A 122,422-nucleotide genomic window follows, 5' to 3' on the forward strand; every position below is an offset into this window, starting at 1 on the left:
TCGCAAACTGCACCAGGGTTTCGGAAGGAGGTAGACTCCACTGTGGGAGCAGGGTCGGGGCAGAACAGTGCTGGAGTCGTGTCTACTCATGTTGCATGGGATCAATTCCAATCTGTTACCTCCGAGGAAGTGGACAGGCTGCTTGGACAAGTGAAACCAACCACCTGTCTCCTTGATCCTTGTCCATCCTGGCTCAAGAAAGCGAGACAGGAAGGGCTGGGCGATGGGCTCTGCGGGGTGGTGAATGCTTCTCTCTGTGAGGTAGCCTTCCCAGACCCACTGAAAGAGGCGGTCATTAAACGGCTTATTTAAAAAAAACATCTCTGGACCCAGCCAATATGGCCAACTATAACCCAGTCTCAAATGTTCCATTCTTGGGCAAGGTGATTGAGTGAGTGTTTGCTGAACAACTCCAGGGACGCATGGAGGATGCAGACCATTTGGATCCCTTCCAATCGGGATTCAGGCCTTATCATGGGACTGAAACTGCCTTGGTCGCACTGGTTGATGATCTCTGGCAAGATAGGGACAAAGGTGAAAGCTGCTTCCTAGTTTTGCTGGATCTCTCAGCGGCCTTTGATACCATTGACCGTAACATCCTTCTGGACTGTCTAGAGGAGCCAGGAGCTGGGGGCACTGTTATACAGTGGTTGCGCTCCTTTCCTCTGGGCTGTGTCTAGAAAGTGGTGTTGGGGGGTAAGTGCTCAGACCCCTGGGCTCTCACTTGTGGGGTGCCTCAGGGTTCAGTCCTCTCCCCCATGCTTTTTAACATCTACATGAAGCCGCTGGGAGAGATCATCCAGTGGTTTAGGCTGCGTGTTCATCAATATGCGGATGATACCCAGCTCTACCTCTCTTCAAATCAGAACCAGTGAAGGCGGTGAAGGTCCTGTGTGAGTGTCTGGAGGTGGTTAGAGGATGGATGGTGGCTAACAGATTGAGGGTGAATCCTGACAAGGCAGAAGTATTGATGTGAAGGACTCCCTGGTCCTGAATGGGGCAACTGTGCCCCTGAAGGAGCAGGTGTGCAGCCTGTGAGTCATTTTGGACTCACAGCTGTCCATGGAGGCGCAGGTTAATTCTGTCCAGGGCAGCTGTTTATCAGCTCTATATGGTACGCAGGCTGAGACCCTACCTGCCCGCAGACTGTCTCGTCAGAGTGGTGCATGCTCTAGTTATCTCCTGCTTGGACTACTGTAATGCGTTCTACGTGGGCTACCTTTGAAGGTGACTCAGAAACTACAATTAATCCAGAATACGGCAGCTAGACTGGTGACTGGGAGCGGCCACCGAGATCATATAACATCCGTCTTGAAAGACCTACACTGGCTCCCAGTACGTTTCCAAGCACAATTCAAAGTGTTGGTGCTGACCATTAAGCCCTAAATGGCCTCGGTCCTGTATACCTGAAGGAGCTTCTCCACCCCCATCGCTCAGCCCAGACACTGAGGTCCAGTGCCGAAGGCTTTCTGGTGGTTCCCTCACTGTGAGAAGTGAAGTCACAGGGAACCAGGCAGAGGGCCTTCTCGGTGGTGGTGCCTGCCCTGTGCAACACCCTCCCATCAGGCGTCAAGAAAATAAACAACTATCATACTTTTAGAAGATATCTGAAGGCAGCCCTGTTTAGGGAAGTTTTTAATGTTTAATTATGAAGTTGTATTATGTTTTTAATATTGGAGGCCACCCAGAGTGGCTGGGGAAACCAGCCAGGTGGGCAGGGTACAAATAAATCATCATCATCATAATCTAACTTGAAATATATCTGAAATACAGTTTTTGTCATGTTCTGATCTGAGACTGGGATCCCACAGAAAAAGAGGCATGTCTGGTCAAAGGTTGCTGGATTGGCGGGAGCACTAAGGGATATGGCCCAAGGGACTCAGTTATCCAGCCCACGGTGACCCCCGCTGCCCGCTGACGCCGCCCACTTTTACCAATGCGGCACGGCTGCCCACTTCCAGGTCGGTGGAGCACCGAAAATAGCTTGTGCGCATGCGTCATTTCCGGCGCACTTCCGGGTCTGAGGAGGCCTGTGGTCATGCGCACAAGCTATTTCTGGTGCTCCACCAACCTGGAAGTGCGCCGGAAATAGTGTGCGATCAGTGCTGGAGGAACTGGCCCAAGGACTGGTAAGTTTGCTGACCCCTGCCTTAGTTGTATCAGGCTAGTGAAAAAACACTACACCCTTGTGCAAATTAATTGAAACAAAGCATGTTTTCTATGCCATATTGATTAGTCTGTCAAGCACCCACAAAAGAAGATGTTTTGGGGTGCTTCAGTTATTATGGTGTCAGAAGCCTGCAGTCAATAGAAGGAATGATTCACTCACCACAATAATCTTAGGTTCTACGAAAGAGAGTTATTCCAGAGCTGGAAAACAAGTATCCTGACGGTACTGGGATATTGCAGCAGGACCTAGCCCCCTGTCACACATTGAAAGCAGTGAAGAAATTCATGACGCAAATACAGTGGTACCTTGGGTTACAGACGCTTCAGGTTGCAGACGCTTCAGGTTACAGACTCCGCTAACCCAGAAATAGTATCTCGGGTTAAGAACTTCAGGATGAGAACAGAAATCGTGCGGCAGCAGGAGGCCCCATTAGCTCAAGTGGTGCTTCAGGTTAAGAACAGTTTCAGGTTAAGAATGGACCTCCGGAACGAATTAAGTTCTTAACCCAAGGTACCACTGTACAGGTACTTGATTGGCCAGGGAATTCCCCAGACGTAAATCCCATTGAGAATTTGTGGGCTATATGCAAAATTTGCCTCCGTGCTGCAGACTGTACAACTATGGAGAAGCTCATTCAGGCAGTGATTCAAGTGTGGTACAGGGATCCGGAAATCAACAGTGACTGTTCGAAACTAGTAGAATCCATGCCAAACCGTGTTCAAATGCTGCTTTAAAATAGCGGAGGTGATATCCATTACTAACGTACATATATGTGAGTTTTGAACATGCATATGTGAGTTTTGTACAATAAACTACTGAACAAAATTCATTGTTTGTTTCAATTAATTTGCCACAAGGGTGTATTTGCCATGTTGCCATGTTGGGGTTTAATGACAGATTTATCTGCACTGGAATAGAAACAGTTTAAAAACAGTCTTGATATCAAAGTATCATAGGATTTGCAAATAATTTCAAAGTGCAACAAGGATGCAGTAACCCCCTGAAATTGCTCATACCAAGAACAAACTTAGTTGGTCTCCAGGGTGCTACTGGAAGGATTTTTTGATTTTTTGATTTTATACTTTGTTTTGACTATGGCAGACCAACACGGCTACCTACCTGTAACTGGAACCCCTGAAACTTAATAGGGCTGCCTTGATTTTAGGCAAACTTTCTCTCTTCATAAACAGAGAAATCTCAAACAAGGTTTGTAACAGTTACTTTTTAGTGAATTTTTGGTGCAAATGTAAATACAGAGCCAAGCAAAATGCAAAAAGTATAAATAGAAAGAAGTTCAAAATCAATAAGATACAGGATAATGAGACCTCATAAAGTGAGAATCCCAAATCTTGACATTCAATAGGAACATAGTCCAGGGCAACTTTCCTGAGTCAGATCCTGAGTCTTGTCTAGACTGCCTGGCTGCTGCTCTCCAGGCTTTCAATGAGAAAGTCATTCCCAGGCTTACCTAGAACCTCTGCTTACTCCTACCACTGGGCCATGGCTCTTTCCACCAAAGAAAGAGGAAATTTCCAAATAGTGCTGGAAAGTGTGTAGAGTTACTCAGGAGTATTCCAATCCAAATGTCTCTCATTTTCCATAGCTCAAAGACATCATGACCACACCTGGGCAGTTTACTCAAAAGGCTTAGAGCTGCATATAATTGGCTATGTGGTTTTTAAAGCTTAGCTGCTCTTAAATGCTATTGTGCTTGTTTGATTAGGTCTGGTTTTTTGTTTCGTTTAGAATATGGTTTAAGGATTTTGTAATATTTGGGTTTCTGTATTTTAATACTGTATGGAAGCTGCCATGTGAGGATAGGTATCCTAAAAGGAGATTTATAAAACTTTTAAACAAACTCCTGTGCCCATTGTGTTGAATGGTTTATTTAAATATTAAGGTTCATTATTGTTTCACAAGATGTGTATCTCTTTAAAGGCCAGAGCAAATATCATAGTTTTACAGCTGTGAAGCAGTATAGCAGGTGCTGTTAAGTTGTGTTAATTAAGGTGTGTCAGTAATTGGGTATAGTATAAAGAGCAGTGTGTACCTCTCTCAGTCTCCTGGTGAAGGGGTTGATGGGTGGGTCATACTTATAGGTTTAATGTAAGAGGAGGGTTTGTTTTTGTAGTTAAAGCCAAGCAAAATATATTTTTGTGTTTCTTCAGTGTTTCTTGAACGTGTGGTCTACCCAGCACACTTTTGATCTGCTAAATATGCAGCATGTTGTAAACTGCCCTGTGATCCTCTGAGGAAGGGCAGTATAGAAATTTTATAAGGAAAAAAAATCAAGTTTCCAGGCAGTTTTTAAGCCATTACTCTACCCAGGTAGCACTAGTTAGTTAGGGAGCCAGTAGTAAAAGCTTTAGTCTGAAAAGGGGGGCTACATCCAAAACTATTTTATTTATTAATGAAAATATTAACAGGCCACCTTTCTGACAAAGGACTTTATCAAGCCAATTAATTGTGAAGAAAGGAGTGCAAACAGAGAATCCTTGTGTTGCCTCTAGCCCAGTGGTGTACAAACTTTTTAAAAAGAGGACCAGATTTGATGAAGTGAAGGGCCATGAGGGCTGACCAGAGGGCCAACCAAAGTTGTTGACCTTTTTTTAGGATTGAAGTTGAGATTTTTAAAGGATTTCACCCCAAAAATTAAACTGCCACAGGGGCTGGATTAAAATGACCAGCAGGCCAGATTAGGCCCCCCAAACGGACTTTGGACATGCCTCCTCTAGCCTTTATTGATAGCAAAGTGAGAACAGTAGTTTTGTTTGGTTATCAGGATAGTGTTGTGGCTAAAGTATTTGGGCAGAAACTGGAAAATACTGGGGAATACTGGTTCATTCAGGAAGGTTCTGTTCTTTTCTGCTGAGGCAGTTGGAAATGTTCTCTTTTGTTCAGGTCACACTGAACCAGAAATATGAATCTGTAAACTCAGTAGGCTGGTTTCTTATTCTTAATACCTCTCATTTTTTGAAGGTGGTTTTTTTTTGTAACAAAGCTGTAAAAAGTTCTTTTGCTAATGAACTTTTGTTTGTGTGATTTATTGCTATCAGACATGCCGACTCCATACATTCTTCTGCAACTCTGCTAGCCAACATGTCACATAGGTCCCCCAAGTATGTGTGTCTGCGGGGGTACCTTATGGATTTAGGACTAGAAAGAGGAAACTTTTTTTTAGTGGAATTTTTTTAGTGGAATTGGTGGGAAGATCATGCCAGTTATGTTTCATCTTTGTCGATCAAAACTAATCAGACAAGGCCACCATCCTATGCATACTTAGTAATAATTCAATTCATTTTGTACTCCACCTTTTCCAAGTTTAAACTCCACATTAATTTGTAAACTAATTTAAAATGGTAATTGTGTTATTGTGAAACTACAGATTTCAAGATGTCAAAGGTTTTCTGCAGGGAAGATGGATTTAGCCTGGATGTGGCAAGAAAAGAGGCTGTTGTTTCTCTAGCTCTAATAAAATCATTGTCCTGATAAGACCTTAGCACATTGCATCGGATGCGGAACATTGTTCTTCCTAATAAGACTTGCACCCAGTGGGCCTATAACAGCAATACAGATTAGTAGACTTGTGTAATGCACAGCCCTTTCTGCACCCTACATTTGCCAAACTTTTCTAATGGCCACTAGGCATGGGCTGCTACAACAGCTTCCCATTAAAAAAAGTGAGTAGGTTAAGCTTTAGTAGATTCATGAGAAACTTCACCAGCTAATGGCTACAAATCAAGCTGGTTGATGCCAAACCTAAGCATTAACTGATATTAGGTTCAGATAAACAGTACTCTGGTTCTCTGCCTAGCCTTTGAAAGCATCACATTTTTCCAGAAAGTGTCAAGCAAGGATTTGTTATTACTAAAAACTTAAGATTTATGGAGGAAAATATGTTTTTTCCTCCTGTGAAGGAATAAGCACCATAAAATAGTGGCAATTCCAAAAGCTGGAATCACCAACTTTTAAAACTGCCTCTGCCCCATTGTTTATAATAGTAAAGTTTTTCCTTAAAAGGAGATAAATTGACAGAAAAGCTGTACTTTGGGATTTTATGCATTTCAGGCAGATATTAAAAACACAAATCAGCAGGAAATTGACAGCCCTAGTAAAAATAAACCTCTGTGATACCAGTGTTGTTTGTTGACCTTATTATCCCCTTCACTAAATTTTGATTGCTTTTGGCCATATTTGGAACAGCTGATGTTTCAGTAAGATGCACATTCTCTTTTTATTTAAATAAAATTGGTTTTTTCTCTCGCCCCCCCTTTTTTTTGACACGGATTAGACTTTCTCTGTAATAAGGTACCTGTAGCACCTGGAAATTTTGTTCAGGTGCTCAGAGCAAGGAGAATTAGGCTGCAATCTCAAACACACTTGCTAATAAGCAAGTTCCTGTAAACTCAGTATCATTTACCTCGGAGAAAACATGCCTGGATCAGGCTTTTAGTTGTGATGATTGTGATGAATCCATTCCTTGATCCTAGCCAGTATTTCTGAGTAGCTGAAAGCTAATCCAATCCAGGTTTTATATTGCTCTTGAAAGGGAAGAGTGCATTAGTTTAGGGCTACAGTGTTAGTTGGACTGCAGTGTTGTTAGACAATGGAATGATGGCCGAGTCTTAGTTTATTCTTTAATTAACTGCAAAAAATCTGATAATCCATGCAAGAGAAATGTAGCCTCAACTTCCGGATACAGTTGTCTTTTTTTCTTCCCCCCCCCCCAATGCTTAGGATCTTTATTACCAGTATTGCCAACTTGGTCTTGTCATTAGCACGAGGCTTGGTGATATTCTTCGTTTTCTTTAAAAAAAAACACCTGGTGGCACTCTTCACTTAAAAGGGAGGTAGAAAACAGGGGTGCTTTATGCCAAATGGATGTGGTAGGAAGCTGCCAGGAGTACCATCACAGTAATATGCAAATACTAGACAGTGCCCAAAAATTAGTGCATTTCTGCAAGTCCAGTAATCACCAGAAACAGACCACATCTTTGGATCTTGTTGCTTGCAAAACAGTCCCCAAATCATCATTAAAAGGAATTGTGTTGGGTATCCCTCTGTTCAGTCTTTGTTGAGAACTGCTTCTGTCTTCCCTGCATCAACTAGATTCCTGAATTTCTTTTTCGCTTCTACTCTTTCTTCAGCATCAAAATACCACACAGTCATGGCATACCTTGTTGCATAGGAAGGCTGCACTTCATGTGGGTTCCTTCGATCTAACCAGAAAAAAAGTAATTTGTCGAACAGAGGTTCAACGTCTGCTACGTAGGACTTGCCCTCCGGGAATATTCGTAGAATTCCCCCATGCAGCTTTGAATCCCAGACAGTTCTTGTTCAGGTAGTAAATACAAGTGATACAGCACCCATCGCCATTAGGATTGTCTACATGACGCACATAGCCAGTTCCATTTCCAGGGTATCAGGCTACCATTGCTGTTAAGTTGCGGGTGCAGTGCCTATACGATTTCAGCTCTTCGTGTAATCAGCTCTGGGTAGTGATTCAGCATGCTAGCAAGGATATGCTAGGAGTCAAGTCTCACAAGAACAATCGCCTTTATTGCAGTAGGAACTTGACTCAACTTCCGGATACAGTTTTTTGTTTTTTTATTCAGACACTGATTTATCCCTTAGAATAAGAATGTAGATATTTGGTTATAGGGAGGAATTAATACAAGCAGCCCCCCCCAAGTGCATTAGGACTTGCATTGAACATCTGGCTATACCACATTGAATCTGTACCCTTAAAAGAGCTCATCCACCTTACAAGTGGGCCACAACAATGTTTACACATCCAGAGTCACCTTAAAGTTCTCCCAGCAATAATGGCTTTTTAACTTTGCAAGTTATAAGACTGACTGGGGATTACATTTTTGACAAATGGAAGAAACATCATTTCTAACCCTTAGTTCCTTTGTTCACTGTGTGTGTACATGCCTGAACAAGCTAATGTTTCACCCCCTCAATCCTCTATGAAGTGGAAATAGTAACAAACTTGCAGGGTTGTTTAAATGAGATTAAGAATGTCCACCACTGTAAATGTAAAAAACACAGGTGCAAGTCATGAGTTTTGCCTTAAAATTAATAGATCTCCTGAATCTTAAAAGCAGAGTAATAATTTAATATTCATTGTGAAAACCATGAACATTATTTTTGTTGAATTTGTATCCTTAGCCCACACCATTCTCAAGGTTGGAGGCCTGGTTACAATAGAATGTAAAATACAGTACCTAGTACCAAAAGTTCACAAATGGTGGCTTGGCTTTGTAATAGCCATTTATTTTCTAGAAACCAGCTGTGAAGTCTAAATCCATCATAATGCTGCAATAATAATGATCCATACTAATTGGATCTTATAAATAGTCAAATAACTGCTATATTATTTTTTTCCAAGTCATATTTAGCACCTTACCACAGCATGTTTATTATAGGTAGGCTAAGGGATCTTAACAAAAGACAATTAAGCTCTTTGATGTTTGTGTGCTTGTCTTAATACTAAAACACCAATAGTCTGTTATTTTTCTGGTCTGAAAAACAGTAATCAGTTCTTTCAAACAGCTGGACTTCCTATCTGTGTTCTGAATAGGTTCTTTACCAAGTTCGCATAGCAAAAATCTCTGCCCCTTGTTAGTTCAGTTGAATCAGACAAGACAGCTGTTATAAGAAGTTGTTCATTCAGGGAAGGAAGCTAGTCCAGATTTTGTTAGTTTTTACAAACAGATCTAGTAAATGTTTCCTTTGCCTTCAGACTTTGAATTTTGTTTTATTTTGTCACTTAAAGGTAAAGGGGCCCCTGACCATTAGGTCCAGTCGTGTCTGACTCTGGGGTTGCAGCGCTCATCTCGCTCTATAGGCCTAGGGAGCCAGCGTTTGTCCGCAGACAGCTTCTGGGTCATGTGGCCAGTATGACTAAGCTGCTTCTGGTGAACCAGAGCAGCGCACGGAAATGCCGTTTACCTTCCCGCCAGAGCGGTCCCTATTTATCTACTTGCAGTTTGACGTGCTTTCAAACTGCTAGGTGGGCAGGAACAGGGACCGAGCAACGGGAGCTCACCCCGTCGCAGGGATCCGAACCGCGGACCTTCTGATCGGCAAGCCCTAGACTCTGTGGTTTAACCCGCAGCGCAACCTGGGTCCCCTATTTTGTCACTTTCATTCAAATGTTGTGGCTGAGGTGTGGTTCCTGATTCTGAAAGTTGTTTCTTTGTCATAGTTTGTTACTCTTTTCCTGTATATTATTATTATTATTATTATTATTATTATTATTATTACTATATCATCATCATCATCATCAGTGCTTTTTCTGGGGGGACACATACCCCTAAACATTTTGTGAATCTAAGTTTGGCCTCATTGAGGGCCGGGGCAGTATTTCAATACGAGTAGAAAAATTAGAGAACCCCTAAACATGTTTTTAGGGGGGAAGCACTGATTATTATTATTAACTTTTGATTATAGATGCTGGTTATCCACCATAGACTGAGCAGGCCTTAAATTATTATTCTTAACACATTTATTAAAATAGACTTGTCCTTCAACTGAACATCACAGGAAATGGAAATGAGAGGTGGCCAGAGGGAGAGTGCAGAAGCCCCCAACTGGTACGTAGCTAATTGAAGTTGCAGTCATTTGCTCTGCCCTAGCCCTGCCATTGGCGGCATATGGTCTCATGAAGTATGCCCACGCGAGAAATCGTTCCCTGTCCTGGCACTGGTGTGAAGAATTTATTTGTGAGAAGTGGAGGGAAGATGGCTTAAGTTGCAAATGGGAATGTTCTAGCTGCTTTGACACAAACTTTTATTTGTGGTATTTCTGCAACTGAAACAGCTTATTAGATTGGTCTGCCAATTTACGGACACATGCGCTAAACCCTGTCTGTGGTGCCTACCCCTTTCCCAAAGAACGAGACAAGAGACTAGAGTATGGGTTCAAATTGGCCACAATTTTATTGAGCTTCAGAAGTGGGAAACTGGGCATGGGCCTTGGCAGGCAACCCTCTCGGCCTGTCTAGCTGAGGATATGCAGACTGATGAGGTGCAGCGAGAGGGGACTGTAAAGCTCAAACTTGCACAGCATGCCCTCCCACTAACCCCGGTCCGGGAGTTTGACCTACATAGCTTTTGCAGAGCTATGGAATAAGAGACACCAATCTCTTTATTTTATTTTATTTTTAATTGATTTTTATTAAGGATTTTATATTACAAAGAAAACTAATAAACAAAACAATACATAAAGTTGATATTCAATATGAAAGTTCTCACAGATTATAAACCATATTCTTATATTACAAAAATAAACATTATTATATCACTCATCATGGCTTGTTGGTCTTTGTCTTTCCCCACACATATATTAATAATATACATACCAACCAACCAGAAAAAAGAAGGGGGGGGAGAGAAAGAAAGGTTTTACAAAATTGTATTCCAAAATATTCCTAAATTATGACAATCTGAACTTCCTGTTAATCCCTAATGTATATTTTTATTTTACACTTGTATGTACACTTCTTTACCTAATTATCTAATACATTCCTACATCAGTTAGTATCCTTGATTCTATTACTCAAATCCTTCTCACTCCAAAGTCACTAAAACCCTAGCATAGACAGCGAACCTTTACTATATTTTTGAACATACCGGTATATCTTATACCTTTCCCATTTCTCCATAAATTTTTGTTTTGAGTTACCTCTCAAACTGTTTGTTAATTGAGCCATTCCAGCAAATTCTTGCATTTTATTCTGCCAGTCCGTTGTTGTTGGAACCCCTTCTTCCTTCCACCCCTTAGCCATCAATATTTGAGCTGCAGCCATTGCATACAAAAAATATTTCCCTCAAAGGTTTTTGGGATGCCCTTACTAACAATACTCAACAGAAATGCCTCTGGTTATTTTGGAAAAGTTACACCCAGCATTTTTTTTTCAGTTCGTCGTAAATTAAATCCCAGAACATTTTAATCTTCCGACACGTCCACCACATGTAGTACATATCGCCATTACTCCCACCACACCTCCCAACACATATTCACTAAATTTTTATACATCTTAGATAACCTTGAGGGGGTGAGGTACCATCTTTAGCATATTTTCTCTGATGTTATAACACGCCGTGAATTGCATATTTACTCTCCAAAGATTTCCCCAGTCGGCCATCATAACTGGATGTCCAAAATACTGTGCCCATCTTGCCATTGTAGCCTTAACCTCCTCCTCCTGGACTTCATAGTCAAGGAGGAGTCGGTACATTCTCGAAATTCTTTCTGTCCTGCTTAAATATTTCATATATTTGATGGTACTCCAACCAGCGAGAAAGCTGGCCCTTTATTTATTCATACCTTTTAAGATTTAATTGACCATCAATTTTTATTAATGTATTGTACGTTATCCAATTTCTTTCCATGTTCTTCTTTTTAACCGCGTTGGCTTCCATTGGCAATATCCATCTGGGGGTTTTTGGTTCTAAAAATCTACATTTTCCCCAGACTTTAAACAGGGCGTTCCTTACTATATGGTTTGTAAAGCTTTTATGTACCTTATATTTCCCATAGTTTAAGTATGCATGCCACCCATATCGCGTGTCATGTCCTTCTACGTCCAATACGTCCGTGTTATTTAACAGGTACCAATCCCTCATCCACAAGAAGCAAGCAGCTTCATAATAGAGCTTTAAATCGGGAAGAACAAAACCTCCCCTTAATGCCTATTAGAATTTTATTCTTGGTCTTCCCAATCGAGAAGAAAACTTCGAAAAGGAAATTTCGAAATTGTCCATGCTCCCTTCTTAATGTCCACCCACTTAGCAACTGCTCCTAAAAGGAAATGAGTGCTTAACAGTTTTAAACTGCTGGTTTTCAGCAACCTTTTGCCTTTTAAGAGCCTCCAGCCTCTTTATTTTCTGGGAGGAGTTCAATATTCTTACAAGGGGAAGCAAAGTGACATTTTAAAGTTCAGACGGGAAGAAGAGAAGATTTTCACTCACTGTAATCACTTGCCCAGCCTAATGGTACACGGAACAGGAAATGTATATTTTCAAAATTGTTTCGATGCCATCTTTGTAATGTCCGCCCACTTAGCGACTGCTCTTAAAAGGAAAGGAGTGCTTAACAGTTTTAGACTGCTGGTTTTCAGCAACCTATTGCCTTTTAAGAGCCTAGCCCCAAGGGTACATGGAACAGGAAACTTGAAGTATGCAAACAATTTGTAATCATTATTTAATAATGACATAGGCCTATAATTTTAAACTAACGTTATATCTGCGTCTTGTTTTGGTATTAATGTTATATAGGCATCTTTCCATGTTTCTGGGACTTCCCTTGTTTTTAAGATCTCATTCATCATATTCTTAAAGGGAATCACAAGCTGTTCATTTAATTTTTTATAATACTTTGCTGAGATTCCATCTGGTCCTGGGGATTTACCATATTTTTCACTCTATAGGGCGCAACGGACCACAGGGCGCACCTCGTTTTTAGAGGAGGAAACAAGGGGGGAAAATATTTTTCTGGTTTTCCTCCTCTAAAAGCCCTGGTTTTTTTTTTAGGATCAGCTAAAAATTTTGCAGCTTTTTTTGCAAAGGGGAAAACCCCGTTTTTATGGGGTTCAACTCACATTTCTGCAGCTTCTAAAGGAAAGGGAGCCTTTTCTAATCAGTCAGTCACGTGTTGCTGTGGAAACAAAAACCTCCCTCTGCAGCACATTCAACAATGGAGGCCTGGGCAAGAGGGCGGGGCTGAAAGGGAGCCGGGGACTCTTATCTCTCTCCCGATCTCTTGCTGATCAGCAGCTGAGCGGGGTCCTTTCAACACCCCCTTTTCTCGTTGTAAAACAAAAAGCATGATCCTCTTTTGACCTGTGGGCAATTCAGCTCTAGGGATCACCATTCGCTCCATAAGACACACAAATATTTCCCCTTACTTTTTAGGAGGAAAAAAGTGCATTTTATGGAGCGAAAAATACGGTACCTGTCTTTGCTTGATTTATTGCTTCTAATATTTCCTGCGATGTTATTTCAGCATTTAATAATACCAACTATTCATCTTTTATTTTTGTGAGATTGCTACTTTTTATATATTCTTCCATCAGCGTCTTTTCAATTCCTTTTTTGTAAAGATCTGTAAAATACTTAGTGAAGAAGAAGAAGATATCTTTATTCGGCTATAAGACCACAACAGGAGTAAAATAAATAAAATAAAATACATTCAGATTACAAAAGCAAACACATTATGAACATCAACAAAGCAATTAAGACTAATACACCCAGTCTTCTCAATTTTACAGGTAAAATGATGACAATAATATTACAAGGCCATTTAAGCTGGAATTATTGAATAATATACTATCAATATTCTTGGAGTGTTCCATGGCGTCTTTTATATGAGATAACTGAAATCAAGAATCTAGCAACCTGTAATGTTCTTTGGGGGATCGTATCTTGCAACAAGCAAGCCAATTGTGTTTCAGAAGGATTATCAGCAATTTCCAAAATAACTGGTTTCACAATTCTAGTCCGGGGTAAGATGTATAATGAGCATTTAAATATGTGATGGAGCGACTCTATTGATTTGTTATGGCAAGTACATAAGACTGAAATTTTGCCATTTGAAAACCTATGGCTCATAACATTTGATGGAAACGCGTTAAATCTTTAGCAAAAGCAAATCTATGTGATGCTACAGATAAAGTAGACAAATATGACGGAATCTGGAAGGTTGGCATAATGCCTAGATTCAATGGGGAACAAGTCCCGCCACCCATTGTGAGGTTTTGCTGTAAATCTACATCATCCAATCGTTGCCTGACTACCCTTTTGGCTAAGGCGAGATCTAATTTCATGACCTCAGATGGTGAAATGCCATACTTCAAAAGTCTAGCGTGGATTATTTTTGCCCATGGGCTAGTGAACTCACCTCACCAGAGAGACTGAATAAGGAAATAATTTGGTAATTTGTGCCAGAGGGTTAGCCAGTAATTAAATACATGCCTTCATAATAGTGTCTAAAGAGGGGACCTTTAATTCAAGGCGGATGGAGGAATTACTTGCACACGAGGGTAGTTTCAGACGGCGTCTCAAGAAAGTGTTTTGCAGTGTCTCCAGGGGCGTAAGATTTACAAGAGCACCCCATAATGTGACAGCATATGCCATTGTCGCTATCACTTTAGCATTACATACTTTTAAAGCAGATGGCACATGTAATGCACCTTCAGAAAAGAAAAAGCGCAATAAGGCGTAGATGAATACTTTGGTCTTATTTTGTAAATATGCAATGTGTGCTTTCCATCCCAAGTTACCGGTATGTTGCAAATAAATTCCTAAGTATTTAAACTTAAAGACTTGCTTGATTTGTTTTCCCTCAAGCTCCCAATTATACACTTTGCAGCTTCTAGAAAAGATTAACACTTTAGATTTAGCATGGTTTATAGAAAGTAGATTGGTTTGGCAGTATAAAGTGAAGATCTTAAGGGCCCTCCTTAGACCTATTCTTGAGTATGAGAGAATCACCGCGTCGTCCGCATATAATAGTAAGGGACCGCGATAGTCAGCGAGGCGAGGGGCGTGAATCGCTATTTGGGATTCGGCCAGAGGTGTTCTCATGTCGCCAATAAACAGGTTGAAAAGATGGGGGGCTAAAATGGACCCCTGTCTGACTCCCTTGTTTATAGTAACAGAGTTTGTGAGATCTCCAGCCGGGGTTAGTCTCACTCTAGCGGTTGATCCTTCGTGTAATTTGGTTATCAGCCACAGCAGCCTTCTATCAATGCCCCAACGTGCTAGCTTTCCCCATAATATTTCTCTTGGGATACTATCAAAAGCCACTTTCAAATCGATAAAAGCAGCACACAGTTGGCCACGGTTAGAGGATAAATATTTCCACGCTAGGCGGTATAAAATTACAGTATGGTCGATGGTAGAACGATTTGGCCTAAACCCAGCTTGTTCACCACCTATCAGTTTGGAATTGTCAGAGCATCGGGTCGGCCTGGATAACAGAAAACGGGCATAAATTTTTCCAATAATCGATAACAGACTGATATTCCGATAATTCCCCGGGTCCAGTGACCTCACCTTATCATGTTTTATCTTAATTTATATAATTTTTTGCTCACTTTTCCTCATTTGCCACGCCAGTAATTCCCTAGCTTGTTGGCATGTTCAAAATACCTTTGTTTCATCCTTTTAATTTTCCATCTTATTTTCCCATTAATCAGCATTGAATATTGAGTTTGTAATAATTTAATTAAGACCAGCTTGTGAAACACAAATGGGACTACCATCCCAAAAGCAAAACCAACATTTAAAACAATATACAACAATGGATTTAAAGTTTTAAAATGTGATAGGCGTATAAACCCATAGAAAATTTAAGATAAACTACCATAGAGAAATTACCCAGAATCACCCGTGGATCTGAGTTTGGGAATTTTCTTAGCAAACTAGTTTGAATCGGGGGGTGGTCTGCGCCTACAGATCTGTGCACAGAATCTGGCGACAGTCCGGGTCATCTTGTGATCTTTGCCTAACAGGAGAAGATCAAATTTTTGCTTTTCCGGGAGGTCAGCAAGCCTCACCAGCAGGGGGTCAATGGTATCTCTACATGCCTCATCGTAAAAGGGACATCTAAAAAATATGTGTTTGGAGCGTCCTATGTCCCCCAATGGGCAGGCACAAAGTCTCTGGTCATGTGGGACTTTTTTAAAGGATCCTTCCAGGACTGGTGAGGGCAGAGCCGAGCTTCTGGCAAGTGTAAAAAGCCCTTCATGCATTTTTGGATACGAGACAAAAGACATGCTGCCGGTGCAGCTATATATATATATCTCTCTCAATTTCCGCAATTTTGTAGTCGGGGCAACTTAAGCAGTCCTATTGTCTGTTGCGGAAAGAATGGCTAGAGAATTGTGCCGGATCACCACCGCAGACCTGGATGGCCTTCTGTAATACTGCTATAAATTGACAGTGGGTCAAAGGGCGGCCCGTGGCATGGGTCAGGAGAGGGCCAGGCCCGGGGGGGGAGCACACTTTCATAAATTTGTGCATGTCGGTAACTTGGCAGGGGCCAGTTTGGGAGGTGCGTGCCAATATGAGGGTGGTACCCTTGCCTAGCTGGTCAGTCTTTGAGGCGCGTATTCTGATGTGAACCTTGTGGTTGTCGAAAGTAACATCGGTGACTGTCAGTCCCCTGCGATGAGTTGATTTTGTGTCACTAAGGCACTCTCTTATCTGGAGAACGCCGAAGAATGACAAGGAGAAGGCAGCCCTGAAGAGCTTAACCTCATAGCGGGAACCAACATATGCGAGGGAGGGTGTCCCAAATCATTTGGAGGGTTTCAATAGTAATTGGCCTCCGTTTGTCTGGCATGGGGTGGGGGGTGGGGGTGCGTTGCCAACCTGCAATCAATTTCCTTACGCTGAATGTAGGGATCCGGGTGTCTCAAGCAATTACTGAAGTAAGAGATTGCAGCCTTACGTAGCCTGATGGTTTTGAGAGCCATGCCTCTCTGTTTTATGTATACTAGATATTTTAGCACGTCAGACTCCCTGGGGGCGCGTTTGTGTCGTGGATCACACTTAGCTCTGAACTGCTCAAACTGGGACCAGGCTCTGAGGTAAGACTGCAGTGTGGCTGGAGCGAGGGCACTCAATATTCCTGACGTCACTTCGCTTCTCCAACTTCCCAGAGATCCACTGGAAATGCCTCTGATAGCTGGTCGGCCTCAGGTGCTAAGCTGCGGAAACGCTCCATCTGAAAGCGAGACAGGGCATCCAAAATGTTGTTATTGAGGCCCGGGATAAACCTTGCTGAAAAGGAGATACTACCTTTGAGGCGTTCTAGCACGAAGAGACGTAGTATACGAATCACCCTGTCGGACTTTGCTGACTGCTTTGCAATGATCCTTACTACAGCCTGGTTATCACACCCTGGTGCCCTTGAGATGGTATCCCCAGATGCAGAGAGCTACTAAGATTGGAAAGAACTCGAGAAATGTTAGATCGCGTGTAATGCCTGCTGCGTGCCATGACGCCAGCCAGGGTTGGGCACACCAGTGTCCCCTAAAGTATACACCAAAGCCAAAGCGACCTGAGGCGTCTGAGTGTATCTGCAGTTCCTCCCGTGGGTGCAACCAGGTTTGCCAAAAGGAAACCCCATTAAAGCTTTGCAAGAAGGTCAACCACATTTCTAAGTCTGCCCTTATGTCTTTGGTGATGGGGGGCCACACCTCCTGCTGTGAGGCAATTTAGACGTGCGCAAAATGCGTGGCCTGGTGCGATGACCCTGCATGCGAAGTTGAGATGCCCTAGAAGCATCTGAACGTGACGCACTGTGGCCTTCTTGTGGGGGGGGGGATCATGGGAGACAGCAGGTCCCTCAGTGCCATGAGCTTGGCCTGTGGTAAGCGGGATGTTTGGTTAACGGAGTCTAACTCAATGCCTAAGTAGGAAATAACTGTAGTCAGGCCCTCTGTCTTGTCTGCTGCCAGGTGGATGCTAAATTCAGCGGCTAATTGGATGAAGCAGTCCCAACGCCTTGGCGCTGGCGTCTGATCCTGCTGTTTGGACCAGAAAGTAGTCATCTAGGTAATAAGAGATGTGGTGGGACCCTGGCCTTGTTTTCATGGCCAACTCCACGAAGGTACTGAAAGTTTCGAGGCGGCACAGGCTATGGAGCAGCCCATGGGCATGGCCACATGTCAAAGTACCACATGTCCTGAAATTTGAAGCCCAACAGCCAGAAATCCTGTGGATGGACTAGGAGCAGGCGGAAGGCTGACTCAATGTCACATTTTGCCATGAGGGCGCCTGGGCCGCATTCCCTAACCAACTTGATCGCTTGGTCAAGAGATCTGTAATTGACAGAGCATTGGTCATGTGGGATGGCATCATTCACTTAACCTCCCTTCTGGTAAGACAGGTTATGTATCATATGAAACTCAACCGGCACCTCCTTAGGGACGGTACCCAGTGGTGATACTATGAGGTTAGGTAAAGGAGGCTCAGGTAATGGACCCGCCACACGCCCAAGTGAGCGCTCCCTGGCAATTTTTCTCTCGGCAATGTGTGGCATTTCACGTACCGACTTGTGATTGGGGGGTCTGTGCAGGCAGGTGTGCCTACCACAGGGATACAGAAGCCCTCGCTAAAACCCTCCTCGGTGTATTTTGTTGCCTCTCTGTTGGGATATTTGCGTAAAAAAGGCAGCATGGCTGGAAGACAGATGGGTGAGGGGGCTAGGGAAAGAAGAGGGTTATTTGCGGGTGTTATTTTTGGTAGGCTGGGGTCCGGAACCGCCTGTGAGCGCTCCAACCTCATGTCTGGCCTGAGGTGTGCCTGCGCCTGTGCTGCGTGAGCCACGAAAAAGCTTCTTTCCTCGAAAGCATTTGGTGGTAGGATGGGATCCACTACAGCATCCGCACTCATGGGCAAAACGACACTTTTCCCTGAAACATGCCCCATTGTTATACTCCCAGCATGATCTTCTGGGGACCTTGGCTGCTGGTTTTGACTGTTTTACGTGGTCAGGTTTCTTCTCAAAATATGGAACAACTATCTCAGACCATGTTTTATTATCCAAAACATCCCATTTGAATGTGGGATCCTGGGCTGCCCGTTCCCTAAACGATTGGTCGTAGGCTAACGCTGCCGCCTCACTGCCATGGCTTCCGCGTTTAAAATAATGAGCAGGTAGTTGTAAAGATGCCAAGCCCTATCCGGATAAGTGGCTGTTACCACCCCTGCATAGGTGGCGAACACAGTGAGCCAATTGCAAAAGCCGCGCTCTATGGTGACTTTTTTGTCTTTTTTCTGTTGTTCAGCCGATTTAGATTTTTGGCTGGAAGTAGAGGCAGGGGATAGCAGGGAGAATAGGTCAACAAACTCCCCATTGAGAATGCTCTCCCTCAGCTTTGTTCGAAGACGGGGGCCTGAGGGGTCATCGGTTCTTTTAAAATTCAACTCTCTAATATGACCTCTGGAGTCGATGCCCTCTTCCCCACAAGGCGCAATAGCGCCATGCTCACGCCTGTGCCTCCGATTGCAGTGCCGCCAAACCCACTGCGGTAGCCCCAGGGCATGTGGGCCAGTAACCCAATAACCCGCTTGTGCTCGCTGTCACAAGAACTGGACCTACCTGAAGAGCTGGATGATCCAGAGGACTCCCTTTTGCACTTGTGCCCTCATCTTCTGCATCTGTGGTGTCTCCTCCCGCGATGGCACGTTATGTGCGACTCAGGGCTCTTGTCACTCATGCACCTATCGGAAGAGCTAGGGCAGGGGACCTACCTCTGCGTCTGGCATACGTGGTCGGTGAGGCTGACCTGTCATCCCGTGTGTGGCGGTCAGGTGAACTGCTGCTGTGTCCTCCCTTGCCATGGCGAGGCAACGCTGAGCTCTCCTGTGACTCGTACCTCTCCAGACGCCGTCTCAACCAGTTGGTGGTCCTTTCCATGTTGCGTCCGCATTCCGAGCGGGGAACGCTACCACTGATGGATGAGCGTGCAGAGGAGGAGCTCACCCTGTGAGATGATTTGGGGGCTGCCCCCCCATCTGCACGGTCTGCTGATGCTGGTGGAACTGGGGTGCCTTCCAGCTGCCCTTCCCCTGGGTGCGGCGCAGGGGGCCTTGCACGTCCCCCCCAGTTGTGTGCCCCTTCCGCTGAACTACCGCCTGGCCCTGAACTGACTTGGGTGGTGCACCTCTTACGGTGCCCATTCGAGTGCAGGGAGGGGAAACAACCTGGCGTTTGGGTGGCATGGTACCAGACTAGGTGTGCTGTATTGTTGCACTGGGGAAAATAAGACATGACGAGCAGGATGGTTTTCCATGGGAAGGCACACCGAGCCACACCCGGGAGCTCCCTTTTATTGATCATTTTACACCTATGTTAATCATTAGCTCCAACAGAGAAAACTCCAACAGAGGTAACAGGTTTCCTTAAGGTGCTGCCCCCACACCATATATGGTAAATGCTCCTCCTTTGGCAACACCACCATCCTCCACAGGGTGCCTCCATCTCCTACGTGCTTGTTTCCCATACCTTGCTCCTTACTCGCCCCCTCCCCTACATGTCTCATGACTCCTTTGTTGTTTTCCTGCCACTCCTTTAGTTACACTTGCCTAAACCATGTTCCCCATCCTGGTGCCCACCATCAGTGTGGCTTGCCAGTACTGCTTTTTCCAATCTTTGCAGAATTGACGTGGCTTGCCAGCGCCAATCTGAACTACAACTCCCACATCTCCCCCTTTTTAATTTATTAAATGCAAAACCAAACTATACTTGATGAGCAGGGTATTTGAATCATGTGTGGAGAATCACTTTTGAGAACTGTATAATCACCACTTTTACGGGTAGGGCATGTCCTGTAACAAAAACCTGTGCAACAATTGCATTAAAACATTGTAAACCTCTTTGCATAAGAAACTTTGTATGTAACCATAAACTTAGTATAAAACATTGAAACAATTTCAACCATAGCAGCAATAAGAATACTTTTTAGTCTCTCAGAAAGCGAGGGCTCAATATGCTTAATGTCTGTGTCAAACATTGAACAAAACAAACTTCATCCCTCAACGGATGGGTAGTGTTCACTGTAAACATTGTTGTCGTGCATAGTTATGTTCACGTGTCTGCATCAAGTTGGTGGTAAGACAAGTAAAAGCTGCCATCAACAGATTCTCTGGTGCTGGTGCAACGTTCTGCCTTTTCAGTAATTCAACTGCTTGTGATGAAGAGAGCCTTGATTTGTCCCCAAGTGACGCGATGATGAGGCAGGACTCGATCGCGATCTCTCTGTGGGTCATGGATCTGCAGTGAGGCCAGATTGGGCATCGGGTCTGGGTGCGAGTCCTGTATCTGCAGTGAGGCCAGGTCGGGCATCAGATGGAACATTGGATCCTGCAGACCCTGACGCCTATCCATCCTCCCAAGGTTTCACGCAGCGAGCTGGAACCCAAATTGGACCTGAAAGAGCAAGCACAACAGCATAGCCCCGCCCCCATGTCCCTGTGGTTGGGGACAACTGACCCTTTGGCCAAAATGATGTTCAATTGGAGTTGATAAATTTGAAATTTTTAAATTTTTGAACTTTAGAAACTTTAGCTAGCCATTCCTGTTTTGCGGGGAGGCTAATAGGATTATTTCCCCCCCTTTTTTTCTTTTGTCTTTTAAGTTTGTCAAAAGCAGCCTTTAAGGTTCTGTGAGATATCTCAATAATTATTCCAAATCAATGATCAATTACCCATTGTTGACAAAACTAAGCAGGTGCATTGTTTGTTTTGAGAATGAGAATGTGTATCAACTGTCACATAGAGATGATTCCAAGGTGCAAAGGAAAAATACTGTGTAACATCCATTTGCGGTCACACGTGCAAATCCCTGTCCACGGTGCCCTCCCCTTCACCGAAAACATGAGATGAGACCAAGGTATGGGTTCAAATTGGCCACAACTTTATTAATTTCAGAAGTGGGAGAACTTGGCATAGGCCTTGGCAGGCAACCCTCTCAGCCCGCGAGCTGAGGATATGCAGGATGTAGAGGCACAGCGGGTGGGGACTGCAAAGCACACACTTACACAGCATGCCCACCCACTGGCCTCGGTTCGGGAATTGTTGCCCTCTAACGGGCCCTGCACGCGCCTCCGCTTGGGAAGAGGAGCATGGCCGCTCCCTTCCCCCAGATGATAGACTAAAGGCAGCCTTGCCAAGGCCTAACTCTGCCACCCGAGGCCCAATAGGGGCCTCGCCGCCAAGAAATCCCACGACCGAGAACCCATACCCCCACACTGCTATTAAGCCCTGCTGTCATTCCTACTCAGGAGTACCTGCCGCAAGTTGCTCAGCCATATATCATTGCCCAATGATGTCAAATGTACTCCGTCGTCCCTGAAAATGCCTGGTGTGTCCGCCCGAATAGTGGGGTGTGGAATAGAGAATCCCCCAACTAGTCGCTTGAAATTTCGGATGGCTCTGTTGATTTTTTCAACCGTGTGATTAATACGAGAGGGGTTAGGAACCCCCCTCCATCACAGGTGGGGGAGTAAGTAAGACCAGCTGATTGCCATCGCTGGGTACAAGGCATGCAATTGCGCGATATCTGCCTTGGCCGCCAGGACCAACTCAATTCCTTTTTGTTCCACCAGGTCATTTCCCCCCAGGTGTAAGATCAAGACTTCCGGGGGGCCATACCTCGCAGCAGTCCTGCTGATCAGGGGCACCAGGCCCCGCCAACGCATGCCCCGGTGGCCCATCCAGTAAATGCGTACCTTGGGGTGGATGTTAAGGTTGCGACCCCCATCGTGTAGCCAGGCCTGTTCAGCCGCCCAGTGCACGATACTGTGCCCTACCACCCAGATCCTTGTGGTGGGCAAACCTGTAATAAAATAAAATTAGAGTGCAAGGGTTAGGGTGGAGGAGGAGCTAGGATGGATGTAGCTTTTGTACGCTGATGAACGCCAACGCCCTAGCGCCTTAATGCGCGCTGGGTCCCAGCCCTGGGCTGCCGCAGAAGTGGCGGCTCCGATACGGAAGGAGTGGCTGGAGTATCCTTGGGGGTCGGCTCCACAGGCCACTAAGACTTTGCGCAGGACTGCTGTGAACTGAAATTGCGAAAGAGGGTGCAAATCTGCATGTACGAGAAAAGGGCCGCTGCACTGGGGCCGGACCCTGAAGAAGCGGCGTGTGTCACGGTAAGGGCAGGGCCCCCCCACTCGGCCTGGGCCAGTGACAGCGTGCCCCTTTACATAACTGGTCTGTTTTTGATGCCCGGATTTTAATATTTACCATGGGCCCTTCAAACTTAATGTCTGAGACTGCCAACCCCGCTTGCAGGCCCACACATTCCCCGATGCGCAAGGCGCCAAAAAAGGCGAGGGAGAAGGCACCCTGGAATATACGTGCTTCAAAATTTGACCAGCATATTTCCAGAAATTTTTTCCACATTACTTGAAGGATGTCGAAAGTAATGGGCTTCCTGCCATCCTGCCGTGGTGGAACGATGCGACGCCAACCCGCCAGCAGCTTCTTGACGTGGAAGCTTTCGCAAGGGTCCGGCTAACGAAGGAATTTGCAGAAAAAGGAAATTGCAGCCCTGTAAAGCATCAGGGTTTTAATGGCGAGGCCCTTGCGCTTTTGGCAGACTAAGAATTGAAGGACCTCTTATTCTGATGCGCGCCGAGTTGAAGAGCCGCGAAAAAGCCTGAAGGCATGCCAGGCTCGGGAATAGGAACGCCTGGTGGAGGGGGCTAGAGCTGATAATACTCCCTGCTTCACTTCTTGTTTCCAGTTTCCCACAGATTGTCCGGGAAGGGGTCTGGGTTTTGGGCAGCCTCTGGCGCTAGCTCTCGAAAACACTCCATCTGGAAACGAGATAATGCATCAGCAATGTTGTTATCAAGACCAGGTATGAAACGAGCTGTGAAGGATATATTATACCGGAGGCACTCCAGCACGAACAGGCGCAGCACTCGTTACCCTGTCGGACTTCGAAAATTGCCTGGCTATGACTCTTACCACTGCTTGATTGTCCGACCAGAAGCAGACCCTGGAGTTTTCAAGGTGGGTTCCCCAAAGGTGAATGGCCACTAGAATAGGGAAGAACTCAAGGAAGGTTAGATCGCGTGTGATACCGGCTGCATGCCACGCAGAAGGCCACGGTTGGGCACACCAATGGCCCTTGAAAAACACGCCAAAACCAAAACGACCGGAGGCATCCAAATGGACCTGTAAGTCTACACCAGGGTTAAGGGTCTTTTGCCAGAATGAAACCCTGTTATAAACCCGCAAGAATGCCAGCCACGTCCTCACGTCGTCCTTAATTTGCCTTGTCACCCTGATGTGATGGTGTGGGGCTATCCCCCCAGCCGTGAGTCGTGCCAGGCGTGCACAGAAGGCCCGCCCTGGCGCGACTACCCTACATGCGAAGTTGAGATGACCCATGAGGGATTGAACCTGGCGAAGGGTGGCCTTTTTAACCTTCAACATTGCCTCCAGCAACGCTATTAAAGAATCAAGTTGGATTGTGGGAGGCGCGATGTTTGCTGACGTGCATCCAGTTCAATACCCAGGTAGCAAAGGACAGTGGAGGGGCCCTCCGTCTTGTCGGCAGCCAAAGGAATACCAAATGAATGTAGCTAAAGATTGAGCACAATAGGGAGAATCCGGGGCCCCCATAAACAAAAAGTCGTCCAAGTAATGGGTCACATAAGGGGAGCCAGATACTGTTTTCATGGCCCATTCGATGAAAGTACCAAAAAGGGGGAAATCTGGGCGGCTCTGTCGCTTTTACCTGGCCCTTTACCCCGCCCCCGGCCTCTGTCCTTTGTCCCATCCTGGCCGGAGGCAGGCCAAGGGCAGACCTGAGCCGGGAACCTGACCAGGTGATCCCGCCCGGTGCCGCAAACACCGCCCACCTGGGAAGGGAGGGCGGGAATTGTCAAATCCCATTTGCTTTTAACCCTCTGGGATTTACTCCAGTAGAGGGCGATGGTGCAGTCTGAGAACATTGAAGACACTGCTGTAAAATCTTTTGCATGTTCTACTACTTATCAAACCTTTATTAGGCATTTACATATAAAATTGCAAGATCAAGAATCACGTACAAAAACTTTAAAATATATATACACAAAGAAACAACATTTAAACTCATAGGCTGATGTATGGTGTGTGTTAGTAAAATCTAAAATTTCCTCCTGTTAAAGTGCTCCTTGAAGCACTGCTGCCAAAAATTCAGCTACCCCCGCAGTCACCCCTTGGTCGATGTCAGAGAGACAGAATCCAACACTTCCACCCTGCTGCGGTTCCAAACCGTCCAAACGGGGGGATAACACACGTTCACGCAGCGTACTGTGCAGTGGACAATAAAAGAGAATATGCTCCACAGTGTCCGGAACATTCAGGGGACATCTGCAGTATCTCTTGTTTCTGGGAACATTCTGATATCTACCCCTGACAAATGCCGAGGGAAAGATACTCAGTCGGGCCAACATAAATGCCCTACGTTGGGCTGGTATTATTAGTTTAGTAACGTAGTTGACCCTATCGAGGATATTTAAATCATAGAATATAGGAGAGCAAATTTTGTTTACTGCTGCCGCAATATTTTGTCTCTCAACATCCTTTAGTCTAATTAAGACATTTTGATAGATATGTTGCTCACTTGAGTTGTACAAGGGCTCCAGCTCGATGCCTATCGATCTGATTTTATTTTCTAGGAGTTGGTACCATCTAGATTTATAGGAGTCCTTAAGCAGGTCAGAGAGCAAACTTGATGGTGGACAGCGGAAATGGCAGCGCAGCCAGTATTTTATAGCGGTGGTCCAGGCCCAGTATTCCATTGTGTGTATGCCTAATTCTGCACACATTGTTTCATATTTAATGACATTTGGGAGTCCCAGGATACGTCTCAAGAAACTAGAGTGAATCTTTTCTAAGTCACTGTTAAGTGCTTGTACCCATAGTGGAATCCCATAAAATATCTGGGATAGCACTTTTGCTTGGAATATCTGGTTGGCCGCAGGGATGAATTGATTTCCCTTTTGATAATAAAAACGAGTAACTACTGATGAGGTACACTTTGCCTGTTTTATAGCATTTGTGCGATGAATAGACCACCCTAAATTGCTTCCAAATAATTTTTATTACACAAACTCTTTAAAAATATAAGTTCATTCTAGCCTCCTGTTCGCTTCAGTAAGGCTGAATTTGTACATAATCTCTTCCTTGGAGCCAGTGTGGTGTAGTGGTTGAGAGCGGTAGACTCGTAATCTGGGGAACCGGGTTCGCTTCCCTGCTCCTCCACATGCAGCTGCTGGGTGACCTTGGGCTAGTCTCACTTCTCTGAAGTCTCTCAGCCCCACTCACCTCACAGAGTGTTTGTTGTGGGGGAGGAAGGGAAAGGAGAATGTTAGCCGCTTTGAGACTCCTTCGGGTAGTGATAAAGCGGGATATCAAATCCAAACTCTTCTTCTTCTTCTTGGGCTTCCCACTTTAATCTCTTCATTAAATTAGACATTAAACATGCTTTCAATATGTATATTTTCATGACTCGGCCCAGATGTTGCTCTTTTTCTATTTCCTTTTTCTTTAGATTTGATTTGATTTGTTTTGTTTTTAGTATTCTTTTTATCATTTTTTATTTTCATTATTGCTGTTCCAATTCTTGATAGGACAGGAGCTATTCCAAGATTATAATTGTATTAGTGTTGCACCTTTTTTTTAGATATTGCATAAAATCATTCCATCCCTTTATGAATTTTTCCTTGGGATTGTCTTTTATTTTCTCTGAAAGGTATGCCAGCTCTATAAATTCTAACGTTTTATTAATCCAGTCCTTTTTACTGGGTACTATTGCACTTTTCCACTTTGATCCTATTAAAATTTTTGCCGCTGCTGAGGCGTATAAGAAAAAAATTCTCACCCTTTTTGGTATTTCTGGTGTTGTTATACCTATAAGGTAGGCTTCTGGTGTTTTTGCAAATTTGGTGTCACATATTATTTCTATTTCTGAGTGGATCTCGTTCCAGAAAGACTATCTTTTTACATTCCCACCAGACGTGGTACCAACTCCCCACTTCTTCGCATCTCCAGCAGGTATTGCTTACATTCCTATACATTTTCGAAAGTTTGTGGGGATTTGTGTCTTACTGTGTCAGTTAACTTAGCTAGTTCCAAATATTCGCAGACCTTGTGGAGCCACTCCTCTCTGGTGGGTATGTGTTTCTCTTTCCAGTGTTTGGCTAACAATATTCTGGCCGCAGAAGTTGCATATAATAAAACTGTGGTCTTATCTTTTGGTATTTCTTCATTTAATATTCCTAGCAGGTATACTTCTGGATTTTTACTAAAATTAACCCAGAGTATTTTTTTTATTTCTTCATGAAGCATGCCCCAGTATTTTCCAATTTCGGGGCATGTCCACCACATATGAAAAAAATGATCCTATTTGTTTCTGGCACTTCCAACATTTATTTTGATTCATTTTATTTATTTTGGCCAGTCTCTCCGGTGTCAAGTACCACCTGTGGTGCATTTTCATTAAATTCTCTCTAATCAAATAACAAGCAGTAAAATTGATAGTATTCAACCACACCCTTTCCCAACTTTCATATTATAAACTGTGACCTAGGCCTTGCTCCCATTTCTTTATCGCATTGCTTTTTCCTTGTCTATCTACTCTGCTTCCTTGTATATATTTCCCCAAAATTTATTGATCTTATCACAATGTCACCACATACAAATAAAGTTCCCTCTTTTATACCACATTTCCAACACTTTGTATTGCCAGTCTTGTACATTTTTGATAATTTGCTTGGAGTGAGATACCACCCAAATATAATCTTATACAAATTTTCTTTTAGCAAAGTTGACGCAGTAAATTTTGCCCGATTTCCACAATTTATACCATTCTGCGTAATCTATGTTACGACCTAAGTCAATCGCCCATTTAATCATTGCACTTTTGATTTCTTCATCTTTAGTGTTCCACTCTAACAGAAACTCATAAACCTTAGATAATTCTTTTGTGTTACTACAAATCAGTTTTTTCTAATATTGTCTTAGTTTGTTCAAACCATTTGGCATTTCTGTCTTTCATGAATATGCTTTGTAGTTGTTCATACTCCAACCATCCTTGTAATTTGTCTTTGAGCTCTTCATATGGTCTTATCTTGAATACATTTTGTTCCACTACTATATCTCTATATATAAGCCACTGTCCTTTTGTGTTTGTCTTTTTAACCTGACAAACTGCAGTAATATTAACGTCCCACTGCTGCCACCATGTAGCAATGTTTCGTCGTCACGGGGTTTGTCTGGAGCTCAAAGATGTTACCCCAAAGATACGGGCATAATTTAGTCAAGACCCAGACTAAGGCGAAACATTCCTTTTCCACAGTGGCATAACTGCGCTCTCGTGGCAACATTTTTTTACTCAAATAGACAACCGGTCTCCAATCCCCCTGTGGGTCTTGTTGCAACAAGACCCCACCCAACCTGGTATCACAGGCATCCATCTGCACCCGAAAAGGCTTGTTCTGATCAGGCGCTAACATAACACCAGAGCTTACCAAAGCCTGTTTTAACAGGTGGAAAGCACACTCACACTCCTCAGTCCAAGTCACTTTCACAGGCAAAGATTTCTTACATAAGTCTGTCAGAGGGACGGCCAGAACCGCGAAATGGTTGACGAACCAGCAGTAATAATTGGCAAGGCCAAGAAAGGCCTGCACATCCCTTTTTGTCTGAGGGTGTGGCCACTCCAGAACACATTGTACCTTAGCTTTGTTACGGAAATCTAAGGTCCAAGGGTGAGGTTACTCAGCCACCTGGCTCGTCGGGCAGATGCCAGCGGACTTTGTGGAACAAAGGGAGTCCAGCAGCCACAGAGCAAAGTAAAGCACAAAGTTTATTGCGCAATAAGGTTCCAGAAAATCTGAACAGCCCAGATAGTGTGACATGAACTTTTAAAACTTTCCAACACATCCCAGGATACATTTCGAAAACGTCATCATTACACAGCTATCACATGGGTGAAAACGTCATATGATTGACAGTGAGGGAAGGGGGCATGCAGGATTAACATATGGGGTAAACAAGTTTAGCATAAGATAATGGCTCAAAGTAACATGTGAATAGTACAGGATGGCTGGAGGGATCATTTTGAGTATTTGCTAGGGCGGAACAATAGGACAGCAATCACAAGGAGTCTGGCAAGTGGAAGAACTGGAGGAAGATATTTGTCCCTTTGATTACAGTGCTCATCAGGGTGCTCCTGAGGGGTAACATGTGCGGACGTGTTCGTACGCTTGAGAGATTATGGCGGTACCTGGTTTACCCAAAAGCCCTTGCTCTCAGGAGCTGAATGACACCAGAACGAAATAAATCCATGAAGGCATGGATTTATTATCATTTTATAAAGATTTCAAGGCTTTTATAATGGTACGTAATACAGTAGCACGTCTAGACTAGATGGAAGTAACCAATTTAAGTGTCTGCTGTCAAATGTAGTGAGTTTGATTGGATTATCTAGATAAGGAGTTTCGTTTCCATTGTAGAACTGTCATCACCTTGTCAGGAGTTAAATGAGGCGTGTAGAGCGGTAGCTGAATGTTCTAAACGATGCAATCCTCCTATTGGCTAAAGCGCGCCTCACTGAAAGATACAGTTTGACAGAAGGGAGAAGTACGAGGCTTTATGCATAGCCTTTTCAGAGGGTTTCGGGGGGAAATAAGTGTGCTGCTTATGTGATGATGTGGGGGAACTTGTGCAGGGGCTTCAGGAATCTTGGGAAAGGGGTCCTTGAGGTCATCCGCCGTACCCCAGCGGTTCGTCTTGCTTGGAGAACCTCCGGAAGGCACCTCCCCACCTCCTGTTCCCTATCAGTCCCCCATTCGGAGAGAGAGTTGCGACCGGTTCTGAAAGAACAGCAACCCCTTCTCTCCGCACCCTTAAATCTCCGTGATTTGATACTCCCCTTCCCCAAGATGTCGCATTTGTATATAGTCAGGGAAGGTTACAGTGCTATGGGAATAAGCTCAAAGGGGAAATATAGCATTTGAAGCCTGTTGGACGGGGCAGCGAAGTAATGAGCAACAAGGGCTCCAACAGTGAATAGCACAACAAAAGATCAGAAGGCATAAAATAAAAATTACAACAAACAAGACGATACCTTTCAAGAGTTGTTTAACCCAACCCAAGTTTGGCAACCATCCCCACAAGTCAAAGTCTGATAGGCCCTCATGTTGAATGTTCTGATGTTGAATGTTCTGCAGTTGTCCGGCAAGCTTGTGTATATTATTCAGATGCCCGGTAATGTTCAATGTTTGGTCAGTCACATAGGTGCAGCATTCAGAGCCAATTAGTGCACAAGTCCCGCCCTCGGAAGATAATAAAAAATCCATCGCAATGCGGTTTTGAAGGGATAGTTGATGTACCTGAGTAAGTTCAGTGGTGAGGGAGTCTGTGAGTTGTTCAGTCTCTCGCATAAATCGTAAAAGGATGTCAGTCAACTTAAGGATGTCAACATGATTCGAGCCAGCCCCGTAGGCTGGGAACAGCGCTCTTCCCCACGTTTCTCCATTTGCTGCAACGTCGGAGAGATCAGAAAGAGCCTGTTCCTCCCTCCTATTCCACTGCCTGCCCATTGGCAGTTCCCGGGTGACTCGTATGCCCGGTACAATATACCCTATGTAGCAGGAACCGGACATGTGTGGGCTAATCCATCGATATCCACGGTGGGCGCAGATCCACCACAGTCTGGCAAGATAGGATTCCATTCTACCGGAGGCAAAGCTTTGTAATAAAGCCGGATTAGGGGTTCCAACAGCAATAGTCCAAGCCATAGAGAGCTTGGAGGCAGTTTGGACCTTCTCTGGACTGGTGATGGTTACCTGTCCAGTTTCATGGAGTTCTGGAGTAATATCACAGGTACTGGTCCCGACAGTTAGTCCATGTCCTGTAAAAACGTGGCAAAGAGGTCCTTTGGTGGGACCAGACAAATACAGGTACTAGTGGGTAAGATTCAGAGCCGTCAAGTTCCAGGAGGTGACATCTCCCGACTGGAACTGCTCCAAGGTGACAGCTACTGGGACTAGGGGTAATCCCTGCCGGATGTGGCTGGGAGCGTGCACACAGATCCAACAGTCTTGCTCAGTGGCTTCTTTAGCCACTTAACTGAGGAGCTGGATAAAGGAATTTTGCTCCCAGGAGGAAAGAAAGTCTGGTTCCATTAGTGATGGGTCAGTGTTGAGGTGTCGGGGGCGGTGCCGATTGGATGGAGGGGATTGGAGGTGTTAAGAAGGGTGGCGCTCGTGGCAATGCCCCCGCACCTCTGGGGTCCTGCATGGTCCCATGCAGGAGGGTGAGAAGGAGCGACTGAGTGGTGCCATCCCTCCAGATACCCCCATCCCTTCCAGCCTTCTACGAGTCCAAGGTCCCAGAGGCAGCAATATCGTCTGAGACAGATGCCTTGCAGCTGCCGTTTGTGACGGGCTGGGGTCATTCGGAGGCATTGGAACCCAAAGATAATGTTTTCAGACTGATGGTGGTTATCTGTGTAAACATGGGTAGTTCCGCCCTGTTCACATCAGTCCAGTCCGGGAGCTTCGAGACCTCTCCACGGGCGAAAAGGAGGTAAGACCCATTTATGCAGCGCAGGCAGTAATACCCATGTGTAGAGAACTTTCCCCACCGCTTGCCACCATGTAGGGAACTTCCCCCCCCTCTTCGCCACCCTGTGACGTTTTTTCTCATGGGGGTCGTAGGATTTCCCCACCCCACGCCTCCCGGCTATCCCAGCCACCGGCGTCCGGGCGAAGAGAAATCCTCTTTTACTTTTGCCTCTACCCAGCCCTCCGGCCGGGTCAAGGTAGATCTTTCGCTGCCACCACCCTCTGAGATTTGGAACCTGGCTGACGCCACAGGACGAAGCGCGAGGGCCGCTTCTCCTGTGTTCCAGCAGACAGCCTTCCCAGCTCAAACCGAGCCACAGATATTAAACTTTTAACGGTAGAATGACCAAGTGGGTGCACTGGAATTAGCCAAGCAAACGTTAGAGCAAACAGGAAACAAGAACAAAAGTTCTTTAAAACATCTTTTAATTAAAGGTTAGCAAAACACAAAGGCACAATTTCCCAAAAGGCAAGGTACATGCTTAAAACAACAAATATTATAATTAGCCTAGACTAAACACATTTACTTAATCCCTCTCCCTCAGGCAGGGGCTAATACTTAACTGCATTTGCGTTTGAATGAGCTGCAAAGTCCTTAGATGTTCTTCCAAGCCATCATGGGCTAAGTCCGGTGTTAGAGCGCTCTAACACCTCAGCTCTCAGCAGCAGTCTTCCGGCAGTAAGACAGGCAGAGTTCACTCGCTTGCCCAAAGCTCTTCTGAGCTCCCCTGGGCTCCCTCTTTGCATGACACAGCCCAGAATAGATAAGACTTCACCCCACGTGGAATCCTCTATTCAGTATCCAATAGTTAACCAATCACTGCCCTCAGGTCATTATTCTCAGCTGACACAGATGAAAGGGCAGCTGTGAGTCTCTGGGTCGTTCCCTCCTTGATTTCTCATCCACTTAATAAACACCAGCTGGCCTCAGCCTAGTTCTCATCAGGGCCAGGGTGCCTCTCTGGAGCCAAGACTTACACAGCTCCAGTGATCTACTGATTGTAAAATCCTTTAAAGGCAACCCCTTTTACATTCCTAAAAGGGCACTTCCCGGTCACTTTCCCATGGCACAGCGATACCTATAACTCTGCTTTACCCAGGGATCTATGTTTCAGAAACCAAAGATTTGGTATTTCACTACACCATGGTCCAGGGTGAGGATAGCAGACCCAATACGATGGTAGTGTTGGTTACGGATGAAAAGCTCCCAGTATTGCGAACCCGTTAGCTGGGGCACTATAGAGTGTCGCAACAAAGTCCGTGATTCGGGAAGGCAGAAATCAAAGTCCCCCATTCGGTCCTGATTTTCTGTGCCCCCCAAGTCAATAGTGTGAAAGTCTAGGAATTGATAATCTGTTTGCAGTCCAAAACAGTGTCCGACTGTTGGGGTAGGGTCCATAACCCACAGGGTAAGGAGAAGGCACGGAAAAAGTGTCATGCTGTCACCGAGGGATGAGCTGTCAAAGAAGGACGAGTAGAGCCGAGCTGTCAAAGAAGGACAAGTAGAGCCGAGCTGTCAAACTCATTTAAGGCGTAGCTTGATGCCGGGAGCATTGGGGGGAATCTCAGAGGTCCAGCGGTTATTGGAGACTGCGTCTCCTGCAGGTCTGGCCAGTTGAGCCCGATCCGTCTGGTCCCGATCCTGGTCCTGGCCCCGATCCGGGCCTCAATCCAGGTCTTGGTCCCGATCCTGGTCGTCTACAAAAGAATCTGGGGCAGAAGGGGGTTCATCAAAAGTATAGTCCTCTCCCCCACTTTCACGGTTGTCTTCCAGAGGTTGGGTAAGCTTACACCTAGTGTGATGAAGCCAAGAGTTCTTTTCGCCAACCTTTACCACAGTGAGAGAAACAAGGAGTACTTGAAATGGCCCCTCCCAGGAAGGTTGGAGCGGTATTTTCTGGTACACTTTTACTAAAATCCAGTCCCCAGGTTGGAAAGAGTGTACCGGAGCATCAGCTGGCAGATTCTGCCCCTCTATTGCTGCGTATTTATGGAGGCGTTGTAGCTGCTTTTGGAGTTGGATAACATAATTTGTAAGTTCCGATTCGCCTATCTCCAATTCTGAAAGAGGAAACTGGGTATTATAGACAGGGGGCGGTCTGCCAAATAAAAGTTCAAAAGGGGACAGTTTTAAAGGTCGTGTGGGTGCGCTTCTGATATTATGGAGCACCAAAGGCAGTGCATTTACCCACTTTAGTCCGGTGGTGCTACAAAGTTTGCCCAGTTGGATTTTAATTTCCTGGTTCATACGTTCAACTTGTCCTGAAGATGCTGGGTGGTATGGTGTGTGGAGTTCCCATTTTATTCCTAGGGCCTGTGTCACCTGTTGGACTACCTGTGCAGTAAAGTGGCTTCCCCTGTCACTATCTAATCTGCGGGGAACCCCAAACCTTGGAATGATGTCCTGTAGGAGGGCTCTGGCCACCACTGTGGTGGTGGCCTTTTTTGTAGGAAATCCCTCAGTCCAGGAAGAAAATTTATCAACCAGTATCAAAGCGTGCTTATATCCTTGGCATGGGGGAAGGTCAATAAAGTCTAGCTGTAGGCTCTCGAAGGGAACAAAAGCCCATGGTCTGGCCCCTGGTGGTTGTCTGGGTTCACGCTTAGGATTAAAGGTTTGGCAGGTTATGCAGTTTTTTGTGGCGGTTACAGCGGCCATAGCCGTTCCTGGGGCATACCAGCATCTCTGAATGTAATTAATGAGTTTTTCCTTTCCCCAGTGGGTCTGTTGATGGATTAACCTCACAAATTTTGGAGTCCAGGCCTTTGAAAGGACGGCTCTTCCATCCGGGAGGAACCAGATGCCATTAACTTATGTGGCCCCCAGAGAGGTCCACATCGATTTTTCTTCTGCTGAGGCTGCCTGATACATGCTACTAAAATCTATGTCTGCTGGAATTTGGACGCATTGAAATTCCATCCCCTCTTGTGGGATCTGTAGTGCCGCCATTTGGGCAGCCCTATCAGCCCTTCTATTTCCCTTGGAGACTGAATCTTTGCCTTTTGTGTGGGCTTTGCAATGTACGACTGCAATGGCTGTTGGCATATGTATCGCAGTTAAGAGTCTCTCCACCAGGGCGGCATGTGAAATCTGGGAGCCTGCAGCAGTTAAGAATCCCCTCTGGAGCCAAATCTGTCCAGTGGTGTGCACTAGCCCAAAGCAATATTTACTGTCCGTGTAGATGGTGGCACGTTTCCCTTCACTTAGTTCACAGGCTCGAATAAGAGCGATCAATTCCGCTGCTTGGGCACTGTATTGGGGATTTATTGGGTTAGCTTCTATCACCTCAAAGTCGGAGGCCACCGCATATCCAGACTTCCTTTCCCCATTTATTACCTTCGAACTGCCATCTGTGTAAAGGATAAGGTCGGGATTCTGTAAGGGGATATGATCTAGATCCTCCCGGGGCTTTTCGGCTTTTCGGACTATCTGAGCACAATCATGGTGAGGCGAACCATCTCCGGGTAGCGGAAGGAGGGTAGCAGGGTTTAAGGAATTAACCCTCTTGATGGTGACATTTGAAGGGGTGAGTAGCAGAGCTTCATAGCGGTTTAGGCGCAGGTTAGAGAAGTGATGCGTTCCCTTTAAAGTTAATAAGGTAGCAACGGTGTGGGGAACGTGGATGGTAATTTCATGACCCAAAACAGTGTCTTGTGCCTTTTGGAGTAGAATCGCAGCAGCGGCAATGGCTCTCAGGCAACTTACTGCCGCCTTTGCAGTGTTATCTAGTTGCACACTATAATAGGCGACTGGCCTTTGCAGATCTTGGAGGGATTGCATTAACACCCCAGAGGCCACCCCCTCTTGCTCATGAATGAAGAGGTTAAATGGGATGCGGTAGTCAGGGAGACCTAAGGCAGGTGCAGAGCGAAGCTCCCTTTTTAAATGTTCAAAGCAGTTATAAGCCTCTTCACTCCAGACTAATTTATCAGGGTGGTCCTGACGGGTCATAGCTGACAGGGGTTTGGTTATTTCGGAATAGGAGACGATCCAGGCCCTACAGAACCCGGCCATTCCTAAAAATCCTCTTAATTGCCTCTTTGTCTGGGGCAAGGGTATTTTGACAACTGCTTCTACCCTATCAGTGGCTAGACTTCTTGTGCCCACACCCAGGATATGGCCAAGGTACTTCATGTTCTGTTTGCAGAACTGCAGTTTCTTCGGGGAAACCTTATGCCCCTTGTAAGCCAGTTCAATAAGGAGGTGTTTAGTGTCTATTTTACACGCCTCCTCACTGGTAGAACATATTAAAATATCATCTACGTACAGAAGAAAGGCGGAGCCTGCCGGTAGACGTACGTCCTGTAAGTCCTGATGGAGAACGGCTGAGAAAATTGCTGGTGATTCCACGTATCCCTGGGGCAGCCTAGTCCATGTTAGTTGACCGGGTCCCCAGGTGAAGGCGAAAAGGAATTGGCTCTCTGGGGCCACAGGGATACTGAAAAAGGCAGAACAAAGGTCTGCTGCGCTGTACCAACAAGTTTCAGGTGGGATGGCATTTAGTAGAGAATTAGGATTTCCCACCACTGGGTGGCGTGGTATCACAAATTGGTTGACTAGCCTGAGGTCTTGGACAAAACGGTACTGGACAGGAGCTCCTCCTGTAGCCGGTTTTTTGATAGGAAGTACAGGAGTGTTACAAGGGGAGGCGCAAGGGACTAAGATTCCCTTTTCCAAGAAATCCTGGATCATTGGAGTTAATCCTTCTATCGTTTCGATGGGTAGTGGGTATTGCTTTGTACAGGGGTATGGGACGTCTGTCCTGTAAGTGATTCTCACAGGGGTAGCTGACTTCAGGAGTCCCACGAAGGTGGATTCGGTACCCCACAACCAAGGTGGCATTTCCGATTCCAAGTCGAGTGGGAGATCAGGGAACTGACGTTCCGATTTGACGTCTTGTATTATTCCTTGGAAAGCAAGGATTGACTCTTCAGGCATATGCAGGTATATGCTGTCTTGAGAGCATCTTATGGTGGCGTTCAGTTTACATAAGAGGTCCCTTCCCAAAAGGTTTACAGGGCTGCTGGTCAGGAGGAACGTGTGTTCAGTCAGCAATGGCCCTAGGGTGACTTTTGCTGGCTGGGAAAGAGGACAAGTGCGGGGGATCCCGTCTAGCCCCATGACTCTTTTAGTCTCACTTCCAGGTTCCAAATGACTATTTGCCAAGGTTGAAAAAGTGGCTCCGGTGTCCAAAAGACAATCGTAGGGATGCCCATCAATCTCAATGGTACAAATAGGGTCTTCGGGGGAGAGAGCCAGAATGGGGCAAATAAACTGGGTTGAGTCGGGATCCCCCTCTAACCGTCAATAGGGTCCTGAAAGTGTCCCTCCCGGGCTGGAGGTAGACGGGGTTAAGCCAGTTTGATGGGCTGTAGGTGCCTGGGTATCTCGAATGGGTAAGTTGGCCAATTGTTTTGCGGTCTGAAAGGTCCCTGCCGCCTGGGGTGGCCGCTGTGTCTGCGGCTGGGGTGCCATGACTTGCGAGCCGCCTGGGGTCATTTGCTGATTCCCATACGCTGGCGTGTGTGGCGGCAGTGCCCAGCCTTGCTGGCTATTTGGCATCACTTGATGGCTTCCATATCCTTGAGGAGGTTGCGCGGGAGGCTGAAGGGGGGGGGTAAGCCAGGTAGGGACAAAATCGCTTGATGTGTCCTTCTTCCTGACAGTGGAAGCAACCTCCCCCTGAGGGACTGTTCTGCCAAAGGTAGCTGAGGATATCAGGACCAAAGGAATGCGGAGGTGGAAGGGGGAACAAAACAGCTTTATTACAAAACTAATACAAAATAAACAAACATACATATGACACAAATAGACAAACATACACCTGCTTCCAGGAGCCCCTCAGGTCGTCCGCCAAGATGCATACAGCACTCTGGTCCTGGGTCTATGGTGAGGCTCCCTCCCCTGTCCCAAAAGCCTGCCTTTTATTGAGAGCTTGATTTTAATGAGCAAAAGCTGTGGTCAGACAGCCCAGCTCTCTTTTCTTAAAGAGACACCCACACAAAGGCTGAGTTTGGGGCGTGGCCCGGACATGGGGATAACTCAAATTCATGCCACTATCTCCTCGTCACAACGTCTTCCGGGTTGTTCCCATACACTCCACCCCTTGGCATGTTTCGAGTTTTTCCCCATGCCCTGATTAGCTGGGATCACTGCGCTCTAGTCCCGTTTTAGCTGCCTTTGGTGAGGATTGGTCGTTTATGCTGATCCAGAATCTTCGCTCAAGACAGGCTTGTGTATGTCTTCGTTCAAGACAGGCTTGTGTATGTTCTTGTGGGATACTTAATAGACTAGTCATCCTAAATGAAAGAAACAAAATTAATACCAAATAATAAACATTAAGGTCAAGGCACCAATGGGGAGCTGAAAAACATTTCTCAGAAACATGCTCTATCCAAATGGCACAAAAAACATAACTTTATCCTCCTGGTTCTCTGAAAATGAGTTATTCCCTGCGCTTTAATTTAGCATAGTCCAAACAAATTAGAGTGCTGGTTTGGGATAGTAGCACCCAATAGGTGGCCCCCGGGCCCCTGCTAATGATTTCTCCTGGTTGGTTGGGCCAGTTGGGATACACTACCCACACCTTTTGTCCTGCTACAAAAACTGAATCCGTTGGTTCAACCTCTCTGCAACCTCTGTTCGTTGGCTGGTCTGGACCAGATACTTCCTGGACAGTTGGCATTCTTATCTTTCAGTTGAGCTATTCGCTGTCCTGTGGGAAGAATCACATCTTGCATGCCAACATTATGCAGTAGTACTTTTATCTCACCTTGGTAACCAGTATCCACCACCCCTCCTAATATCAGGACACCTTTAAGGGCCAGCTCAAACCGTGGTGCAATTTGCCCATATGTACTGGGAGGCACTGCGATCCCTATGCCTAAGGGTACTGTTACCTGCCCTCTGGCTGGTATCACTACTTCCTCAGGCGTGATGAGATCTGCCCCCACACTATTAGGCATTGCTCGGAGGGGTAGCTTACCGTACAGTTGAACCTTCCATACCTTGAGGAGGGTTACCGGCAATAATGCTCCTCGTGAGATCATCCGCTGCAAAGGCGTTTGTCCAGCACACAAAGGACGATTATTCAATTCAAATTCAGCTTGCTCAAATACCTTCCCCCACCCCTTTAATGTGTGGGTAGGTGTTAGCTGTTTAATTTTCTGCTTGAAGAGACCTCCCCTTACTTGAGGACTGCTGTCTGTCTCCTTGCGACTATCAGCACACCTCTGCTTCCACATTTTATATAATTCAGCTGTTGCAATACCGTCAATGTCCACTTTAGCCACTCCTGCCTTGAGAAGCTCCGTAAACATTTCCCTCCGTGTTATCTTATCAGCCGGCTTCTTGGCTTGCCTAGACTTGACTTGTTGAAACTTCTCCCCCTCCCTTGCCGCACGTGCCCGGGGTTTGGCAACATTCTCTCTGTCGACCTCTCCTAGTTGACTTAACAACACAACCACCTCCCCCACTGCTATCCCCTGTGCAGGTCCAAGCAATGCTAACAGGAGACCTCGCATGTGGGGAGGGGCGCCATTCATTACACGTGCTCTCATTCCTGCAGTAAAATGCTGAACATCAGGCCCTGCAAACCCTTGCAAGTAAAGTCCAGTCTGCATAGCCATCCCTCGCAACTGCTCTACTGCTTCATCAATTGTATGCCATAGGGGCATCTGTTCCTCCCAGTCTATTGCAGCAGGGTATCTAGTCCAGACTGCATACGCAACCCACTCAAACAGAGATGCAGCGGCACCAGGGTTAGGGGTACGTAGGTATTGGTTAAGCATTGTATCCCTGGTCAACGTGCCCAATTTAAGTAATTCACCTGCAGTGAAGTAAATACTGCTAGCTCCTTGGTCCCACAGTCTCACCAACCATTGACTCAGTCTTTCCCCTTGATTCTGCCTATTATTTCTTGCTACGTCAGCTAACTCCTGCTGCGTGTAATCTCTAACAATCCTAGTTGTTTGAGTAGCCTGTGGGTTACCAGGTGGTCCTTTGCTCTTATTAGTAATTAGCGGCCATGCTGCAGCCACCCATGTGCCTTCATCACTTTCCTCATCCTTAGTCCATTCACATTCATCATGTTCATCTGAATCCCAGATATCCCCATCCCAAGTCTCAGGGTTCCAATCCCTAGAGGCAACCAAAGTCCACACTTTATGTGGGCTGGGGATAATCTCTTTCCTCGCCTGCTGGCGGTGTTTTAATTTAGCAAACCGAATGGCCATAGTAGTAAGCAATTGTTGGAACCACCTTGGCCTTGAACACTTTCAGTGCTGATGGAATATGCAGGGCCCCCTCGGAGAAAAAGTATCGCAGAATCGAAAATGAGATGGTTTTAGCTCTGTTTGTAACATTGGCTAAATGGGCCTTCCAGCCAAGATTGTATTGGAGCTGAACTCCCAAGTACTGGAATCTGTACACTTGCTCAATAGACCTCCCGTCAATTCTCCAGTTGTAAAGTTTCTGGCTCTTGGAGAAGATTAGTATCTTAGATTTTACGTAATTTATTGTGAGCTGGTTTGAATTGCAGTATGACCCAAATATTTTCAAGGCCCTCCTAAGACCCACTCTGGAAAAAGATAAGATCACTGCATCATCAGCATATAATAATAGGGGGCAGCGGAATTGTGCAAGGCGGGGAGCATGGATCCTATTCTGAGCATCTATTAGGGGTGTCCTCATGTCAGATATAAACAGATTAAACAGAAGTGGCGCAAGTATACATCCCTGGTGGACACCTCTATTAATGGGAATTAGGTTAGTAAGACCCCCCTCCAGTGTAATTCTGACCCTAGCCGCTGATCCCTCGTGGAGCTTGATTACTAACCACAGGAGCCTTCTGCCTATGCCCCAACAGGCAAGTTTTCTCCATAGGAGACTCCTGGGGATGCTGTCGAACGCCGCCTTTAAATCAATAAAAGCTGCACAAAGTTGGCCGTCCTTGGTTGCGGAGTATTTCCTGGCAAGATGGTGTAAAATCAGAATATGGTTAACTGTTGATTGTCTTTGCCGGAATCCAGCTTGTTCAGGTCCGATCAGCTCTTCCCCATCGGCCCATTGGGAGAGTTTGTTCAACAGAAAGCGGGCATATAGTTTCCCAACTATAGTTCCCAGGGTCACCCAGTGTGCCTTTTTATGGATTGGGATGATAATTGCGTTTTTCCATATTTTTGGGATCCTCCCTGTTTTATTTACCGCATCAAAAATGGTCGCCAAGACATTTGCCCACCAATCCGCATGATATTTTATACCCTCCGCTGGGTTCAAGTCAGGGCCAGGGGCTTTTCCTGTTTTAAGTTTGGTAATTAGATCGTGGATGTCTTCTGGAGCAGTAGGTGGCCAAAGGGGGAGGTGCTCCCAAAATTCATCTCTTGTGCCAGCAATGCTATCAGATGAGGTAAAATAATTTTTTAAGTATGATTCCCATACCGGGGCTGAAATAAGTTATAGGATATCTTTTAGTTCTTTTATTAACCAGAAGCCAGAATTGCCTGGAGTTTCGAGAAGACGATGCTGCTATAAGTGCCTGCCATTGGCTTGTTTGCCATTCTAGTTTAGCTTTCCTTTGAGTTTGCTTGTAGGCTGATTTTGCTTGAAAGTATTCCTTAGGGAGTACAGTTGCCCCAGAAGCCTTGTAGTCATTATAAATACTGCCTAGGAGTTGTCTAGCTTGTTTACAGCCATTGTTGAACCAAGGAGCGCCTGGCTTCCTTTGTATCCGAGTTAAAGCTCCCCCTCTATATTCTTGGCATGTGCTTCACTAAAAGTAACAACAAAACCACTGCACATCGGCTGAAATAATAATGACAAAAATAATAATAATAATACCAAAGATACTATAATGAAAAATCAAACAATGGAACCAAATACACTTATATACATGTAACGTATATGACCAAAATCAATACAAAAGAACCATACAGCTTGAGATGTATTCAAACAGCTCAGTGCCAACATAAGTTTTCAAAAGTTCACTAGGACAGAAAAACAAAGCTGTCGGTAGTGGGATGTAGTCATCTTGAATCCTTTCACAGAGGGGCATCTGAGAAGAAGGAAGAAGACCTGCCTTCCGGATTACAACAGGTTTCGCAAAGGAAGCTTCATCAGTTCTGTGTAGATAATGTGTCAATTACAATACAATAAACAATCATAACAGACTGTACAAATTATATAATGCCATATATTATCAAAATATCGAACATACCTTCAGGTATATATGATTAATCAAACATACAAATGATGTAGGCACAGCTTGGAGAGACTAACACAATGGAGACTTAAATAGAACAAACAGACCAAGATATCAATTAGCTCTTAAAGGTACAGCATTTTAAATATAGCATTGTAAATCAAACTCAGTGTTAAGGCCTTTAGGGTGTAAGGTATTTAATTCAAAAATTAACTTATATTCCTTCTGTAGTAAAATTCTTCGCATCAGGTGGGTCTTGCCTGGCTTGGTGCTGAAAACACTCTCAAATGGGGCCAGCGCCGAAAAAAGTTCCCTAGCCTGTTGCTCTGACAACGCAGGCAGAGTCAAGACACCTGAAAGACTACCAGCCTGCCTATATTTATTCCTGTAAGAGATCAATAGGAGTGGTTGGAACAAATTCCTGGCTAGCGGAAACAGCTAACACCTGGGCCAGCTCAGGCTCCATATACAATTTCAGGGAGTTAGCATGATACTCTCTGGGTCTTGGGTGCAGATCCTTACACTCAACCAGGTATCGTACAGAACTAAGTTTAGCTCTAATCTCCCCAGGACCAATCCATTTTGTTGACAATTTGTGGGGGCGGGTAGGTCTTAGCAACAACACCTTATGCCCCACTTCAAAACTTTTCTCCACTGCCTTGGAGTCATAAACACGCTTCTGCTCCTCCCTTGCCCCCTCCAGATTTTCCTGAGCCAAAGACCAAAGGTCAGACAGTGACTGTCTCAAGTGGGAAAAATATGCACTCACAGAAGGCAGTTTAAAACAGTCTTCACTACAATCCCATTGTTTTCTGAGCACGGACAAAGTTGGAATTGAGCAACCGCCTAAAAACAAGCTGATTTGGAGCAATCCCCAGACTCCTCTGAAAGGAATCATTATAGGTTGCCACCACTAGGGCAAATCTTGGTCCCAGCTATTCTCATGAACCAAGGCACTGATATAAAAAAATAGGTTCGGCTCCAGAAGGGAGTCCGTGAACCGGAGAGGGGTGCCTTAGCGGAGCCCCCTCCCTGTCAGACGCACTATGAAAGAAAAATGAGACAATTACAGAATCTCCCAAAGCAAGGTGATAGCCCTTCTTTATTGAAGCTGTTGCAACAGGGTCCCCGCTCACGTGAAACAGACGGAGCAAAGACCCAGAACAATGGCAGCACCTTATTTTTATACCTTTTCTCTTACATGCAGTCCAATTATACAAAAAAGGCGCGAAACCGGCAGGAATACAGGATTATCATAAGATAAGTGGTGTGATCGGATTTTGATGGTGGGGGAGATTGTTCGGACAATGGTTGTCAAGTTGTTTCCTTTATTATTGAGTTTCTGATGATGGGTTTGACATTTCCTTTATTTACAGGAAAGTCTACTGCTTCTGATAACCAGCGGGGTGCGCTTGAAGTGACAGTATACCTGTTTTCCATGAATAAATATTTATTTCCGTTGAGGTGAACCTTGTGTATTCTTGCTGTTTTACCTAGACACAGTAGATGGCAGTGTGGCTGCAGAAATCATCTGGTCATACAGCATGAGGTTGATATGAAGGAAATATTTTAGCGTGATAGCTTGATAAAAGGATAGGCATTCTAACTAATAAAGTATATAAACTATAACAATACTTTGATCGCTGATCACAAATTCACAAAAGAGGTGAACCTGGGCATACTTGGTTACAGAATTATTATCGTCAAGCAAAAGAAGTGAACACATACATACATTATATACACACGACATGTCATTGGACTTTTCTATATAGGGAAAGGGAAAGAATTACCGTAGCACTTCGAAGGAGTTTGGAGAGTGTATCTCTCGCAGAGGGAAACAATGTTAGCAGATAAAGGAAATGTATACTTGTAACAGAGAATAAAATAACAGACAACATTGTGACAGAGGCTTTTCTTTTACAGCGATATAGAAATGGAAACATTATTATTTACACGTTGGCAGTTTCTCTTGGTCTCAGGCTTGCAGGCTCCCTTATTTGCGGAAAGGTTTCCTGGGCAAACATTTACAAGTCATGCTAGATAAAGATGCAAATACCTTGTTTTTCACTAAAAGGATTTACAGGCACCACGGAAAGCATTTGTAAGCGTGAATGCGCCGATTAGCACTTGGATGGTGGGTGGTGAGGGGAAAATGTCTTGACACTGATCCCTTATTTGCAATGCGGATGTTTTGACCTAAAGGGCTTTTCTGTGGGTCTTTGTGAAACATGGCTGTTCTTATGTCAAGTCAAGGGGTTTTATATCAAAGTAGATGTTCACGGTCCCCTCTCTGTTCATTCCTATCATGGTGATTGCAAACTCTTATAACAGCACATTTTCGTAACACCTGAACCAATGTTTTTTACACTCGTTCTACTAATCCGTTACCTTGATGCTGGTAAGCAATACTGGTTTTATGACACACACCCATTAACTTCAGGGTCTGCTGAACCAGTTCCGACATAAAATTAGTCCCAAGTCCGAAACCAAAATTTTTGGAACCCCCCAAGGAACAGAAATCAGACATTAGGGCTTTTGCCACATTTTGAGCTGACGCATTTGGAAGGGCCATTGCCCATGCATATCTTGTAGAGTAATCAGAGTGCAAAAATAATCCTTCCCAGTACGCGTTCTTTGTAGGGGCCCCAACAGGTCTACTCCCCACTTTGCAAAGACTTCAGCATTCAAAGGCACACTCTGGATAGAGTGGGGAGGGCTATCCCTGTCGTTCCCCACCCGCTGGCACACATCACAGCAACGTACATAGCTTTTAACACTCTGGCGTACATTGGGCCAATAAAAGTATCGGCCAGCCCTCTCGAAAGTTTTCTGCATCTCGAGATGCCCAACAAGGCCCCCTGAATGGGCCAAGTCCAGCACTTTAGAGCGACAGGCCTCTGGAACAACCAATTGCAAAACGGACTCCTTATCTTGAATCTTCTTGTGCCAATACTGTCTATATAGCAGTCCCTCTTTATACAGGAACCGAACCTTCCTTTCTCCCCTGGGAAGAGTCCCAGCTGCTTCACAACATGCCTGCAGGGTAGGACCATCCTGTTATTCCTGCTTTGACACTTGACAATCTCCTAACCCAGTGGAAGTTTCAACTTAACCGGGGGACTAGCTGCTAACTGCTGCAAAAAAAACCTGATACCTGTATCTCAAAAGGAGCTCACACGAATGTTGTTAATCTGGATGGGTGCTGTAAACTGCATCTTTGCCCTATTCACGTGGGGCGCAGACACCGTGGTCCCCGGAGTCTCTGCTGGTCTCACATCAGGAACACTGGTCACAGCTGATGGTGATACAGCTAGGCAAAAAAAGACAATCACGGGAATATCCAAATAAAAAGAAAAATTCAACACTGTGAAAGATCCCTGTAACGAGATGAGCGTATGTATAGTAATACTTAAATAACAAAGTAGAATAGCTCAAAAACACTAAAAAAAGTTGTGAACTAATCCAAAGGAAAATAATAATTTAACAAACTTAACAAATGACTCCGAATACCAAAAATAACTACCAAAACAACCTTGACGAGTTGCTGGCTAAAAATCTCGTTTCACTGTTGTGATCTATCAGTTTCCTCAGAAGGGGAAAAAAGAAGAAATTATATTTTGTGTAACTCAATACAGCTTAGTTGCTGTTAAATATAGGGGGAGGATAAGAAACTTCAAACAAAAATAACACTCCCAGATAGTGAGTGGTAATATTCCAACTCGTGACTTTAATTAAGCTTCATTCCAAAGGTAGAAACCTAAATTTAAGTTCAAAAACAAGCTCCATAGCTTGTAAAATACATCGACAAGGGGCTATGCAAGCTCCCATGATCTTATTGTTACGAAGCTGTTGCAAAGACTGATGGAAAGCGTTCCTAGTCACTGACTTATATATCAACTGGTACTTAATTCTTAAAGGTATAGTGCCCGCATGTTGTAGGGTGTGTCCATACTTACCTACACATATTGTAATAATACAGTAAAACATGTAAAAAGTTATATAAATGTAGGAAAAATTATATCAACCTTTAAGAATAGACCTGATCGAGCCTTTCGTTGAATAGCTGTACAAGAATGCCAATATATGTGGGACTAAAAAAGGGTTCGAACCGAATAGTTTCACAAAAAAGGGGTATAATCCATGTTCGTATTAAGGCCTGTTGGTGACAGGGATGCAAATCTATGTATCCAGTACGTTTTTTTCTGTAGTAATTTCTTTTGTAAAATGTCCATATTAGGTTCGTTAATGCTATGTTTATAAATCACGAACCATCTGAAATCTGTAGCTTTGTGATTAGCTTCCATGAAGTGGGATGTAAGGGGGGATTCTATGATTTTGTTATCGATGCGGTTTTTGTGCTCCAATAGTCTTGTCCTGACCGTTCTAATAGTGCTGCCTACGTACCAAAGGTTACATTTACATTGAATGGCGTATACCACTCCCCGGGAATCGCAATTGGTTAAATTTTCTAATTGTATCTTTTGATTGGTTCTAGGGACAATAAACTCCTTTTGTTCAATAGTTAGGTTGCACATAACGCATCTTCCGCACCTAAAGTGACCCCTTATATAACTTGTTTGAGGTTGGCTTTTAGCTGTCAAATCTGCATGTATCTGAATGTATTTGAGATTCTTTGTTCTTCGAAAGCCAATACGTGGAGGTGTAGATGGAACTCCCGGAATATCTTGTATAATGTGCCAGTGTTTTCTAATAGTTCTGGCTATTGAGTTAGATAAGGGCATGGAATCTAAGGACCATGTCAAGGGGTAGTCATCAACCTTCGGTCGAACAATGTGTATCTCGGCCTATTGTTTGCTCTTGATATAGCTGTCCTTATCACCGAATGGGGATAGCCTCTATTGGTGAATTCCCCCGCCATTCGGTCCCAATTCCTGGTCTAATCTTCCAAAGTAGTTGAGTTTCTTTTAATTCGCAAAAATTGTTTTAGTGGTCCGGCAACCCCCCTCCAGCCAATTATCCACCTCTTGAGCCCAGTGGAGCTTTAAACAATGCAGAGGAGGTTTGCAGAAACAAAACACCCAGTAGGCTGCCACCACTCCCCTTCTGCGAGTCCGATAGAAGTTTCAGGGAGTCACACTTCTACCTTAATTACCCAGACTTCACACCTTGGCACACTTTACTGTGTAGCCAAACAACACTCATAAAATCTGGTAGGGTCCGAGTTGGCTAGGCGCTGGACTCAGCTTCACTTTAACCAAAGGCGAACAAGGCAACAAAAGTATAGTTCAAAAGTTTATTAAAAGTAAACGATTAAAAAACAAAGGTTACACGTTTCTTAGAAAAGAGTACAATCAGAAAAACAAATACATTGTAAAATATGACTGGCTAAACATACTCACGAAAAGACTTCAGCTAAAATAGAAAGTTGTTTCCCTGGCTCTGCCCTCTGGCTAGAACGCATAGTTGGTTTCTTGGGCAGACGGCCGCTGCCCACAGCTGAGATTAACAGCCATCCTGGCCTGACAAAGAGCCCACAATAGTCTGACAATTAGCATCCTTAAACGCTGGATAGTTATACAAAATTACCCCACGGGGGGGGGGGGTGTTTCCCTAGGTTCCTCCCTATTTTCCCAGCCTCGCTGTTTCCAAATTAATGGTCACTGTTTGATCTTTAACTCTCCCTCCCAGCTGTGTCAAGGTTACCACTTAGCATAAGTCCATGTTCGGCTCTAGATAGCCCCTTAAAGGAGGATGAGGGGAAAGTTTATCTTAAAGAGAGAGCCAGGCACGGAGTCAGGCCCGCATTCCCAAAATGCCACTTTTCTTATGCATGGCAACCCCAAGTTCACCTCTGGAGAGGCCTCCTCGCACTAAAATTGTCCATATGGTAAATTACGTTTAAGGTGAGATGGGTAGAATGATTTATAATGCAGGTAAGACGGTCGGTCTGTAGGTTTTTTATAAGGTCGAATGGCTAGTGTGTTGGTATTGGTCCGAGAAACCATCGTGTCTAAAAATGTAACCTGTTGGCTATGATAATATGTAGTAAATTTGATATTGGGATGTATCTCCTGACTCCATGCAAAAAAACTGTTGACCTTATCAATGTTATTAAATATTATAAACAAATCATCAATATATCTTTTGTATAATATTATGTTTTCAAAGAAAGGGTTCGTTAAGTGGTTGTAAAAGAAATCTTCCTCAAGTTTGCCCATAAATAAGTTGGCTATATTAGGCGCACATGCACTTCCGATAGCAACCCCTCGGATCTGTAAATAAAACTCCTGTTGGAATCTAAAATAATTGTGTTCAAAAATCAAATCTACTAATTCCATCCTTTCCCAATTTTGAACCAATCAGTTGTTCCATACTATTATAAACAATGGGGCAGAGGCAGTTTTAAAAGTTGGTGATTCCAGCTTTTGGAATTGCCACTATTTTATGGTGCTTATTCCTTCACAGGAGGAAAAAACTTATTTTCCTCCATAAATCTTATGTTTTTAGTAATAACAAATACTTGCTTGACACTTTCTGAAAAAAAATGTGATGTTTTCAAAGGCTAGGCAGAGAACCAGAGTACTGTTTATCTGAAACAAATATCAGTTAAAAAAGAAATGGAAGTGCCGGATCACCTCATTTGTCTCCTGAGAAATCTCTATGTGGGACAAGAAGCTACAGTTAGAACTGGATATGGAATAACTGATTGGTTCAAAATTGGGAAAGGAGTACGACAAGGCTGTATATTGTCTACCTGCTTATTTAACTTATATACAGAATTCATCATGCAAAAGGCTGGACTGGATAAATCCCAAGCCGGAATTAAAATTGCCAGAAGAAATATCAACAACCTCAGATATGCAGATGACACAACTTGGATGGCAAAAAGTGAGGAGGAATTAAAGAACCTTTTAATGAGGGTGAAAGAGGAGAGCGCAAAATATGGTCTGAAGCTCAACATCAAAAAACTAAGATCATGGCCACTGGTCCCATCACCTCCTGGCAAATAGAAGGGGAAGAAATGGAGGCAGTGAGAGATTTTACTTTCTTGGGTTCCATGATCACTGCAGATGGTGACAGCAGTCATGAAATTAAAGACGCCTGCTTCTTGGGAGAAAAGCAATGACAAACCTAGACAGCATCTTAAAAAGCAGACATCACCTTGCTGACAAAGGTCCGTATAGTTAAAGCTATGGTTTTCCCAGTAGTGATGTATGGAAGTGAGAGCTGGACCATAAAGAATGCTCATCGCCAAAGAATTGATGCTTTTGAATTGTGGTGCTGGAGGAGACTCTTGAGAGTCCCATGGACTGCAAAAAGATCAAACTTATCCATCCTTAAAGAAATCAGCCCTGAGTGTTACTGGAAGGACAGATCCTGAAATTGAGGCTCCAGTACTTTGGCCACCTCATGAGAAGAGAAGACTCCTAGAAAAGACCCTGATGTTGGGAAAGATGGAGGGCACAAGGAGAAGGGGATGATAGAGGATGAGATGGTTGGACAGTGTTCTCGAAGCGACTAGCATGAGTTTGGCCAAAATGCGGGAGGCAGTGAAAGATAGGCGTGCCTGGCGTGCTCTGGTCCATGGGGTCATGAAGAGTCGGACATGACTGAACAACAACAACAACAACAACAACAACAACATCAGTTAATGCTTAGGTTTGGCTTCAACCAGTTTGATTTGTAGCCATTAGCTGGTGAAGTTTCTCACGAATCTACTAAAGCTTAACCTACTTAATGGGAAGCTGTTGTAGCCATTAGAAAAGTTTGGCCGGTTAGGTGCCGGTCAATGGCGGACGGGAGCCGAATAGCTCCGTCCTCTGCGAGGCTATAGGGACTACCGTGCCTGCGCCGCGGGTCCCTTAGAGCCACGGGAAGAGCGTCCCGTGGACCGTGTGTCTTGTGGGTCCCAGACGTGCCGTCTCCGCTCCTGGTTGACCCTCGTAAGGGGGAAAATCAGGCAAGCGGAGCTCTGGTATGGGACTGAAGAGACGGCTGCCTCCGGTGGACAAAGCAGCGATCCCGCCAGACTCGAGCACCCGGCACTTCTGACTTAGAAACTGCAAAAGAAACTCTGTAAGTAAAAGTTTTGAACTGTTTTACAACTTTGGAGAACACTAACTTACAGAGAAAACTCCAAAAGGAAGCCTGTTTCCTTTGAACTGCTTGCTGGAGCTTGGTAGCGCTAAAAGAGCAAAGCCGCGACTAACGGAAAAGTTTTGCGAACTCTGCCAAACTTTTTAAAAGTGGATTAAAAGTTGTTTAGAGGATGTTTAAAGACTTAATAATAAGAGAAATGGCAAAAGAAGACACCGCTCACCCTCTGGATTAGGATTCAGGGTCAGAAGCGGGCTGCGTTATATTATTGCCATTTGTTTTTGTTACTGTTTCAGTGACTGTTTACCAGTGGAGACGTTTTAGCTATTTTGTTGCCGGTTACAAGTAACTATATGGACTTGGTGGTAACATTGCAAGTGGAAAAACTGCTACTGACTTGGGCTATTTGGAATTAACTTTTATTGGCTGTAAAAAGTTTAGAACTTTGGAAGTTTGAATTCTTTGCCTTAAATTTGGATTATTGGACTTGTGTGGGACTTCTGGCTCAGCAGTCTCTTTGTTCTCTGAACTCAGTTGCTGGCCACCTGGTGTTTACTTTTGGGACTGTTGGTCTTCTGCTGTGAATGTCTGAGACTGTTACCACAGAAACTGGGGTGACCTTGAGATTACAGCTGCAGAGCCCACAGGAAATGCATGAGAGCACTAGATCTAAAACAACTGGCTCTACACAAAGAAAAGGCTCTGTTTCCTTAACCTTGCAGGAACAAATGGAGAAATTAGTTGCTAGTGTTGCAGAAATAGCAGCAGGACTCAAAAATGTGACTGAAGAGTTGAAGCAAACGCAGGCCTCAGTTAATACAATCAGTGCATCAGTTAATACAACAGTTAACTCTGCGATAGAAAAACTCCAAGTTGACATAAAAGCAGATATAAAAAACTCCACCCAAACATTGGAGAAGTCAATTGGTCAAATTGAGGAGAATGTGAGGAAGAACAGAGAGGAAATCAATAAAATTGGGCAGGAGGTGACAGTCCTGAAAAAGGACTCAGAGGAATTTAAAGTGGTTAAAGAAAAAATAAAAAAGGTGGAGGAGAAATTGGACAACATTGACCTGGAGAAAATAGAGAAAATTGGAACACGACAGAGAACTGTAGAGGAATCGCTTGCCTTTCTTCAACTTCATCAGAGAGAAGGGAACATCCGTTTGAGAGGTCTTCCGGAATTGGAAGGTGACAGCTTAAAAGCATATATTGTGGAGCAATTTTCAACATACTGGCACTTGGAAGAAGCAGACGTCTCAGCACGCATAGTGAAGGCCTTCAGATTTGGACCCAGAGGATCCAGAGGGAAGAAAAGCACCAAAACAGTCAGTGACTGTTTGATTGTGCTGCACGATAGATACGACAGAGACTATTTTCTGGACTTACATTACAAAAACAACCTGGTGGTACAGCAAAACAAAGTCATTTTCTATAAGGATATCCCCAAATTTTTCCTGGACAAAAGAAGTTTCTACAGCGACTTGGTTGCAGAGCTAAGAAGAAGAAATATCTCCTTCAGTTGGGAATTTCCGGAAGGCCTTGCGTTCACGTTTGAAGGGAAAAAGATAAGGATAAGATCCCCGGCGGAAAAGCAAAAATTCTTGGATAAACATCTGGAACAATTCAAAGGCACACCACTCGATCCAGCACTTTTTTATATATTTCCAGAAACATTTCCACCGCCAGGGGTACCAGGACCAAGTGAAAAGGACCCAGAAGAAGGCAAGAAACCAGAGGCATCTGGAGGAGGAGACTGAAATAAAGGAAAATGGCGCTCAAATTAACGACATGGAATGTTCGGGGATTGAACCAGAGACCGAAGAGACGCAGAGTGTTCTATAGTTTGGAAAAGAAGAATTTGGATATAATATGTTTGCAGGAGACCCACATAGTTCGACGACATAGAAGACTATTACAGAATAAAAAACTAGGCCAAGAATTCATATCATCGGATAAAGTCAAGAAGAGAGGAGTAGTAATATATGCAAAGGAAAAATATAGCCCAAGACAGCTATTTAAAGATGAAGAAGGGAGATACATCGCAATTGAAATTAAAGTACAAGGCGAAAATTTTTTGATTCTGGGACTTTATGCACCAAATGATGGAAAGTCAATTTTTTATAAGAACATACATGATCTGCTGTTGGACTATTTGGATTACAAATTAGTTTGCCTTGGAGATTTCAATGGTGCAGTTTCCACATTAATGGACAGATCCCAAAGAACTAAATTAACAAATGATGGGAAACTACCAAAGACCTTTTTCGAAATGGTGGACAGTTTGAATTTGGTGGACTCTTGGAGGTTAAAAAATCCCACCGAAACAGAGGCAACGTATTTTAGTGAACCTCAGCAGTCATGGTCGAGGATAGATTACATCTGGATCTCGAATGAATTGGCTCCAAAAATACAAAAGGCAGAAATCGGTCCAAAGACATACTCGGACCATAACCCGGTACAGGTAACTCTAAAAATGGTTTCCAAGGATTCTTTTAGGTGGAGAATGGATGACGCTTTGATGAGAGACACTAAGCTGGTGGAAAGAGCAGTGAAAAAGATGAACGACTATTTTCAAATCAATTGGAATTCGGAGGTCGAAAAGAGGATTGCTTGGGGTGCAAGTAAAGCGGTAATGAGAGGATTTCTCATAAGTGAAAAAGCAAAAAAGAAGAAAGTACAAAATGCGGAAATGGAAAGGTTGCTGAAACTAATTAAAGTGAAGGAAAAAGAATTAAGAGGACACCCTAAATGTTTAAAAATTCAAAAGGAGATTAAATACTTGCAATCCCAATATGCAAAAATTATGAATCAAGATATGGAATGGAAAGTAAAAATGATGAAACAAAGAACATTTGAATCTGCAAATAAGTGTGGAAAACTACTAGCTTGGCAGCTAAAGAAAAGACAGAAGGCAAATGTCATCAGTAATCTAGTAGTAAATGGAAGAATCGTGGAGAATCCAGAGGAAATTAGATGGTGTTTTCAAAAAAAATTTAAGCAACTGTACAAGGAGGAGGAGATAGAAGAATCAGAGATAGACCGATTTCTGAAAAAAAAAATGGTCTGCATAAAGTCCCAGAGGAGAAATTAGCAACCCTCAACCACCCGATATCGACTCAAGAGATAGAGGATGCAATTAATAACATGCAACTAGGGAAGGCCCCAGGACCAGACGGACTAACAGCAAAGTATTATAAGATTTTGAAAGATTGGCTATCGCAGCCATTGAAAGAAGTTTGCAACAAAATATTAGAAGGAGATAGGGCACCAGAGACGTGGAAAGAAGCCTTTATCACACTGATTCCAAAACCTGAGACAGAAAAAACTCTAATGAAAAACTATCGTCCAATTTCCCTTTTAAATGTGGATTATAAGATTTTTGCGAATGTTATGGCTACAAGATTAAAAAGAGTGTTGAAAGACTATATACATAAAGATCAAGCAGGTTTCTTACCAGGAAGACAAATAAATAACAACACAAGAATTATTGTGGATATTTTAGAAAAACTGGAAAGAAGCATAAATACGGACGCAGCACTATTGTTTATAGATGCGGAGAAAGCCTTTGATAATGTATCCTGGGCATTTATGAAAAAGAATCTGGAAAATATGGGAGTTGGAGAAAGATTTCTAAATGGCATTAAGGTCATCTATACAGAACAAAGAGCAAAAATAATAATAAACAGTGTGATATCGGAGGAAATTGAAGTTGAGAAAGGGACAAGACAAGGGTGCCCTATCTCCCCTTTACTATTCATTACGGTCCTGGAAGTCCTTCTAAATATGTTACGAAAAGACAAACAGATAAAAGGAATTAGGGTGGGAGAGAAAGAATACAAACTACGCGTCTTTGCAGATGATTTGATGCTATCCCTACAGGAACCGGAAAGCAGTGTCCCCAAAGCCTTGGAATTAATTGAACAATTTGGATGTGTATCCGGCTTCAAATTAAATAAACAGAAAACCAAAGTTTTAAGTAAAAATATGAGTGCAGAGCAGATACAAAGACTACAAAATGGCACTGGTCTCAATTTTGTTAAAACTGTAAAATATCTAGGTATCAATCTCACAGCAAAAAATTTGAACCTGTACAAGGACAACTATGAAAAATTGTGGACAGAGATAAAGAAAGATCTGGAGATATGGACGAGATTAAAATTGTCGTTAATGGGAAGAATAGCAGCGGTAAAAATGAACGTCCTACCAAGGATGCTGTTTTTATTCCAAGCCATACCAATTTTGGACAAATTGGACTGTTTTAAGAGATGGCAAAGGGACCTATCGAAGTTTATATGGCAGGGCAAAAAGCCTAGAATTAAGTTTAAGATCTTGACAGACTCCAAAGAGAGAGGAGGCTTTGCCCTGCCGGATTTAAGACTCTATTTTGAAGCAGCGGCCTTTTGCTGGTTGAAGGATTGGTTTAAACTAGAGAATGTGGATGTGTTGGACTTGGAAGGACATGATAATATGTTTGGTTGGCATGCATACCTTTGGTATGACAAAGTTAAAATCCACAAAACGTTTAAGAATCATATAGTTAGAAAATCTTTGTATCAGGTTTGGACAAGATATAAAGACTTATTGGAGAGAAAGACTCCTAGATGGATTTCACCAGTGGAGGCCAAGGCCTATAAGAGACCGAATATGTCTGCAAGTTGGTTACGATATATGGACATATTGCAGCAGGAAGGGGACTCATTTAAACTGAAAAGCTATGATCAAGTCAAAAGTCAAGTCCCCGACTGGCTGCAATATCATCAGGTACACGAAACATTCAAATTAGACAAAAAAATTGGTTTTCAAGTGGAAAAATCAAAACTGGAAACAGAACTGATTGAATCGAACTCTAAAAACCTTTCCAAGATGTACAATTTGTTGCTAGAGTGGCATACAAAAGATGAGTTGGTTAAATCGACAATGATAGATTGGGCGAAAGATGTGGGGCATAATATTATGATGGATGACTGGGAGAGATTGTGGCAGAAAGGTATCAATTTTACTGCTTGTAATAGTTTAAGAGAAAATATAATGAAAATGTTATATAGATGGTATCTGACACCAGTTAAGATTGGTAAGATGAATTCTAAAATGTCAGATGTGTGTTGGAAATGTAAAGTTGCGAAAGGTACCTTTTTTCATATGTGGTGGTCATGCCCAAGGGTAAATGCTTTCTGGGACAAGATTTATAATGAGCTTAAAAAGGTAATGAAAGTTACCTTTGGTAAGAAACCAGAGGCATTCCTTTTGAGCATGACCAATGAAGAGATTCCCAGTCAGGATAGAGTATTTTTTATGTATGCCACAACAGCAGCTAGGATTTTATTGGCAAGAACATGGAAAGGTGAAGAGATCCCAACAGTGGAAGAATGGCAGATGAAGTTAATGGACTACATGGAACTCGCAGAACTGACCGCTAGAATCCGAGACCAGAGGGAGGAGAAGGTGTCGCAGGACTGGAAAAAATTTAAGAACTATTTAGTTAAATCTGAAAAATTGAATATTTGAGCAGAATTAAGCAAAGGATCGGCTTTAGTAGGTGAATGTTAGATAAAATTGTTTAGAAGAATTTTTTTGTGAATGATTTAATTGTTAAAGACTCTTTTAAGATATTGTGTTTAAGTTATGATCTATATTGATTCATATTGGAGCAAGTATACTTAAGAGTATTAAGAAATATGGTAAATGTTAATGGAAAAAGATATAAAGCTACCTATAACGTATATATGATCTTGAAGGCAGTGAAGGGAACAGGGGAAGTCCCCTAGCAGAGAAGTTAAAAACAGGAAAAGTACAAAGATAGGTGTTAGTTAAGGTTTGTAAGTTTTTCTTTATGTTTATTGATATTGTTATTGTTTTTATTGTGTTTATGTATTGTGTTTTTATTGTGTTTATGTGTATGTTTATGCTGTGTTTATTTTTTGTTCTATTGGAAAATAATAAAAAATCTTTTTTTTAAAAAAAAGAAAAGTTTGGCAAATGTAGGGTGCAGAAAGGGCTGTGCATTACACAAGTCTACTAATCTGCATTGCTGTTATAGGCCCACTGGGTGCAAGTCTTATTAGGAAGAACAATGTTCCGCATCCGATGCAATGTGCTAAGGTCTTATCAGGACAATGATTTTATTAGAGCTAGAGAAACAACAGCCTCTTTTCTTGCCACATCCAGGCTAAATCCATCTTCCCTGCAGAAAACCTTTGACATCTTGAAATCTGTAGTTTCACAATAACACAATTACCATTTTAAATTAGTTTTCAGATTAATGTGGAGTTTAAACTTGGAAAAGGTGGAGTACAACATGAATTGAATTATTACTAAGTATGCATAGGATGGTGGCCTTGTTTGATTGGTTTTGATCGACAAAGATGAAACGTAACTGGCATGATCTTCCCACCAATTCCACTAAAAAAAAATGTTTCCTCTTTCTAGTCCTAAATCCATAAGGTACCCCCGCAGACACACACACTTGCCCAACAGCTCTCCATCCTGAAGAAGGACATCGGTGCAACTCTGATCTCTTCCTAAGTGACCCTGACATTCCTAAAACAGTACCAATAAACTAAAAACAGAGGAAGACAATATGATATGGCAACTCTAAGGCAGCTATTAAAACAATTAAAATGTGAACTTTGGATCAAAAAGTGACTAAAACTAAAGGCAGGAGGCTCTGACTAGGCTGTTACCTCCGCCGCCATTTGGAAACATTGCCAAACGGTACAGCTGAAAGTTTTAGTGCCAGAGAGCTTCTGGCAAACGTCAGCTTCCCTTAGATGGGCAACTCTTTTGCAAGGTCGTGAGAGCAACATTATAGGGCTTAGTTATCCGATTCTTAGTTGCATTTTGAGTCCGCCTTTTTCCTCCAAGGATCTCAAGATGGCAGCCATGGGTCTCCCTCTCCCCATTAAACCCCGCCCTCAACCACCCTGGAGAACAGTTTTAATTCCTCTTTGAAAACAGCCACTGCTTTGGCAAATTAATTTCTGGGCCCCATTCAATGTACTAACCTGAGGGGTTCACTTAGTCCCCCAAAATACCTGAAGAACTGGCTCTTTCCCCATAATTTAAGCTTTCAACCTGCCCATTTTGTGGACTCTCTTTCTTGGGAAGTTTTGAAGCAGAGGCTGGATGGCCATCTGTCCTGGATGCTTTTGCTGAGATTCCTGCATTGCAGGGTCAGACTAGATGACCCACGGGTCCCTATTCTAGGATTCTATTTTACGTTTTTCCTTTTCATTTTACTCTGCTTAAACAATGGCTCTGTTGTAAAATGTAGCAATCTTACCAAACTTGTGTGTTTCACACCCACCGTTTCAACCCTGATCCTACTCTTTGTGTGTCTCCTAAGTTGGCACCATTGGGCCCAGCATGGTGGCAGCGCCATTTCCACCGGTGGCTTCTGTCTCTGCCCACCCTCAGGACATCACACCAGAGGGTGCATTCGGCATCACGCTGGGCCCTCACCCACCATTACGTCCCCAGCAGCGTCTGCTCTGTTCAGAACGGGCACGATCCTGATGGGCCACAGATGCCAGGCACGGTGCGAGGAAACGTATGGGCGGAGAGGCGAGGCTGAGCCAGGGCGAGCAGCAGCTCAGCAGGAGGAGCAAATGGGCCCTGGAGGAGTTGCCTGGGGATATTTGCCAGGTCAGGGCAGCATCGCAGGGGTGCCTGAAATGGTTGAGTGGCCAAGGAGGCTCCTTTTTGCCTCTCCTTCTCTTTCACAGCTGCTGCAGAGGAAAGACTCTCCATGGCAGGAACCCAGTGGATCCAGGATCCTCTGTGCCCAGTCTCAGGCTGCTTGTCATGCGGTTAGGCTGGTGCTGCCAACATGTCTGAATGAGAATGGGTGTTTCCATCTTGTTTTGTATGTGAGTCACTTGGGGAGCCTTTTGGAGGTCACCAATGCTGTAAACAAAGAAACAAAACCTTTTTCTGGCTGCTTTGTTCATATCAAACTGCTGTGAGAAGTATTTCAAACAGGTCCGGCTGGAGATTCCTAGTTCTGGGGAGGATGTGAGCCTCTTCCAATCCTCCGGATGTGTCTCTGGGTTTATAACTCTGGTGAGCCTTTCGGTGAAACCTCAACTCAGGACAGCTCATGCCCTGGAAGAGTCTCCACTCAAGAGGCATCTGCAGCCACTGGCACCTAGTTTGTGCAAAGTGGCCCCCACTGCACCCAGACAGTGGACGGTAGGACTGCTTTGGGTAACCCCCCCCCATCACGATGCCTTTCACCTTGTGAAGCTCCAAAGCATCTCTGGATCTGCACCAAGTTGGTGCTCTCAGGACAACTCCCCAGAGAACTAGGAACCCCCCGGGGGGGGGAGTAAGCAGGGCCAAGACTGGCCGCCCACCGCCCAGTCCAGGGAGAACCATCCTGTACAGGGAGGTTGGGGGAAATCACACAGGAAGCCCCCCCCCCCCAGCAGAGCTATTTTGTGGGGAGGGCTGTTGGCAGCCCTGCCTCCCCCCAGGGCAACCTGACCAGCTTCCAATCAGCTGGAAAGAGAGGGCCCTTTGTGAACTTCACAAGCACCACCCCTAACTCCATCCCATGGAAGGCAATTCTTGCTTGACCCTGCTCAAACCAGTAGCTAAACCGGGCAGCCCCCACTTCCAGGAATTCAAGTACCACTTCCAAGCCACTTCCACAGAAATAGGCATGCATTTTCAATAATAAAAGAAAAGACATTAAGGACCCCCGCCCCAGAACCCGCCTCCTCAAGGGTGCTTTCAGTGTGCAAGAGTTAAAAAGCAGAATAGTGGATATATTTTCCTTTGTCTTCTGTTTCTTTATTATGAACCGTTAAGAGCACACCATCTGGGCAATGGTCAGGATCTACTGTTCCCCCCCCCCCATGGCAACAAAATATATTTCCCAGCCTCGTGACACCAGGCAGTTGGTATGTGGCCCCCTGCCCTCCACAAAGCAGCCAGTTCCCACAGGCGGCCACTCTACTTTCAAGTGACACTAGGCAGGGGCGTTTCTAGCCCCTTGGCTGCCCGGGGTGGGAAGCCAAGAGGCACCCCTGGGGGTGGGGCACCAGAGTGTGTGCGTGTGTCATGATGTCATGACGCACGCGCACAGCACAACACCCCACCCCCAGGGATGCCGGGCGGCGGCTTCGGGAGTCACTGCCATTGTCTCCTCTATTGTAGTATCTTGTAGTCAACAAATATTCAATTAATATATAATAATTTAATCTAAATCATTTTAAACAAAAACAAACAAGCACAGGTTTTAGACTATTTCACCTAAAGTATCTGAAATATGAAATCCAGTAAGGGTGAATAAATTGATGGCAGTATCAGGAAAAATAATTACTTACTTTTTCTTGCACAATAAATAAGTATTCAGCTTCATCAGGTATGTCATCCAACTGAGGAAGTTGTCCCCCCCCCCCCCTGGAAAACAGCCTGTAATTCCTAAAGTTTGAATCTGACATCCAGATTAAACTGAAATCTGCTCTGTGAGGATTAAATGATGCCCAAGTGCCTCTAACAGTGTTCACATTTTCCAAACAGATAATGTCCTGGCATTAAATCTCAGTGTTACATTTATGAGGATGTAGCTCCCATCCCTTCCCAGACACATGGATCAGGTGCTCGTCTTTGCTGGCCTTTGCTCCTTGACCGAATACCTGCATTTGCACACTTGCTTGAGGCCAAGCTCTCCTCAGTCACTTTTAATATGGAAGCCTTCTGCCTGTGATCATGGGGGTAGTACAGCCATCATAACTAGGAGCCATACATAGCCTCATTGGCCATTAATTTGACACTTAAAGCCATCCAAGTTGGTGGCCATAGCTTCATCTTATGACAGTGAATCCCATTGTTTAACTCGTCTGCCCAACTTATTTGAATGACCTTGGGTTCTAGTATTAATTGGGGAGTTCAAGTTTATGCACCTCTATCATTCACCTCTTACACTTTGTCTAAAATAAGCTAAACAGCCCAAACATTGTATCCTCTCCTCATATGCAGGGGTTGATTCAATTCCTTGGCCATTTTGCCGACAGCCCCCCCCTTTTATTTTTACAAGAATAGACTCCTAAAAAAGAAGAGTATTCTCACCTTGTATATGGTGGGGATCTCTGGTCCCAGTGACGACATCACAAGTGTTGAGATGGGGATTCCTGACCTTGGGAGGAATCTCTATGTCCTCCTCTCTTGTCAGATAACGGAAGACAAAAAACTGCAGTTTTACTGATATACTTAAGTCCAGCAGCACCGGCAGTTATATTGCACTTTGTGCATGCCAAAGGCTTCCCTTCCCTTGTACCATATAGGCAACTTCATTTCTCCTCGGTGGGGGGGGGGGTATTCTAGTTTGTACCCAACTAATATCTACTCAGAGTAGACCCAATTAATGCTTCTGTTTGCCATGCCTATTAATTTCAGTAGGTCCACTCTGAGTATGACTGTGTATGTCCAGAGGTTTCCTTCCCTTGTACTATCCAGAAAACTTCATGGCCTCATAGATAGATTCTTTTGCCAAGGCACTCTGAGTATGCTTAGAGGCTGTCTGCTCCATTGCCACGCATGGCTAATGACTGGCTGCAATCTATATATTATTGCAAGGCATCTGTGGTATGAATTGCTCTGAGCACCAGGCAGACAGGAAACACCAGAGAGTCTGATGCAGTGCAGGGGGTGGAAGGACACTCCAGGCTTCCAGATATATAAATTAATACCACAGAAGTCATTGCGGTTTCCCAAAAGGATAACAAACAAAATGGATGCATCTCAAATCTGTTAATCAGATAAGATGGTTCTTGATTGGAAAAGTTTGCAGTGACTTCAACATTGGGAGAGATTCCGCTAGTGGAACATACTAACTGACTCTCGGGGTCCCTTCCAACTCTACAATTCTAAGATTATATGCAGTTTCACATATAATACACTGAAATTATAAAGATGAAAGAAACACAAATGCAATAGTTCTAAGTAAGGGTTTAGAAGGTTTTTTTTAATAATGGTTTGTGAGAAATCCAACTGAATCATTTTAGAATTTTAGTAAAAAGAATCACTGACAGAGACATTATGGCACTTGTCTTAAGAAAAACACAGCATGGCACATTCAGTTGTCAACTTCCTAATAAATCCAAATAAAAAACCGTGAAGGATTACTAAAATTTATAAAAAAATACTTTGTATAAAAACATGATGCAAAATTACAGCAAACACAGGCACTTTTATTCAACTGAACAAAAGTGTTGACAGATTCTGTACATGCAGACATGTTGCTTGCGCAAGATATTCACTGGAGAAGAAAGCAATAGCTGAAAGTTTCTGTAGTTCATGTCAAAGATGTGATCCCAATACTTTCAAAGTTTCTCTTGTCGAGATTGTCCTAAATTAACACAAATTCAAGTTAATTCAAACACAACTTTAAATCATAGTTAAACTATTTATCAAAGCTATGGTGCTGGTACAAGCTGCTGAAACCACGGACACTTCACTCCTCCATCCCTCCCAGCTAAGTTTAAAGAATCTAAAATATAAATATAGAATCTAAAATATAAAATAAGTTAGACATGTAGAGGCAGCCGTCTCCATAGGGAGTGAGGCAGCTGCTTCAGAACAGGGAGCAGTAGAAGTGCTGGAAGGCAGAGGCGTTTGTTCTGCCCCAAACTAGCCTGCTGGCCTCAGGTACAGAGGAAAATGCTGCATGTTTATAGCATTGAACAGCTAATCCATTAAAAAAAATGGAATGGTGAGACACCACTTGATCCTTTGTCTCAGGCAGCAATGTTTTGAGCTAGCGTTGTGGACACGTGCAATGCAATATGATGCACATTTACTCTGAAGTAAGGTTTACTGAGTTTAGGTTGGTTTACTCCCAAATATGTGCGTAGCATTTCAGCCCCCCCTTTTTTTTAAGTGCTACATTTTCCTTTCCTGTTTGAAACTATTTTGGGCCATCTCTGTTTATTTCTTTGACATGACAACAAAAAAGCGCTCTTTGTCTCTATGTGGGTTGCTGGGCATGATTTAAGACTGAAAGCCAAATGCGTGCCTCAGAATTCATCGAAACTACCTTACCCGGCATAATAATTCCCAGTCTCTGCTGAATGGCCTCCAGGTGGGCAATATATTCAGTTAATGAATGTTCAGGATCTTTAGGTGAAGCTGAAGAAGTGCTGTAAGGGCTATAGGACATAAATATAAAAATAAGCCTCCCCAACACACAAACTTCTCAGTACATAAAGTAGCCAAACATATTGACATAAGCACAAAGGGCAAAACATAGCACAAACAGACTTGGGAGGCCCTGACTATCACCCCCCCCCTCCATGTGAAGTCCGGGGGTGTGTGCCAGCTGCTTCCCAGCTGTCTTATGAAGTTTGGAACTTGTTTAAGGAGATCCTGGCTTTCATGCTAAAAAGTAATTGCAGCTATATTCAATTTAAACTTCCTTGGCTGACCAACAGAATAGATTTTTTAAAGCCATGAAGTATAGCAATAATTGGAAGAGGCAACATGAAGTGAAGGTATTAAATGCTGTTTGCAACGCACATGCCACCAAAAAACAGTTTTGTGGATAGGTACAACTCTAATTATAAAAGGGAGCTGAGCAGGAAATTCACAGCTTTGGATTGGCCCCTTGTGATCTTCCAGGTGCTGTTGGATCACAACCTCCATTATTTCTAACCATCAGCCATGCTGCGAGAGACAGTCCAACAACAGCTGAAGGGCCGCAAATTCGCTGCTTCTGTCATAGATAATTCAAGCTTTAAATGCAGTTTTTATTTATAGAATGATTCAGAATGGGATACATTAGTTATAAAAAAGTAGAGTGTGGATGACACCCACATTTGAAACAAATTCAACACCAACCTGTTATGCAGCTCCTGTGGTGGTTTAGGTGAGCAGTTCCCAAGACTCAAGAGATTGCTTCTGCTGCTGTGTCTCCCTTCCTGAGTTCCATCATCTGGGAACACCTCATGCTGCTTTAGCACCTCGATTCTAGCCCTGGTACCTAGATTGAACAGTATACAGTGATTCATTTAGACCTGAACCTATGGTCAATGAAGACAATTCAGAAGGAAGGAATGTGTGCATTTTAAAAAGTAAGATATAGCCTACAGCAAAAACTTTTACTGTATAAGCTGTGCATCAATACTGCAGCAGTCAAGCATTTAAAAGCCTATTAACTATGAGCTGCTACGAGCAAACCCAACTCCTGAGCATTCCCTATGGCTTCCCACCCCCTGCTTTCTGCATCACCATCCATATATCAGGAATCGAGAGATTCCCCTTTGTTTGTGTGGCTGCTTGCACAAGAGGGAGGCAGCCATACTTTTCAAAAGATATGTGGCATAATAATAGGTTATTCATAAATAAGAGGAACACAAGTATACACAATTATGATAGGAGTTTAGTTTGTTCACTTCTGCACAAATAGATATATACTAATAATAACTTGTAATCAATCAACAGGATTCTTCTGGAGTTCTCACATGAATTGTGTCTAGTGCTAGGAGAAACAGATTCCGACGGCATCTCTTTCCTGCCAACTTTGTGCCATTTTTTCACCAGAAACTTTAACCTTGAGGCAAAAAGACATGAATCAGTGTACAAAATAGTTTCCTTAGTACTTGCAAGATCTCACAAATCTGTACAAATGCTGCCCACCACACTTACTGTGAAAATTCCAGGGAAAACATACAAGGTGGCCACACGTCACCCACCCCACTCACACCACATACACCCCCCCCATCCAAGGTCATTTCTACATTTCACAGGCCACACATATCAATTTTGCCAAACAAACCAACAAGCAAGCAAATAGCATACTTCCCCCATCATTACACTATACTGGAATGCCCAGCACCCACCGCCACGTCAGTAAAGTCCCTCTGCTCAGCAAAGGGGATGATCTCTAGCACTCTTTTCTTTCTTTCAAAAAAGCCATTACATCACTGCTGAATTTAGGGCAGTGCGGGTGGATTTAGAAGGTTGAGCCAAAATTGAGAAGACCCATCATTTAGAAGATTCATTTTGGCCTCGCTCAGGGTGCTGTACTACCAAAGGTTACCAAAGTCCACCCCTGGTTCAGTGCCCACTGCCAGCTCTACATGGCTGGTGGGCATGAAACAGCTGAGAAAATGGGTTGATTTCTTTTGTTCTTTCCACCCACCTCAGCAAGTCCCCACTGCCAGGACAAAGTGGCTAGCAGGTAACAAATGTGAAGGCCCTGGGGAATAAACCCTGGAAAATCTGGGATAAAGTCTTTAAAAAGTAAAACTGGGGGGGGGGGGGACTTATTTTCTTCTTTCCCTACCCATACACTCCCCATTGAATAAAAACACTTCACAAGGCACTTTGATTGGCAGATGCCCCTGGTTGCTTCAGGTAAAGTGTTTGGTTACCTTGATATTGCAATCACCACTCTAATGGCAGACCTGAACTTCGTAAATGAACGACTCCGTAATTCAGAGACGTTCAGATCAGGAGAAGGGTAGATGCCCATGCGCGCTATGAGGGACAGGGTTGCTTGCTCGCATTCTTGGAATCCACCCAGAAGCAGCAGAAGGTATTTTTTCTGATAAACCAGAGCTTTCCTAAAGCTCTCAGCTCTCAAATACTTCCTGTATAACTTTTGCATCTAAATTTTAAAGAGAGAAGAACATTGAGCTTACAGAAAACTTAGAAACCAATTACAAAAAGTATCTACCTCAACAATATTTCCGTGCAATCCATTTGTCTGACTGAGAGCTTTCCAAACTGTGTGTCGCACAAACGCTCCCTGCTCTCCTCCCAGGACTGGAAAGGGGTTGGTTTTACCTCCAGTTTGCTAGGAAAACTGAATTACTGTGTTGCGAAATGATGCATGTCTAAAAAACGTGTCACCAACATGAAAAGTTTGGAAAGCTCTGGACTATGTGCTCTTAGCAGTTAAATGTTTACAGGTCGTGTGTGAGTATGAATGAATGCTTGCAGCCTAATTCATTAATGGTTTCTCCCCCCCCCCCTTGAGTGCCTCAGTATTTTAATGGCATTGCCTGTAGTACCATACAATGACCTATTGTGCTATGGCCCTTTCTAAACCCTGCCTGTTCTGGGTTAAACAGGTTAGAGTGGTAAGCCCAGTCAACCAATTTGTTTAGCAGGTAGCGAGTACAGAATTTATATGCAATGTCCAGGAGACTTATAGGGCGATAGTTGGACGGGTCTTGGATGTCTCCCTTATTATAGATAGGGGCTAACAGACTCAGTTTCCAATTTGCCGGGTTTACATGTATCATTTATATAAATACTCATTTTGGGAGTTCAAGATTTTCAACACAAGATTCCCTTAACCCCCTGCTCTGAGCACCCTTCCTATTGCCAGCCAAAGTTTGCTTCATATGTTACTGTTGATATGCCTGAGAACAGCTCAAAGGAAGAGAAATTTTTGCATATGCAAAGAAATTTTTACCTTCAGATTGGAAGATGACATTGCTGACTTGTTTTCTGCCACAAAATTAGTTTTTGTTTCTTCATGCTCTGTTGTTCGCAAGCCATTGTGCAAAATAGGTTTCTCCTCTTGATAAGCAGTCCCTTCCGATTCTTGCATTGAGTTAATAACACATGTAGGTTTGATCTAAGCATGACATTTAAAGACTGGTTCAAAATTCAATACAATATAGGCAATGAAATTCAGCAACATTTAAATATAATGAAATCTCACTGGGGTGGATTTAAAGCATTTCAACAAGCATCAGGAATTTGAAATGAACATATATAAAGCCTTTAAAAGTCTGGTTACTCGTATGGCTCATTTGGATCCCTTCCAGTCAGGATTCAGACCTCATCATGGGACTGAAACTGCCTTGGTCGCACTGGTCAATGATCTCTGGTCGGCTAGTGTTGTAAGAATTTATGATCAGAATTTTTATAACACTAGGGACAAAGGTGAGAGCTGTTTCCTAGTTCTGCTGGTTCTCTCAGTGGCTTTTGACACCATTGACCATCAGGGGCGTTTCTAGCCCCTTGGCTGCCCGGGGCGGGAAGCTAAGAGGCACCCCGGGGGCGGGGCATCGCGGCATGTGCGTGCGTCATGACGTCATGACGCAGGCACACAGCACGACACCCCGCCCCTGGGGATGCCGGGTGGCGGCTTCGAGAGTCTCTGCAGCCCGCAGAGACTCCCGAAGCCGCCGCCCGGGCTCCCTCGGCGGAGCGCAAGTCGGAGCAGGCAGAGGGACGGGCCAGCGAGGAGGAAGGGAGGGGCGGGCCCCCTCTCCATGCCCCGGCTCCGCAAGCCAGCCAGCAGCAGCAGCGGGGAAAGCCGCTGAAAGGGGGGGCCAAGGAAAGCAAAGCTTTCCTCCCTTCCTTTCCTCCCTTTCAGAGGCTTTTTTTGGCTACTGGCTGGCCCGTGTGGAGCATGGCATAGAGGCAAGGGGCGGGCCAGCAAGGAGGGGGTGGCACCCCTCCTCGCTGGCCCGCCCCTTGCCTCCATGCCGCGGCGAAAAAAGCCGCTGGAAGGGGGGGCTATTTTCAGCGCTGCTACACACCTGTTGACCATAACATCTTTCTGGATCGTCTAGAGGGGTTGGGAGCTAGAGCACTGTTATACAGTGGTTCCACTCCTTCCTCCTGGGCTGTGTTCAGAAAGTGGTGGTGGGGGATGAGTGTTCAGACCCCTGAGCCCTCACTTCTGGGGTGCCTCAGGGTTCTGTACTTGCCCTCATGCTTTTCAACATCTACATGCAGCCGCTGGCAGAGATCATCAGGGGGTTTGGGCTGGGTGTTCATGAGTATGCGGATGATACCCATGGGGCTCTACCTCTCTTTCAAATCAGAACCAGTGAAGGCGGTGAATGTGCTGTGTGAGTGTCTGGAGGCGGTTGGAGGATGGATGGTGGCTAACAGATTGAGGTTAATTCCTGACAAGACAGAAGTACTGTTTTTGGGGACAGGAGGTGGGCAGGTATGGAAGACTCCCTGGTCCTGAATGGGGCAACTGTGCCCCTGAAGGACCAGGTGCACAGCCTGGGAGTCATTTTGGACTCACAGCTGTCCATGGAGGCACAGGTTAATTCTGAATCCAGGGCAGCTGTCTACCAGCTCCATCTGGTACGCAGGCTGAGACCCTACCTGCCTGCGGACTGTCTTGCCAGAGTGGTGCAAGCTCTAGTTATCTCTCGCTTGGATTACTGCAATGCGCTCTATGTTGGGCTACCTTTGAAGGTGACCCAGAAACTGCAATTAATCCAGAATGCGGCAGCTAGACTGGTGACTGGGAGCGGCCCCCGAGACCACATAACACCGGTCTTGAAAGATCTACATTGGCTCCCAATACGTTTCCGAGCACAATTCAAAGTGTTGGTGCTGACCTTTAAAGCCCTAAACGGCCTCAGTCCTGTATACCTGAAGAAGCGTCTCCACCCCCATCATTCTGCCCGGACACTGAGGTCCAGCTCCGAGGGCCTTCTGGACGTTCCCTCATTATGAGAAGCCACAGGGAACCAGGCAGAGGGCCTTCTCGGTAGTGGCACCCGCCCTGTGGAACGCTCTCCCGCCAGATGTCAAAGAGAAAAGCAACTACCAGACCTTTAGAAGACATCTGAAGGCAGCCCTCTTTAGGGAAGCTTTTAATGTTTAATAGATTGTATTTTAATATTCTGTTGGAAGCTGCCCAGAGTGGCTGGGGAAACTCAGACAGATGGGCGGGGTATAAATAATAATAATAATAATAATAATAATAATAATAATAATAATAATAATAATAATAAAAAGAGTAAATGCCTGATGGCCTGATACAGGTTGTGTGCTTTCCCTTGTAACTAGGGAAAATGGATGGGGTAGACCACATCAGTGAGCAAGAAGGGTAAGTCTATGGAATACGGTGTGTATTACCCATGTACCTTAGGCTGTCTGTTGCCGGAGCTGGGCAAAGCCTTGCGGGGGGGAGGGGGCAGGTAAATTATTTTTACAAAATGAAGCTCAGGGACCTCAACCCCCATATCCTGGTCTGGTGTGCTGCTCCATTGTGCATTTTCCTTCTTCAGCATCAGATTTAAAAATGGAAGGCTCTTCCTGAATGCAGTCTGAGAAGCAGATAAGGCCCCATATGCCAGGGAGTCTAGGCAGAGTTTGATTTGAGGAGAGGTCTGGAAATCTGGTCTTTGATTGTTTTCATGTTTTCTGTGTGCCTTTTTGGCTTTGGTATGTGGGTCATGATTCTGAGGGCAAAGAGTAGGGAGAAGGAGAGTGTCTCTTACAGAGTCTCGACTTTTGTTTTTTCTTGAGGACTGAGTGCTGTTTACTGGATTCAATGCCTGGGGTTACTTGAATTGATAACTGGATCCAGAGCCACCAAGGTAGATGAAAGCCACCTGATATTCTCAACTGGGGCATAAAAGTGCAGTCTTTCGAGGGGAGCATTAAGAGCATCATGTGGTCTGCTGAGGGCTCTGGCAGCCACTCATTTAGTAATTCCCTCCACCTCTGAAATACATTCCTGTATGATGGTAAGAAAGGAGGAATACTGTTCCTTTTGAGGCATTCCCTCTCCCCTATGGCTCTAAAACACAAACCACTTTTGTTTGAAGAAGACCTGCATTGCCTGTTGGCTCACTCAATGTTGTTTCCACCAGGGGATGTGCCCATTGTAGCAGAGTTGTTTCTGTGGCTGTTTTCTTTGGTTGTGGCCTTTGCTGCCTTGAAATCCATTGGCTCTTCTTGTGAGGAGCCAACTTTTGGAAAAGTTGGTGAGTAAAGAGAGAGATTTTGGGGAAGCAAAAAGAGGAATACAGCTGAAGTGAAGTGAAAAGGTGTAAAGAGATGGGAAAGTTAAAGATAGCTCAAAAAGCAATCATAATGAAAAGGAGCAAGGACATCTGCTTGAGCTGGCAGGAAGACAAAAGTAGAAACATGCTAATAAGAAAATGAGGCGGAGCTGTCAAAAGAATCCTAGAGCTTTCCTTCTTGAGTTGCTAGAGCAGCTAGGACCAAGCATGGCTGCTACATAGCTCTTGTCTGCCAGGAAAATAGCTCACATATATTTAGGACGAACTCTTCCTTCAACCCCCTCAAAAGGTGAAATGGGTTACCCACCTTTTTTCTAAAAAAAGTAATTGCTTATAAGCATTAACTGAAGTATGAACAATGGCTTATGAAAAGAAAATGAACCCTCTTACCGGAGATTTGGAGGAAGCCAGTAACTCTGCTTTAAGTTCCTCAACTATATGCAACAAGGCTGCAACTGCTTCATCATTTGAAGGAGGCCAGTTAACTGTTCTGTTAAATAAAGGGTAGGAAAAAAATAATCCAAGTAATTGTAGACTCTGTTGCTGTCCCATGGAACAGACTTGTCTCTGTATATATGAAGCCTGAGCCATTCGACATTAAGACAGCATATAAAACAAAAGTAATTCACCAATTGTATAAGGAATAACATTTCTCCAGTAAAAAAGTACAGTGGTACCCCGCAAGACGAATGCCTCGCAAGACGAAAGAGTTTTTCGTTTTTTGAGTTGCTTCGCAAGACGAATTTCCCTATGGCCGTGCTTCGCAAGACGAAAACGTCTTGCGATTTTGTTGCCTTTTTCGTAAAACCGTTAATACCCAGGGTGCATTGGTTGAAGAAGGGCAGTTGCAACTTGACTTCGAGGAGCAACTCATAGCAAGCGTTTTGGGAAGGTTTTTGGAGCTTTTTGAAGAATTTGGAGATTTTTTTGGAATTTTTTTGCAGCCATTTGGTAAGTTAAACTTTTAAAACTTTTTTTGAGGGTTTGGGGTTTTTAGGGTGGGTGGTTTGGGATTCAAGGATTTGGGGGTGGGAAGGTGTTTGCCAGGTTTTGGAAGGTTTGGTATTTTTTTGCATTTTTATGAATTTTTTTGCAACCATTTGGTGACTGTACTGATTTTTAAAACTTTTTTGAGGGTTTGGGGTTTTGGGGGTGGGTGGTTTGGGATTCAAGGATTTGGGGGTGGGAAGGTGTTTGCCAGGTTTTGGTGTGGTTTTTTGAATTTTTTTGAGGTTCTGCAACCATTGGGGGGCTGTGTTGATTTTTAAAACTTTTTGGTGGGTTTGGGGTTTTTTGGGGTGGGGGGTTTGGGATTCAAGGATTTGGGGGTGGGAAGGTGTTTACCAGGTTTTGGAAGGTTTGGTGTGGTTTTTTGAATTTTTTTGAGGTTGTTCTGCAACCATTTGGGGGCTGTGCTGATTTTTAAAACTTTTTGGTGGGTTTGGGGTTTTGGGGGTGGGTGGTTTGGGATTCAAGGATTTGGGGGTGGGAAGGTGTTTGTCGGGTTTTGGAAGTTTTGGTGTGTTTTTTTGAATTTTTTTGAGGTTGTTCTGCAACCATTTGGGGACTGTGCTGTTTTTAATTTTTTTTTGAGGGTTTGGGTTTCTTTTGGTGCATTTCTGCGCTGCGGGGGTGCTGTTATGCCACTTGGCAGGTCGTCCCGGGCAGGTTTGACCAGGGGTGGGAAGGTGTGTGTGAAGCAGATGTGAAGCACTGATTTTTGTTTTGTTTTTTTGCGAACGTAGGAGCTCTGCTGACATGGGTCCCAAGAAGGCTGCTCCTGCAGAGGCCGGCGAGAGGAAGAAGGAGAAGGTTACGCTGGAAATGAAGAAGGAGATCATCCGGAAGCATGACGGTGGAATGCGAGTGACAGACCTCACCAGGGAGTACAGGAGGAATCCATCCACCATCGGGACCATCCTGAAGATGAGGGAGAAGATCCTTGCGACAGATGTAGCCAAGGGAGTCACCAGGATCGTGAAGAACCGCCCAGCCAGTGTGGTGTACTGGTTAAGAGCGGTAGACTCGTAATCTGGGGAACCGGGTTCGCGTCTCCACTCCTCCACATGCAGCTGCTGGGTGACCTTGGGCCAGTCACACTTCTTTGAAGTCTCTCAGCCCCACTCACCTCACAGAGTATTTGTTGTGGGGGAGGAAGGGAAAGGAGAATGTTAGCCGCTTTGAGACTCCTTCGGGTAGTGAAAAGCGGGATATCAAAGCGGGATATCAAATCCAAACTCTTCTTCTTCTTCTTCTTCTTCTTCTTCTGTTGCACGCAGACCTCGTACGGCAACAGCCAGGAACCTCAGGCGAGCCAGAAGTCTTCAAGGCAAGCAGAGGCTGGTTTGACAGGTTCAAGACCAGATCTGGAATCCACAGCGTGGTCAGGCATGGAGAGGCTGCCAGTTCCGATGTTCCTGCGGCTGAAGACTTTGCAACGGAGTTCCTGGAGGTTGTGACGACGGAAGGCTACCTTCCACAGCAGGTCTTCAACTGCGACGAGACCGGGCTGTTTTGGAAGAGGATGCCCAAAAGGACCTTCATCACTCAGGAGGAGGCCAAGCTGCCTGGCCACAAGCCCATGAAGGACCGTCTGACCCTCCTCTTCTGTGCCAACGCAAGCGGGGACCTGAAGATCAAGCCCCTGCTGGTGTACCACTCGGAGAGCCCACGGGCCTTCAAGAAACACAAGGTCGACAAAGAGCAGCTGAGTGTGATGTGGCGATCCAACAGTAAGGCTTGGGTCACACGTGTGCTGTTTGTGGACTGGGTCAATCTTGCTTTTGGCCCTGCTGTCAAACAGTACCTGGTGGACAACGACCTGCCGCTAAAGGCTTTGCTTCTCATGGACAATGCTCCTGCTCATCCTAAAGGCCTTGAGGAAGACTTGTTGGAGGACTTCCGCTTCATTAACATCATGTTCCTGCCGCCTAACACCACCCCACTACTCCAGCCAATGGATCAGCAGCTCATCGCCAATTTCAAAAAACTCTACACCAAGGAGCTTTTCAGGCAATGCTTCGAGATGACTGATTGCACCAACATCACCCTGCGGGAATTCTGGAAAGACCACTTCGACATCGCCACCTGCTAGAAGATGATCACCACGGCCTGGGACGGGATCAGCCAGAGAAATTTGAATTGCGCTTGGCGCAGCCTGTGGCCAGACTGTGTGGCAACAAGTGACTCTGATGCACCAGAGTCAACAGTGGTGCAGGACATTGTTTCCCTGGGGAGGACCATGGGCCTCGAGGTCACAGAGGAGGACGTCTGCGAGCTGGTGGAGGAGCACGACCACGAGCTGTCCACCCAGGAGCTGGTCAAACTGCAGGCAGAGGCTACGCAGGAGCAGGCCTCGTTGGAAGAGGAGGAAGCAACTGAGGAACGGCTGTCCTCCAAAGAACTGAGGGACATCTGCCAGAAGTGGAAAGATGTGCAGGCTTTTGCACAGCGGCACCACCCTGACAAGGATCTGGCACGTGACCTTGCGAACACTTTTGACACAAGGATCATGTCGTCTTTCAGAGAGGTGCTGAAAAGGCGGATGAAGCAGCAGACCATGGAAAGGTTCTTCATCAAGAAGCAAAGAGTGGAAGAGGAACCTTCTCCAAGTTGTCCCCCCGAGTCTTAGAAAATGTATGTACTGTACTGCACTTTGGTGATTTTTAAATGTTTTTCTGTCATGTTTAAAAACTTAAGAACATTTCAAAAATTTCAAGAACAAAACTTTTAACAGTATGTATGCCTTTAAAGAGCACTTAATAAACACTTTGTAAACCAAATTTGACTTTGTTTGGACTTTTTTTGCCCATAGGAACGCATTAATTAAATTTCAATGCATTCCTATGGGAAACTGTGGTTCGCAAGACGAAATTTTCGCAAGACGAAAAGACTCGCGGAACGAATTAATTTCGTCTTGCGAGGCACCACTGTACTGTGTTTTTATGAAAGTAATGAAGGCATCACTTTTTTCAGGCACACCTTATCTTCCATGCTCATGTAGACTGAGCATATATGTGTCATGAACTGCCACATTCAGGCCTGATTCTGACCATTGTTTAGTGTTACATCAGCACCAGCAGGTGCAAACTTTGAGCTGCTTTGCATATGTGCAGGTACGAACATGTGTATTTGTATTTGTGTGTGTGTGTGTGTGTGTGTGTGTGTGTATTCATATTCCTTATTGAAGTTAAAGCAGAAAAACATAATTTTTTAAATGTAATAATAGTTTAGGGTCATTACCTCTTAATTGGGCCTTAGGGTCAAGACTCTTGTTGACATATAACAGTTTTAGGATTTTATCCAAGGAAACGAATGTTTCTAGTTGGTGCAGAGAAAATGTCCAATTACTAGGACTGGTTAAGACATTAGTAAATTACGGAAACCAGGACTCATAGTTGTGGTGGCCCCTCAGTTTTGGTAAGGTATTTCAAACACAAGAAATATAAAATTGGTTTCAATTAAGATCCTTGTAAAATACTCACCGCTTTGTAGTTTTATATATGAACTCAGAAAGATAACCTGCAGCAATGAGCAACTGTTCTCTGATGTTTTCTAATTTCTGCTGCTCCACATGGAGCATTACTTTATCTGTTGTAAAGTTGGTGTAATGATTTTTTGAAGGACATGGAGGAAGTTCATCTTGATTTTTACGACAATTAAGGTATCTTTCCTGTTTTTCCAAGTGTTCTAGAATCTGTTGCAAATCCTTTATTCTTCCAGTGTTCTGCCAACGTTGCAATTCCAACTCATGCTATGGGAATAGAAGCATAGCTATTTGCAATACATAAAAATAAAGTAGCACTTTGCAATGCACACAGGAAATAATTAACAAGCTGTAGGAAGAAGTTAGTATCTCAGCTCTTCCATGCCATGAAATCTGTTACTAACAAGATGCAGTGGGGCAGGAATGTTATTTACAGAAGTGGTTGGTGGGAAGGGTGGTGCTGCAGTGAGCACCAGTGAGAGTATTGGATTAGCTTTGCCAGGGCACCCACACCACCCTTCTTGTCGTCGTCCCCGATACGTGGTATTGTCAGGAGGCCAGGTCCACAGTGCTATCCTTCCCTGTGGTTCTCTGACACACACTTTTCTATGTCTGTTTACTATTAAATAGTTCCTTAACTCCCCTGAACCCTCATTTCAGGTTCTCTCATTTATACATTAAAAGTATAAAAGGCTAAAATAATCTGAAAAGGGGGAAGGCATCCTGGTAAAACCAGTGTGGTCCTGACTTGCCCCACATTTATCCTGGGATGAGTAATCGTGTGAACAGTAGACTTATGATTGATATGCAAAGCTGAGTAAGGTGCAACATTCTTCACAAACACCCAATGTGAATAATTCAAATTAGGAAAGCATACTGGTGGTAATAATAATAATAATAATAATAATAATAATAATAATAATAATAATAATAATCTTTGTGGTGATGTTTTTATTGTATCATAGGACAGATTACTGAGATAACAAATCCATGGCTATAAATAAGTAAAAAGGCCTCTGATTTTTTTTACTTATTTTACTGAAAAAAGTAAAAAGAAACCACATGTTCTTACCAGACTTTCTCCAGCTTCCTGTAGTTCCTGCAGTTTGCCAAATTCTGTTTGTTGTTCCTGCTTTATTTCTCTTCTTCTTTGTTCTGTCCCTCTTTCCTGCTCCCTCAGTAATCTGAGAATGGATTGCAATTGATCCCATTTCTTTCTCATTTGTATATCTTTCTCTGTCTGTATCTTCAAGGCATGGATAACGTCCTCTCTTTGACTTTGCAGAGCAGCCTGTGCGGCCTGTAAAGTGGTGTGGAGCTCTTGTTCTTTCGGAGGTTGTTCAGAGGGCATCTGCATTTCACCCACTGGCTTCTTTGAATCAAGTACTTGCTGCTGCATCTTCTCAATTATGGCTAGAAGATTCCTAGCATGGGACCTCTCTTTGTGCAACTGAGCTTTCAGTTCCTGCAATGAATCGTTATGCTTACAAGAGCCGCATTCATTTATTCTCATGCTCAGCTGTTCTGTCAAAATACGTTCGTGTTTTAAAGCACTTAAAAGTTCTAAACTGCGATTCTTCTCAACATCTTCACTTTTCTGCAGTTCCAAGAGTTTATTTTTATATTGGGACAATAAAGCTTCACAGCGAGAATGTTCAATCTCAAGTTCTTTACGGAGATTACTGTTTGCTGACTGTTCATGCTCTAAAGCCACAGACAGTTGGTTGTTTTGAATGCACTGTAGTTCCAAGGCAGCTTGCAACTCCTGTACAAAAGGGAAAAATCACTACAATTACACAAGACTTTCAATGTCTGAGAGGAATTCGTTTGTAACTTAAAATTAAAAAGCAGATTCTGATCCAGAAGCCCACAACTTGCTAATTTTTACTAAATTATTGGTAATTTGACCAGCGACAATTCACATTTTTGTCAAGGGTGGAGTTTGATGCCTCAAACTCAGCAGGTCACCCATAGCCTTTTAAATAATGTGTATATATCAACTCTGTGCAGAAAACTTGGGACTTCCAGGACCAGGCTGTGAATCATGGACAATTCTTCTTCGCATTAATTATCTGTTGGCATTCGCAAAATAGCATGGTACCTCACATTTTCAGGAATGAACCATGCACTGCAAATATGCATGTTCTGCTGTGCCCTGGCCATCAGTTGGAATACTTTTAATTTAGAGAAAAATATTTTTTGGATTATTAAAAATTAAACTGGTATTTTGGGAGAGGAAAACTGCATGCAATTGGAAGCAAGTTTTCCTTACATTTGAAACGTTTTTGTGTGTTTGTTCAGTTTTTTGGCAATAGGTGTATAGGTATAATCAATACCCTAATTCAAAAACTTATGTTGTGTGGTATGGCTTACTTTCTAAGTAAGAAGTATGCGGTCAATCTTGTTTGAAAATCATACATGGGCCCTCTTACACAGAAGCTCTTTCCCTGTCCATACAAGTGCAGAGAAAAAATAATTGAGAGGGAGGGTGAGGGTGGGTGGGTGTGTAGAGACAGTGGCACTCTCTGCACATGTACTGTGGCACAAAAAAAGGTTTTGTACAAGTCCTATTATGATAAAACAGCAAAATTAAAAATTGTAGGCCCCCCACTGCAGCTCTACAAAGTTAAAATGTTACTAGCCATGACTGCCACCCGCCTATCAACCAATGTTACTGGTGAGGCAGTGGAAGGACAAGGTTTAATTCTGGATTGACTGTGCCCCCTGCATACTTCTCCTTCAAGCAGGTGGGGTGAAGGACTCTTAAAGGAGAAGCAGAGCTGCATCAAAGGGCAAGTCCTTTGCAAAAACAGTCTTCACCTTTAAACATCTGAGTGATCAGGCAGGCGGGAAGGAACTCCCCCACTCAGCCCAAAGTTTCAGCAGAAGCCGGGGGCGGGGGGCTGCTTTAAAGACCACTTTTCAAAAGGGCTTTAAGACAGTCCTCTGGAGGCTATCTGAAACACTTTGCAAATATCCCTGCCCTCCGTTTTTCAACCTCCAACACTGGAGTTTAAAGGGGGAGGGCTGAGACTTGCAAAGCTGAGCAAGGGATATTGACAGGTGGACAGCCCAACCCATCTGTGTCAATAATTTTACATTAAAACCATGAGGAATTTTTACATTAAAACCATGAGGAAAGAGAAATACAGTAAAAACATCCCAACCATTTCTAAAAGGCCAATTCATTTGCATGGCAATCCTTTGCAAGATGCCAGGCAAGCCTCCCTGGGGAGAGCATCCCACAAGCGGGGAGCCACCAAAGAAAATGGCCGATCTCATGTTGCCATCCTCTGGACCTGTCATGGAGGAGGCAACCAAAGAAGGGCCTCTGATGATAATCACTGGGTCTGGGTCGGTTCATATGGAGAGATGAGGTCCTTGAGGTATTGTGGTCCTGAGCTGTTTAAGGCTTTATAGGTCAAAACCAACACTTTAATTGAGCTCGGAAACTAATTGGCAGCCAGTGCAGTCAGGCCAGATCGGTGGAATATGCAAAAAATGTCTTGGCCCACCTGACCACCAAATTCTGCACCAGCTGAAGTTTCCAAACTGTCTCCAGAGGCAGCCCTACACATAACGTATTGCAGTAATCTAAGCTAGAGGTTACCAGAACATAGACAGCAGAAGGTGGCCCTCCCTGTCCACATAGGGGCACAGCTGGGCCACCAGATGAAGCTGATGGAAGGCACTCCATGCCACCTCAGCCTCAGGTGACAGCAAAGGATCCAGGAGGACCCCCAAGCTAAGTATCTGCTCCTTTAGAGGGAGTGTAATCCCTTCAAAAGCAGGCTACCTCCCATCCAACTGCTCTGAGGAACTGCCCACTCACAGTGCCTCAGTCTTTTCTGGATTGAGCTTCACTTTGTTGGCACTCATCTAGTCCATTATCAAAACAAGACGTCAGTCCAGCACTTCCAGTGCCTCACCTGCAGATGTAAAGGAGAAGTAGGGCTGTGTGTCATCAGCATATTGCTGACAACATACTCCAAATCTCCAGGTGACCCCACTCAGCAGATTCATGTAGGTATTTAATAGCATAGGGGATAACATTGAACCTTGAGGAACCCCACAGTGAAGCCTCCATGGGGCCACAGAGTACGTCTCACCCTCTGGAAACAACCTTCCAAGGAGGACCAACTACTGCAAAGCAGTGCAAAGGCAAATCAGTATGACCTTCTATGAATGACAGGTGTCTAGGATTGCCCACCTGTCATATTTGACTTGTGAGGTCAATCCTGGAAGCAAAAGGTTCCCACCCATGATGTAGAATAAAATACATTAATTTATTAAAAGGTCTTCCCAGCTGCATTTTTTTTAAACAAACAAAAATTAAAAAAAATCTTATGGTTTCCTGAAAGCAGGATTTAGAGGCATGGTAAAACAGAATACATAAGCTTGAGTAGCAAGAAAGGCTATAATTTCCCCACAAGATTTTACCTCTATTGCTTTTGACTTCTCTTCCTCTTTTAACTTGTGCTGATGTTGTTGTTCATCTAACATGTGCTGCAGTTCTTTTTCTTTAACTTGCTCATTCTGGAAGTCTTGAAGAACAGCTGTCATATCTTTCTCCTTATTTTCCAGTGCAGAACTGCAACATACAAAAGTTCTATGTACTTAAAAAAAAATTGCTAACCTGCATCTTTCTGTTTTTTTCAGCAGACATGCAGCTGTATCCAACTTAGTTCCACTAAAATTAATAGACCTAAAGTTAGCCACACCCATTTATTTCAATGGATCTGCTAAAACGAACACCTGGACACAACCCAATGCCTTTAATAACTGATCAAGAAGAAAAACAATCAAGTATCATGGGAGGGGTGTTTCTAGGACTAAGGTGAAACTGTGACACTCCCTTGTTATTTTTGCTATTGGATGCTGCATGTTGTTATCTTGTTATATTTATAGTATTCAAACGTGGTGTTCTGTATGTTATTATATTTTTGTTTTGCTATGTCATTATGAAATTGTTTGCAATGCATCTGTTTCTTTGTTGTGAGCCTCTTTGGGCAGGCTTTTTTGTGGGAATACGAATAAATGAATGAATAAAATACTTTGCATAGTGCTTTTTATTATGTCAGGAACAACACTTCTTAACTTTTAATGTTTCAGCACAGGTTTGTATAAACAGTGACTTCTCAAGCTGAAACACTTCCTATACTAGAGTCCTAGAAACAAAAATCAGGAAGGGACTCTGCAGTTGAAACCCCAGGGACATGTGGAAAGGGGAACTGGAATAAGAAATTTGTGACAACAATTATGTTGCTCTTTGATTGTACTGTATAGTAAAATCTATCATTAAAAATCACAACTAGAGGTAGTGGGTAGGTACATTTCGGCAAATAGTGAAATGCAAAAAGTTGTTAGAAGAGTACTGGTTTGTAATACAGGAGGATTGGGGTCCAAAGGCACCCCAGAACTTAACTGAATGTCTCCACTGTGATACAAACTGAGAGCAGGAAGAACTTCACAATAAGACATTTACTTGGAAATTGTAGCTGCAGATTGTTTTAAACGCAAACCGAATTGCTCTTGGAAGTCCTTACCTGTACTTAACTATGTCTTTCTGGAGGTCCTGTAGGGATTTTTGGAGCCTCTCATTTGTTTGCTTGCTTTCACAGAGATCTGATTTCAAGTTCGATATTGCGCTGTGTTCCTGTTTCAGTAGTTCATGCATCTCAGAGGCTTTCTCTTGTTCACTTTTTAGAGAAGCCTGCAAGTCACTTGCAATGGATTTCTCTTGCTGAAGTTTATATTCTAGTAATTCAACTGAGAATACAAAATTTAAAAAATTAAATCCATTCCAATAACTTAAAGTAATCCCCCCATATAACTTAGAAAAAATGACAAATGAGGTGGATTTTTAAAGGCAAATACGGTAAATGCAGTATGTATCGTGACATTTCTGGATGAAAGGACCTGTTGGCAACACTTTGCTTCACTTTCTGTTTTCCCATACTTCCTTCACATTAGGCTATAAAAAGGCTGCCATTCATTACTTTCAGATTTCAGCTATCCAAGGCACATTTAATTTAGAAGGTCAATTCAATAAACCAGATTCAGTGCACTGCTCATGTAGATTTTTACTTATATGAAATTTCACTTGACCAAGTGAAATAATAATATATGAAGGATTTGTGTAAGTATGTATGACATCATCGTCATTCACAATTATGTGTAAGAGACGAATTCTCAGTTTCGGAACTCATTTTTCACAGAAACGCAGCAAGAACATTTGACCTATGGTTTTACTGGTGAAGTTTAACAGGTACGAACATTCTCCAACAAGTGACCTGTGGTACCAACAGTGCTTGCCTTATCTTTTATGGCCATTCTTAGCAATGATGTAGAATACTTTGTTGGAGCATGCATAGAACTCTACCAGTGTCTTCCTGAAGAAACTTCTCAAAAACACCCTTAGCAAGAATCTTTCAGTGGGGAGATACAGGGACGGACAGCTCTATGACAAGCCAATGACAGAAAACCAAATGGCTGGTAATTCTGCATTCTAATGGGGTATTTGACTGTGTCGACCACAGCAAACTATGACAAGTTCTTAAAGAAATGGGAGTGCCTGATCACCTTATCTGTCTCCTGAGAAATCTCTATGTGGGACAAGAAGCTACAGTTAGAACTGGATATGGAATAACTGATTGGTTCAAAATTGGGAAAGGCTGACAAGGCTGTATATTGTCTCCCTGCTTATTTAATTTATATGCAGAATTCATCATGCGAAAGGTTGGACTGGATGAATCCCAAGCCAGAATTAAGATTTCCGGAAGAAATATCAACAACCTCAGATATGCAGATGACACAACTTGGATGGCAGAAAGTGAGGAGGAATTAAAGAACCTTTTAATGAAGTTACAGGTGGGTAGCCATGTTGGTCTGCCATAGTCGAAACAAAATAGGAAACAAAATAGGAAATTCTTTCCAGTAGCACCTTAGAGACCAACTGAGTTTGTTCTTGGTATGAGCTTTCGTGTGCATGCACAAACTCAGTTGGTCTCTAAGGTGCTACTGGAAAGAATTTCCTATTTTGTTTCCTATTTTGTTTCGACTATGGCAGACCAACACGGCTACCCACCTGGAACTGGAACTATGGAAGGCACCACATTGAGCCGCATGAAATGGAAGTCCATCATGAAGAAGTGTGCATGCACACGAAAGCTCATACCAAGAACAAACTCAGTTGGTCTCTAAGGTGCTACTGGAAAGAATTTCCTATTTTGTTTCCTATTTTGTTTCGACTTTTAATGAAGGTGAAAGAGGAGAGCGCAAAATATGGTCTGAAGCTCAACATCAAAAAAACTAAGATCATGGCCACTGGTCCCATCACCTCCTGGCAAATAGAAGGGGAAGAAATGGAGGCAGTGAGAGATTTTACTTTCTTGGGTTCCATGATCACTGCAGATGGTGACAGCAGCCACGAAATTAAAAGATGCCTGCTTCTTGGGAGGAAAACAATGACAAACCTAGACAACATCTTAAAAAGCAGAGACATCACCTTGCCGACAAAGGTCCGTATAGTTAAAGATATGGTTTCCCAGTAGTGATGTATGGGAGTGAGAGCTGGACCATAAAGAAGGCTGATCGCCGAAGAATTGATGCTTTTGAATTATAGTGCTGGAGGAGACTGTTGAGATTCCCATGGACTGCAAAAAGATCAAACCTATCAATTCTGAAGGAAATCAGCCCTGAGTGCTCACTGGAAAGACAGATCCTGAAGCTGAGGTTCCAAGACTTCGGCCACCTCATGAGAAGAGAAGACTCCCTGGAAAAGACCCTGATGTTGGGAAAGATGGAGGGCACAAGGAGGTGACGACAGAGGACGAGATCGTTGGACAGTGTTCTTGAAGCTACCAAAATGATTTTGACCAAACTGCGGGAGGCAGTGGAAGACAGGAGTGCCTGGCGTGCTCTGGTCCATGGGGTCACGAAGAGTCAGACATGACTAAACGACTAAACAAAAACAATGTGGTATATTTCTGACTATGTATATGGCACTTAGGTTATAGAGGGTAGAAACTTCACTACCCTCTATGTGTTCTCACACATATGCATGATAGCGCTGTCAGAACATCTGGCATACCAAACCCATAAGGCAAAAATGAAGGGGGGAACCAAACAGGGTAATTGTGTTGGTACTTCCTTTTCTTCTTACATATAGGCAAGTGTGAGATCATCCCCCAGATGCACTGCGTCTGTTTGGGAGGGATTTACTGTCACAGTGCGGTAACCATACTTGATTCTTCATGAGTGGAAGACAGATGGCCGATGTGCTCATTACTTTGTTGCTGCTGGTTATTAAAAAGGTATGTATGGTTTATTTCATAAAATTATATACCGCTTAACTGAAGAAGAAACCTTTTAGAAACAGGCTTTGCATCCAGAGAAGGAGGCCTCATGTTTTTTACTGAGGAGGTGCAGTGCCAGAAATTCCTCTCATCCCAGCCTCAGTTCTCCAAGAGTCAGTGGGGAAGAACGCTGGGGAGAACGTACAGGAAGAACAGAGAAGTGGTGGTGTTGCAAGACCAGGGGGAGGATGATTTGCAGTGGCTAAGACAGCAGCAGTTAAGACGCAGTGGTGGGCTCTGTGACATACTGGCAACAGCAATGCTGAGGTGTATGCCTCTGGGGTGGCTCAGGACTTCATGGCTCCCTTGATGACGATGGGGCTGTCCCAATATGTCACTGGCCTAACACATGTTGCAGGTCACACTCTGGGCCTTGCTTTCTCAACTGGGCAGGAAGAGGGTGATTTGAAAGTGGGGGGCACTGACATCAGTCCCTTGTCATGGTCCAATCACTTCCTGTTGAGATTTAGGCTTTCAGAAAGCACCTTTTCTGCTCTGCAGAGGCAAGGAACATATTAGGATGGTCTGCCTTCAAAGGAGGCTGGTGGATCCAGTGGGCTTCCAGATGGCTCTGGGGAATTTCCCAGCTTGGTATGATTGGCACTCCTGCTGAAGCCCTGGCCAACCTCTGGAACAACCAAATGGCTCAGGCCGTTGACATGATAATCCTGAACACCTTCTCCTGCTTCATGGAGTCTTTCTGGCACCCGGGTATACTCCAGGGAGATGGTTCAAACACGAGTGGTTGAAGGCAATTGCACACTGGTGAGGGTTCATCATTGAGTCTACCTAGTTGCAGTGAAGGCTGCAAAGAATGCTTCCTTTGTCAGCTCCATTGCATCCTCATTGTGCCATCCAGCAGAGCTTTTCCAGGTACTGTGGGGCCTGTTATAGTCTAGCAGAACGAGGTGGCAGAACTGACGAAAACTTACTGTGACTTGTTTGCAAAGCATTTTGAAGATAAAATCGCTTACATCCACTGGGATCTTGACACTGCTGTTATTGCCGGTGAATCTCATGGGGTGTCCAGAGCACTGTCTGGTCCTGTTGTGTTGGAGGAGTTTCAGATATTAAGACTTGAGGATGCAGTCAAGCTGCTTGGATCAGTCAGGGCAACCACTTGCGCTCTAGACCCTTGCCTCTCTTGACTGATAAAAAATCAGCAAGTGGCCTCAGCGGAGCAGAATGCCTTCCAGCAGCTTCATCTGGTGGCCCAACTACGTTCCTATGTGGCCAGAGACAGCCTAACTTCTGTTGTCTATGCTCTGGTAACTTCTAGGTTAGATTACTGAAACTGATTATATGTAGGGGTGTGTCGGAAGTGGTTTGGAAACTTCAGCTAGTGCAGAATTTGGTAGCCAGGTTGCTCACCGGGGCAAGACCGTTTGAGCACATCACACCGATCCTGGCCCGACTGCACTGGCTGTCAATTAGTTCCAGGCTCAATTCAAAGTGCTGGTTTTGACCTATAAAGCCTTAAATGGCTCAGGACCGCAATACCTCAAGGACCTCCTATTTCCATATGAACCTACCCAGACCCTGAGAGCATCTTCTGAGGCCCTCCTTCCTTGTGTGCCTCATCCACAATAGGTCCCAAAGGTGGCAACATGAGAACAGGCCTTTTCTGTGGTGACTCCGTTTGTGGAATGCTCTCCCCCAGGGAGGTTTGTCTGGCAGCTTCATTACAGTCATACCTCAGGTTACGGCCGCTTCAGGTTGTGCGATTTCGGGTTGTGCACTGCGCCGAACCCGGAAGTACCGGAACGGGTTACTTCCAGGTTTCAGCACTCACACAGAAGCACTAAATTGCTCTTTGCACATGCGCAGAAGCGCCAAATTGCAACCCACGCGTGCAGATATGGTGCTGCGGGTTGCGAACGCTGTGGGTTGCGAACATGCCTCCCGCACGGATCACGTTTGCAACCTGAGCATCCACTGTACACCTTTAGGCGCCAGGCAAAAACATTCCTCTTCTACCAGTCCTTAGGCTGATTAATATTTTACAGCCTTTAAAATGTTGGGGGGAGGGGTTGCCAGGGGGGGTATTATTGTTTTGCTATTAAGTATTTATTTTGTGCTTCTGTCCTGTATTTTTATCTTGTGAGCTACCCTGAGATTTTCACATGAAGGATGGTATATAAATTTTAACAACAAAGAGGAGGAAGAGGAAAAGAGGAGACTGATATAAGATGATAGCCATCTTCACATATCTCAAGGACTGTCACATGGAGCAAACTTATTTTCTTCTGCTCCAGAGGGTAGGACTCAAACCAATGGCTTCAAGTTACAAGAAAGGAGAGTCCAACTAAACACCAAGAAGAACTTTCTGGCAGTAAGAGCTGTTCAACATGGAACAGACTCCCTCGGGAGGTGGTGGACTCTTCTTCCTCAGAGAGCTCTAAGCAGAGGTTAGATGGTTATCTGGCATGGATCCTTCTGTTGTGTTTCCTGCACTGTAGTTGGTTGGACTAAGTGACCCTTGGAGTCCTTTCCACCTCTACGATTCTATTATTCCATGATAAAAGTATTGCAAAATAAAGATTAAAGATATAACTCCTTGCATCCTGTTTCTCAGTCAAATGACGGAATGGTAAAAAGTAAGTAACATTTTGTAAACTTCCATAAGGTACTACCCTGCCTTCGAAGTTGATGTTCTTGTTTACTCTGATGATTCTCTGTATTTATAAGTGTTTCTTGGAGTTGTTGCAGTCTCTCCTGGCTTTGAAGATGCATCAGTCGCAACTCTGCTTCAAGGTCCTGTATTTCAGTAAGCAAGCTGTTTCTATCTGAAGAAAGAAGATGCTCCAGAACTAGCTTTTGCTGTTGTTCCTGAAATGAAAACAAGTTCATTTTACATATTAAATAACTTATTTCAGTTTCTTTGAGGATGTAAGCTACATAACCAATTTTAAGCTACATAACCAATTTCCAACCTAGCTTGTTATCTTAGGTTGGAAATTGGTTATTGTAGCTTAAAAGGGTTGTCTAACTACTGGATCCTTTGCTGTCACTTGAGGCTCAGGTGGCCTCGGTAGCATGGAGTGCCTTCCATCGGCTTCATCTGGTGGCCCGGCTGCACCCCTATGTGGACAGGAAACATCTAACTTCTGTTGTCTATGCTCTGGTAACCTCAAGGTTAGATTATTGCAATGCATTATACATAGGGCTGCCTCTGAAAATGGTTCAGAAACTTCAGCTAGAGCAGAATTCAGTGGTCAGGTTGCTCCCCGGAGCAAGATGATTTGAGCATATTACACTGATCCTGGTCCGACAGCACTGGCTACCAATTAGTTTCCGGGCCCAATTCAAAGTGCTGGTTTTGACCTATAAAGCCTTAAATGGCTCAGGGCCGCAATATCTCAAGGACCGCCTCTTTCCATATGAAAGACCCTGAGATCATTTTCCGGGGCCCTTTTTCATGTGTCACTTCCACAAGAGGTCTGCAAGGTGACAACACAATAATGGCCCTTCTCTGCAGATTCTATCTGTGGAATGCTTTCCCCAGGGAAGTTCACCTGGTGCCTTCGTTATACACCTTTAGGCGCCAGGCAAAAACATTCCTTTTTAACCAGGCCTTTGGTTGATCTGATCAATATCCTATGCCCTTTTTAAATGTGGTTTTTTGAAGGGGGTTATTGCTTTGTTTTTATTTTGATTATATATATTGTGGTTTTTATGTTGATCTTTTATGTGAACCACCCTGAGAACTCCAGGTATGGGGGGGGGTATATAAATTCAATCATTAAACAAACAAACAAACAATAAAGGATGCTTGCTTTCCCCCCCTTCCTCACCTTCCCTTTTCGTCTGCCTAAGAGCAGAGACTTAACAGCTTTGTAAGCTATTCTAAGAACATTTTCAGATAAAGTGCTGGGTGAAATTATTTGAATCAGGAATGGGGAACCCCTGCCTTGTGGGCCTAATTAAACTTGCCAAGTCTCCCCATTTTAGTGGTCAAATTGGCCAGCTAGGCCCACCTGCCCTACACGTGATAACATATATGATGTTAAGTATGGCGCAGGTAAAGTTGCAACTGGGCCAAAAGGTGATGAACTGATTGGTGGCAGCTGCAAAACCCTTTGCATGATGCATTGACGCCCTTACAACCAGCCAATTTTTAGCACAACCCTCCTCAGCTGGGGTCAGCTGCACTAGGGAGTTTCTCTTCAGGAATCCCACGTGCAGCTGAGGGGGCTAGAAGGAGTGTCTTGGATTTAAAGGGATTCCTTGTAACAGATGATCATCTGATCACAAAATCATGGGTGGCAGTTAATGGATTGAAGTTGAATCCTGACAAGACAGAAGTACTTTTTCTGGGGGACAGAGGGCAGGCAGGTGTGGGGGACTCCCTGGTCCTGAACTGTGCCCTTAAAGAACCAGGTGCGCAGCCAGGGGGTCATTTTGGACTCACAGATCTACATGGAGGCACAGGTTAGTTCTGCATCCAGGACAGCTGTCTGTCAGCTCCATCTGGTATGCCAGCTGCAACCCTGCCTGCACACTATCTTGCCAGGGTGGTATATGCTCTGGTTATCTTCCAATTGGTCTACTGCAATGTGCTCTACATGGGGCAACCTTTGAAGATTACTCAGAAACTACAACTAATCCAGTAGGCAGCAGCTAGACTGGTGACTGGGAGCAGCCTCCAGGACCATATAAACACTGGTGCTAAAGGAGCTACACTGGCTCCCGCTACATTTCCGAGCACAATTCAAAGGTTTGGTTATAGCCCTGAAGGAGCGTCTCCCCCTCCATCGTCTAGCCTAGACACTAGGGTCCAGCTCCGGGGTACTTCTGAAGGTTCCCTCACTGCAAGACATGGAGCTAAAGGGAACCAGGCAGAGGGCCTTCTCTGTAGAGGTGCCCCTCCTATCAGATGTCAAAACAAATAAACTACTATTTGACTTTAGAAGACATCTAAAGACAGCCCTGTTCTGGGAAGTTTTAAATGGTTGATGTTTTATTGTGTTTTTAATATTTTGTTGGGAGCTGCCCAGAGTGGTAGTAGTAGTAGTAGTAGTTAATAATAATAATAATAATATCTAACAGGATACTTTTCTTGGCCAGATTTCAGAAAGTGAATATTACATAGTAAACCATTGAAAAATTTTAATACTTGTTGTTCCACTATATGTTCCAGCTTTTCTATTAATGATCCCTCGTCTCCAGATCCAGTATTGCAAAAATGTGTCTGTAAGTAGCTTTGTAACATGTTTCGCTCCTTTTCCAATACACACTGGACCGCTTGAAGTAGGTCTCCTCTCCAGTCAAAAAAAGCAGGTGTATTTTCCTACAAGACAAGATAGGTAAAGGTAAAGGGACCCCTGACTGTTAGGTCCAGTTGCAGATGACTCTGGGGTTGTGACGCTCATCTCGCTTTATTGGCCGAGGGAGCCGGCGTACAGCTTCCGGGTCACGTGGCCAGCATGACTAAGCCGCTTCTGGCAAACCAGAGCAGTGCACGGAAACACCATTTACCTTCCCGCCAGAGTGGTACCTATTTATCTACTTGCACTTTGACGTGCTTTCGAACTGCTAGGTGGGCAGGAGCAGGGACTGAGCAATGGGCGCTCACCCCGTCACAGGGATTTGAACCACCGACCTGAATGGCAAGCCCTAGGCTCTGTGGTTTAACCCACAGCGCCACAATAAATCACAATTCCATTTTTCACAAGAAATTTTTGTTGATATTTTTCATAATACAATAAAAAACAAACTAATCTAAACAAAAATAAATACACCAGAAAGAGAAAAAAATCAAAAAGCAAATATTAAATAGTCATAATAAAAACCTATCCCACAATTGACCTCTAAACTGAAACAATACTTCTATAACACACATTAAGTTGAAAGAGGCTTTTCTATGTATATGAAGAACCAATCTGATGATTTCTCAAATATGTTTATACCTATCAAACATTAGCATTTCAATTTCACCTAATGAAAACAAAGAACACTTGTCTTCCCTGTAACTGTCAGACATTTCATTTTGCTTCTTTGTGTGTGTGTGTGTGTGTGTGTGTGTGTGTGTTTTAGGGTGAGGCTAGTCTAAGATAGAGCAAAGCAGAATGATGTAACACAGGAAAGAAGAAGAAAAATTGTCCAGTGTTCAACGTTCTGGAATTATTATACTTAAACTCTGTATTGAAATATTTTAAAGACATTCCCTCTATAGGTAAAAAAGGAAAGTATGCAAAATGTATACTGTGTGACAAATAACTTTTTCAGAGTGTGAATAATATTTTATTTGACTAAAATTATAAGGTTTAGTTGTCAAATTTGCACTATTGATTAAGAAATATATAAAGTCTCAATGGGAAATTTGATTTAAATAATATAAAATTGGCCCTTTTAAATAATCAATTTAAGTTAAACACCTGATTTAAATCAAATCCACCTACCACAAAGGAGCACCAATCTATACTTTTGGTGCTGCTGCTCTTTTCATGGTTTCTGCATAAATGAAAGACCTTCCACTAATCCAGAGGTGCCTAATCAAACCATACCACTCTTGCATCCCCTCCCCCATTAGGTAAATGGGCAGAACAGCTAACATGCCAACATCCCTTGACATGCCATATATATTCCTAGCAAGCCATAAATGGAAGTGCCCATATCTGCCCCAATTTGGCAATGTAAATTTTATGATCCAATTCACCTTAGGAGGAATTGCCTTAGAAGGACTAGTTGTCCCCATCTGTCTCTACAGAATCTTCCTTTGCCAGACTCCTTCTGGATTGACTGGGGTGCAAGCGCTCAGCTTTTTAGAAATCACCAAGAAGAGGTAATACAGCCATACCTCGAAAGTCGAATGGAATTCATTCCGGAAGTCCATTCAACTTTCAAAGTGTTCGGAAACCAAAGTGCGGCTTCTGATTGGCTGCAGGAAGCTCCTGCAGCCAAGCCCCATTGGATGTTCAGCTTCCAAAAAGTGTTCGCAAACAAGAACACTCACTTCCAGGTTTGCGGCATTTGGGAGCCAAAATGTTCGAGAACTAAGCTGTTCAAAAACCAAGGTATGACTGTAGTTGCAGCTGTTGTTAATGGCCTCTAACTCAAGTAAAATTATAAAGATATCTGTATACCTTGTCTTCTTTATCTGGTACTTTGCTGAGGTAATCCTTCAGTGACTGAACTGTATCAAGCAAGGCTAGTCTCTCTTTTTGCCACCCCTCCTTTGATGGAGATTTCTGTACATTTTTTTGATCATTATGAGGCAGAGATTTTTCTGACAAAACCAGTATTTTGTAGCTCTCTTCAGATACCATCTTCAACACATTCTGAGAAGGAAGCAAAATACATCAAGCTGATGACAGGTAGCCCACAGTCCTCCAGACATTTACCACTTGAAACTGTTCTTCAGTTTGAAAATAATATAGACACTGCAGCGAAGTTATTCAAAGGAAATAAAATCCATACTGCAACTGGCAAATATTACATAAGAAACATAAACATAGAATCCAATACACGATCAACTGGATTTAGTAGACCAATTATCCAAGATGGATCTTAGCACAATCCTACCACATATGTAGGTAAGTACCAGATAGAGAACAGCTCCACCAACATTTTGGCAAGGAACCTTTGTGAATCACTGTTGGTTTTCTAGGACCATGTGTGGCTTTTGATTACACACTAACACAGAGAATATAGGAAACATATCCTTGAAAATCTGTTACAGAAAGGTAAATATGACTTGATAGAGACTTGATGGGATGACCTCCAAGACTGGAATGTCGCAAGTGAAGGACACAGCTTGATCCAAAAGTATAAATGCAAGAGAAGGTGAGGCAGAGTAGCATTATAGGCCAAAAAAACAAAGAGCGGCACAGCTACTACTGTAGAGAGCATCTGGGCAAAACGAAACAGGAGAAAGAAGTATAAAATGACAGTCACAGTCTAGCACAGACCACCAAAATAAGGAGAGGATGTGGATGATGCTTTCCTGAAACAAATATCAGATTTTTCATGCAAGGAAGAGTTATTAGTAATGGGAGACTTCAACTACTTCAATACCTCTTTGGAAGACAAATTTTGCTAAAGAATGGAATCTTTCAAAATTCCTGTTTTACTGGTACCATTTCCAAATTTAGCACTTCAGCTTGTGAAGAGATGAAAAGAATCAAATGAACGTGCACCAGAGAGAGTGGGGCATGGCACTGTGCCTCTTTTCTCTCTAACTGGAAGAGTAAAACATGCTGATTCAAAATGGTGGCCAGCATTCAAATATTGACAAAATTCCCCACCCCAGGAACCCTTGTGCTAAGTTTTGCAATATCTTGAGCAGCATCCAAACACAGAGAACAAAATATTTTCCTCCCTCTATATAGCGAGAGAGAGAGAGAGAGAGAGAGAGGGAGGGAGAGAGGGAGAAAGAAGCTGAAATTCTGAAAAAGAATTCTGGGAAGGAAATTTTTCAGCAGAAAGCTAGCATGTTACATAGAGGAGAGAAGGAGATCTGAATGAGGTGTCAGGAAAAACAGAACCGATAAGATGCCGAGAAAGAAGGAAGGAGGAGCATTCAAATGAATCATAGAGCTTCCCTTCAGGGGTTGCCCAGCAATGACTGTAGGGCTAGTTGGCCAGGAAAAAAGGAGACATTTTCTGTCATTTATTCAAATCAACCAAGGAATAGGTCATACAGTATTTTAAATATTGCTATTTCAATTTAAAATTGTGGTACACATATAGTACAATCTCATCCAGACTTCCTTTTGTGCTGGGCTTTCCAGGCACAGGTATGCTTTAAAGCTCTATGTCTTAGCAGTTGTTTTTGTCTCTGCGCTTTCCCCAGGTAAACCCACATTTTGCTGCTAAAGTGGAGCAAATGGCAATCTGTGGAAAACCCAATTGATGTTTTCTCTGATTCAGCGAAAAAATGCACAGTTTTCCAAGAAAAGTGCTGGGACAAAAAACAAAAACAAAACCCATTGCTCAGACCCATTGAGCTTTAAAGCCTGAAACACAGCACAGAAAGAAGTCTCAATGAGCTTCAAGTTGCCCAACAATCTGCTTACCCACATTACCTTCAACTGTTGTGAAAACACTTCTCTTTCTTTTCTTGCTGGTTCCGTGATATCTGGAACAATTCCAAAGCACTGCAGATAAGACATGATCTTGCTATCTTGGTGTAAAATAGTTTCTGGATCTTCCTGATTAATCTGAAGAACTAAATCTGAACTAGTATCTGAAAAACAAAACGGCAAGAACATTCATATGACTAGGGTTCGGTCAGTCAACCAGCTACAAATCCACCTACCTGTAACATCATCTAGCCTAGCATTAACTTATCACCATTCCCAGAAGAATGGCTAGATACTTTTGGCACACCCTATCTTCTTCTTAAGGTAAGATACCAAGCTGTGTACTGCACTTTACCAATCCAGAGATGATGACCTTGTTCAACAGTACACTGAGGACTTCTGCTAGGTGAAGTAGAAACCATCAAGGCATCAGAATGCTCTTCATGACGATGAACCTGTGGTGCCATAGAGTCTGGATTGCCCTGGCTGTGTCCATGAGGCAATGGGGGGGGGGGAGAAAAGGGTACTAGGTCCAAAGGGTTCAAGACTATGGGTAGATGCTCATTCTCACATATCTGATCAGTGCAACTAGGGCTACCAGGATCTTCATGAATACTATGGGTGAAGAGAACAGGACAAAAGATAAAGTGCAAGTGGTACCTTGGTTTACGAACATAATCCGTTCCAGAAGTCTGTTCTTAAACCAAAGCATTTTTAAACCAAGGCATGCTTTCCCATAGCAGCGGCGGACTCAATTTGCAAATGGAACACACTCAACAAAGTTCACAAACCAAAACACCTACTTCTGGGTTTGCAGCGTTCTTAATCCAAGTTCATAAACTAAGCTGTTCTTGAACCAAGGTACCACTGTATACAAACTCTACTTAGCTTAAAGAAATAATGCTAAATAATGCTCCTGATGAGTTCCTCAACCTAATAATGACTTTTCCCACCTTTAGTAGGCAAGTTCAAAGATTTTATATTACAGAAAAAAGTTCCATAGGTCAGCCAGCTTTCATTGCTCAAGCTATCATTTTAGCTTTTTTATTGTTTCAGTTTCTAAGACTAAAATTTGTTCAAAATCAGCCTCCAAGTGACAAGGCTTAAGAGTGGCTCTATTTCATGGGACTAGGGAAGTCTCCAATGGAAATAAGTACAGGATACCCCCAATTTAGTAGTTAATCTCTACCTCCTGGGGGAGTCTGTGTGCCTAAAACATGCTCTCCAAGTGACCCGAGGTAAATCCCAGAAGCCAAGCCACACTGGAGCATGCCCACTGAAATCACTTATAGCATGAATTCATTAACTCACTGCTGCCATACTCAGTGCTTGCACCCTCACGTCTGGACATCGTTGATTTTAGATCATCTTGCAGTTTGGATTGTGACAGAGTGAAGCCTTCAGCATCTCTAACCTATTTAGAAATGAATATACAAAAATACAATGAAGTCCTAGCTTCATTAACAAGTCCCCTACAGCAACAATGGATGTACATATTATGCTTTACGTTTTCCACAGGAATGAATAACAGTACTGTATTTTCCCAGTATGGGGGGAGATGGCTCAAAGTTGTTGAGCTTTTTTGGGGGTGGGATGCTTACAGTTATTGACATATTTTGGAGGCGGAACACTCACCTGACTGACAAACGCTACAAAACACATGCGCAGAAGAAAACGCTTCAACTGCCGCTGCAAAGATAACTCCTTGCCTCAGGCTGCGCCATTTGCAATTATACAACAGTAAGCAACAGAGTTTCGGGGTGACCAGGGAGAGTGCAGGGGTGGCAAACAAATCACACCACAGGAGTTCAACAGGAGAAGCTGTGGTGAGGCAGGCGAAAGATGGGGGGGGGAGACGGAGAGGTGCCAGGTGGGAGTTCAACAGGATAAGCTGTGGGGAGGAAGGCGAAAATGGGGGGAAAGACGAGCAGGAGGCAGGCAGGCAGTTCAATGGGAGAAGTTGTGGGGAGGAAGGCGAAAACGGGGGGAAAGACAAACAGGAGGCAGGCGGAAGTTCAACGGGAGAAGCTGCGGGGAGGAAGGTGAAAATGGGGGGAAACGAACAGGAGGTGGGCAGGAGTTCAGCGGGAGAAGCTGTGGGGAGGTAGGCAAAATCGGGGAAAATACGGAGAGGAGGCAGGTGGAAGTTCAACAGGAGAAGCTGTGGGGAGGCAGGCAAAAACGGGGGCAAAGATGGAGAGGAGGCAGGCGAAAATGGGGGCAAAGACGGAGAGGAGGCAGGCAGAAGTTCTACGGGATAAGCTGTGGGGAGGCAGGCAAAAACAGGAAATACGGAGAGGAGGCAGGCGGGAGTTCAACGGGAGAAGCTGTGGGGAGGCATGCGCTTTCTCTTTTACATCTTCCTTTTCCATTTCACAAAATGAGCCACAGCAACGCGTGGCTGGGTCAGCTAGTTAGTTATGAATACTGAATCATAAATATAAATTGCAGCTTATATTTTTAAAATATTACCAGCGCTCAGAATGAACAAATCCTGCACTATTTAGTATTTTGAAGTAAAGCATTGCTGTTTAAACAAACTCACAGCCCCTTCAAGGACACAACTGAGAAAGGTGATCCCAGCATCAGTGCTGAGGGAACAGGTTTGCCCCCATTCTGGTGCACACCAAAACACAGCTTTTGTTTTTTCCACTGTGTTACTACCAGATGACAAACCAGGCACAACAAATCCTATCACACTGAGGTTTCCACTAAAAGGAGTCCCACATATGTACAGGAGGCCGTATGCACACTTGAATATATACCACATACAAAAAAGTTACTGAATTTTATATTAATTGCAGAATAAATCAATTTGAAAGTATGTTCATGAAGCATGAATTTGCAAATGACACCTTCCTGATCAGGAAGAAGCCCAGCCACACAGAAGTCTAGGGAAGGGTAATACAGTGGATGCTCAGGTTGCGAATGCGATCTGTGCGGAAGGTGCGTTTGCAACCCGCAGCACCGCGTCTGCGCATGTGCGGGTTGTGATTCGGCGCTTCTGCACATGCGCGAAGCGCCAAACCCAGAAGTAACCTGTTCTGGTATTTCCGGGTTCGGCGCACTGTGCAACCCGAAAATGCGCAACCTGAAGCGGCCGTAACCCGAGGTATGACTGTAGTGCAGAGCCCTGCCTTCAATGTGGTGGGGGAACTGGAAACATTCCTTTTTAACATATAATTTTTATTAAGTTTCATAACAAACACAGAACTATGCAGAATATACAGAACTATACAGCACCCTTGCCCACATGGCCAAAAAAAATAATAACAAGAGCAAAATAACAAAGAACATTCCCTGCCCAACTTGTCCTGTTTGGTTATCCAGGTTCTGCAGTCCTAGCAAAGGAAAATAAGCCTCTTTTTCTTAGTGCTTATTGTATCTCTGCTTGACAGTGGACAACATAGCAGAGATGGGAAAAATATGATGCTAGAGAAATGGGCCTGCATCATAAGGAAATACTAGGTCAGTAAGTTTCTCCAGCATCCCTGAGCACTCCGTGGCTCTTAACAGATGGGAGAGAATCACTGGCCTTTCCTTGTGGGAAAATGCTGAGAGCAAGTTTCCTTTCCCAAGTCATGCTTAGTTTTAAATCACTAATATATCCTTGGCTTCCTTGGTCACTCAACCCCTTAGAGCAGGCACCGCCAAACTCGGCCCGCCAGCTGTTTTGGGACTACAACTCCCATCATCCCTAGCTAACGGGACCAGTGGTCAGGGATGATGGGAACTGTAGTCCCAAAACAGCTGGAGGGCTGAGTTTGGGGATGCCTGCCTTATAGCAAGTAAGAGATTCAGCAAGCAGCAGTGAAATGTTTTCTTTCCATGCCTTCCTGCTCCTCTACTCCTCCAAGGGAGAACCTTTCAGAAAGGTATACTGACTGCTCATAGGACACTTGGAGGAGAAAAGGCTCTGCGGATTCCTTCATCAGGCAGGAGAGAAAAAGCAGAGCACACACACCTGCCTCCCAGAATTCTATGCTCTCCTGCGTTATCACTGGAGGAGATCATACCCAACCAGTCAATGGATTCCGAACAACGCAAATGCTATTCACTCCATTTTTTTGCTTGAGAGCAGGAGGGGGCCTTGACTTCAGCTCTGTATTGGAGCTTCCCACTGGTTTGGTCACTGTGGAAAACACAAAGCTGGACCAAATGAAGTGCTGGTTTGCTCTGTCAGGGATGCTCTTGTGACTCACATGCTCTCTCCACCACATCCCTCAATAAAGATGTGGCTAGCCCTTTTTTGGCTCAAGCGCTGCATCCACCCCGGGGCCATACATAAGTGGTGGGTGTGGCCAAAAGTGGGTGGAGCCACGCACACTTTCTCACACACACACTCAACATGTGTGCACACACAAACACAGACACATAGCGGACAGTACAGATCAGTTAAGGAGGGTGTGTTATGCCAATGCTAAGGCTGAGATTCAAAGAATCAGAGAACTAAATAACTGGTGGACAAAAAAGCTCAAGAGATCCAGCACTTAGCCAACACACATGATGCACAGTGTTTCTTTAAAGCCACAAAGACCATCTATGGGCCAATAAACTGGGTATAAGCCCCCTACGCTCAACAGATGGTACCACACTTGTAAAAGAAAAAGAAGCTATTACATTGCGCAGGAAAGAACATTACCAGCATCTCCTTAACTGCAACTCCCACATAGCTGCTGAGGTCCTGTCACAAATTCCGCAAAAGCAAATTAGAGATGAGATTGCAGTATCTCCAAATCTGGGAGAGTTGTGTACAGCTATTAACCAATCAAATAATAATAATAATAATAATAATAATAATAATAATAATAATAATAATAATATTTATGCCCCGCCCATCTGGCTGGATTTCCCCAGCCAGCAGACCTGATGGGATACCTGCTGAAGTTTTCAAAGTGGGCGGATCTGAACTTACATAACAACTTCACAAGGTCATTGAAAAAATCTTGGAGAGAGAGAAGATCCTAGCAGACTTCAGGGGTGCCAAAATTATCAACCTTTTAAAAAAAGATGATAGAACCGATTGCGGAAACTATCTCTCTATTAGCTGCGGCTGGCAAAATTATTGCAAGAATCCTAAAATGGTTTTCAACCCTCTAGGGGGACATTGGACAGCTTCAAGAAAAATGCAGAGAGCAAAACCAACCTCTGTATATGCCGTTTATTGACCTGACTAAGGCCTTCAACACTGTAAATCATAATGCTCTGTGGACTGTCCTGAAAATTGGCTCCCCAGATAAATTTGTGAATATCCTTCAGCTCCTCCATGATAATATGATAGGAACAATCGCAGATAACAATGGCTCTCAAAGTGAACCATTCACAGTGGGATCAGGTGTTAAACAGGGTTGTTTATTGCACCAATCTATTCATTATTTTCATGGCCATGAGCCTACACATTGTTGAAATGAAACTCCCCACCAGGGTAGAAATCATATATCGAACGGATGGAAAGCTCTTTAATCTGAGTAGGTTGAAAACAAAGAGTAAGGTTACCATAACTTCTGTCATGGAGTTTCAATATTTCTCACAGTGGGCTAGATCTAAGAATAACCAATCCATTGTTCACTTCAAAGCAACCACATTTACTTTTCAAAAAGCTAGTAACTTACATACAATTGATTATTAAAGGGGCACGGCAACTTGACCACAATTACCTTTACTTTACTGCTTGGAGTTCATGATGAAATGATCAAATCTGGCTACTATGACACAGTACCTATTATTCTTTACTCCTTTTGTTTCCATGGGAACGGCTGAGGGCACATGACTCAGCAATAAAATAATATGTGTTTATAGAATAACCACTTACTGAAATATTTTCTTGCGCACTACTGTACTCAGTTGCTTCTGGGAATGCCAAGGCTGCAATGTGGAGACTGGAATGTTGAGACTGAAGGAGATATGCTGCTGTTTCTTCAATCGGGCACTCCAGCAACCCTGTGATGTCTCCCTGTAGGACTGAGGAATCTGAGCCCAGGCTTGCAGAGCTTCTGCTGTGCATACTATCAACTTCTGAAAAGGGTGTTAAAGGAAGACTTATTTGGAGTTCCATGCTGTTATTCTGTTTTCGCATTATCTCAGGCGAGTCCCATGAAGTCTTATCTATGACCCTGCTTTCAAAGTTTTCTGATATCTTTTGACTGAATTGTGTGCTTTGAAAAACATGATTAAGTTGCAACACTTGTTGAAAAAATGGTTGTGGATCTTGATGTTCTTTAACAGTATTTGTTATTTCTGCTCCATGAACCAGAACCATTCCTTGAAGATGTGTATCCTGCATATTAAGATTTTTACTGGAAGACTTCAGATTAGTCACAGTAATACATTTTTCCTGCAAAGAAACACAAACATTTAGTAACCTGCCATAACATGAAACCACTGAACCTTAAGGCTGAGACAAAACAGAGCGAGGGTGTATCTCACAAACATTTTTGCTGATAATAAAAGTTCATCCTTTTCATCTATTGGGGGGGCATGCTCTAAGTGGGTCAAAAATGTTTTCAGGAGAGCTGCACGGCTCCCAACACACATCCCATCAGTGAACCGTTCCCTAGCATTTAGTTACTGGCAATAGCACTCCAAAGTGAGCCTCTTTGCAGCTTTGCTCAGCTGTTCCTTCTGCATTAGCTTTAGTCCGGACTATTATTATTAAATTATTTGCCCTTCATCCAACTATCACAAGGTGGTTTCCAATATAAAACCACAAAAATATATACCATAATAACAAACAAAAACAATAGCGCACCCCACCCCACCCCGGTTAAAAAGGCCAGTTTAATTATTCAAAGCCCTGGGAGAAGATGTACATTTTTGCCTGGCGCTTAAAGCATTCCACAAGTGGGCAGCCACTGCAGAAAAGGCCCATTCTTGTGTTGCTGCTTTCCTCCCTGCTCACTTACTGAAAACAGGCTTTGAATGTTAACTGCTTACATTTCTGGGCAGCATGAGTGCACCCAGAAGCAGCAGTGTTGGCGGCAAGGGCTGGACCGGTGGGGGGAACTCCCCCTGCCCCCATCCCGTGCACGCCAGGCAGCAGTGGCACGTTCTGCTCCTGCTAATCAGTACCTTGTTAGCCCACTTTGTTTTTGCACACACAGACAAGAAGAGTATCTCCAATGGTATTTTTTTTAATTTCCCCAGGTTTGCAGAAGGTTCTCCCATCTGATTTCTACTATTTCTCCCTCTTGGATGGTGGGCTCAGCCTGAATTATTACTGCTCACCAAAGACCTAGTTAGGAAGATGGGAACAGCCTGCTGCAGCATGGACTCCCATGTACCCTGGCTTGTGTGGTCAGCTAGAGAGACCAGGAGGTCCTGCTCGAGACATGTCAGCCCTGCTCTTTAGGAGGACAAAACAGGACAACTTAAAATTGCTTATCTGGAGAAAACCAAGAATTTATTGACGGTGACACATCTGGACATCTCTTAACCAGACTCATTTTAATATCCTGATTATTAATTTCAACCATTATTTGGGTATTTATAATATTATGGTTGGCACCTACCATTTCATCTCTGTAAGAAAATTCCACTGACCCTGAGGGCTTGTTATTTGGTTCTTTCTCTTCTCCCCCTTCCTTTATTTCTTCAGAAGAGATGTAGGGAATGGGTTCTGGCACCAACTCACAAAGTTTAAGTTCCTTATTATCATTTTCTCGACCCTTTTCCCTGTAGGATTCCAACTGTGAGTGAAAAAAATCTTTCTCAGATCTCACTGTTTCCAGTTCTTCTGTCATTTTTTCAATCTGAGATTTGAGTTCTGCAGCAGCACTCTGAAGTTCACTAATCTCCCTCTGATAAGTGGCCTCTTTGTCATGCAGTGTTTGCGCCAAGACATGTTGTTCATTTTCAAGCACCACCACCTTTCCTTGTATGTTCTCTACTTCAACTAGCAGCTCTATTTTCTGCTCTGACACTGCTTGGAACTGTTTTTCTGTCTCTGTAAGCTTTATTTCGCTGTCTCGCAGCTTATCTTTAAGTTCCTGAATGCAAGAAGCAGTCATAGTCATGTCACTTTCTTTTTGAGTTAAGCACATGTTCAGGATCTTATGTTCTTCCTGTAATTCTTTATACTGTAGCTGTAAAGCGGCTAGCTCAGTGAAGTGCTGTCTGGAGGACTCTTGAACATTTTGTTCTAGGTTTTTTATTTCTGCTTTAAACTGACATTCTTTTTCTTCAAGCAGCTGTTGCCATGTTTCTCTGTCTGCCAAAAGACCTTCTAGTTGTCCCAGAATCTGTTCCTGGCTGGAATTAAGTAACAGACAGCTGTCACCCTCATCTCTGCTCTCCAGATGATGTGGTAATTCTTTCTTCAATTTATTATGAAGGTTCTCCTCCTGCTCTACTAGAGCAACATTATTAAGACTGTCTCGGCTATCACTAATTTCATGAAGAGTCAATTCATTTTGAAGCTTCTCAATTACTTTGTACAACTGCTCTATTTCTTCTGTTTTATCCTTTAGCAATTGTTCCTTGTCATCATGAAGATGCTCTATAACAGACTTCAAGTCTTCAATTTCCAGTACCTGAGGTGGAGATATAATAATTTCATAAATATTTATCATTGATGATTCCATTTCTTTTTGAACCAACGACCTAGCTAAACTGAATAGGCCTGTGCCTGCCTACTTTTTATACACTACATAACTAGTATTGTACATAGCAAATGTCAATTCCAGAACGCTGAAAAGAATAAACTGTTAGAATCTATGGTGGCCACTGTATGCATGAAAAGAGAATTGGAAAGGTACAACAATTATCATTAATCATGCATTGCAAAGACAGATGAAAGAGGATATTGGGAGACATTTAATGAACAGGGAAATTAAACAAAGTCTTAATAAGGAAAGACACTGAAAAAAGGTTATATGTAATCACATGATATTATTATGATGGCTGGTCTTAAGAACTAAATTATTTTGATTGGTAACAAATGAACATGTTGATATGCTTAAGATCCAATACCACCCAGAGATAGCCATCTTGCTTGGGCACAGTAAAGAAGAATAAATGCCAGAACAGAGATCCCTGAGTGGAACTAGCTCCACTGCTTCAATGTCCTGGAAATGTTGGGTTGCTTGCTTCACACCAGCCTTCTTTACTGGATTCTTGAAAATGGGAGACAGGAAACATATGCGAGGGGGAACCTCTGACAACTCAAGGTGAAGTGCATGAAAGACCCATCCCATGGCAGGGTGGCAGCAGAATTGATTGCAGAAGGAAAGAAGCAAATCTAGAAGCAGACTGCTATTGCCCTTGTCTTCCACCTCATGACCCAATTTCAGGAGGGACGTTGGACCAAAACTCTCTCTCCCTACCACCAGGCCTAGGAACCCAAAAGGACTGTGAAGGATGAAAGGAACTCTGTTTTGCTTTTTAATAGGCATACTTATTTTTGGCTTAGATTATACTAGGATAGGACATCCTTCACAGCTTCAGCACCAAATAGTTTGCACCCAACACATGGCTCCATGACCAAATTGGAACAAGAAAGCATATCTGTCTCTCAATGGTGAAACTAAAGAGAGTGGTGAACAAAGGAACTGGCTACCAGGGATCTAGAAGAGAACTGAACAACATATAATGCACCATCTGCCAATAAGGCTGGAGCCCAGGATACCCTGAGCAGGGTCTTTGTAAGTCTGTTGGTATCCTGAGTATAAAAAGATTGGTTCAGTATAGGAATTCATTAGAGCCCCACATAATTTCCAGTAACATGGAAAATAATGGGAGAATAAACTACACAGATATAAATAATGTGGGGGGTGGGTGAGGATCGGATGAATAGCCATTATGTATTACTGGAGAGCATAAAAATGCCAAGAATTTGAGAGAGATGTATATTCAACACAAAATGGCCAAAGGAGCCTGTTGCAACTATACAACCATTTTCCAGCTCCTGCAGTAATCATATGAAACTCACAGCATTGAACTGGGAATTCAATGCAACTAGCAAGTGCTATTGTCAGGGACTGGACTGGAGGGGAGGAGGAATGGTGGAGATCACACACCCCCCTTCTCCTAGAGAAGAGGAAGGCAGTATTGAATTACAGCAGTGGTTTGACAAAGGTCACAGCACAGAGACAGATAAACAGAGAAGTTGGGAGGTGTTGGGAGAAGAGAGGGGAGAGCCAGAGCCAAGGGAGCCAACTGACACGTTATTTGAGTATTTGACCCCCCTTCTCCTAGAACCCTTCGCTCATTGAGGATGCAAGAGCAATTAGCCCTCGCAGAGACAATTAGCCCTTGGCGGCCACCATAAGGGGAAGTGCTGTTGCTAGGAAGGGAGGAGCTCAGTTGGAACAATGCCATTATGGGAGACTGACTGGATTTCTTTGTCTCTCACCATGATGTTTGAATAAGCTCATTACTAAGAACTCTTTTTGTTTTTTCCTGCTTCGAGCTGCTGCTGGGGAAGGATAGAATTCCCCGAGCCAGACAGCTATCCTGCAGCTTTCATTCAAAAACATTGTAAGATTTCAAATACCACAAAGGTTAAAGGGGGAGGGGGGGAGAAAAATCAGTAGAGGTAACTATTCATTTATAACCTACATTCTTAAAATAGGTTTTTGAACTTCTATTATATTTTCAACCCGGAAACAGTCAATATGAGGATCAGGATTTTTAAAAATAAATTGGCCCTTTTATTATTCTCATTGCAACTTACATTTCTATTTTTTGATAAAAGTTCCTCTTGTGTTTTCAATTGTTCCATTAGTATATGATCCAAGCTGTCTTCCCTAGTCACTTTGTGCCTGATTTCATCTAATTTGGATTGCAGTGTAGAAATCTGAATTAAATTATCATACTGTTGCTGCTGTAATGCTTCTTTATCCTGTAAATATAAACACAAAAATCATATATGTAAGTAATAGTACCTTCAGACTATTTTGATTGCTAACATGTGCCAAAGCATATTATAAATCAATGGTGTGATTAGTTTTTTATCACAGGCTGTCTTTGCCGTTCTGCAATCTCCATTTATATCACTGGCCCTGAAACAAAAAACGTTACTAATGTTCCAATTCATCCATGGTTTCTTTGATGTTAAATCAAAGGAAGTCAAGTATCAGGACCTCTTCCTGTGCAAGCCATTTCTTCCAGAAGCCAGAGTAAAGCTGCCGCCGCCTCTAGAACTATGAAGGACAGAGAGACGGTCTCCCTACAACCAGTAAAGCAGGGTAGGAATTCAGTGCACCTCTGCTATTTAGCAACAAGCAGATACTAGGGGCTAAGCATCACTGTACGGGCACAGCCGTGGCTTTGAAATGTCACTGTGGCAGAGAGCAAAGAAAGCCAGAGCTGGAAACTTTTGGCTGACCATCTGACAGGGTTACCCTAGCCACTCTCGGTGGCTTTCAACAAATAGCATAATAGAACATCAAACATTAAAAGCCTCCCTATTGCAGTGGACCACCAGCTCATTTCTGCACAGATGGAGATATACAGCCTTCAGATAGGCCTTTCAGGGGCTAAAGTAATAGGGAAATATTGTCACACAGGCCCCCTTCTGCTTGTACGACCTTTGGATACAACTTGCCCTTTTGGGGAGAAATAGGTCCCATGAAAGGAGAAAAAGATCAGAAATAGAAGAGGTGGCAAAAAGCACAGTAAGCCTTCAGAAGATCAAATAATCCTTTACAAGAGAATTAACAATGATTAAGAAAATGAATAATCAGCTTCTAGATAATCACAATAGGTAAAAATCACATTGTTGGGAGGTAGCCAGAATCAATCCAAACTGCCACACCTCTCTAGATGAGACACTGGTAGAAGAAGATAGCCTGTATGCAGGGGCAGCCTGAACATTCAGCCCCAGGCTGCATTATCAGACAGTCAGAGCAGAGGCTAGCAGAGGCAGCAGCAAACCCAGCAGCGGGAACAAATGAAAATAGATAGGACATTTTCACAATCTCCAAAGACAGCAAAGAAAGTTGAGAATGAGATTTAAGGCAGGGCAGAGGGCCATGAGTGGAGCAACCACACAGTTGCCACAGCCTTAGCACCCAGTGCCATCTGAAAAGTTGACCCCCAGAGGTCCATGGTGACAATTCCTACCACCTGAGCACATCTCTTCCAGCAACTAGATTCCACAAATGGCCACTGGGCTAAAGGAGGAAGGTCATACACAAGAGGGTAAATCACTGGGAAAAACAGGAAAGGGTTCAATCACACCTGTGAATGAGCAGCTAAAAGTTTAGAACTTGCACTGCAGGCTGACCATCCCTCAGGCCTCAGCTATAGTCATGGTGTTGAGCCCAAGACACTACTCACCCTCCTCCATCTTCTTAGCATTCTGACAGCCAAGAGGCTAAGACAGGTTTCTTATGGGCACCTAAGAGCCAAGGGCAAGAGCCAAGATTGGTGGCTGTATTTATTTCATCTTCTTCAACCTGGCCTTCAAACTTCACTTGAACAGGATTAAATCAACCAAGCAGATCAGAGACCTGAGACTGCTCAGTCCAGAGGCAGAAAAAAGACACAGAGAGGACATGGCTATCCCAGTATATCCAAATATTTTAGAGAAAACATACTACTTGGTGCAGAATGCCCTAGTGTCTTTACGACTAAAGGTAAAGGTAAAGGTACCCCTGACTGTTAGGTCCAGTCGCAGACGACTCTGGGGTTGCATGCTCATCTCGATCTATAGGCTGAGGGAGCCGGCATTTCTCTGCAGACAGCTTCCGGGTCATGACTAAGCCGCTTCTGGCGAAACAGAGCAGTGCACGGAAAAACCATTTACCTTCCCCCCAGAGCGGTACCTATTTATCTACTTGCACTTGACGTGCTTTTGAACTGCTAGGTGGGCAGGAGCAGGGAGCGAGCAATGGGAGCTCACCCTGTTGTGGGGATTCGAACTGCCGATCTTCTGATCGGCAAGCCCTAGGGCTAGGATCTGTGGTTTAGACCACAGCACCACCTGCTTGTAGTCTTTACAACTACAGAATCCCAAATCATTAGAAACTCACAACACAAAAATGCCAGCTATTACTCCTATGTAATGCCTAAATTCTTCTTTCTTTTAAAGAGAGTAATTTACATAAATTTACTTGTTTTAGTTCCGCTTCCCTTTTTTTCATTTTTTGCAGCTCTTGCGTGAGTTTATTTACATTCTTTGCCTCTTCCCTGTTCATAAACTCCAGTTCTCTGACTCGTGATTCCAGCTTCTCTATTTCTTCTTTTTGAACAGCAAGGTTTTTCTGTAACTGCTCTTTATCTAAGAAAAGCATATTATAATCCTCTGTTTTCTCTTTGATTTCATTGTGGAGAGTCTCTACCTATAAGAATGGAAAAACAAAAAGATTTCATGCCATCTGAAAAATAAGCGAGTTAATGTAATAGTTAATACACCCCTAACACATTTATGTAAATCATTATAATTTGCTTCAAAGCTCCTATCTGGACAGGGATAGCTTAACTTCTGTTGTCTATGCTCTGGTAACCTCTAGATTAGATTATTGCAATGCATTATACACAAGGCTGCCTCTGAAGATGGTCCGGAAACTTCAGGTGGTGCAGAATTCAGCAGCCAGGTTGCTCATTTGAGCAAAATGGTTTGAGCATATCACACCAATCCTGGCCTGACTGCACTGGCTGTCAATTAGTTTCTGAGCCCAATTCAAAGTGCTGGTTTTGAACTATAAAGCCTTAAATGGCTCAGGACCGCAATACCACAAGAACCACCTCTCCTCATATGAAGCGAGTTGGACCATGTGATCCTCATCTGAGGCTTGTCTGTATGTGCCCCTTCCATGAGAGCCTTTTCTGCAATGGCTGCATACTTGTAGAATGCCCTCCCCAGAGAGGCTTGCTTGCTGCCTTCATTGCCGTATTTTTCGGTCCATAAGGCGCTCCGGACCACAAGACGCATTTGTTTTTTAAAGGGGAAAAACCAGGAAAAAATATTTTCCTGGTTTTCCTCCTCTAAAAAACCGGGAGGGGAGCGCTGGAGGGGAAGCCCCTTCTCCCTTCACAGCGGCTCATCCCCACTTCCTTAAAGGGACATGGGGACGAGGGGAGAAGGTTTCTCCCCTCCTCCCCATGTCCCTTTAAAGCAACAGGGGATAAGCCTGCTTTTGGCATCGGGGCGCAGGGTGGTGCAGAAAGCAGCAGCATCCCCGCTGTTTCCTCCACCACCCCTCTGCTGGGGAGGCAGCGGAGATGTTGATGGATCGTGCCTGCAGCTCCGTTCACGGAACTGCTGGCACGATCCACCAACATCCCCTTCACTTCCCGCCGCCTCCCCCCATCCCCCGTCGCGTTCTGCGGGAGGTGGGGGGAGGCGGCAGAGATGTTGGTGGATCGTGCCTGCAGCTCCGTCGCGTTCCCCCGCCGCGTTCTGCGGGAGGTGGGGGGAGGCGGCAGAGATGTTGGTGGATCGTGCCTGCAGCTCCGTGAACGGAGCTGCTGGCACGATCCACCAACATCCCCTTCGCTTCCCGCCGCCTCCCCCATCCCCCGCCGCGTTCGGCGGGGGGGTCGGGGGAGGCAGCGGAGATGTTGCTGGATCGTGCTAGCAGCTCCGCTCGCCGAAAGAAGCTTCTTTCGGTGAACGGAGGTGCTGGCATGATCCAGCAACATCGCCGCTGCCTCCCCCCACCTCCCGCCGAACGCGGCAGGGGATGAGGGGAGGCAGTGGGAGCGAAGCCTTCGCTCCATAAGGCGCACAGGGATTTTCCCTTCCTTTTTAGGAGGGAAAAAGTGCGTCTTATGGAGCGTAAAATATGGTACATATATTTAGGCACCAGGCAAAAAGATTCCTCTTCTTCCAGGCCTTTGGCTAATTAAACAACCTATGGCTTTTTAAACTGGGTGTGTGTCCTTATTTTGCTTTGTTACTATGGTATGCATTTTTGTAATTTAATATTGTAAACTCCCCTGTAATCATCAAATGAAGGGTGGTACAGAAATTTAATAAATAATAATAAACTAAGAATTGCCTCAGAAACTCTTTGCCAATACTGAAAAACAGTATGATGAGAAAAGAATATATGGACTAACCATGTAAGTTAGTTTCCCTTGTTGCCTGCCCCTCAGATGGACCCGGTTGCACACTTCAGTGGCCTTGAATCCTTGCCACACCAAGACCTTTGTATTTACTGTGAAGATCTCCTTCCAAGAGAGCTATGCTGATAATTTGCTATACCACCATCATTCCCTCCCTTTAAATGGTGAAGTTAGCAAAGTGTTCATTAGCAATCTGTGCGTCATTAGTAGCCTAGGAGGATTCAAAATCCATTATGTTGGGATTCCAGAAGGCTCTCTGTTGCTGGGCTCTTGGTCCCTGTGCTGCAGCGGGCGGCTGACTTCCAAGATATTATGGCCTTGTGTCTAGTGGGATGTGTGGGGGGATATAGTGCGGTGATACCATGGAGGCTCTTTCCTGCTATGTTTGGATTGGCTCAGTCCATGCACGACGGTGTGGAGGCATTAAGCAGTGTGGCCATGGATGCAGGGAAAGTGGCTTGGAGATTTATTATGGGATGTACACAAGATGTTGTCTAGGATACATTGACACAGTACATTGACACAAGGTAGCTGCCAGCTTGGAGTGGTCTTAAAATTGCAATACATTTTCTGGGTTGGGCTGGTCAATGTAATGCTGAAAAATAATCAGCTTTTTCAAAGTTGCCCTAGTTCAGAGGATCCACTCTTGAATAATGTATGTTTCACCTACCTCATAGACTCTGGACTGCTCAGAAGTCTGGGATTTTCTTGTCACGTTTAACTGCATTTCAAGTTTATGAATTTCTTCCTGAAATTCATCACGTTCATGTTCCCGTTCCACAGCTTGTTTCTGTCAAGAAAATAAGAGCTGTGTTTCCAGATCTTAGAATTTACAAGAACTGTTTTAAGGCTACTGAGAATTTTAACTGAAAGATTTAGTGCTATTTTGTCCAGATTGCAAAGAATGCATTGGTTTCTTACATCCATGAAATCTCGCTGGTTTTTAAGTTGTCTTTCAAGGGCTTGAATTTGTTGCCTCAGGTCAGTAACCTCTAATGACATGGCTGTTATCTTCTGGTTTTTGTTTAGTTGTTCTTCAAGTTCCATCTCCAAGATTTTCATTTGAGAATTCAAGGTGGAACAGTCCTTTTCTACTTGACATTGCAGTTCTAACTTTGCTTTTGCTAGATGTTCGATTTCCTTGAGTAAAACTAATACATAAAAATAACATTACCAAAGATATGAATATCACACGTTATTTTAAAATTAAAAAGGATCATTTATCATGATTGGAACTTCTTGGATGGCATGAGAATACATCCATGTGAAGAGTTGCGTCCTGAAATTCATTCAAGTCAGACAAATATGACTGATCTTATTCACTGGAACTCTCCTTGCTTTAGCACCCTCCTCAGTCCTGCCCATGGCAAGCTAGAACACAAGTGCAGAAGAAGACTTGGCCTGCAAGATGACCTTTGTCAGAAGAGAAGGGTGTCTCTGTTGATCCTCCTTGGTCTCTCAGAAGCTTTCAATAGCATTAACCATGGTACTCTTCTGAGAGGCTATCTGAATTGAAAATGGGGGCATTGCTTTGTGCTGATTCCAGTCTTACTTGGGTGACTGGCATCAGAGGGTGGTGCTTACGGAGTTTTGTTCGGCCCAATGGGCCTTCTGTGCTTTGGTTTTATGCCCCATGTTGTTTAACACCTACATGAAACTGCTGAGTGGTCATCTGTAGTTTTGGTATGCATTGCCAGTAATATGCTTATGACTCACGGCTCTTTTTCTCCCTTGCATTTGCAGGTGTGACAGTGGATGCACAAAACCAATGTCTGGCCTCACTAATGGACTGGATGAGAACTAATAAACTGAAGCTTAAACTAGATAAGAATACAACACTATGGGTGGGTGGCTTCCTATATTGGATGGGTGAGACATGGCCTGTTCCAGATAGAATTACACTCCCTCTGAAGGAGGTGTGCAGACTGGGGGTACGTTTTGGATCCATCAAGGTTCAATTGGCCTCAGTGGTGTGACCTGTTTTCCACCAGCTTCATTTGATGACCTAGCTACACCCTTAACTTTGGTTGTCTATGCTCTAGAAACCACTGGATTAGATTACTGCAATGTGTTATATATGGGGGGCTGTCTTTGAAGACAGTTCAGAAACTGCAGCTGGTGTACAATTCAGTAGCATAACTGAGCATCACATAATACTGATTCTGGCATGGCTGCACTGGCTAACGATTACTTTCTGTGCCCTATTCAAAGTGTGGGTTTTAATCCATAAACCCATTTGCAGCTCAGGACCATAATACCAAGAACTGCCTCCATCCACTCTGCATTCCTCATCTGAGGCCCTCCAAGGGACATGCAAAGGGTGGCAACACAAAACTGCACCTTCTCAGTGGCAGCTCTCCATTTAGGGAATGCTTTTGCCAAGGAAGCATGCCTGGCACCAGGAAAAAAGCATTCTTATTTGTCCAGGCCTCTGGATCTTAGTTTTCTGCTTATCATAAAGATGAGCTCTCCTTGTCTTGTGCTTGCCCTGTGTTTTAACCCAACAGAAATCTGTTACCTATTACATTTTTCTCTGTGCTTTTGGCTGTAAGCTGTTTTGAGGCAGAAGGTGAAAATAGGGTATACATTTCTTAAATAAATAATACCTACTTTTGCTTTACATACTTAAAAACTGCAATCCCCTTTAAAATATTTTAAGTCAGTGGAAATTTTCCGCCTAGCTAAATTTTCAAACAATTTAGCATTTCAGAATTTGTGCGTGTTTAATATTTTAACATATCAGTCTATTCCTTACCATCTTCTCTCTCCCCTACATTGGCAGCCAATGCTTTCTTTTGATTTATTAGCAGCTTCTGCTCCTCAAGAGATCTTGCATGTTCCTGAGTTAACTCTTGAAGCTTTGCTTTCAAGTTCTCCAAGTCTGCAACAAGATGGCATTCAGACTCCTCTTTCAGTTTCAAGGCTTCTTCCAAGGCATGTCTTTCTGTTAAATAGCCTTCAATGAGGCCTGAAATCCAAACATTGCATGAAAGCATAATGATCAGGCACTGATGACATTTATGCAAGGCAAGAATACCTAAGTATAACTATACTGACATTGCAAAGAATATATAAATATACCAAAGTAGATTAACAGTTACACATCTATTTTCATTGAAAACTTACTATGCAAAGAATAAGATGTTAAAGAACAGAGAAAATAAACCCTATGTTCCACAAACACAGCTGATTAACTTTCCCGATATATTTTGTTTATATTAAGCTAATTCTGTATAAGAACAGAGCAAGGTGATTGAGCTGTTTCCTAGTTCTGCTGGATCTCTCAGCGGCCTTTGATACCATTGACCATGAGATCACTCGCTCAGGTAGACCTGCCGGGCGCTGCGCAAGACGAGCGACACCAGGAGGTTCCTGTGCAGCTTGACGCCGCCGCACTGGCCCCACACACTGTACATCTTGCCCAGCAAGATGCTGACCATGCGCTGTGCCTCCAGCTTGCAATCCATGCCCGACGGGATGTCCTTGTAACGGTGTGCAGGGCCAGGAGTTGCCTGCCGTCCAAAGCGAACGCAAGAGGGGAGCGGCCCGTAAGTGCAAAATGCATAGCGCTCCACTCATCTCTGTCGAAGAGGCAGTTCGGCGAGCCTCAACGCCCGCTGCTCTCTATCCCGCCACTGATTCGTGAATATAAGCCGCACTTTAACTTTTCACAGTCGGAATTTGGAAAAAGGTGTGGCTTATATTTGGGTAAATACAATCTATTACATGTTTTCTAGAAAACAAGTACCAGTATATTAAATGAGATGTAATCCCAGTCAAGTATGCATAGGATTGCAGTCTGTGTGCATTTTTTGTTCTATATCTATGTGACAGTCTTTCAGATAAGGTGGTAGACAGAAAGACAGTAGCAGAAACTGAACTGTACACATATATAGCCTCGACAGAAACAATAATTATGGCAACTGAAAAAAGGGTGCCATGATAACTAGGGTGTCATTGTGTCTATATGTAGACTTTTGTTTCACCATGCAATTGTGGTCATGCTCATAGGCTGAACAGGCTGCTCAGGCGCAGGAGAAAATTACCTATGCAAACCACAATTTAGAACTGCATTAGATCCAAGTTTTAGCACCACACAAGAAATTTCGGTTTTTATTTCCATACCTCTTGCTTTGTGAAGTTCCAGTACCAGATTATTCTTTTCCTCACTTTCTTCATTAAGGCAGTCCATTAGCTTGTGGCGTTCGTGAACCACCTGACATGCTTCCCAGTTCCTACGCTTTAATTCCTCTTCATAGTGAATATGAGTTTTATGAGCTTCCTCCAGCTTCAAAAAATTAAATGTTTAAGACACTAAATAAAAGGCTAAGCTGTATTTCTAATATTTTAGACTTCTTAAATGATGATTTATTTTAGGCTTTGCTAACTAAGTAACCATACAACAAATCACTGTTTGTGTTAAGAAACAGTGTTTGTGGAGAGCCAGTGTGGTGTAGTGGTTAAGAGCGGTAGACTCGCAATCTGGGGAACCGGGTTTGTGTCTACACTCCTCCACATGCAGCTGCTGGGTGACCTTGGGCTAGTCACACTTCTCTGAAGTCTCTCAGCCCCACTCACCTCACAGAGTGTTTGTTGTGGGGGAGGAAAGGAAAGGAGAATGTTAGCCGCTTTGAGACTCCTTCGGGTAGTGAAAAGCGGGATATCAAATCCAAACTCTTCTTCTTCTTGAGAAGCTACCTTATCCTTAGGCCACCAAAATCCTGTGACATAAGTTTTCAATCACTATTCCGAACGCTGAAGTATAGCACTTAGGCAGGGGACATTTGTACTTCACCTGATCATATGATTGGGACCAGAAGCTGGTATTTAGAAGAAAGCCATATGTTGTTTGAAGGTTTCCCCCCTTCACACTATTTTAAATCTCTGACATGTCGACTTATTAAGACGTCTAGTGAATTCAAGGGGCCTTACTCCATCCACATGCAATTTAAAGCACTATCAAACCACTCTTATTAAGGGTGCTGACCTCACAGACCTACAGTTCCCAGCACGCATAAACTAAAATTCCCAGGATTATCCATGACTGCTAAAGTAGTGCATTCCACACATTCATCTCTCCATACGGCTGTGTCCCCCTTCCCTGTTCCCAATATATTTGGAGGATTGTAAGCACATTGGCAATAAAAACTCATCCTGTTTTTGCTCAGTAAAATGTAACAATATTCATTATCCGACATGAAAGCAATTACTGATTGGGGAGCTGGTGTCCATTCCTTTCCTTCTACTGAATATATTAGAAGATATAGATCCTTAGCAATGCTCAACATCACACTATCAATATATGGTTACAGTTTAAAATTAAGTAAACATTAAGTTTACCTGTTTAGTTGATTCAGCAACCAGCTCTAGAAGCTTTTCCACAGCAATGTGCAAACAATGACAAATTTTATGAATCCTCTCTTCATTTTCAAACACCAGGTTTGGGTTTTCAAAAATACTTTCACATAAATGCTCACTCAGTTCAGAAACTTCATCAGGCAACGAAGAATCAAAGCTGTGTTCTGGCAGAGTTTGATCAAGAAATCAAGAAATTAAAACGTCCCAGGTTTAAAAACAAAAGCATAGACAACAAAACAACTTGTTATACCAGTGTGATTCCCAAAGTGGGCAGTACTGCCCTCTGGGGAAAGGTGGTGTTACCTATGGCGATGCTAAGAGTCAAGCAGGCGGGATCTGGAGGTGAGCCCCTCTGAATGCATTGATCACTTATGTATGATTGACCAGGCTAGAGCCCAGAGCAAAGCATATTCCTTGCTGTGTATTTAAATTTCAGATTTGATGATAAATCCATTTTCAGATACAGTCGTATCTTGGTTGACTAGCAGTCGAACGTTTTGGCTCCTGAATGTTCTGGTTTGTGAACATTCTTTTGGAAGCTGAATGTCCGGCGGGGCTTCCAATTGGCTGCAGGAAGCTCCTGCAGCCAATCGGAAGCCCTGCCTTGGAAGTTGAACGTTTTGGAAGTTGAATGGACTTCTGGAACGGATTCTGTTCAGCTTCCAAGGTACAAATGTACTGAGGAACCGAGGTAGTGAAGAAAAAACTAATTGAGCTGAGGCAAAAGTTTAAGAAATTTTACAGTGAGATTTAGTTACAGAAGGAAATTTCTGGTCACTCTCCTACACAATGAGCAGTTGTTAAGAAGCACCTTGTTGAATTTCCAGCATCACATTTGGTGGAAGGTCGTTTTAGTGTGGTCATCCAACTTCTGTTCAAGCAAAGAAATCTACTCCAGATTACTAAGCATGGTGATTTAAGACTTCTGCTAAGAGACTTTAAACCTGACACTGAGGAACTGGTATCTCTTGATCAATCCCAGGTTAAATGACTATCAGACTTCGGAAAGCTGGTTTCACAGGATCAAGTTCATCAATTTTGTTGAATTAATTAAACTAAATCACTTTAACAGTAGTATGAATAAATTGATATTCTTGATTTTTTGTGTTATCTTCTTTAACTGGATGTGCAAATTGCTATTCTGAATGATGTTTTTTACATTGTAGGGTGGGGGCACTGGGGATCACTTTAGGGAACCAGGGGGGTGGCCCAAAAAAATGGTTTGGGAACCACTGTTATATCTAAACAAAAATTTCTGCATAGTAGAATTATGTAATTGTACTTTGTTATGTTTTTATATTCTGTTAGAAGCCACACAGAGTGGCTGGGGCAACCCAGACAGGTGGGTATGGTATAAATATTAAATTATTATTAGTAATATTTATTATCAAGCAGTGCTAAGTATAAAAAATGTTTCTTCATTTCTTCCTATTTGAACATTTACAAAAAAAAAATTCAAATAAATTGAAACCTCCAGATTATTAATCAGTTTCTATACATGGTGAAGAAGGAACAAAGGAGAGCAAAAAGAGTAAAAGTCAGCCCAAGGCCTGATCCCCATCACAACCTGAGTAGAACCCAGAAAATTAACATGTGAACAGGCTCTCGGAAATACACAAATATGCAAACGAAGAATAGATATTGGAAAGACTTATGGCATGATCCATCCAAAGTCAAGCACTTTCAGTAGTAGAGATTAAACACATGCATAGCTTTCAAGTTACACTGCAGGGTCTTGTTTTAATACTGGCTAGAATGCACCATACTTCTGAGAAGCCTTGGAGGAAATGTTTTTGAAGACAATGTATTTGAAACCCATGGTAGTTTTAGTTTTTCTCTGCGCACAATTACCTCTACTGCTTTTCTCTATGCCCCATTTCTCCACAGTTTTACGATTTTGTGCAAGTACTATTTCTCCAATTATACTCCGACTCTCTCCTGAATCTCCAGATGCTAGGCTCTCATCAAAACAAAGACCAATCTTCTTGTAGATGAGGTCTTCAGTATCTTTTGTAGCCTTCACCATTTTCAGAAGCAATTTCAAAGCATGCTGATAAGACTCTTGCAACTTTTTCCTAGAATAAAACATATATATTGAGCTGTTCTGTCTCTGAAATCTGTGCCACAGATTTCCCTCTGTATGATCACTAGCACATCTCCTTCAACGCTGAACAAAATCTACCCTCCCAACGATCTGCCTCCTGAACTTTTTGTGCTACGTACATCCCCTTAATCATTTTGGTTTCTATTTTCTGAACCTTCTCCAGCTCTACAATGTCCTTTTTGAGGTGATACAACCAGTATTCGAAATTCAGTTACACCATAGATTTGTATGTTATGATATCAACCACATAATCAATCTCTCTCTCTTTAAATAAGACTCCTTCACCTATTGCACTGAAACAAAAGTATTGTAATAGAGACTTTGGCACCTTGGTTGATAAGCCAGTGTAGAGTAGTGGTTAACGTCAGACGTGGACCTGGGAGAAACAGGCCACAAATCCCCATTTGGGCATGAAGTTCACTGGGTGTTCTTGGGCCAGTTCCTGCCATTCAGCCTAACCTAACTCACAGACTTGTTGTGGGGGTTAAATAAGGAGGGGAAGAAGCATGCACACCACCTTGTTTTCCTTGGAGAAAAGGCTGGCATATAAATGCAACAAAAGATTTTTTTAAAAAAAAATAATAATAACAAGGATGAGAAAGATATTACAGTGGTACCTTGGGTTACAGATGCTTCAGGTTAGACTCCGCTAACCCAGAAATAGTACCTTGGGTTAAGAACTTTGCTTCAGGATGAGAACAGAAATTGTGCGGCGGCAGCATGGCGGCAGCGGGAGGACCCATTAGCTAAAGTGGTACCTCAGGTTAAGAACAATTTCAGGTTAAGAACGGACCTCCAGAACGAATTAAGTTATTAACCCGAGGTACCACTGTATTTGAGAAGGGGATAGGTAGACATAGGAAAGCCTGGCAAACTGCAGGGGGAGGAACGTTCAGACCCTCTCCGATTTTTGGGAAAAAATGGGGGGGACCCTGGAAAAAACAGGGTGGACACTCTGGTTTTTCCAAGCCTTCACATCTTTCTGACTGGGTAAAACATCAATGGGAAGCATAGCAAATGTAACACAGCACATAAAACAAAGGGTGAAGATAGCTTTTGTTTTGAAAAAAATGTATATGCTGGGATAGAATGTGTTTGCAAGACAACTGGAAGGCCATGAAAAACCTAAAGGGACACCAGCTACATTTCTCCCCCGAGTTTTCCAGAGCGCAAAAGTTCTAGGGTCCATCTGCAAGTGAAGTAAAAATTCTAATCCCATCTCTGAACAATAAAAGGGGATGTCTTCCCATGCCTAACCGTGGCTTAGTGAGAAGGAGCAAGTATGCAGGGATTCAGAGAGAAAATCTCAGCCACCTCCCTCCTTCCCCCATCCCCCTACTGCCATGCTACCTGGAAATATATCATGCATTAACTTTTCCTCCTCAATTCTGGCATCAACCATCCTCAAACCTTACTCTCCTACATTGCCAAGTTTCAAATCAATTAACTGAGCCATTTTCAAACTATAAGTTGTATAAGCCCCCAATTTCTCATTATAGCAGCGGAATAAGGTTCAGCCAACTCACCCTTAACAATAAAATAAACAAATCCATCAGATATACTTTTCCCTGTCTCTGTCTCACTCCCTCCTCTTCCCTCAGGGCTTTTCTGTCCCTAATTGCACACTCTTGTCATTTTCCCTCTGACCCTCACTCTATCCAACATTCCCACTCAAACCCTCCCCTCCCCTCAACCTTCTTTTACAAGTTAATTGTCAGCATGTGTGAAGGACACATTCATAAATCCCACTGACTTGACTAACATTGGTCACAAAAGTACATTTTTAAAACTACAGTCGTACCTCATGTTGCGAATGGGATCCGTTCCGCAGCCCCGTTCGCAACATGAGCAGAACGCAACATGAAGTGCCGCGTCTGCGCATGTGCTCGATTAGGCACTTCTGCACATGACGTCATTTTGTGCTTCTGTGCATGCGCGAATCACCAAACCCAGAAGTAACCCATTCCGGGTTTGGCACGTTCGTATCCTGTGACAAATGCAACTCACGGCAGCCGTAACATGAGGTATGACTGTACTACGAAAAGCCACATACACAACGCTTCCCTTGAATTAACATAACAAATCACACAACAGCACAAATGGACAATTTTTTCCAGAACAAGCCCTCTTCAAATTATATGGAGGAAAAACACAAAGTAGCTGTCAACATGCCATAATCACTTGTCTAATGTCAATCTTGTTCAGAATAAGCCACTTCTTATTCTCTAATACTGATTACAGTGGTGCCCCACTAGACGAATGCCTCGCTAGACGAAAAAATCACTAGACGAACGGCATTTGTCTAGCGGAAGCAGCCCCGCAAGACGAAAAAGTCAATGGGGCTGCCTCGCAAGACGAATTTTTTTTTCGTCTAGCGAAAACCGCTGTTTGCATTGGTGCTTCGCTAGACGAAAAAATCGCTAGACGGAAATACTCGCAGAACGAATTATTTTCGTCTAGCGAGGCACCACTGTACTAGCATTATCTGCTTCAATGGTGTAATAAGCAAAAATCTGCCCTTATTCCCTTATGGGGTACACAAGAGCCCTTGTAGAGTTCTCCATCGGTAGGACCAGAGAAGATTGAGAAGCAAATCAGAGAAGATTGAGAAGCAAAGCAGCTAGTAAGCTTGATCTTTATTGTTCTGTTGCAACAGGGTTGACCTCCCCACACACAGGAGAGCAGGGGAGGGACCCAGAGCCATGCGTGCAAGCACTTATAAAGACATTTCAAAAATCCCCCCTTGGAGTCCATCCCCAGAAACCTCACACATACATCACAGAAGGGGTTTGGCCAAGACCACCCCCCATATACCTCATGCCTACATCACCAAAAAGGCGGCCTCCAACAAATTTCAACAGAAATCTGAGAAACATTTGGTAAACATTTGGTCAGTTGAGTCAAAATGGTGAGGCCTGTCTTCCTGTGCTGCTTCAGACATGTGGCCTTGTTTTGCTTGGCACACTTATGAACTATATATATATATATATATATATATATATATATATATATATATATATATATGACCTTGATATTCTTACAACAATGGTATTCTCTTTTCTGAACCTTAATTTATGCTGCTTGCCTAATTTATATAAAAACAAAAAAATATTTTGAATATCATGTACTAACCTTTCATTACTACAAATGTCCATATCAGATCTCAGTAAGGTCATTAGAGTCTCTCCTTCCTGATTCTCTCTATCTCGTTGCTGGAGGTTTCTCAGTTCAGCATCAGCATCTTCTGGTTCTAAGAATTTGACTTTCCCCTCCATCTGTAGAAAATGTAACAGTGAGCTAAAAGGTTTTGCAAAAGCAGCATATAGAGGTTTTGGTGGAAAATTCATATTTCAATATGCTAAATACTACAATGTAACTTTTATTGCACTTTGATGGCCAAGTTCATTGTTGAAATTGTAGCAGACGCATGGCTCCCACAGAGACCATGAAGTCCAGAGTCACTCTCAGATGGAAGGTTGAATTCCCTCCCCCCATAAACAAAAGCCTGGGAGACTCCAGTATCACTGTGAATACAATCCAGGATAGCCTAGGATGACAGTGGACAGCAGGATGGACAGTACTGCATGTGAAATAACTGATCTTCCTCCTGTTTAAAGCAGATTTGACAACAACGACTGTCATACACATACAGGAATATATGCTTGTATTAATGATACAATCTCTACTTTCTGCAATTGCCCCATGCTAACCCTGTTCCGTTATGCTAGAGAGCAAAGTAGAGAAATAAAAAACAGCTAGGTATCTAAGCCTCACTGAAATTTTATATTAGTAAGTATTTTTGTGAATTCCTCTATACTATCAGTACTTAAATTTCAAAGACCTTCAGATTGGGCATTGATAAAACAAATTCAGAATTGGTCCAAAAATTGTTTTTCTAGAAACTTGCAGACTAGTTTACCTTAGAATGTAATCATATCTATGTCTTTCACACCTGGATAAGGAATGAAATATCTAAAACCTTTGATATGCAATTTAGTAATTAATGCTAGTATAGTCCTTGGAGTGAGTCAGTTCCAATAGCTGGTCCCACAGACTGGCTTATTTGACTAACCCCAGAAAAAGAAAATTTGTATATCATATGTTTTCCCAGCAAGGGTCAAATTAGAGAGATGTCAAATGCATGAATTGCCTTTAATGGTTAAAAGAAAATAGATGGAGGGAGGGAGGGATCAAGTCTTTCCTTCTGTATCATGATCTAAATAACAAGTTCCCCCTCCACAGCTATCTACCCTGGGAGGGAAACCGCCTTTGGCACCTTTGCTGCACTTGCTTACAAAGTTTTATCAGAACTAATTAGGTAATCTGTTCTAAGAAAAGCAAAATATCTTCTAGCAAATCGAATGAAAAAAGCGTTAAAAAAAATTATACATGAAGATCAAGCCGGCTTTCTTCCTGGCAGACAGTTAAAAGATAACGTTAGAAATGTGATAAATATACTGGAATATCTGTCTGTCAGGAATGAAAAACAGGCGGTAATGATGTTTATCGACGCTGAAAAAGCATTCGATAATGTTTCATGGGACTTTATGCTAAAAAATCTGGAAATGATGGATATTGGAGAGAGATTGTTAAGAAGTATCAAAGCAATTTACACAGAACAGAGAGCAAAATTGATAGTAAACAACGTAGTATCAGAAAACATCGAAATCACTAAAGGAACAAGGCAGGGATGCCCATTATCACCAACATGCTCCCTCCTCACTTGCTGGCTCCCTCCTCCCCTTCCACAGTAAATCTACTTTGCTGTGGTGTCCAGAATGGATAAACTATATTTGCTGCCTACAACAGTTTACATTCAAGCGCCAGAAATTCATCTGAAAGTATGCTTCTGTTGTAGTGCAGAGAAACTGTGGATAGGATTAACCATAGTTTGATAGATTCAGAAAACACAGTAAACTACTATATAGCTATTACAAATCAAGAAGTAGGGGGGAATCCATATGTGCAAGGAAAAAGGACACCGGAAGTCTGTAGCACCTGTGACATCTGGTTCAACCTGCATCACTAAAACCCAGAACTGAAACCCAAGAGTAGTTAATGGTTAGCCTCACTCACGTTATGTGCTTCTTCTAGTTCTCCTGCCATTGTTTTAAGTTTTCCCATCTGAACTGTAGTCAACTCTATTTTCAGATTGTCTTGGCAAATCTGCAGCTCTTCAACATGTTGAAGTTTCATCTCATCTACTTGAGCCAAAAACATTTGATTTTCCTTATCTTTCTGAAGCAACTGGTCTCTGAAATCTACCCACAAATCTTCAAGAGCTTGCCTGTGCTCATCTTGCAGGAGCTGAATTTCAGATATATATGTAGACTCTAGAGAATCCAAATTTGATAAATGCTTAGTCTCCAGTTCCGTAATTTGTGCTTGATGATTATTCTGCATGTCTGCTATCTGAGTTTCTAGTGCCTGCTGCTTTCTCTCAAATACAGACTTGAGAGTTTCAATGTCAGCTTGGTGCTTTGTCTGTAGAATGGATGTCAGGGACGAAATATGCTCCTTATGCTTATGCTGCAATTCTGCCCTTTGGAGATTGAGCTCCTCAAAGTGTTTTTCCCTCAGCTCCTGAAAGAGAATCTCATGTTCCCTTGTGATTTTTTTAGTAATAGCTTCATGCTCTTCCACCAATCTAGATTTTACAAGGAAGTAAAAAAAAAACATTACAACAACAACAACAACAACAACAATAATTATTATTTATACACCACCCATCTGGCTGGGTTTCCCCAGCCACTCTGGGTGGCTCCCAACCAAATATTAAAAACATGACACAGCATTAAACATTAAAAACTTCCCTAAACAGGGCTGCCTACAGATGTCTTCTAAGTCGGGATAGTTGTTTATTCTCTTGATATTTGATGGGAGGGTGTTCCACAGGGCGGGCGCCACTACCAAAAAGGACCTCTGCCTGGTTCCCTGTAACCTCACTTCTCACAGTGAGGGAACTGCCAGAAGGCCCTCAGCACTGGACCTTAGTGTCTGGGCTTTACCAAAAGAAAACGGGAAGTGTCTTGGCTTAAAAACACACATTTCCATATGAGAAGGTATCTGTCAGACATTAGGAGCAAGTATTAATAAGGCAAGTCTGCTGAAACACACATCTCTAAAGAATAAAATAACACCAGCTTTCTCCTAAGGAAGACTGTATTATGAATCCTAAGTGATTTCCCTTCTCAACTCAACACCCACAGGACCATTCCCTGCCCTGCCCCCCCAACTGGTTTCTGAAACAGGAAACCTGGTTCACCTCCATACAAACCCTTTCAATTTGGGTCTTCTGCCCACTTCTTTTCAAAAGAAGGCTCTGAGCATCCATGAGACAGGGAAATTACATTTTAATTGTAATTCATAAACAAAGAAATGTTTGCCTGTCCTTCCCAGTCTTTTATTACACCTTGATTATGTACGGACTTACATAGCCCTGTACAACTTGGGGCTGGGATACTTCAAAGAATACCTTCTCCTGTATAGACATACCCACTTTTAGTGGAATTTGATGTCAGTATTGATGTTTTCAGTTAGCTGTTTGAAATTTACCTGACATTTTTAATAACTATATTGTGCATTTGAAACTTTTAATAACCTACTCTGAAATTGTTCTGTAATGAAGAGCTGGTAAGAAATGTTTTAAATCATAATCACAATGATAATATAGTAAATTACAAACCTGCTCTGTGCATCTTTAAGTTTAGCTTTCCATTCTTCTTGTAACACTTCTTGGGCTTTTCCTAACTCTTCAGCCATGAGGGTCTTGGTGGAAGTTAGTTCACTGTCATATTGAGCCAAAGTCTTCTGTGCATTTACTAAACTGTCCTCCAGCTGCCGGACGCTATTCTGCTGCTCCTTTAAGGATTTCTCCAGTTCTACAATTCTAGCAGCCTGCTGCTGCTGAAGCCAAATCATTTCAGCTTCACGAAATTCGGACTGCTTTTGCAAGGCTTGCTTCTCATATTCTGCCTTGCTTTCAAGCTCTTTACGCAACAATGATAGTTTCTCTTCAGCCTTTCTTCTCAATTCCTCCTGTTCTCGTTTCCATTCTTCAGCTTTTGTTTTATGAGTCTGTTCCATTTCCTGCAACTCCTCTCTAGCTTTGCGTAATTCATTTGCATGATCTTCAATGAGTTTGCATTTAATCTGTGAATAAAAAAAAATCAATTGAAGTTTCAATCATATAAACTCTGAGTATCAAATTGCTTGAATTTATATTATGAACTACCAATCTGCTGCATTTTTAGTAACTTTATTCAAAATATCTTATTTTATATAATATTAAGAAATGAACATGCACTATAATCTAAACATTTGCTCAGAACAATCCCACTGTTTTCTATGGGGCTTACCCTCACATAAATGTGCACAGGATTGTAGCCCAAGATACATTTTAACTTTATACATTTTAGCCTTTCAGCAATTTTCTAGTGCACATGGATTGCTGAAAGCTAATACAGGGGAAAGCAAATATAGAAAGTACCAGTAAATTAGACACTAATCCAATATCCAACTAACTGGGAGTATGTCCCATTTATGTCAACAGGACTTACTTCTGAGTAGACATGTATGGGACTGCACTGAATGCAGCATAACGTGATCCATAAAGTCTCTTTTTAAATTAAACCAATGCAGACAAAATTCTAAAGGGGATAGAATTTTCAAATGTTCCCAGAAATGAGAACTGCCCATATGGATTGTATGGAGAAATCCCAGATTTCAAGGTACAATCCTGCTCAAAAAGCCCAATGAGTGTACAGAATGCAGCTGAAGGTTTGGGGAGGTGTGAAATGGCTGAAACCTTGAATAGAAGCAGCATTTTGTTGCATCCCCCACTTGGATATATCTTTTCGCAAGACACCTGTCTTCTATGGATGAGGGTAGAATAATAGAAGCATAGAGTTGGAATGGATCTCAAGGGTCACCTAGTCCAACTCCCTGCAATGCAGGAATCTCAGCTCAAGCATCCATGACAGATGGCTATCCAACCTCTGCTTAAAAACCTCCAAGGAAGGAGAATTCATAACCTTCTAATGGAAACCGTTCCACTGTCAAACAGCTCTTACTGTCAGAAAGTGTTTCCGTATGTTTAGTTGGAATCTCCTTTCTTGTAACTTGAAGTCATTGGTTTGAGTCCTACCTTCCAGAGCAGGAGAAAACAAGCTTGCTCCATCTTCCATGTGACAGCCCTTCAGATATTTGAAGATGGCTGTCATATCTCCTCTCAGTCTCCTCTTTTCTAGGCTAAACATATCTGGCTCCTTCAACCATTCCTCATAAGGCTTGGCTTCTAGACCCTTGATCATCCTAGTTTCCAAGTCAAAGCATAGGCCTACTTCTGTCTAGCCTGCTGTTTTAGCTCTTAATTTTTCCTCTCTAGGACCATGGCTCCTTTGGCAAGTGAGTGCTACCTCAGCAGCTTTCAATACCAATGATCCATTGGAAGACATTGAGAGGAGTCAGCTGGCCCCCAGTCTGCTCATTTGTTAGGCTTTATCAATTGGAGACATTTTGCATCTGCCAATGAGGTCATCAGAAGAAGGGGATCCAACAGATTATTTCCCCTTAATTGTGAACAGCAAAACAAAACAAAACAAAACAAAACAAAACAAAACAAAACAAAACAAAACAAATCAAATCAAAACCCTGTTCCTTGATCTCAGGAACTACTGTGCCAAATTTAGTTACAATATCTTAAGAAGTGTCCAAGTGAACAATTATTTTTGAAAATATAATGTAGAACATAATTTATTTTGTCTTATTTTGAAAAATTGTTTATACACATATTATTAATTAAAATCCTTAATTATTTCGCAGAAACACAATATTTCAACATCCCTCCATATCTTACCTGCTCCAGCTCCTCCTTCCAATGCATTTCTTGACACACACTAATTTCCTTTAATTTTGTATTTTCTTTCCTCAATTCTTCTATGTCTTCTTTTTGGGTCTCAACCTGAAGAACAGGTTTAGCTTTGTACTCATTTTCTAGTGCCAAGCATCGCTCAGCCACTTCCACTTCTACTTGACGTGCAGCATCTAGAGCACTTTGTAGACCAAGTTTAGCAATTTCTGAAAATAATAAAAGTTTAAAATATTTTTTCATTAGTTTTCATAATTGCAATGGAAGAAAACCAATATTATAACAAAATACTGAACAAGACATATTTAGTGTTTCATTGCTATAATCTTAGTTTAGATTAGAATATTAACACTATTAGAAGATTATTAACACTGCTGTTACAGGGATTCCATTCCTAATTGCCGGGGTGTGTCCCCAGCACTGGAAGCTGTGCCTCTGGCCCATGGCAGTTATGCTACGGGATCACACAGGTCTCTTTTTATTATTTTTTTAATAAATGTTTATTAGATTTTACAATTTAATATTCAACACATTTACCATATAAAGAGAAAAAAATAAAGAAAATGAAACTTCCCCACCCCACTCCGTGACTTCCCTCAACTTCTCCTCTGGTTTTTTAAATATCTGCTACTTCCTGCTTAATTTTTGTCTTATTTTTCTGATCTTTTAGCTAAATGCTCTTATATTCTTATCATTTTATACCAAATTTTCTTTCAAGTTACATCTTACACCGATTTCCATATTGTTGCTTCTTAACCTTTACACTTGTTTTCTTAGTTGTGTTTACTCAAACCCTGCTAGTGAGTCCATTTCTTTACAATATTTCTGTAGATACACATGAATGGTTCCCAGTTTTTTTTAAAGTCTTCAATGTCATTGTCTCTGAGTCTTCCTGTG

At 43.4% G+C, this 122,422-nt stretch overlaps 2 protein-coding genes and 1 long non-coding RNA gene across 4 annotated transcripts in view; all 3 read right to left on the reverse strand.

The window, feature by feature from the left end:
• Positions 1-60,527: 60,527 nt before the first annotated feature.
• Positions 60,528-61,727, reverse strand: LOC117059859. Its single transcript, XR_004427956.1, has 2 exons — positions 61,625-61,727; positions 60,528-60,932 (listed from the first exon to the last, which is right to left on the reverse strand). It is a non-coding gene; the product is annotated as an uncharacterized LOC117059859 (long non-coding RNA).
• Positions 61,728-62,435: 708 nt separating this feature from the next.
• PCNT (pericentrin) lies at positions 62,436-116,051 on the reverse strand. Of its 2 annotated transcripts, none has more exons than XM_033171682.1 (25): positions 115,789-116,051; positions 112,404-112,627; positions 110,535-110,716; positions 109,320-109,482; positions 107,950-108,162; positions 106,116-106,345; positions 105,865-105,984; positions 103,238-103,465; positions 100,855-101,022; positions 97,694-98,713; positions 95,998-96,519; positions 91,497-91,599; positions 90,189-90,349; positions 88,248-88,442; positions 86,279-86,452; positions 83,796-83,991; positions 78,352-78,574; positions 77,246-77,396; positions 73,878-74,570; positions 72,804-73,072; positions 68,710-68,809; positions 65,004-65,168; positions 63,955-64,190; positions 62,996-63,131; positions 62,436-62,561 (listed from the first exon to the last, which is right to left on the reverse strand). In XM_033171682.1, exons 1-25 carry the CDS (start codon positions 116,001-116,003, stop codon positions 62,535-62,537), a joined length of 6,114 nt encoding a protein of 2,037 aa, XP_033027573.1. In that variant the 5' UTR covers positions 116,004-116,051; the 3' UTR covers positions 62,436-62,534. The 2 variants fall into 2 exon arrangements, with proteins under 2 accessions (XP_033027573.1, XP_033027583.1); XM_033171692.1 differs by having other exon boundaries at positions 62,451-62,561; positions 63,006-63,131.
• A 1,645-nt stretch (positions 116,052-117,696) lies between these two features.
• The window catches only part of LOC117059838 (pericentrin-like), a 13,366-nt gene continuing 8,640 nt past the window's right edge, over positions 117,697-122,422 (reverse strand). Inside the window, exons 5-7 of the mRNA XM_033171704.1 lie at positions 121,514-121,734; positions 119,342-119,808; positions 117,697-118,303 (exon numbers count right to left, since the gene is read on the reverse strand). Of these exons, the coding sequence (XP_033027595.1) occupies positions 117,712-118,303; positions 119,342-119,808; positions 121,514-121,734 (1,280 nt within the window). The 3' untranslated portion in view covers positions 117,697-117,711. The remainder of the gene's footprint in view (positions 118,304-119,341; positions 119,809-121,513; positions 121,735-122,422) is intronic.

Source organism: Lacerta agilis, chromosome 1 (genome assembly GCF_009819535.1).
Source record: "Lacerta agilis isolate rLacAgi1 chromosome 1, rLacAgi1.pri, whole genome shotgun sequence".
NCBI lineage: Eukaryota > Metazoa > Chordata > Lepidosauria > Squamata > Lacertidae > Lacerta > Lacerta agilis.

Coding starts and splice junctions, on each gene's coding strand:
- PCNT (XM_033171682.1), bottom strand. CDS start 116,003: ATGAATTTTCCACCAAAACCTCTATATGCTGCTTTTGCAAAACCTTTT. Junction 109,483..110,534: donor TTGCTGAATCAACTAAACAG/GTAAACTTAATG, acceptor AATTTTTTGAAG/CTGGAGGAAGCTCATAAAAC. Junction 90,350..91,496: donor AAGCACTGAGTATGGCAGCA/GTGAGTTAATGA, acceptor TTTGTTTTTCAG/ATACTAGTTCAGATTTAGTT.